The following is a 142,869-nucleotide window of genomic DNA, read 5'->3' on the forward strand; positions in this document are numbered from 1 at the left end:
TTAATTTTAGTTTTAATTTTAATGTGATCAAACAACACTAACTAATTTATTTAAGTGATTTAGGACAAGAAAAGTAATGTGATTTATCTAAGTGCTCATGAAACTAACAGTTCTCCTTTGTTGCTAGATCTATGTTTTTAGCTTTTATGGACTTTCCTCGTTCTTCGTACCTCCAAGGACTTCAAAAAGAATGGATTAGGGTTGAAGAGTAGTTGGGAAGAGAGGGGAAAAGTAGTATGATAATAAGAGGGTTTGAGGGATTTTAGAATTTAGGGTTTTAATTTCTGATTTTTCTGTTGTTAGGTTTAAGCGAAGACCCTTTTTATAGGCGTAGGAATCTAGATTTAGGGTTTAGAGCCACGACGTCAGGTGGCGCGTGCAACTCTCAAACTCGCGTTGGAGTGCCCGAGTGCACCTCTAAAACTTACGCGCGGCAGGCGCGCGCAACTTGTGATGCAATTTGCCTTATACGGAAACACGTTTTTAAGAATTTCATAACTTTTGATTGCGAAGTCTAATTAAGAAAAATAAGATATCATTGAAAATCTCTAAATGTCTACTTTCCAATGTTGTTAGAATTAGGTTAAAATCTATTATATATCAAAAGATATAGCTGTTTGAGTGCGAAGGTGTTGGTTTTAAGGTCTGGTTTAGTATTTTGATGATAACTTCTTCGTTTCAACTCAGAATTGGTCTTATAATATACCGTTGGAAATCTCTTTGAAAGGGATATCCAATTGTATAGGCCAAGAATGGATATTGAGTGGTTAAATGTTATATTTGTCTGGGGTTTTAACAATGTAAGATCCATTTGATCCAATCATTGCATATGATGCATTTAGGCTTGTTATTAATCATATGAGCACGTTTTAGGCCTAATTAGTAATTGGACTAGGCTATAAGCTAATTTGGTCATAAACATGAGTTTACTTACTTCATAATGCATTTCGGAGTCCATAAACACTTCAACTTTGATTTAGCATGAAAAATGCGTTATTGTAACATCATTGCACTTCCCGTCGAGACAGGTAGCCGAAACTAGGTGTCTACACATGGCAACCCTAAAACAGTCAACTTTTGTCGTCGATTCTAGCTATTATTTATGGGAATGGATGGTGGCTGTGGTGATATCGGGGAGGGGGAAAAAAGGGGAAGAGGTGTGGAAAGAGGTTGGTCGCCGGCCAAGCAAGTTCTAGGGACGGGATGGGATGGAGCAAGGATGGCAGCGGCTGGGCCACAGACGGTTGGGCCACAGACGGTTGGGCTGCCAACAAGGTTAGGTTTTAGGGTTTTTTTTTTTTAATTTAGTTTTTAATTTTCTTTTCCTTTTTTTTAAACCAATATATTAGTGACACGTGTCACTGTCATGGTGGGCCTAATAACGAATTTCGTCCAAGAATCCATTAAGTGGTGGTCAAATCAATTTTTTGGTTTTTTTTTTGTGGTGTTTTAATAAAAGTTTTTTTTATTCGTGGTGTGATAATCCATTTTTAATCTTTTTTGTAGTGTTATAAGTCAAAAAATCCTAAAAATGAACATGATTTTAATACGATCATAACATTGCTGGACACGAATTTAAAAATAAACATTTAGTTAAAAAAGTTGTAAACACATTAAAATAAAACGAGCATTCAGTTGTAAAAAAAGAACACATAAAATATGAACATTTACTAATATATTAAAATAATAAATATAAAAATAAGGTAATAATACTTGACAATAATATCAATTATTGATAACATTAATTAGTATTATTAAGTATTAATGCTAGACATATAATATGTATCTCAATATTATTGTTGATATCAACATTAACCATATATGACAGTGTCCAAGTACTATAAATGTGACTAGAATTTGAGAGGTGAGAGCATCTTTCTCTTCTTACTTAGACATTATCAAAGAGCGCGTTTTCAAAATCTTGTTTCTACTTCCTCACTTGAAGCTAGAAATGGGAAGCATTAAGTTTATAATTGCTTGTTTCGTTATGGCAACACTTTTCCCCAAAGAAATTATGTTTGTCAATGGCAGACAACTCCATGAAACAATGAAAACCACAAAAGACCTCACAAATATGCATGATGACAACCTCCAATATACAACTATAGATCAAGTCACTGCTAAATTTCAGTCACTACCTCAAGGCTCACTTCAAGATGGGTCTGATCTCTTAGATAACTATGGACCTAGAGTTATGAATAGATCAAGCCCTAGCCCTGGTGATGGACATTCACAAGGGCCACTTCAAGAGTCTGATCTCCTAGATAACTATGGACCTAGAGTTATCAATAGATCAAGTCCCAGCCCCGGTGATGGACATTCACAAGGGTCACTTCAAGAGTCTGTTATGTTCGACATCTATAGACCTAGAGTTATCAATAGATCAAGTCCTAGCCCCGGAGATGGACATTCATAAGGAAACTAGGTCATGCATGTGATTTATTACATGCCATGACAATTTTGTACCTGCATGTTTAAGCACTGCTAACATGCATTCTATCTCTATTTACTTCATATATGAAGCTTTTTCATTATTTTATCATCCGCGTTTATTTTCTATCGCAAATTTCTTTAATCTCACATTAGAAAAAATTATGATAAATATTAATAAATGTACTCATTAGGATTAATTCAACTAGTTCCCATAAGACAATATTCTGCATAGAGAGCAATTTATAAAATTCTCTCATTAGAAAATTCTTTAATCTCGCATTAGAAAATTTCTTTAATCTCGCATTAGAAAACTTTCTGCATAGAGAGCAATTTATAAAATTCTCTCACTGTTAAAAATAAAAAAAATTAAAAAACATAAAGGACAATATCACCCGTCTATTTGATAAACACGACCCTTTATCAAATTTTTCTTTTGAGCAATTAGCGATTGGGTTGCATGCAGGGTTAGATTTTAGGATTTTTTTTCCTTTATCTTAATTTTATTTTCCTTTTTTTTAAAGAACACTTTAAAAATCCCAGCTTTACTCAATTTACTTTAAATAATCCTCACTTTCGATTATTATGCAATTTTCCCGACTTTAACCTGTGTTAACAATAGTCAACAACCCTTTATCATAGGTTACCTAACACGTGTTAACATGTGATTGATCTTACAAAAATTAAAGAAAAAGAAAAAAGATATAAACCACCAGCCACCAGCCAGTGGCCACCTTTGGTGGCTCTTATTCCCATTCTATGCCAGAACCAACCAACCACCAGCCAGCGACCGATTTTAATCGCCGAACCACCCCACCGGGAATCGACCACACCAGCCCTACCCCACCTCAAAAACTGCCATTGCCCTTTACTTCCTTGCTCCCTTACTCAACTTTTCCCTAATTACTCAAACACCAACAACCCCAATACTACAGCCACGCCGCCTGTCAACACCAACAACAACAAGAAACCCTTCCCCACCTCTTAACTCAAAGATAACATCAACCCAGCTACCAACCTGCCACCCCACCACTGAAACCAAAGCCCCCTCCCTTCCCACAACATTGAAATCGACCTCCTTATCTTTCCATTCCCTCAACCAAGAAATCGACCACTTCCCTTCCCCACCTTTGACAAAATCAATCCCAAGCTCCTAAATACTATGGTTTCGGGGCTAGGTTGGGGTGGGGAGTGTAGGGGTTTATAGGTACTACGCAGCGGAAATAATCATGAATCATATTCATAAAGCACCTAAACCAAGGATCATTGCATAACACATAAAGAACACATAATTGTACCTTTGAAGCATGATTCCACGTGCGATCGAGCAAGAACAAAGGGAGATAAAGAACCCCAAGCGTGATTCCTCTACTTGGTCCACGGGCACAAGTTAAACCTCCACTAATGCTAGTTAGTCGTGATTGAACGCTTCAATCAACCTTCAACAGAGAAGAGAGACACGAGCTAACCATGAACCACCACGACGAACACCACGAGCCACCATGAGGGGCGCCGCACGTACGGACGTGAAGGGGAGAGGGGAGGGCCGTGAGGTGAGGAGAGTGTTTAGGGTTTTTGGGGCTTGGTTGCTTCTTTCACAATCTACTATATGTTGACTGTTACTACTTACTTGCAACCCTAGGCATGGATCTTATTTATAGATCACATCTCTAAATAAGAGCCCATGTCAAAAGCCCAAAACCCTTATCCTAAACACACTACTCTAGCCCAACACTCTACATGGTATGTCATAATCTCATGAGGCCCATTAATGGGCCTCTTACTTGTTTAACCCAATACCCTTGTTGTGTGACCTCATAGGATCCATTCTATAAGGCTTTGGGCTATTTAACTAACCCAAAGATCAATTATCATATCTAGCACCAGATATTGACGACCCTATAGAATGAACTTATTATCTCCATAATAGTGATCCTTGATATATCTAGTAATTGCACTTATCGAAGACATAACTCCTTCAATCTCCCACTTGTTTGAGACAAGTGCGCAATATTCAAATTCCTTAAGTCATTTTATGTCGATTTGATAAAATGATTGCATCTTATGTAATCATTATTAATCTACAAATCATTTCCTGAAATCTGAGTTAGAATTACAAAACAAATGGTTACTATGTAACACACTTGAGCACGGCCATGCATTTTCTGAATTCTCCCTCTTCAAGAGGCCAAAATAAGACACATTCCTAATTAAATAGGAAGACTCTATCCAATCTTGTGGCAACCAAAGCTCCCACTCAACTTCTGAAATAACCGGGAAACACCCTTTATAATCTCCAGTTACGGGCAGACGTTTGAATGTACCACAGTTATAACATCCATTGAATGAGATCAATGTTCCACTCATGTCAAAGGAATCCACTAATATATCCGGAAGCTCTATACTTGAACTTCAAAGTAGGTCTATAGTTCGATCATGCATCATTCATGCATATCCATGTGATTGACCGAGCATCACTACGCTCCTATAGCCCATGAAACTGCGCTATCCAATCATTCTTAACATGCTAGTCCATTATTGGAAGTCATTTATGTCCAGTTTAATGATTCCGAACTAGGAACTTAAATAATATATGAATTTAGTTCACCTGTGGGGTTTCATTTAAAAGGTCATCAACCTAGTGAGCCCATCAATTCATAATTATTTTGGACATTTTATTTAATCTTGAAACCACGATTAAATAAGATTGAAACTTTGTTTCAATTGATAAACATAATTCTGCAAGCTAATGTATTTACTTTTGTAATATGCTTTCTCAAAACATACACAACTAAAATTACATAACTTGCTTCAATCCAAGAACCTTAGTATGACTCTCATACCTTGGTCATGGAAGGGGTTTAGAAAGTAGAGTTCATGAGACATTCTCATAAACATGAATTTTGCAATTTCTAAATTTTATAATCATTTTCATATCCATACACTAAGAATTTTCCTTCGCCCTTTCGCAAGGAATTTAGGAATTTCTAATTTGTATTCCAACGTTACAACGGATTTTGATTGAAATCTATCATCACTTGTTCTTTAAAACACGTGAATCAAATAGACGAGTATAGTCCATGGCATGCATGATGCATCCTTTGCGAATTGCATAAGGATCATCACTCAAAGTCTTAATTTCATCAACCTTTCTCAAGGTATTGAATCATTAAGCAACGTGCCATGTCACATGGGATTGAAACTCTTTTCAATATAATGTTGAACCTTATAAGAATATTATCAATATAAGCTTCTTATCCAAAACTCAAACATCCTTCGAGACCTATCTATATAGATCTTGAATCCCAAATGTACTCATCTTCTTCTCCAAGGTTTTCATACAAAATGCAATAGCCATCATTTGATCCTTCAATAATTGCTCTCTGTACTGGACCAAGAAGACTCCATAGCTCCCACTAAACACCTTGTACATACAAGACCTTTTCTTCATTTTACGAGAACATCAAATGATTTGATTAACTCACAAAATTAGGAACACTAACTCCCTGATGCTAACTTCAATCCATTATTGATCTTTTATGCATCCCTAGGATTATTGGATCTCCAAACTTTTGACTGTATCATATACAAATCTTATTTCATGAACAATTTCAAGAAAGTGTTTTGAAATCCATCTACCAAATCTTATAAGGTAGAAATCACTAAAGTATCTTTAATAGATCTTTGCAACATGACTAATGTAAAGGTTTCATCGTAGTCATAGTCATACTATGAATTTGTTAAATCCTTTAACAAGTCTTTGCTTTAGTTAGAAACATTTTTCTTTCTTGTCTGCTTTGCTTAATTGGGTTTCACCCAATTTAGGCAAATTACTTAAGTGTCATACACTTGCTTATAGACTTAGAATCTATTTCAGATTTCCTGGTTTTAAACCACTTGGAGTTATAACTTGTCAAATCATCCTTATTACTTACATAATCATCATGTTCCAAAATGAATATTTTAGAACTCTTAGTCAATATGAAATCATATTTCTTTGGCTAAGTTTTACATATGCTAGTCATCATTGTGGGTTTTTATGCAACAATTGAAATTCATACAACAACTTTGTTTAGTTTTCAATGAGAAACGACAATAGAGGATGTGCACTTGGAATGTACTACCTTTGACACATGGTTATTAATCCCATTACACTTAATGAGACCACGCGTTGTCATTTGTAACATGAGGTGAATCATGCTCATATTGTTTCTTTTATTCGATAACTTCTCAAATTTCTTCGAGATTTTCGAAATCACTTTTCTTGAACTCTTTCAAGGCTCTCGAACTTTTCGAGGTTCTTATACTCCCACTTACCTTTTGAGGAGGCATATTTAGCATAGGGTGAACCAACCATGGTTTGAACCATGTTTGTTTGTTGCTTTTCTCGAACTCTTTCAAAATTTACACTACTTCCACTTGACCTTTTGGAACAATTTCCATAAGGGCACCTACTTGAGCAACAAACATTTTGTGCTAAGTATGATTTGTGTAGTAGTACCCCGTGCTCTATATAGGAATCGAACGTGCATCAAACGGTTTAATACATGTTTTATTCCTTGCTTTGTAGAAAGACTTAATAAGAACTCTTCTTATCCATATCACATATGAAGCCTTTGCTACATTTGATTTGACGTATGTAGTTTGTTTAGTTTTGTAGCTTATCTTAAAAGTATATCCCTTGAACAATGGTTAGAAGATAGGTATTTTACATCCATTATCAAAATATATCTCATATAGGTTGATAGCTCCCTTCATAAACACTTCACAAGGTTTTCTTTCGGAGTTTGTTGTAAAACGATTTTACAACTCTTGGATGTTTATCAATGTCTTGGCTTAAATTCCCATTATTACGATCATATCGCAATATCTCGAATATGTTGCCAAGTACATTTCTTGACTTAAATTTTCACAATTACAATCATATTGTAATGTAATCATTTTCTTGTCAAGTTGATACTGAACTTCATACTGAACATTTTGAATTTTTCAAAATCTTCACTCTTATGCTTCAACTAAGTACAAGTAATGATCGTATCACAAATGAAGTCTCATTGTCCGTCTCTGGCCTTTGAACATTTGGTTTTCTTACATCAATATGTATTCTACCTCGAGTTCACATCATCATTTCTCTAAATGGTGACTTAGTCATAATTTCAAATTAGAATGATAATCACATATATCAATGGATTCATAATCCAATGATATTGAAAGTCCATCCCTTTGGATCTTCCGCATGCAATTTTCATTTTCATTCGAATTAATTGACATATTAGAGATAATTTATATATATAGAAATTGTTTAATTATTTCTATCATATAAAATTTTAAAGCTATTTAGCAATTCAAAACACATTATGACTCAAAGAAGCATAGAATAACATTTATTCCACGTTTTTGAATCTTCGATGCTTAGTCATTACTAACATTGAATGGTGTTTTGATAATGGCAAGAATGAATTTATTTAATTCTAGCCAATTATTAGTGGTGAAATGTAGGTTCTACATGTAAAGTTGCAACTTTTGCTTCCAGACTTGTAGATTCTACTTGTGAAGTAGCAACGTTTGCTTCTAAACTTGTAGATTTATTTCTCCTTTAGCAATAACTTCTTCCTTTAGTCCAATCACATTGTGCAATGAGTGATCTAAACAAGACATCGTATGTCCAAGAAGTAGCAATACGCTAAATCAATTTCTATAATATACTTCTTTAAATTGGAACACTTCCATTCTTTTACCTTCTAACTGTTATGAGGTAGTTTCTAATCAATTGGAATTGATCCATTTGATTTGAAACATTTGTTGTTCATAACAACTTTTAGCATGTAAGTAGTTCTAGGTTTGAGAAGTAGCAACTTGTTTGCATTTCTTGGCCTATAACTTCTTAATGCGATCCTCATATATTCCTAAACCTTTCCCTTTGAGCCACTTAGAACATTTCTCTTAGGTTCAAAATGATACCTTGCTTAACCTTTTAAGCATATTTCATGATTCTGCTAACTCTATTCAATCATTTTTCATATTTGAGTTTAATCAAATATTAAACTCTATATGAAATGGATGAAAAATAGTGTCATTTGATCAACTTTTGATCATAGAGATTTCCAATCACTTTCTTATGTTCAATCATATTGAAGATAAGAGGTTTTATTGGATTTTTACACCTGTCTTTTAGAGGGTTTGTACCTCTCATCTCATTATATCCCTTGAAACACTTTTCAAAATGAAGATGTGTTGGCATTTTACTCAAACATTTTGAATAAAAACAACCTTAGACATGTGACATGAATTTCTAAAACTTGCCTTTTAGAATAATCTTAGCAAAATTGGAATATAGGTTTATGGATTATCTTTTAAACTTTTTGAGAACGTTTCTCAACTTTATTTTCAATCGAGGAGATTATATATAATAATAAAATTAGAACAACATGTTACTTATAAGTGAACGCAAAATTCAATTATGTTTATTAAATTTAAAGTACCAAAAGCGAATTAAATTCATTGGTAACTTTAAAGCATTTCATTCAATTTTAAATTGATCCCTTTTGAATAAATGATTCCAAGATCCTTTATTTGTGTAATAATTAACCAGAGTGAGGCCCTGCAATCAACCATTACATTTTCAAGGTGAGTAAACTCTTTACTGATTACAACTCTTGTAACTCTTGGTTGAATAATTAACCATCACATGTTTAATTATTACCCTTAGCTTCAAGGTTCTAAACGCTTTAGGTAACCTTGTTGAATATAACCAATTAAAAGTGTAGAATGCGGTCCTACCCCCACTTCCCCAAGATATATTATGATGCTCTGCTGAGGGCCGACCCATCATAAACGATCGAAGGTTTTGTCGGGTTTTTAATTGGAAAAGCTGCATCAATATTACTGGGATCTAGATTTATTATGTTGTGATTAAATAGTGAACTCTAGCGCATCATCACAAAACATCAATAAAATCTAACATGCATAAAATACTGAATGCATAAATAAGACATAGCATGGCCCCTAATCCTATGAAAACTAATAAAGTAAAGAACTCCCACTTGAATCATCATGGATCTCATCCACCTTGCTCCTTTGGGCCTTCACTTCATGGGCATCTTGGATTAACTGCAACCTGTAATTCTACTCTATTCTATCTACTACTTAAATAAAATAAAATAAAATTACAAAATACTTTATCGGTTCGTAGACCGTACTAAGATTACAAAAATACATCACGATGCGCAGATCGTATTTAGCAATCTACTGGGCCATACTAGTCATTATATAGCAATAAACAACATCATATATTATAAAATTGCCACATAATAAATCACTCATCATGCTTTCCTAAACTACAACATCGAATGTTCACAATTAAGAAAACATGGCACCAAAATATCTCATATTTTAATTAATGCAATTAGATAATATCATATATTATTCATGATCATCAATAAAATATCATATATTCTAAATTAGTCATGAGATAGAATCAAATCTTATTTTAATCTTAAAATATAAATCATATTTATCCTCAAAGATTATCCTAACAAAGTTAGGAAATTCTATCCTAATTACTAGCCAATCACAAAATTTTAAATCAATTATATCCAAAAATAATTATGGGATAATCACATTATTTAAATCAATCTTTATCTTTTTGGAATATGCTCAGAATATTCTAACAAATTCTATCCAAAATTAACAACTTTAATATGGATGATTATCAAATTAACAACTTTTGAAATTTGATCTTATCTCCAAAATAAAATCAGATTTTATCTTGAAAATATTTTAAACAAAATAATTTAATAAAAACATTTTTTTTTTTGAAAAACTGGGAAACACCGTGACTTGGCTTGCTGCCAGTCACATCCCAACCACCGCAGCGACCAGACCAAAGCATGACCACCGCCGCACCCTGCTGCAGCCGTCTGCCGCAGCAGCCAGGTCGAAACCCCAGCCACCGCAGCGACTAGTTGACACAGCAGCCAACCACCGCAGTTGGGCCGAAGCCAAACTACGGCAGTCAGCACAGCGACAACCAGAATTGGCTGAGCTGCCCTCTCGTGACTGAGCACCCTGCCAGCCACACGTAGCTCCTGGTGCAGCCAGGCCGGAGCCCAGCCGCAACCACAGCTAGTCGCGCAGCCAGGCGGAGTGCCCAGCCACACTGCTAGCTTGGAAAGCACAGCCAAACCGTGCAACTGTTGCACAATACAGCCACTGCCCTCCCTAACTCCGCTTCCCTACTGCCCTCTGCCCCACCTGGCCACCGGAGCAGCCATCGTGGCCCACCAGCAGGTGGCTCTGCCACCCAGCCGTGGCTGCTCCCATTCAATTGCTTAATTTTTTTTTTTTTTTTTTTGAATGAAACTAATTTCCAACTTTTGCAAAATTAATTTGGTGATTAGATAAAATTAAACATAAACATTTTATGCCTAATTCAAAATTAATCAAAATCTTTATTTTAATAAATTTGGGGTTTTCATAAAATTCAATCCTTAAATCACATAAAAACACTTTTACATGATTAATTAATCACACCAAACATTTTTAAGTATGAAAAATTAAATCAAATTAAATGAAAATAACATATTGAAATTCGAAAAATTAGGGTCCATAACACCAAAATTTCGGAAAAATTAATTAGGGCTTTAGGGTTTAAATAAATCGACTAGGGCATAGAAAGAAAATTGAGCAATTTTATCATATTTAATCATATCCCAAAAATTAAATCTCCATTTAATATAAAGATTGAACCATAATTAATTATTCTCCCTCCTAATTGAATTAAAATTGTGGACTATCAAAGAATTATAGTCAATATGCGTAAGTGCAATAGGCTAACTGATACCACTGTAGGGGTTTATAGGTACTACACAGCGGAAATAATCATGAATCATATTTATAAAGCACCTAAACCAAGGATCATTGCATAACACATAAAGAACACATAATTGTACCTTTGAAACATGATTCCACGTGCGATCGAGCAAGAACAAAGGGAGATAAAGAACCCCAAGCGTGATTCCTCTACTTGGTCCACGGGCACAAGTTAAACCTCCACTAATGCTAGTTAGTCGTGATTGAACGCTTCAATCAACCTTCAACGGAGAAGAGAGACACGAGCTAACCATGAACCACCACGACGAACACCACGAGCCACCATGAGGGGCGCCGCACGTACGGACGTGAAGGGGAGAGGGGAGGGCCGTGAGGTGAGGAGAGTGTTTAGGGTTTTTGGGGCTTGGTTGCTTCTTTCACAATCTACTGTATGTTGACTGTTACTACTTACTTGCAACCCTAGGCATGGATCTTATTTATAGATCACATCTCTAAATAAGAGCCCATGTCAAAAGCCCAAAACCCTTATCCTAAACACACTACTCTAGCCCAACACTCTACATGGTATGTCATAATCTCATGAGGCCCATTAATGGGCCTCTTACTTGTTTAACCCAATACCCTTGTTGTGTGACCTCATAGGATCCATTCTATAAGGCTTTGGGCTATTTAACTAACCCAAAGATCAATTATCATATCTAGCACCAGATATTGACGACCCTATAGAATGAACTTATTATCTCCATAATAGTGATCCTTGATATATCTAGTAATTGCACTTATCGAAGACATAACTCCTTCAGGGAGAAGCACGGGTAGTGATACGTCCATTTTTTTTTTATAGTGATTTACCCCTGTCCCTTGGTCATAATTAGTAGTGTTTTTAGCTCTTTCGAGCCACTTTTATTACTAATTGGTGTTTTATAGTGTTTTCATAGTTTTGGTTGAGTTTTGTAGGAAATTGCACATTTGGAGCATTTTCCCGGATTTTCGAGGAGCGACTACGAGCATTGGAGGAACACGACCACTCATTGAAGCCCAAGACCGGTTAGAAGAAGCAAATCGGTGATTAAGGGCTCGATACTTGAGATTCCGAGGCGTTTTGGACCGAGTTCAAAGACCCGAAGAGGAAATCCGATTGAGCCGAAGGTTCAAGGCCCAATCGACGTCCAAAAGGAGCCTAAGAGTGTTCCGCCCGGGGCCCTTAAGGCTCGCCCGAAGGCTCGCACGGCCGGGCGGGGCGAGGCAATACCAAAGATAGCTCGCGCCCGACCGAGCGCGAGAAGTGGATTAGCGTTAAAATGGCGGGCCCGGCCGAGCGGTGCGACGACCGACCGGGCGCGTGTGTTTGGAGGGATTGATTAGTTCCGATTATTTTCGTTTAGCGTAGAACTCCTTGCTTAGTATTAATGTAATTTTATTAAGCAAGTTTAGTACACTTCTTTACATACTCTTACTACTTTTCTCTCTCTAAACTTTTACTTTTCTCTTGTTCATAAACTCCGTTTGTAATTCCGTCGATTCGGTACGATTTCTATTTTATTAATTTCAGTATTTTCATTCTTTCAATTCCTTATGTCTTGTTTAATTACTTTGATGTGTTTAGCTTTAATCATGTCTGAGTAGTTTCCTTTCTAGGGTTTATGGGGATCTTATAAATAATATGAAAGGGTAATTTATGGTTGTTGATTGTCAATACTTAATTAATTTCCTATTGATTGTTTTAATGCTATGCAATTAGATTTGGCCAGGTTTAATTGTATGAGTTTAGCAATATTGATTCGAGATTCGAGAGATGAGAATTGATGTTTAGGCTTAGTTTCAATAGGCAGACTAATTTATAAATGGTTAGGTCGAGATTCGAGAGATGAGATTTAATACCGATAAATTAGTACTGTGATTGTAATTCGTAGCGAAAGCCCTTTATGATCTGATTAATTAATGTATTGATGATTGATTATTATGTTTCACCCTGGAATATTGTTTATTAGTGAACCTATGCCCTAGGCTTTTATTATTATTTGATTTCTCCCTGATTTATTCCTTTTACTCATATTCTTCATAGTATAGACTTTAATCATAAAAACATTGGTTACTTAGATAATTTAGATTATATTAATTAATTAGGAGTAGAAAGACTAGTTTCCTTGTGGATTCGACCCTACTTCCCTATCTGCATAAGTTGCAGAACTTAGATAACTACTTTTGATTGGGTGATACGACTTTAGCTTGTCAGGTAGCGTTGGAAATTATCTAAGGGCACCAAAAATCAAGATTCCCAAAGCTTCGCACGAGGCAGGGTTGGGCTGGGGCGGTCTTGGCCACTGGTTTGAGGGGATTTTACTTTTTAAACAAGCGACGCGTGGCAATTATAATTTTTAACAAAAAATTTAACCATTTCTCTAGGTTACCGGTAAAGGGAATAGAAGAAAGAAATTGCTGGTAAAGTTGGGATTATTGCATAATAATCGAATTTGGGATTATTTAAAGTAAATTGGGCATATTTGAAATTATTAAAGTGTATTTTTCTTTTTTTATAAATCCAAAATATATATCAGTGACACGTGTACATGGTGGGCCCAGTAAAGGATTACATCCAAGCATCTGTTAATGGTGGTGAAATCTATATTTTGGTTTTTATTGTGGTATTATAATTTATTTATTTTGGTTATTATATTCCATTTATCAACATTTTCCAGTGCTATAAGTAAAAAAAATACCTAAAAATGAACATGATTATAAGATAATCATTGAATTGTTGTACCACGACCTTAAAAATGAACATTTAGTAAAAAATAAAGTTATAAACACAGAAAAAAAAAATGAAAATTTACTAATATATTAAAATGATTATTGCAAACTAGGGATTCCAACTCGCGCGATGTGCGCGGTATGGCTAGCCTTTTAAGAAGAATTATTACCGTGACTTTTATGCCCTATGCTTGTTGGCTTGATATATTTTATTATAATTTTTTGCAAATAATCTTTATATTTTTTGGATGCCTAATAAATTTTAAGTACTGATTTAGACAAATTGAATAAATAAAGTAAGGCATCACACAAGTATATACTCTGTGACTCTTTTAATTCATATATATTAAAATATTTATAATACTTTGTATTGAAGAAATGGAAAAATAGAGTAAGTAAAAGATCCTCAAAAGTACGTAGCTTTTTTCTTATTTCTTTTTTGTTTTTGAGGATCAGAGAAAAAACATAGCTTTAGATATTAAAATAAATACAGCGTTTTATTTATAAATCATAAATCAAATTAGGGGACTCCACTCATTCAAGAGTAAATTTTAAGGCTTTTGAAATCAAATGAGGGCAAATTTGTAAAATAATATATTTTTAGGGATATAAATGTCTCTACACTATTAATAAGAATTTTCTTATATTTTTTTTTTGAAGAAATTTTCTTATATTTTTTATAAGTAAGGGAAATAAGGTAACAATGCATTAATATCAATTATTGAAAACAATAATTAATATTAATAAGAATTAATGTTAGACATATAATATGTATCTTGGTATTATTGTTGATATCAACAATAACCATATATGACAATGTCCAAGTACTATAAATGTGACAAGAAGTTGAGAGGTGAGAGCATCTTTCTCTTCTTACTTAGACATTATCAAAGAGCGCGTTTTCAAAATCTTGTTTCTACTTCCTCACTTGAAGCTAGAAATGGGAAGCATTAAGTTTATAATTGCTTGTTTCGTTATGGCAACACTTTTCCCCAAAGAAATTATGTTTGTCAATGGCAGACAACTCCATGAAACAACGAAAACCACAAAAGACCTCACAAATATGCATGATGACAACCTCCAATATACAACTATAGATCAAGTCACTGCTAAATTTCAGTCACTACCTCAAGGCTCACTTTAAGATGGGTCTGATCTCTTAGATAACTATGGACCTAGAGTTATCAATAGATCAAACCCTAGCCCTGGTGATGGACATTCACAAGGGCCACTTCAAGAGTCTGATCTCCTAGATAACTATGGACCTAGAGTTATCAATAGATCAAGTCCCAGCCCTGGTGATGGACATTCACAAGGGTCACTTCAAGAGTTTGATATGTTCGATAGCTATAGACCTAGAGTTATCAATAGATCAAGTCCTAGCCCCGGTGATGGACATTCACAAGGCAACTAGGTCTTGCATGTCATTTATTACATGCCATGACAATTTTGTACCTGCATGTTCGTTTAAGCACTGCTAACATGCATTCTATCTCTATTAACTTCATATATGAAGCTTTTTCATTATTTTATGATCTGCGTTTATTTTCTATCGTAAATTTCTTTAATCTCGCATTATAGTAGAAAAAAAAAAGAAAAATATTATTAAATTTACTCATTAGGATGAATTAAACTAGTTCCCATAAGACAATATTTTTCTACATAGAGAGCAATTTATAAAATTCTCTCACATTTAAAAATCAAAAAAAATTTAAGGGACAATATCACTCGTCTATTTGATAAATCTCACCCTTTATCAAATTTTTTTGAGCTATCGGCGATTGGGCTGCATGCAGGGTTAGGTTTTAGGATTTTTGTTACTTTTTTTTTTCTTTTAATTTTCTTTTCCTTTTGTTTTAGGAACTTTAATAATCCCAATTTGCTTAATTTACTTTAAATAATCTTAAATTTTAAATTATTCTTTAATTTTCACAACTTTAACGTGTGTTTTCTTTATTCATTCCCAAACCAGTCAACAACCGTTTATTCTAGATTACCTAACACGTGTCAGCATGTGATTAGTATCACACAAATTAAAGAAAAAGAAAAAATACAAACCACCAGCCCCTTCTCCCCATCCTATGCTAGAACTAACCAACCACCAGCCACCGATTTTCGTCGCCGAACCACCCCATCGGGAATCGGCCACACCAGCCCTACCCCACCTCAAAAACTGCTAATGCCCTTTACTTCCCTGCTCCCTCACTCAACTTTTCCTTAATTAATCAAACACCAACAACCCCAATACTGCAGCCACGCCGCCTGTCAACACCAACAGCAACAAGAAACCCTTCCCCACCTCTTACCTCAAAGATAAAATCTACCCAGCTACCAACCTGCCACCACACCGCCGAAACCAAAGCCCCCTCCCTTCCCACAGCATTGAAATCGACCTCCTTATCTTTCCAATTCCTCAACCAAGAAATCGACCACTTCCCTTCCCCACCTTTGACAAAATCGGTCCCAAGCTCCAAAAGACTAAGGTTTCGGGGATAGGTTGGGGGGGAGTACGGGTAGCGTTGGAAATTATATAAGGGAACCAAAAATCAAGATTCCCAAAGCTTCGCACGAGGCAAGGTTGGGCTGGGGCGGTCGTGGCCACAGGTTTGAGGGGATTTTACTTTTTAAACAAGCGACGCGTGGCAATTATAATTTTTAACAAAAAATTTAACCATTTCTCTAGGTTACTGGTAAAGGGAATAGAAGAAAGAAAATGCAGGTAAAGTTGGGATTATTGCATAATAATCGAAATTGGGCAAATTTGGAATTATTAAGTGTGTTTTTCTTTTTTATAAATCCAACATACAGTGACACGTGTACTACGTGGTGGACCCACTAAAGGATTCCATCCAAGCATCTGGAAATGGTGGTGAAATCTATTTTTTGGTTTTTATTGTGGTATTATAACTTAGGGCCTGTTCACATTTACTTAATTTCAGTTCAGTTCAGTTCAGCTCCAATCAGTTCAGTTCAGTTCAGCTCTTAATTTCCCTCCCTCATAAAATATTCATTTCAGCTCAATTCAGTTCAGTTCCAATCAGTTCAGTTCAGCTCTAATCAGTTCAGTTCAGTTCAGCTCAGTTCAGTAAATGTGAACAGGCCCTTATTTTCTAGTGCTAACATGCATTCTATCTCTATTAACTTCATATATGAAGCTTTTTCATTATTTCATGATCTGCATTTATTTTCTATCGCAAATTTCTTTAATCTCGCATTAGAAAGAATAATGATGAATATTAATAAATGTACTCATTAGTATATATTAAACTATTTCCCAGAAGACAATATTTTTTTACATAGAGAGCAATTTGTAAAATTCTCTCACTTTTAAAAACCAAAAATATTTAAAGGACAATATCACCCGCCAATTTGATAAACACAACCCTAGACCTTTTTATTATTTTTATTCTAATTGTAGTATAGACTACTTTTTTATCTCAATTTGTGACATAGTTTAGTTTCTCCAAAGTTGTAGAATTTAGCTAGATTTAACGTTATCTCCCGGTGGATTCAACCCTAGTTGTTCTACTACATTGTTAGTTGGCTTTATTAGGAATTTATTTTTAGCAAGTTTATGACAACTCTCAACAACCATAATGTTGTTGGATTTGTCATAATGTCTACTTATATAAATTATTTTCTTTGCGGAATTTTACTAATATCTAATTGAAGATATTGAGCCAAAGTTTTGCCTCGACAAATGTGCAAACCCAAGTGTAGCTTCAAAAATGAATAAAACTAGTTCTCATATGACAATGTTTGTTCTTAGGAATAGAGGTAGTAATAATGTACTCATTAAGATGAATTAAACTAGTTCTCATATGATAATGTTTGTTCTTATCACTTTTAATCATCAAACATTTTGAAAGGACAGTAGCTTAAAAAAATTTACAAAACAAACATGCAAGCTATGAATAATTATGTTGGAATTAACATCAACTTCCTCAAGCCAAAGAAGAAGTGTACTTAAGAGAACATATTGCTCTTTCAACCGACACCAGGAGGGCCCTTCCAACTATACTCGATGAAACTAAACCCACTCATGTTTATAACACAGTACCAACATGTTTTTTTCTTTTCATCTACTCACTAAAACAAGAGTAAATAAAAATGAGATTGGTAATTACAATAGTAAAACAAATCCAAACAAATTGGAAGATGCCCCTTCATGGTATCTCTTCATAAAAAGTGGAGCTCTTTTAAAAATTTATGTCTCCATTAACAAAATGCAAATTGGAATTCCCTTTTCCCCACTAAAAAAAGGGAGAAAATGACCTCATATCACCCTTGTTATTGCCTTGCACTCTATAACCTTCCATGGATATCCGTGAAATGTATAGCTCATCAAGTCATTCTCCCATCTCGATTTGATCTGGGTAAATGATACATCTTAATCACAAGTCGACCTGACCCATGATCACATCTATCTTACAAAACTACAATGTATAAAACTTTTTATAAACATCAAGACTCTAATTTCGGGTACAATAAAACCGACAAAATTAGACCCTAACCTCAACCTTATACACTCACCTAACTAATCCAAATCCACACCATATGTAACACACCCTTTTTAGTATCCACCTAATAATAGCAATAGAAATAATTAAGTAATTAACCACCAAGTTGGTGGAGAAGTAGTAGAAATAGTGACAAGTGAGCGTGAAGCGTGGGATTAATATTGGGCTCAAACATAAAAGTGGGCCCATAAAAAGTAGGCCCATTAAAAAGTGGGCCCATTACTAGCCTTGTTGAGTTTCTCTCTCCAAGAATTAAGCTTCTCAAGCCTCCATCCATCATGATGCCGTGCAATGAACGAGTCAGCCTTCACATTCAAATCTGGACTCGGACACGTCATCGCTTCATCTCGACCGTTGATCTCCGGCCGTACCTTAAACGACGGCGGAGGCGGTGGTGGTGGTATCCCCGTCTCACTCCTCGCCGGTAATGGCGGTTTTCCGGCGGTTTTCACCGGTTTTTGTCGAATCGGCGGTGGTGGAGGTTTAGGTATGGAGGAAAACGAGTGAATCTTCTTTGTTTTGCTCCCTTTTTTGAACCAGCTTTTGAAAGCAGATGACGGATGCGGCGGTAATGGCGGCGGAGGAGGTGGCGGCGACGGTGGAGGGAAGAATTGCGATCGATTTTCCGATGAAAAATCATCGAAGTTTCTGGTTGATTTCTGCGATTTTTGTCGTCGTTTTCTCTTGCGTTGACTGTAGAGATGCACAATTGCTGTTGCGATCTCCTTCGTTGCGTTCATTCGCTTTCGCGAACTTCTCCTCTTCTCATCCCGTCCACGTGGCAGAGGTGGCGGCGGAGGAGGTGGTGGCGGAGATGGCGGAACTTGCGCTCTTCGAGGAATCGTCTCGAATGTTCGCCTCTGCTTCGCCGGCGGTGGCGGCGGAGGAGGTGACGGAGCTGGTGGATTTCTCGGCGGTGTTTGCGGCGGAGAGAATGTCGGTGATTGTGATTCTCCTCCGTTTTGTAGTTCAGAATTATCGACTTCGATATCCTTTACCGGAGTTTTTTCGAGTTCCGCCGTTAATGTTGTAGTCTCAGCAGGAGGTTGAGGTTTATAATACTCTTCATCCTTAGGATAAAATCTGCTGATGTCGAGATCGTCAAAAAACCGGAATTGGCTATTCTTGGCAATATTATTATCATTATTGTTAGTATACTTCATGTAAGGATCAGAGCTAACTGTCCGGCGTAACCGGGAGATGCCGGTACCCGGTTGAGGAGTGTTTGTAGGGGAGGTAGTGATCCTTTGCTGCTGCGAGTACTCGAACCACTGTGGTACGCTTGTTGATGATTGGTTGTAGTTGTGCATCATTGTTTTACTCCTTCGTAGTGAACCAGTAGTAGTACTAGTACTAGTAGTCGTACTAGTGCTACTAGTTTGTGTGGGATGTTGTTGGACTTGTTCATCACGTTCAATTGTTGTGACGGATGATGGATCATCGTTTCGTTTGGCGAAAATGCCGCATAAGATAGCAAAGAGGACGAGGGTAATGTTGAGCAAGTCCCAACTCTTCTTGACTGATATAGCCTTTTGATTTTGATGAGTATTGGTGTTGTTTGTTATTGGTAGAATTTTGTGTATGCTAGGGATGATTATGAGGACGGTGAAGAGGAGGGCAATTGATGGTAGGAGAATGATGAGTAGAGATGAGTTTAGTATTGGAGACGATGATCGATGTCGGTTCCGCCGTGTTAAGGTGGCTGGTGGTTGCCAAAATGGTGGGATGTCACCATCTTCCATTGGGTTTTTTTTGGGGTGTTTGTTAGGGGTTTTGAGAGGTTTTTTTTGGTTTGAAAATTAAAGTGTGGGAAAATTGTTGCCTTTGTTTAGGAGCTTATAATAGTTGGATAACGATATTATTGCCAATCATACACTACTATTTTAGGTGCTTTAAAAAGTTTTTTTTTCTTCTATTGGTATATATAACGATTAACCTGATTAATCTAACTAAATAATGGATTGAGTGAACAAATTTTGCATGAAAATTTATAAACTTTTTTAAAAAATTTTGAAAAGGAAAGATAGAGAAATAATGAATGTTAATTTAATTTGGATGTATCAATGTTCTTCAACCTCTTGTTTGGAAGCATGCAAAGTTTTAGGGGTGTACATTTTATAATAAATGGATAATATTAGCTGTTAAGATTGAGAAGGGTGGGTTGACAGGTCCTTATCCATATTAATCTTTAATGCAAATACTATATTACAATTTACAAGTATCAATTTTATTATGTCTACTATTGTGTTTTTATTTTTATATTTTTTGGCTTGCTTAAGCATTTCTTGGAAATACAGGAACCATTGAATTAGGCCTGTAATTAGGCTGTCTAATTGTGCAGGTATAGCTTGAATAATTGCAGTAGGAAATATCTATATTTCAGCTTTCCTCTGTTTTATATTAGGTGTTTTTTGGAATTTTAGGAATTACCAATTGAATTATTGATGCCACTTTTCGTTTTTGGATGTCCAAGTCTTTATAATTGTAGTTCATAGTTAATGAGAAGTGTTGCATGATGAAGAAATTAAGAACAAGTCTAGTGCAAAATTGAGAAGAATGCATGAACTATGTCCGATAAATATCTTTGACTCTATTAAGCGTACTATGAACTCTAACATGAATACACAATTCTGTACTTATATTTAGGGTCTGTTCTCATTGACTGAACTCAGCTGAACTGAACTGAACTGAAGTGAACTGAATTGAAATGAATATTTTATAAGCAAAGGAAATGAGGAGCTGAACTGAACTGAATTTCAACGTATGAGAATAGGCCCTTAGTTATTGCTTTAGAACTTATTTAGGTTTTCCCCCCAAATTTCCGATCCACTATGTACTGTTAGAACACAATCAACACATCACACAATATTGAATTGCTTATTGCTTAAAATTAAGTAATAAAGGTAGATTAGTGTTCTTCCTTTTGGCACGGAAGGATACACTTTACTCCATTATTGGTCTTCAATTCTTCATGACATAAGCCCAATCACCCTCATCATACGCATACCAACTCTTGTAGATATATTGTTTTATGTACAAAACTAATTTTCTTGGAAGTACATTAATCTTTAAGAAATATATTTGTTTTTAAAAAATTTTAAAATAATTGAGAAAAAGAGTATGAAACTATGGATTCCTGACTGAGCTCCCAATTTTAAGGTGGATAAGTGGAGACCATCAGACAAAAAAATTTGGTTGTCGTACATCATACCTTTTTTTTTTTGGAAAGAACATCATACCTAATTAAGTAGTTTTGCAATATTTCATCTGATCTCCATTTATTTTTGCAATATTTCATCTGATCTCCATTTATTTTTGATGCACCATTTTATATGCCATAGAAAGGCAAATGATATATATATATATATATATATATATATATATATATATATATATATATATATATATATATATATATATATATATATATATATATATATATATATATATATATATATATATATATATATATATATAGAGGAAGGCTCATATAAGAACCCTCCTCTATATAAGAATCCAATCTTATATAAGAATCCATCTCAACCGTTCAATGATTTTGATCTAACCATCTAAAATCCTTTTTTAGTAATGACATTTTTGTAATTTTAATAACTCTTTTTCAATCTTTAAATAAAAGAAAACCCTAAATCTCTCTCCTTAGCATTTTCTCTATTCTCTCTCCTCTACCTCAAGAACTTGGTAAGTTTTTTTTTTTTTTTTTTTTTTTGCGTTTTTTTTTTGCCATTTTAAGTTCAATTGTTTTTATATTTGGTTCGATTTTGTTGAATTTTTTTTTTTGGCGATTTAAAGTTTTTTTTTTGGTTTTTTATTTTTTTTCGATTTTTAATAATATATTTTTTTAATTTCTAGTTTTTTTTTTTCGATTTTTAATTTTCAAGTTGTTTTTTCGATTCTTTTTTACGATTTTCCAGTTTTTTTTTTTTATTTTTATTTTCCAGTTTTTTTTGTCGATTTTCCATTTTTTTTTCGATTTCTTATTTTCAATTTTTTTTTACGATTTTTTTTTCGATTTTCCATTTTTTTATTCTATTTTTCAGTTTTTTTCCAGTTTTTTTTTTTTTTTTTGTCGATTTTCCATTTTTTTTCGATTTCTTATTTTCAATTTTTTTTTTACGATTGTTTTTTCTATTTTCCAGTTTTTTTTTTTGTCGATTTTCCATTTTTTTCGATTTCTTATTTTCAATTTTTTTTTCGATTTTCCATTTTGTTTTTTATATTTTCCAGTTTTTTTTTTTTTGTCCATTTTCCATTTTTTTTCGATTTTTATTTTCAAGTTTTTTATTTTTATTTTTCGTTTTTTTTCCAGTTTTTTTATTTTCGATTTCAATTTTTTATTTTTAATTCGTTTTTTTTCCTCTGTTTTTATTTTTCAATTTTTTTTTTCGATTTTCCATTTTGTTATTTATATTTTCCAGTTTTTTTTTTTATTGTCCATTTTCCATTTTTTTTTTCGATTTTTATTTTCAAGTTTTTTATTTTTATTTTTCATTTTTTTTTTCGATTTCAATTTTTTATTTTTATTTCGTTTTTTTTTCCTCTTTTTTTTCCCTAATTTTTTTCGCTTTTTTTTTTTTTTTTTAAGTTTCTAGTTTTCATTTTCAATTTTTTTTCCAAATTTTTTTTTCTTGCTTGAGTTTTCTATTATTGGATTTTAATTTCAAATTGTTTTTTTTTTACTATAATAGAAAACTTTAGAACATAAGGGAAAACTTTAGAACATAATAGAAATACTTTAGAACATATAGATAGAAAATGTTAGAACATAATAGAAATACTTTAGAACATAAGGGAAAACTTTAGAACATAAGTAAAAAATATAATAAAACATAATAGAAAATTTTAGAACATATGGGAAAACTTTAGAACATAATATAAATACTTTAGAACATAAGGGAAAACTTTAGAACATAATAAGGGAAAACTTTAGAACATAATAAGGGAAAACTTTAGAACATATGGGAAAACTTTAGAACATAATATAAATACTTTAGAACATATGGGAAAACTTTAGAACATAAGGGGAAAAATATAATAGAACATAATAGAAAACTTTTGAACATAATAGCAAACTTTATAACATAATAGAAATACTTTAGAACATAATAGAAAATCTTAGAATATAAAAGAATGATTTATATACATTAGCCTACTAGCTCAACGGATAGAGCATTGTGCAAATGCACAAAAGATGTGGGTTCGAATCCCACGTAGGTTCATTTTCATTGTGTCAAGACAAGAGGTTGTATGTGAGTTAAGTTGTTTTTGAAATTATTTATATAGTTAACCTATGTAGGAATTGAACCTACATCTTCTATGCATTTGCATAGTGCTCTGCCAATTGAGCTAATAGGTTTAGCATATGTTCTAAAATATACTGAATTTGTTCTAAACCATGAACGAGAATATTAGAAAGATTTGCATAATCATACTACGTACTTAAGAACATAAACAGAATTTTTTTTTTCTATGTTCTAAATTTTTTTTCTTACTCCTATGTTCTAAATTTAGTCTACTTATGTTCTAAAGTTTTATTTTCCTATGTTCTAAATTTAGTCTACTTATGTTCTAAAGTTTTATTTTCATATGTTCTAAATTTAGTCTACTTATGTTCTAAAGTTTTATTTTCATATGTTCTAAATTTAGTGTACTTATGTTCTAAAGTTTTATTTTCCTATGTTTTAAATTTTTTCTACCTATGTTCTAAAGTTTTTTTTTTCTATGTTCTAAATATTCTTTTTACCTATGTTCTAAATTCTTTTGTCTATGTTCTAATTTTTTTTCTTATGTTCTAAATTTCTTCCTATGTTCTAAACATGTGCTCTACATTTTCTTCTTATGTTCTAAATTATATTTTTGTCTATGTTCTAAACATGTGCTTTAAATTTTTTTTCCTATGTTCTAAACATGTGCCTTCAATTTTCTTCTATGTTTTAATTATTTAGCCTATGTTCTAAATTTTCTTCTACCTATGTTCTAAATTATTTTTCCTATGTTTTAAGTTTTCTTTTGCATGTGTTCTAAAATTTTTACTATGTTCTAAATTATTTTCCTATATTCTATATATTATTGTCTATGTTCGAAATATATTTCCTATGTTCGAAATTTTTCTCTATGTTCTAAATTTATTTTCAATTGTTCTTAATTTTTTCTATATATGTTCTAAATTTTTTCTATCTATGTTCTAAATTTTAACCTATGTTCTAAATTTTATCACCTTATGCTCTAAATTTTTTTCCTATGTTTTAAATTGCTTTCCTATGTTCTAAACTTATTTTCTATGCTCTTATTTTTTCCCAATATTCTAAATTTTTTATTTTTTTTCCACCCTAGATCATTATGCTAAATGTTTTACCTCTATGACAAATTTAGAACATAAATATAAACATAATACACCTACATTTAAAGCAAGAAAATAGGAGAGAATCCCTTAGCCTTCGATTTAATTGCATTAACCACCATCACAGCATCTGACTCGAGGTGAAAAACTGTGAAGCCCAGCCTTCTGGCAAGCTACAAGCCAAACCTGCATGCAGCAGCTTCAGCAGCTCCCATGTCCCACCATGCACCCACTTGACGGACAGCAGCAGCAAGAAGCAGCCCCTTCTCGCTTCTAATAACCACGCCCAAGCCTGTTTTTGCACCCATATGAGCATCACAATTCACCTTCACCATCCCAACATTTGGACAAGACCAATATCTAGGAGCACGACACACAGTAGGAGCAGCCCTTTGTGTCACTTTAGATGCATACTCATTGCTCTCTCTGACGTAATTCATCCACCCTCTTGCTACCTCAACAGCATTAAACGATTCCTGCTCAAAGATGCCTTTGTTTCTACAATGCCACGCAGCCCACAACACAAATAAATCTTTAGAACATAATACATCTAAATTAAGAGCATAAGCATAATATACCTAAAATTAGAAAACAATTAATATTTTTCATGGCTTTGAATAGCAATTACATTTCAGGCATCAATTATACAAGTATAAACACATACGAAATATTTGATACGGTAATAAGTTCAATCACCCTACGATCATTATTTTTCAATAGTGCTCATCAAGTGTGCTGTTAGACCTAAATTATGGCCCACCAAGAGGGATCAATTTCGGTAACTAACTCTGGGTTCGGTGAGTTGGATCAGGGCTATTTCAAATGAGCCACGCTAAATTAGCGTGTCTAAAAAGTCGAAATGTTAATCAGGTTTTGTTCTGGTAGGTTCTGATCGGGTCAGGTTAGTTTTTGACACCTTTACTCAGCGGTCACTACTACTGCACGAAGAGAAACTACCAGTAAATGCAGAGATTAAAACTAAGCATATTATATATTAATGAAGAGCACAATGGAAATCCTTCTTTAGTCAGACTCAAACCACCATACCTTCAAGACCAAAAAAAAGCCTTCGTATGGATGAAAAATCACACCCAAACAATCACAAATCACAAGCCAGGCTGAATATACTCCCAATACTCACAAGCACAATTCTCCAGTAAAAAATCAGCATAGTGTTTAATGGGCTTGATTATGCTCCCAGTATTACTAAAAACAAATCCCAACCTCTACCGAAATAAAATTAAGAATCCTAATGCTCGAAGCTGTTCAAGATTCTTCTAGTAAATAAGAACCCAGGCACAATCCAATTCAAAACATGTCAAGCAAACAGCAAAATATTAATTTCAATAGAAACAACACAATGAGACTAGAGGCAGCCAGGGATACTAACAATGCAAAGCACAGTACATAAATCCACAAAAAAAAATCTACTCTTGAGCAGTAAGCACCCATTAATTAGCCACAAATCACAATTTATTCTCTCAAACTGCTAGCATAACACATAACCCAAACATGGACCATAAACCTTCTCTCATAACAGAATGTATTCAATAGAAAAGTCTGAAAAGAATCGAACAAATATCGATCGAAAATCGAACAAAAATCGATCGAAAATCATTCGCAAAAATCACACAAAATAATTCGCAAAAATCGAACAAAATAATTCGCAAAGATTCGAACCCTAAATTTGCTAAACTCGAACTCAAAATAATCAAACTCCATACGAAAAATCCAACTCAAAAATCGCACAAAATAATACGCAAAAATCGACTCCTAAAAATCGCAAAAATAGAACCCTAAATCCGAACCCTAAAAATTGCAAAAATCACCAATTAAAACTGCAAATTCACTTGAACATCATGCTATTTCATGAAAATTTGAACAAAATCGAAAAGAAAAACATACCTGAAGCGAAAATCCTTCAAATTGCAACTTGTATCAGATTTTTGGGGGTTTTAGGAGAGAGAAAATGAGAAAATCGGGAAGAAGAGAGAGAAAGTTAGAGGAGAGAGAAAAGGTTGGGAGGTGGGTAAGGGGTTGAAAAAGTTGAACACGTGTTTTAATCTTAACCGTCTAAAACAATTTGATCATACGGTTGAGATGGATTCTTATATATCTAGGGTTCTTATATATCTAGGGGTTCTTACCGGATCCCTCCCCTATATATATATATATATATATATATATATATATATATATATATATATATATATATATATATATATATATATATATATATATATATATATACTTTTTTCTATTAAATGAGATTGAGTATTTACTGCATTAGTCTTTTCTATCTACTCTTTTCACTAAGAATTGTAGATAAATCTGGCCACTTTTTTCCTTTCTTCTTTGAACTTTCCTTACTAACCTTATAACTTTATAAGTATAAAATAAATTAGTGAGTGACCCTAATGATGCACTAAGTTATTACTTTGAATATCATATAGCAAATAACAGAAGCACTAACGAAAAATTAAGACAAAATAAACACCTAATCCAAGTTGGATGTATTTGAGTTAAGTATGAAAGTATCAAAAAATAATAAAAGATGTGTTAAAAACAATATCCTCTCCTCTTCTCTCCTTCTCTCTTATAGGGTTTCTCCAAAATCTTGGACGTTTAGGCTGGAAATAGTCTAATTTCTTTGGAAATTGGACTATTTCCGACTCTTTTCCTTAATTTATTTAGTTTTGCAATTCAGGTTTCAATAAATACACAAGCAGTGTAGATATTCGTCCGTCGATCTCCCTATGGTGGAGTGTCTCCCTATGGTGGAGTCGTTAGCTTTTGTTAGTTTAGTTGTTTGGTCATGTTTAGAGTTTGTTAGTGTGTTAGGGTTTATCAAAAAGGTAATCATCTTTTGCCCTATTGTCGGTTCCTTCTTTGGTAAAGATTTGTTCGAGATCGCAACGGTTGTCAAATTTTCAAATGCGTTCAAGCGAATCAAATGAAAATCATCCTTATGGCTATAATAAATCGTTAGACCGTCTCTCCGAAAAGGTTGTATATTCCAGCGATGTGTGTGAGAGATGTACCACAGTGCAAGATCTTTTCAACAATCGTAACTTTGATGAAGAAAACCCTAATTTGATTCAATTTTATGCATTTGTTAATTTAGATTTCATTTGTAGATGTCGGATGGTTTTTTATTAATGAATTGATTTGTTTCAAAAAAAAAAAAAAAAAAAAAAAAAAGATAATAAAATAATGGAAAATGATAAACATAACCCTAAATAGGGCTATGTATAAGAAGCTAAAAAAGGAAATGTTGAGAATAGATTAACATTAATTATACCGATATGCGCAACTTAATTCCATTTTGAAAAGTATATTTAATTCTAATATGTCATTATCCTAAAATAATAAGACTTTACCCAATTCTTATAATCTCATCGTTTTGAATTCAATTTCATTGTCATGACAAAATATATATAATTAAGTATTTTTGTTACTTCTTGTATTGATTGTGCACATTCGTCAATGCCAAAATAACATATATCTCAGAATACATACCTGTGATGATTACTAAATTTTGATGTTCTTATACTCCCTTCGTCCCAAAAAGAACGACCCATTTGGCCAAAACTTTGTCCCAAAAAGAATGATCCATTTGCATTAAAACACCCACCAATTTGCTACAATATTTGTGCAAAATTAACTTCCCCATATAAAAATTTGATTTTTCATGTTATTTTATTACTTTCTCTCTTTATTTTTTTACAAACCCCATGTAAATTTATCTTTCCAATATACTTTTACTTCTTTTTACTTAAATTCCTTAATACCCGCGTAATCAACCCAAATGGGTCGTTCTTTTTGGGACGGAGGGAGTACCATTCATTAAGATAATTCAAATAAAACTCTACATTAATGTGTTATTTTCTTATAATGTATAATAATAATAATTTAGACGTCATTTTTACAGCTATTCACCATAACTTTCCAAAACTATAATCCTTATTAAAAACAATCCTTAAATTCCATGCACTTTTTTTAATAAAAGAAAAAAACATATGACTTCCACTGTTGTGCTTAAAAATAAAAAATAAGAAATTACAACTTTGTTATACCTTAAAACCCATTCTTCAATAACTAAATTAATCCAACAATTCCTTAAAAAAAAGTTTAATCCTAAACTACCGACATTTCAAAAATTAAAACATAAATTATAACAAGTTTATATTATTTCACTTTCATATATATTATTTCATTTCCATATAATATGATATCATGTCAATTTAAATGGATACTTATTAAAATAATCTAGGAGATATTTTTAATAAATTACAAACAAGAACATAGAAAAGAATTTGTTCATGAAAGAAGTATATTAAAATAAAAGAATATTACTAAAATCCATTTACTCACCCTTCACAGTTACTTAGCTGTTAATTCTCCATATTGACCAAATTAGGTCAAGATTCAAGAGTATGACAGTGATGATTACATACATTGATGCATACAACCATATTCTTTTGGGGAAAAAAAAAAAAGATAAAAATATATACTGATTTTATTTATTTATTTTATTTATTAGGTGGGAATACTTTGAAGTTTAATGGTGGGGTAATCTGGTTGGATATAAAGTAAACACTTTGTCAAAAGTCAGGGGAAACAAACATACAAAATGACCCTTTTTCACAGCTTGCTTTTTAAATATTGGTGGGATGTCACGCTACTCTGTTATTTCTATTTTAATAATCAAGAAAATGCTATACATAGCCCTTAGGGCTACATATAAGCATTAAATTTACATTTGAAAATCGTAAAAAGTTAAGAAATCATGAAAATATAAACACTAATAACACTGATTTACGCGTGTTTTTGTCATGCATTCCTAATTTTATTCAATTTCCAAGAGTATATTTAATGTTTATCTATAGCCCTTAGGGCTACATATAGCATTACCCTAATAATTAATTCTCTTTTTTTACCATTTTCTTTAATAAATCACTTTTCTTTATTAGAGATTAAAGGTTCTTAAATGGATTAATACTTTTGATGTGAATTGCAGTATTTCATGAAATAAAGACCCTTTCTTATGCACGGTATATCAGCATCATGTGCTTATATTATCGATCATTCTATTGATTCTTCTAGATCAAAGCATTCTCAGTTTCTGTCGATTCTTTTCGATCGTAATAGTACTGTTATTTACTCATTAATTAATCGATTTTATGTGGTACTCCGTTATTCTGTAGTTAACAACACTACCAGTATTAAGCATTGACGAATGTAGACAATTAACCTATTAATTTAAAGTTATTTATTGAAATCTTACTTGTGTAGATTAAAATATTCGTAATTTCGAATATGAGGTAAGGATTCATGACTTTGCAAGTCCAAAGAAAATTTGATCGATTCTACTATATTTATATTTTTGTGAACCTGGTTGTACTTATATCTAAGGCGTAATGGTCCGAGACCAGACCGGACTAGGTCGAAAACTGGATAACTTAAGGCTTGTTTGGCATCATATTTTTTTTTAGTTTTCTGTTTTTTAAAAAACAAAAAACCGAAAAAGAAAAGAAGAAAAAGGTGTTTTCACTTTTCTATTGTCAGTTTTCAAAATTATTATTATAATTTTAATAAGTCTGTATAATTTTTATTTATTATAAGACTTATATCATATGATTTTGAAAAACAATATAGTAAACCACGAAGATGCCAAACGAACCCTTAAATCTTTAGAATCGAAGACTAGACCACTAGATGGTTAAGCTAGGACTGGAATTAGATCGGAAAAATCGGTCCAAAATCCAAATTTTAAAAAATAAAATAAACTATTATGAAATACTTGGGAAAAAAACGAAAGCAAGTTTTAATTTTAATGTCTGTTTTTGTAATTGTAATCCGAAAAAGCACATTAAATTAAGATTTTTCTAATTTATAGATAATACGAAGTATTATTCATTATTAAATATTTTATGCATAATTTTATGCAGAAAAATATTTGAGCCAAAACCAGGTTAACCTAACTGAAGACCGGAAAAATTAATTTCTCAAACTGAAAGCCATACTAGTTAATCTGATCTGGTTTAATTTGATTCAAAGTCAATTCGGTATAATATGTTCTCCCGGTTCAGACCGGTTTTTTAACACCCCTACTATCTGTAGGAATTTATAGGTACTACGCAGCGGAAATAATATATATGAATCATATTCAATAGAGTACCTAATCCATGGATCGCATGCATAACACACAAGACACATAATCATACCTTTGAAGCGTGAATTCCACAAAGCTATTCGACAGGCAAATCAGGGAGAGAATAGAGCCCCAAGTGTTGCTCCTCTACTTAGTCCACGAGATTCGAACGAGCCGTCCACCAATACTAGATTGGTCGAGTGATTGAGGAAAACCGCGATCACCACCTTTTCGGACAACCGACCACCGCACGAACCACCACCACCACGAGACACCACCGCGCCTAGGAGGAGGAGAGAGCCGTGAGAGAGGGAGTATGAGAGGGGGTTGGTTTCGTGTTTTCTAATTAGGGTTTGATCTAAATGATCAGTAAATTTCCTTACTTGCAAACCTAGGCACCTAGTCTATTTATAATCTCATTATAATTAGACTAGGGCACGAAGCCCAATAGCCTCTTAAAGCCCCATATGGCCGGCCACCTAGAGTGATGAGGCCCATAATGGGCCTCGTCCTCTAATGCTCGATCTAGCCCCTTTGTGTGACCTTATAGGATCCGTCCAATTGGGCTTTGGCCTATTTTACTAGTCCAAAGATCGTAAGTACCTCTAGCTATGGCAAAACGACGACCCAAATGTCCGGACTTAATTATCTCCATAATTTGATCCAATTATATATCTAGTAATTGCACACGACGAAGACATAACTCCTTCAATCTCCCACTTGTCTGAGACAAGGGTGCAATATTCAAATTCCTTAAGTCAATGTATATGTCGATTTGATAATATGATTGCATCACATGTCGAGATCATATTAATCTACAAATCGTTTCTTGAAATCTGAGTTAGAATTACAAAACCAAATGATTATTGAGTAATGCATTTGAACGCGGCCACGTATTTTCTGAATTCTCCCTCTTCAAGCGGCCATGACACATTTCCTAATTTAATAGGTAGACTCTATCCAATCTTGTGGCAACAAGCCTCCCACTCAACTTCTGAAATGACCGGGAAACACCCTTTATAATCTCCAGTTACGGGCAGACGTTTGAGTGTACCACAGCCACAACATCCATTGAATAAAATTAATGTTCCACTCATGTCAAAGGAATCCACTAATATATACGGAAGCTCTATACTTGAACTTCAAAGTAGGTCAATAGTTCGATCATGCATCATTCATGCATATCCAAGTGATTGACCGAGCATCACTATGCCCCTATAGCCCATGAAACTGCGCTATCCAATCAATCTTACATGCTAGTCCATTCATTGAAATCATTTATGTCCATTTTAATGATCTCGAACTAGGAACTTAAATAATATATGAATTTTGTTCACCTGTGGGGTTCCATTCAAAAGGTCATCAACCTAGTGAGCCCATCAATTCATAATTATTTTGGACATTTTATTTAATTTCAAACCATAATTAAATAAGAGAAATAATGATTTCTATTTTAAACATAATTCTGCAAATTGATGTATTTTCTTATGTAATATGTTTTCACAGACATACACAACTTAAATTTACATAATTTGCTTCAATCCAAGACTTTAATATGACTTTCATACCTTAGTCTAAGGAAGGGGTTTTAGTGATTTCTCACTCATAATAAAACTTTGCAGAACGTGACCTTCCGCTGGTCAATGATCTCATAACTGAGGCGATATCTCATATTCATTTGTTTGGATTTGTGATGTGACCCTGGCTCCTTTGTTCTTGGGCAAAGGTGACCCTTTAGTCACATGACATTTTTAATCCAAACTTCCTCTAAAACTATCCGACTATAGCTTAATACACATATTCTGACATTGAGCATGCAATAGTGCTTTGCTTTGAACTTTTCAAGCTCACTATACTTCTCCATACTAACAAAATATGCATCTAGATCAACTTCTAGAATCATCTTGCCTATTTGGAAAAACTTGCATTTGTAAAAACTTTTTGACAACTTGTTTACCTTTAACACCATAAACTAGAAAAATTCCTTTAGTGCTTCTCAAGTACTCAAGGATTTGTTCTTGGTAACTTTCCGTATGCTTATTCTGTATTTGCTTGAAACTTGCTACACATGCACAAGTCATATGTAACAACTTGCTTTGTACATTTCATGGCACATGTAATGGACCCTTTTGCAAAAGCATTAGGTACACTACCTTTACAACCCAACTCTACTAGCTTTTAAAGGCATAGAGTTTTACTGAGTGTAAAACCATGAGGCATGGGAAAAGATCCTCTCTTAGAATCTTGCATCTTGAACTTGTCAAGAATCTTATCAACATAAGTCTCTTGATTAGGTCCAGTCATCCTTCAAGATTCACTTTGTGGATTTTGATTCCCAATATGTACTCAACATCTCCCAAGTCTCCCATATAGAAAAACAATCTTTTTAACCACTGCTTGACTCATTCAAGCACTGATATATCATTTCATATGAAATGTATGTTAACTACATACTAGACTAAGAAGACCAATTGCTCCCACTAAACTTCTTGTCTCTACAAGATTTCTTTTCATTCTTCCAAGGTAATCAAACTGTTTGATTTCCTAATGAATATTCCAACTCCCTAATGCTTACTTCAATCCATAAATGAATTTCTAAAGTTTGCAAAACTTTCTAGGAATTTCTGGAATTCAAAATCTTAAGTTGTATCATATACATCCCATCCATCAAGAACATTTCATGAAGGTGATTTTGATTTCCAAAACTAGAAATAATCCGAATAGGCTTACATAATTAATAGGTTTTACCCCATTTGCAAGACTATCATGGACTAGCACATCTTTACAGACATGGAGTCCATTCTGGATTTCTTGGCTTTATGCCATTTCCTGAGTTGGCACTTGTCCAAAGCTTGCTTGTAGGTATGGATTCCAACCATTCCAATAGAAAAATTTTAGAATCCACCTTTTACTAGAATTCCAACAAACTGTTTGTTTTGAACCTAAGTAACCTACGATAGGTGTGAGCGACAATAGAATTATTCTCTTCAACTCTTTGAAGTATTTCATTCTAGTAGGACGATAGAAGTCTCGCTAGTTGAATTAGCTTGCTTCGACACATGTTTTATCAAATTAGCTGATTTCATGCGCATTCGTCTCTGATGTAGTGTTATCCACATCCATTTGTTGCTCGTCTCGAATCTCATCGAGATTTAACTTTACTCCCACTTGGCTTTGTAGGAAGATATTTCTTTCTATAAAGACACTATCGCGAGCAACAAACATTTTGTTTCTACGCGATTGTAGGAATAATACCTCTGATTTTAGGGTTTATTATGTCATCTTTGTAAACATTTTACATAGATTTCATACTCCCTCAATCCTGTTTAGAAAAGATTACTTTGGAACATTTCCATCCTTTCTACTGCTTTGGTTAAGTTTCTGTTTAGTATATTCGCAATTGTTGTTGTTCTAATGCATATCCTCAAAACGATATTTGTAAATCATTAAATCTTGGATCGAACCATGGCAAGCAAAGTTTGATTCCTACTTTATACATACATTTTAATTGTAATGTTCCTGGATTGTGAACTAATTCAACAATTCCTTTAGATGATCATTTGTTCTGAGTTATTTATCACAACAATCATATTGTGGTGCTAAATTGTTTATCTCAAACCTGATTTTACATTTCATTTTGGAATTTTGAACATTTCAATGATTCCAGCCTTTATTTCATTAAGTAATTATCGATATATTTACTTAAATCGTTAATAAGAGCAATGAAATAGTTAAATCTTTTGCTAATTTGAATTTATGGTACACTCACATCATATGTTTGTGTTCCAAAAGGTCATTTTTAGCTCTTTCACCCTTTCAACTAAAAGGTAACTTGGTCATTATACCTTATCAAGCATGACTTCTAATTCTTAAGTGATTCATAATCATATAAGAGTAAGAGTCCATCCATAACTTTGGATGTGCAAATGGTTTATGTGACCTAACTTTACTTTGTTATAAGTAAGTTTGCTTTGAATCATCTAAATTTACTTTTGTGATCTACTTATATCAATGTCATAAATAAAATCAACACACATCTAGCAAAATGAAAACAATTTATTACCTTTGTCATGGATCAACATTTGTCCAAGCCAAGTAAAACCAAATCAGTATTCAAAATAAGAAAACCGAAATATTGTCTCATCAAAAACTGGAAATAGTTCTAAATGTCATGATAAACTAATCAGAAAATAAAACTATGAAGCTATCTCTGGCCACTCAAATACTTCTAGTGCACCTTCAAGCTCCATCTCCATGCTAGCTTCACTTGTTTGCAGTTCCTGCGCAACATCATAATGTCAAGCTCTGCAACTTGGTATCACATACCTTAGTGAAAGTTAAAATGTTTATAACATAATACCTGAGGTTGATGCTCCATTCTTCTTCTTGAGGAAATCAAGGTATTTCTGGAAATTGCGTTTCCAATGCCCCTTCTTCTTGCAGTAAAAGCATTCACTCTCACTTGCAGCTTTGGGTTTTGGATTCGCCTTAGGATTTTCAGGAGCCTTGGCAAATTTCTTGCCCTTGCTCTTGGCACTAGCCTTTTGCCCCTTCTTCTTGAACCCCTTTCCCTTTTGAATCATAAGAACTTCCTTCTTAGGTTCCTTAGGGATTTGTTTCTCAGCACTAACCAGCATTGCATGCAATTGATTCATAGTCTTTGCATTCGCAGTCATGTTAAAGTTCATGATAAACTGATTGAAACTTTCTGGAAGTGAGTGGAGAATGATGTCTGTTGCCAAATCATCACTAATTGGGTACCCCAGTTTCTTCATACTTTGAATTAGGCCGATCATTTTGAAAACATGATCATGAACTGTGGCACCCTTCTCCATTCTACAATCCAGAATCTCACGATGAAGCTCATACCTTTCAACTCTAGCTTGTTTCTTAAACAAAGCTTTGAGCTCTTCCATGATTGAGTAGGCATCCTGGTCTTCAAAACGTTTTTGAAGACTAGGTTCCATGGTAGCAATCATTAAGCAAGTGATAGGCATAGCTCTATCATGAGCTTCCTTGTGCTTCTTGATATCTGCCGCAGTTGGATTTTCTGGCAGAGGTCCTGGTAATGGGGTATCAATGACATCCTCCTTACCTTCAGATTTCAGAACAAGCCTTAGCATTCTTTCCCAGTTGGAAAAGTTTTCCCCTGTCAACCTATCCTTCTCAAGGAATGGTCGCAAATTGTAAACGTTGTTGTCATTGTTATTACGGCTACCCATCTATGTCAAAATAAGGCAAAGTTTAAAAATTATGTTTAATTAAAATTAAAGTACCGTAAAAGGCATTTATTTGGTAACTTTAAAAACACTTTATTCAATAATTAAATGATCCCAATTGAATTTTAAGTGATTCCAAGATCCTTTATTTGTGCAATAATTAACCAGAGTGAGGCCCTGCAATCAACCATTACATTTTCAAGGTGAGTAAACTCTTTACTAATTACAACTCTTGTAACTCTTGGTTGAATAATTAACCATCGCATGTTTAATTATTACTCTTAGCTTCAAGGTTCTAAACGCTTTAGGTAACCTTGTTGAATATAACCAATTAAAAGTGTAGATATGCGGTCCTACCCCCACTTCCCCAAGATATATTATGATGCTCTGCTGAGGGCTGACCCATCATAAACGATCAAAGTTTTCGTCGGGTTTTTAATTGGAAAAGCTGCATCAATATTACTGGGATCTAGATTCATTATGTTGTGATTATTTAGTGAACTCTAGCGCATCATCAATCAACATAAATAAACCTAAACATGCATAATCTACTAATGCAATAAAATATGACATAGTATGGCCCCTTAGTCCTAAGAAAACTAGAAATGAAAAATGCTCCCACTTGAATCATCATGGATCTTCATCCACCTTGCTCCTTTTGGGCCTTCACTTCATGGGCTTCTTTTGGGCTAACACCATTTAAATAACTATTCTATTTACATTAAATAAAAGTTATAAAAATACTCAACGGTACGCAGACCGTATTTAGATTACAAAAATACATCACGATGCGCAGATCGTATTTAAGAATCTATGGGCCATACTAGTCTATATATAGAAATATAATATCATATATTAGAAAAGTGTCATATAATAAATCACTCAACATGCTTGTCTAAACTACAACATCGAATGTTCATAATAAAGTCAACGCATTTCCTAAAATATCTTATATTTTAATCATAATTAGATAATATCATATATTATTCATGACGGTTGATAAAATATCATATATTTAATTTAGTCATGAGATAGAATCAAATCATATTTTAATCAAGAAAGATAAATCATATTTAATCTTCCATGATTATCCTAACTAATTTAGGAGATTCTATCCTAATTACTAGCCAATCAAATAATTTTAAAATCAATTACATCCTAATCTAATTATGGGATAATCACATTATTTAAATCAATTATTATCCTTTTGGAATATGCTCAGAATGTCCTCATCAATCTTATCCATAATTAACCACTTTAATTTAGGATAATTATCAAAATAACAAACTAAATATGGATAATATCAAATATAACAACTTTTGAATATTTGATTTTATCCTAAAATAAAAGATTTTATCAAAATAAAACCAACTTTATCTTTTAAAATAAAAGATCATATTTTGAAAATATTTGAACTTATCCAAAATAAAACCAATTTTATCCCAAAATAATTCGTAATTATCCTGAAATAAATTTTTAAAACAGAATTTTTTTTTTTTTTTTTTTTTTGAAAAACCGTGACTGCACGGTTGCTGGCCACCGTGGTTGGCTAGCCGGAGCTAGCCACGGTGGCTGGCCGCTTCACAGCAGCCACTGCCGCAAGGTAGCAGCAACCAGCAGCAGAGGCAGCCACGGCAGCAGCGTGCAACGCTTGCACAGCTGCTGCCCCAGCCACCAAGACCGTCGCCCTCCCTTCCCCTCCCTCTTGGACCACCGCCTGGTCGGCAGCCGCCGTGGCTGCGCCACCCAGCCGCGGTTGCCGACCTTAAATAATTTTTTTTTTTGTGTTTTTAATTTAATTAAAACAACATTTATCATAATTAAATTAAATTAGTCCATAAGATTAAAATTAAATCACATTCAATTTTAAAAATTAGGGTTAGGGTTTCGAAAAATTCGAACATAATCCCAATTTAATTATAACTTTTAAAATTAAATCTATGATCATACATAAAACATTTTTATGCATAAATCAACCCAATTAAAATTATGAAACATAAAACAAATCGAATTAAATCAAAATCAAGCACAAAAATCATATTTTAGGGCTATAAATTTCGAAATTATTCGAAAATTAGGGTTAGGGTTTCGAAAAATTCGAACATACTAGGGCATAATTCGGTCCTCTTTATGGCTATTTGAGCATAATTAAATCGCATTTAATCTATTCCAAAAGTTTAATCACATTAAATAATAATTGAACCATAATTAAATTAATTTCTCCCTCTTAATTGATTATAAAATTAACGTGGACATCAAATAATCGTATTATTATGATCTAGCGCGTTCATGCAAGAGGCTAACTGATACCACTGTAGGAGTTTATAGGTACTACGCAGCGGAAATAATATATATGAATCATATTCAATAGAGTACCTAATCCATGGATCGCATGCATAACACACAAGACACATAATCATACCTTTGAAGCGTGAATTCCACGAAGCTATTCGACAGGCAAATCAGGGAGAGAATAGAGCCCCAAGTGTTGCTCCTCTACTTAGTCCACGAGATTCGAACGAGCCGTCCACCAATACTAGATTGGTCGAGTGATTGAGGAAAACCGCGATCACCACCTTTTCGGACAACCGACCACCGCACGAACCACCACCACCACGAGACACCACCGCGCCTAGGAGGAGGAGAGAGCCGTGAGAGAGGGAGTATGAGAGGGGGTTGGTTTCGTGTTTGCTAATTAGGGTTTGATCTAAATGATCAGTAAATTTCCTTACTTGCAAACCTAGGCACCTAGTCTATTTATAATCTCATTATAATTAGACTAGGGCACGAAGCCCAATAGCCTCTTAAAGCCCCATATGGCCGGCCACCTAGAGTGATGAGGCCCATAATGGGCCTCGTCCTCTAATGCTCGATCTAGCCCCTTTGTGTGACCTTATAGGATCCGTCCAATTGGGCTTTGGCCTATTTTACTAGTCCAAATATCGTAAGTACCTCTAGCTATGGCAAAACGACGACCCAAATATCCGGACTTAATTATCTCCATAATTTGATCCAATTATATATCTAGTAATTGCACACGACGAAGACATAACTCCTTCACTATCACCATCTAAAAATTCATACTAACTAAATACTTTGCCCGTTATTTTTATTTGACACGTTGTTTAGTCATGTTTTCCAGTACTCAAATTAAATTTAACCATTAATAGCTTTGATTACCGATAAGCAATAAATTTTAAAAAAAATTGTTTATATATCGTGACGAATCTAACAAGATCACTATATTTTTCTTTACGTATAAATCACAAAACATGATCAAAGGGAAGTGTGTGCTAAAGTCAAAACAAGTCAACTAAAAAAATGGAGGAAGTATGTTAATTAAAAAAGTAGACTAATGATGAATAGGGAAACATAGAGGGTATTAAGGGCCTTTTCTTTTCAGCTTAATTTCAGTTCAGTTCAATTCAATTCAGTTCAGTTCAATTCAACTCTCAGTTTTGTTCCTTTCCTTCTCTCATAAACAATTCAGTAAATCAGAACATGGTTTTACTGAAAACAAATGAACTGAATTCATTGGAGTTGAATCAAACTGATGAAATATTTGACTATACATTAATAATTTTTAACTATGGGTTAGTAATGATATTAATCCACTAATAATTATGAAAAATAAAATGAAGCTCAAAATTAAACCACTAATAGTTTTTTTTTTGTTGTTTGTTTAAATTTTTATTTCCATGTTAATTAATGCCTGTGAGATTACTGTAATAGTTTGGCTATTAAAAAATGAAATAGAAATAAACCAAAAAAAATGAAGAAAATATCCAAAAACTATTATTATTATTATTATTATTATTATTATTATTATTATTATTATTATTATTATTATTATTATTATTATTATCAATGTCGTTGTTGTTGTACTAAAAAGTATGAAATTTGACTTTAATTATCATCAACAATATCATTAGACATAAAGATGAATTTAAAGAGATCTGCCCAAAGGCATGCCTAAACTAAATTGTCATTAACAATATCATTAGCTAAATCATACTAGTATAAAACAAATAAATTAGCAAAAGAACTAAACTGAATTGATTGGAGCTGAACTAAACTAAACTAAACTGAATTGAAGTTGAACTCAACTGAACTGAAATTAAGCTGAACAGAACAGGCGGCCCTAAGGTCTATAATATATTATTAACTTTATTGTGTAATTTGTCACACCAAATAAATCTAATTTTCTCCGACCACAAGAATTGAAATAAGCTAGCCAACTAATTTAATGTGGCTTATGCATATTTCCACCAACTTAATTTCTTTTCTTTTACTAGCAATTAATAATTATTTTCTTGATTTTTAGTTAAAATGACAATATGTATTTAAATGAAAAAGGTGATTATCATGGATATTGCTATCAAAATTCCATAATTACGCAATTTTATTCTTATTAATTAAATTCCCTACTTAATATCCACGTCATTCTCTTTAAATATGTTTTTTTTTTTTTTTTTTAAACAAAATCGCTAATTGATTTAGTGCTTTATCTAAGTAAAAAAAAAAATAACTTGCTTAAAAAAATTAGAAAAAAATAACCTTAAAAATAATTGTGGGTTTTATATAAGGTAAAACCGCTAATTATATGAGGTAAAATGGCTAATTCAATTAGCGATATTGTCCTAACCCAAGAAAATAAAATAAAGGGGATGATGATGTGGACAGTTGTAGGGAATTTTAATAAAAAAAAAGTATTGTAATTATGAATTTTTATTTCTTTTACCAATTTCATGGTAAACGCTTAGTGAAAAAACAGCACATTGTATTAAAAATAGCATGTGCAAGTGTAATTTCATCTTCTTCCTTAATAATGTCACATTTCCAACAACATTTTAATAGGTGATTTATTTTAATTGGTAACTAGTGCGTGGCCCGAACATTGCTTCGGGTTGCTACTCTAAAACATAATATTAGTAAAAAAAATAAAAAATAATATATATTAATTCTCCATTACCTTGGAATTGTTGAATCTATTCTTTTTATTCATTTTTATAAGCTACCTATATATATATATATATATATATATATATATATATATATATATATATATATATATATATATATATATATATATATATATATATATATATATATATATATATTTTTATGCTTACTTAAAGATATATATATGTTTATTTACATATAGCACATTAATTACTATTGACTAAAATGATAAGTAATGTGATCTTATATTCATGAGGTGTAGTGTTTGAATATATTCTACTGGTGATGTGGCGCAATGCTGGTTAAATAATGACGTGGCACAATGCTAACGTAGATTTACGACGTGGCAGATATAAATAGAAATAATTTAAAATCATCAAATTCCTCTTTCCATCAGAATTTAGACTTAAAAAGATCAGCCTACATTTCAAAATATCAAAAATTTCACATTACATTGCTAGATAGGAATCATAAAACCATGAGATTTTTAAAGGTGTTTAATCAATATTGAGAATGTTTATTTTTTCTGATGCTTATTTAAAGTTAATATTGAAGATTATGTTAATTAGTGAATATGAGAATAAGATTTGACATTACATTAAGCTACTTTCCTTTACCATGACGAGTATTTTGTATTGACAATACATTCATTACAATTTACATACATACTTATGACATAGTATAGAAAATCGTATTATTTTACAATTAATATAATAATTATATATATAATTAATACGAAAAAATATAATAAAATTAACATCCTTCTTGTTCACATTTAAATAAAAACTAGATGAAACCCGTGCGATGCGCGGGTCGATTTATTTTTTTAAAAAAATTCATATTTATGTGATTACATTTATTATTTTATTAGCTGTACGTAATATATCATTTTTTTCCATATTTGTTTTAAAATATTAGATAAAATTCCTAATCTCAAAAGATAATATTTCGTATTTAACTAATGTAATCATTAAAATCTCATTGGTCAAATATGCTTATGTAGCACTTGAATTATTTATTGGATAAAACTATAATTTATAATCTTACATGGCACGTTAACTAATCTTAGGTGGCATAATCCTATTGTAGCTTTTTAAAAATATTAATCCTATGTGGCGCTCTAATAATTTTTTAAAAATAAAAATCATACGTATTAATTCCCTACAACTGTCCACATCATCATCCCCTTTATTTTATTTTTTTGGGTTAGGACAATATATATATATATAGAGGAAGGCTCATGTAAGAACCCTCCTCTATATAAGAAACCATTATATATAAGAATTAATCTGGTCCGTTGATTTGTTTTGATCGAACCGTTAATTTTCGCCCTTCAGTAATGGCATTTTCGTAGTTTTTGCAGCTCTCGTTTTCTTTTCCCTTATGTTTCCCGCATCAGTGCATCACCTTTTTTCCCAAAAATTCAAAGCAGTTACTTGTTTCTCTCTCTTCCCAGTTTATTAGGGCGGAAATCGTCAATTGCATACTGGTAAGTTTGTCAATTTCATCCTCAAATTCTTCACGTTAATCGACTGTTTTAATATATAATGTTCGGTTCTTTTAATTTATTTTCAGTTTTTTGGTTCAACTCTTTAAATTATTGTTCGATTTTTTCGACTCAATTTTTTTTCAATTTTTGTTTGATTTTTTCGGCATTATTTCTTAAATTGTGTTAGCTTTTCTGCTTAATTGTCAGTTTTTGTTGAATTATTTCGGCTTAAGTTTATTAGTTTGTGTTTGATTTTTTCAATTTCTTCATCAAAATTTCTGAAAATTTTAATGTTCGATTCTTTTGTCGTACATACTTTGTATTTTGTGAAGATGTCGAATTGTTTTAAACTGTCTACAACTTGATTAGTTAACCTTCCCTTGACATAATATTTTTGATTTACTGGTGTTTGTACATGATTTACTGCTTATGCAAGCTTTTATGAAGTATGCTCACAAAAGAGGGGACTGTGTCTTCATCACTACAGCTTTGGGAGGAGTTGGGCATATTGTTGGGTAACTTGCTAAATTACATGGTTGCTGTTGCATACATTTTATGTATGATTGTATGAACTTAAATAAGAGCCATATTAGTTACTGAACTTTAATTATTTGCTATGATTTGATGTGCTAGTTTGGTAAGCATTGGTTGTAATGTGTGGTTTAGTTAGTGATGATCGTTTAACTTACTCTTATGGTAAGAGTGTGTATAAGTACTTGCTCTTAGTTTCTGTCGTTCCAGAGAATGGTAAAAATAATGTTGTTTTGGTCTACTCGTTAACTCTACCTTTTATGTTCTAAAGTTTATCCTTTTATGTTCTAAAATTTTTTCTATATGTTCTAAAGTTTATTCTATGTTTTAAAGTTTAAGCCAAGGTTTCTCGAAAAAGTTTAAGCCCTTATGTTTGTAGTCATTGGCATAGAATCACTATTATCATATCCACTTAGAACTTATTACTTTGATGTTCCTGATTGTAACTTTTAAGTTGATATGATATTATGATGGATAAGAACATTATACTTCAAGAGAGTAGTGCACATGGCAATTGGTTGGTTTAATTAGGCAAAGCATAATTCAAGTGGGCTATAATAATTAGTGATTAGGTTCTATGTAACTTGGGATTGAGCTGAGGCGAATGTAATTTTAAATAAGTATTATTCTTCAATTGTGTCGATGAGTTAGTTTAGTCTAGTGTAAGTAAAGGTTTGGGTTTAAATGTTTATATACATTAGCCTTCTACCTCAATAGGTAGAGCATTGTGCAAAAGCACAAAAGATGTGGGTTCAAATCTCACGCAAGTTCATGTATAACTAAGAAAAATTTAAATGTAGGACAAAAATTTTGAATATAAGAAAAAGTTTAGAACATAAGATGAAAAATAATTTAGAACATAAGCAGAAAAATTTAGAACATAAGATGGAAAAAAATTTAGAATATAGGGAATCATTTAGAAAATAAGTAAAATAAAAAAAAAAATTACATTAGCCTACTAGCTCAATAGGTAGAGCATTGTGCAAAAGAATTAAAGATGTGAGTTCGAATCCCACGTAGGTTATTTGTAGAACTAAGAAAAATTTAAACATAGGACAATAATTTTGAACATATGAAAAAATTTAGAGCATAAGATAAAAATAATTTAGAACAAGGAATAATTTAGAACATAAGTAGAAAAATTATACAACATAAGCAGAAAAATTTAGAACATAGGGAATAATTTAGAAAATAAGTGAAAAAAAATATTACATTAGCCTACTAGCTCAATGGGTAGAGCATTGTGCAAAAGCACACAAGATGTGGGTTCGAATCCCACGTAGGTTCATTTGTGGAACTAAGAAAAATTTATAACGTAGAAAAAATTTTGAACATAAGAATGAAAAAATTTAGAACATAAGCCGAAAATTTTAGAACATAAACAGAAAAATTTAGAATATAAGATGGAAAAAAATTTAGAACATATGGAATAATTTAGAACATAAGTAGAAAAAATTTAGAACATAAGCAGAAAAAGTTTAGAACATAAGTAGAAAAAATTTAGAACATAAGATGAAAAAAAAAATTTAGAACATAGAGAATAATTTAGAACATAACGTAGGAAAAAAATTTAGAACATAAATTTAAAATTTAGAACATAAGCAGAAAAAGTTTAGAACATAAGTAGAAAAAATTTAGAACATAAGATGAAAAAAAATTTAGAACATAGAGAATAATTTAGAACATAAGTACACTAGTTTTAGAACATAAGCCGAAAAATTAAAACATAAGATGAAAAATGAATTATAATATAAGGTATTAAAAAAGTTAGAACATAAGAAAAATAATTTAGAACATAAGTTGAAAAAAAAATAATCGTAGCATAGGTAAAAATTAATAACATAATCTGAAAAAAAAAATAATTTAGAACATAGAAAATATTTAGAACATAAGCTGAAAAAATAATTTAGAACATAGGAACAAATTTAGAACATAATCTAAAAACAATTTAGAACATTAAAAATAATTTAGAACATAAGTACAAAAAAACTTTTTTTAGATTATGTTCTAAACTTTTTCCTATGTTCTAAATTTTTTTCTATTTATGTTCCAAATTTTTTCCAATGTTCTAAATTGGTTTTTAGATTATGTTCTAAATTTGTTTCCTATGTTCTAAATTATATTTTTCAGCTTATGTTCTAAATTGTTTTCTATGTTCTAAATTTTTTTTCCAGTTTATATTCTAAAGTTGTTCCTATATTCTAAATTTTTTCTACTTATGTCTCAAATTATTTTTTAATGTTCTAAATTGTTTTTTAGATTATGTTCTAAATTTGTTCCTATGTTCTAAATTATTTTTTCAGCTTATGTTCAACATTTTTTCTATGTTCAAAATTATTTTTTCAGATTATGTTATTAATTTTTACCTATGCTTTGATTATTTTTTTCAACTTATGTTCTAAATTATTTTTCTTATGTTCTAACTTTTTTGGATGCTTATGTTCTAAATTTTTGCTATCTTCTAAATTATTTTTCTTATGTTCTAAAATTTTCTGCTTATGTTCTAAAGTTTTTCACCTTATGTTCTAAATTTTTTTTCTATGTTCTAAATTTTTTCTATGTTCTAAATACGAAATTCTCAAAATTACAGAATTGCCATTACTAAAGGATCATTTTAGATGGTTAGATTAAAACTAATAAAGGGCTGAGATTGGTTCTTATATAAGATTGGGTTCTTATATAGAGGAGGGTTCTTACATGAGCCTTCCTATATATATATATATATATATATATATATATATATATATATATATATATATATATATATATATATATATATTACGATGCACGGTTTGTTTGAATTTTCTAAAATCATTACATGAACATACCTTAAAATAACCAAAAACACAAAAAAAAAAGATGAACATACATACCTCAAAATTGGATGTAAAAGAAGAATTAACAAAAGAAATTACAATATTAAGTTGAAAACCAAGATTAGATAGAAAAACAAGAGTGAAATTGAAGAACCAACAAAAAAAGCAAGAGGAAAGAAAACGAGAGTTGACAACCAAGGAGATAGAAACTAGAAAGAGGGGTAAAGAAGAGGAGAGAGAAAAAGAAGAGCAGAGGAAAGAGAAACATGAAACAAAAAAAGCAGGAGAGAGAAAACATGAGAGTGGTAACAAATTTTGAATTTCACGCGTGTAATTGGTAACCACCGCCATTCAATAACTTATTGTAAACCCGCTTTTTTTAAACTTTTGTGTTTTTTTTATGTGTGGCAAAACTAAAATATCAGTTAGGTAAGAATGTAAGATAAATATACTTTTTTAGAAAAATTTAGATTCATTCTATATGGATTATACCAATTATATATAGCAATTACCAATGCCAACCAGCAGCAGGGAGAATGCGTGCACCTAGTTAATAATTGTCGTAATCTTTGTAATTTTTTTGGTTCTTCGTTTGTTATTTCTTGTTATAGGGAGGGGAATAGAGTGGCGGATAAACTTGCCAATATGGGTGCTATTCTCCAAGAGAAGGTGGTTTATTTCGATGATCCTCCAATCGAAATAAAGAACCTTCTTTGGGAGGATATGGTGGGGGTGGCTTTGCCACGAATGGTGGTGTAATGTGTTTTCTTGTTTCGGGCTTTGCCCTCGTTTGCATTATATATATATATATATATATATATATATATATATATATATATATATATATATATATATATATATATATATATATATACATATATTATATCGTTTGCGTTAGAAAAATTTAGATTCATTCTATATGGATTATACCAATTATATATAGCGTTTGCGTCAAAAAACAAGCGTGTCGCGTACCTATAAGATTAAACTCAACTATACTACTAATATAGTAATATAGTAATATGTACTCAAGTTTACTCACCTATTTTTAGAAATTTTTTTAAAAAGTTTACCAATTGTTTAATTAAAATATTTCCTTTAAAAAAAAAGGAAATAAAAAAAAAAATGCTGATGATTCCGTATTTTGTGCACCTAGCTAAAAAACCTATAACACTGATCAAATAACCCCTATAACTCCAATTGAGTAACCCTATGATGGTTGGCCACACTAGGGATGATTATACTGCAAGTTGAGCTCGAGTATCAATAAACTTGACTCGAACTGGCTTAACTCAATTCCGGGCTCGAAAAGTCGCAAACTTACATTTACAAGCTCGAACTTGGCTCGTTAGTTCAACACTCAAGGTCAAACGACACACACTAATTATCTAACATTTCTTGCCCTTCTTCAATCTTTTCAAAACAATGTGGGAATGTGGGTTTGTAGAACATCTAATACCATTAGACTTTATTTGGATATATAGAAGGAAATGAAAGGAAAAGAAGGGAAGGGAAAAAGAGGGGGACAAACTCTTTTGTTTGGATAAACGATTGGAGGAAGGAAGGGAAAGGAGAGGGAGGGATCCATTTTCCCTATCTCTTTAATAAGCATAATCGAAGGAAAATAGAGCTCACCTTTCCTCCTTTTCTTTCCCTTCCCTTCCCTTCCTCCTCTTTCCCTCCCCTTCCTTTCCTTCCTTATTATCTATCCAAACAAAGCGAGTGTTCTCTTGTACATCTCTCATTCTACTCATTATATTTTTTCGATGTGGTACAAGTTTTGTAACATCATGTTAATAATTTTTTTTTTATTAGTTTTGTACAATTATACACATATACATAAAAAAAAAATTAAAAAAAAAAAAAGTTAAAAAGAAAAACAAAAGGCTAAAATTAAAATTTTTATCAAAATGGGGCGTTCCGAGAATCGAACTCGGGACCTCTCGCACCCAAAGCGAGAATCATACCACTAGACCAAACGCCCTTATTAATATTTAATTTTTAACAATTATATATATATAAATATTAAAAAATATTTTATAAACTTTGTTTGTACAAATAAAAATGGCTGAAAACTGCTCCAAAAACCCTTCTTCCAAAACTAAAAACCCTAAAATTAGAACTAAACCAATTCCCCATTTTCCCCCAATTTTTTGTAAACAAGAAAAATCAAAATGGTTTGGTTTCAATGTGAAGATTGTGGGGAAAATCTCAAGAAGCCTAAACTCCCTAATCATTTTCGCATGTGCTCTGCATATAAGGTTTATAAATTTCTCTCTTTCCTTTTTTTTTTTTTTGAATGTTTTTGTAATTTTTGATTTAAAGTAATGGGTTTTTGTTTTTTGAATTTTGGGAACAGTTATCTTGCATAGATTGTGGGGAGGTGTTCGATCAGCAGCGTGTTCAATCTCACACTCAATGCATAACTGAAGCTGTATGATTTATTTACTGATATTTTGCATTTTTATTTTTATTATATTGGTTGTTTTAATGGGTATTTATGTTAATTTTATTTTCAATGAAGATGGGAATACTGGTAAATTAGTATTGGGGTGAATTAATTTGCTGGAATTATAATTTATAAATTTGAGTTGGTTTTTATGCTTGCAATTGCATTAAAAATGCAATATGATGCAATGTATATGTGTTTTTGAGTAATTTGTAGGAAAGGGAATGATTTAAAGTGAACGAAAAACGAAAAATGAATTGCTTTTGTATGGCTTGAATTACTCTCATATTTCGGATTTCATTAGGAATAAAGAAATTGGCAGTGAGACTTACATACCAAGAGTTATGCTCACATGAAAAAATATTATTGTCTGTGTGTGTGTGTGTGGGGGGGGGGGGGGGGGGGGGGGGAGGGGGAGTTGTAAGGTCATTCTTTTGTTCCCTTTGGAGGCGTTCGATTAAAACTTTACTTGATTCAAACAATTGATGTAAGGTGTGCTCCTTAAAGGCTTTCTTTTGTATGAATTATGGATAATTACCTGTCAAATTTACAGTGGTGCATTGCTATGGAATGTGATTCATGCTTGAAAGTTTCTCTCTTGCCTTTTCATGGAATTATGGAGATAACATTGCCCTTATTTTGACCTTGTTTGGTTTTTTACTTGTCAGCTTTTTGATTAATATTTGGCCTTTCTGAGTGTTAAAAAATAATCTGTTTGGTTAATGAGTTTTTAATTGGATTTGAAGCCATCATTTTGGAGATGTTTTATCTTAGTTATAGCGGTCAGTGCCATGCTTGTACAAGCTCTATGTTATAGTCCAGGGTGGAAATTCATTTCAATACGTTGTGTTTTTCAGGAAAAGTATGGTCCAAAGGGTCAAACAAAAGCTGCAAGTGGCACGCCTGCAAAGCCAAGCAATGATAAGCCAAAGCCAGATGTTGATATAAATATCGGATTATCTAATCGATATCCATGGTTTTGCAGGTGAACCTTTTTTAAAAAATTCGTTTGTAGAGGCCTTCTCTATGCATGTGGATGAACCTCAATATTAATTACTCGTATTAGTTATTTAAAGGCACTTATAAGCTGAGCTATGGTCTCAATATTACCTTGATGGTTTTGCCACCCGATGTTGATCTTATTGTCCTTGTATTTTAGAGTTAAGACAAATGCTGCAAGGTCTTGCCCCAATGTTTCGTATCTCTTGTCCATAATATGAGACCAGAGTTCAGTTTAGCTTAACTCTGTGTACATAGTGATGAAGATGTTCAGTTTTTAAGTTGAGCTAACATCTTTTTAATAATTATGATTATTATGGAGAGTACCCTCAATTTTACTCTTGCTTGAATTTAACCACTCTTTTAAAACTTTTTTGAATTTATTCTTGATTCTCCTTTAAAACTCCCTTAATTTTTCTTAAATGCTCTTTCGTTTACTCACTTTACCCACCTTTTTTTAAACTATTTTAAATGATGTTTTTGTCCGTTCCTTTATACCGTACAATTCCTTATGACGATTCATGTTAGCCGATCCCAAATCATTTTTGGACTAAGGCGTTGTTGTTGTTGTAGAGTACCCTCAATTTTCCTTCTTGCTTTGTTGTTGATTGTCAAAATTCCTTAAAGGTTGGCTTACACTCTTGCAGTGATAATGAAACTGAAGCTGTTGTCTAAAGCTGTGATTTGTTTTTATATAAGGAACCTTTATCTTTATCAAAACTAGCCAAATCAATCTCTTTGGTACCATTATATATTAACGCTTACATTTGATATGTAGTCTTTGCAACACCAAAGCTACTAGCCAGCAGGCTTTGCTTTTGCATGCTGATGGAAAGAAGCACAGAGCTAAAGCCCGAGCCTTTACTGCAAAACAGCAGCCTAATCCACCTGAGGATGGGGCTGTAACCAATAAAGACTCTACAGAAAACACTCCCAAAACTGAAGTTCCAAATGACAAAAGTATTGAGGATGGCAAAGAGAATGGTCCTTCAAATGGGGCCTTAGGAAATGATAATTCTTCAGCTGAAAATGGGAATGTTTCTGTGAAAAAGAGAAAAAAAGACTCATCTATTGACATAGAAAAATGTGCAAATGGAGTAGTTGATGGTTCTGTTCAAGAAGAAGCAGAGGAAGCACCTAAGAAGTCAAAGAAAGGCAGGAAAGAATCGGAGGTTAAAGGTACAGAAAAGGTGAAAGCCAAAAATGAAGCAAAGGAAGGTGAGGGAGGCACCACTGGTACTGGAAAAGAAGGTGCTGAACAAAAAATTAAGTGGAAGAAGCTGATATCTTCCGTGCTTAAATCTGTGAGTATCTGTTTGGCTTTCTTTTTGAATATTTCTATAAATGTTTTCATAAAGTGTATGGTTCATTGCTTGATTTTGGGACTAAGGCTTTGTCGTTATTGCTGTTGTTGTATGGTTCATTGCTGAAAAAATAAGCTAGTTAGTAATTTGTAACATTGATTTTAAACTTCTATTCATAGTCTGGATGCACAATCATTGAGGATAAATGCAGTCATTGAGGGAAAAGATAGGAAACTATGGGAAGGAGAGGACCGAAAGAAGTCAAATCTTAGAAATATTTGCAAAGAAATGCACCTATTGCACCAGACCTCCTTCCCCTTCCTCTCCTTCCTCCCTTTTCCTCTGTCCTTTTGCTTCAAGGTCTTATTGTTAGACTGTTAGTTTGTTACTGGTTTATGCCTCAATTGTGGTCCTGGCTCCTGGGTACAACCATATAGGATATAATTTTCACTCTTCAGCTACCTACCTTAAGGTGATAAATTCAATCATGAGCCATACAAGTATTGTGAACCTTTGTTCCATTTTGCCATTTGGCGATCCATGTATGAATTGACTTTTAAATTAAAGTATTTAGACAAAGTTGTGTCATGGCTATAGTCATCTCAATTAGGAGAAGTATAGTAATATTGAATTCCAAGGTGTCACAACAAGAACGTAGAAGTCGGTAAAACTTGGATAGGGTATTTCATACGAAATATTAGATGATTAAGTTTTTGGTATCGCTGTGAAACTACTGAGTCTGAAGTTTAGGATGCTTCAAAATAAAGCAAAGATACAGCATTGTTTGAGTCCAGCCTCTCCCTTGACTCTTCTATTTATTCGTAAATGATAAATTATGCATCACTATGTCCAAATAAAGGGCTTTCATCATTTATCTAATCGGGTCACTTTTAGATCCCATCCTGAATATCATTGGATAATGTTGAGTGTTGTGATCTTTGGGTAGTAGAGATCATGTTATATTTTTGTCGCTTACCTTTGTGACTGTACTGGTGTTATGATATTTGAATTATAATTTTTTGTACTGGGAACAGGCTCCAGATGGAGCTCTGAAGATGAAGAAACTTCCAAAACTGGTGTTGAAAAGTCTCCAGGAGTCTGGCATTTCAGTGGACGATAGTGAATTTAGAGCTACCCTTGAAGATAAGGTGAGATCGTAAGATGTTTAACAAGTCTGCTTTTAGTAAACAAGAAGCTGTCAACAATCTAATACAAGTGGATTTTATGCAGGTTAAATCGAGCTCAAAATTTATAGTTGACGGCAAGTATGTAAGGTTGGCCGTTTAACAATTGATGTAAAGTATTGCAGCAATATATGAACTAGAGGATTCAGCAGGAATTCACAAAGCAACCTTATGTGCATGCATGAGATATGAGTATTCTTTCTTCTGGAATGGCAGAAGCAATTTTGTACTAGATTTGAAATTTTGTATTGATGATTACATTGACATTGAGAAGTAATTGAAGATGAAATACAGCATGTATTGTTAAGATCGTGTTATGGAGTATCTGTTTGTCACGTTAAAGTACCTTTGTTGCTGTACATGAATGTTTCCTATGTACGAGGAACAGTTTCCAGATGAAGTTCTGGAGATGAAATTACCAAAAGTGGTGTTGAAAAGTTTCTAGGAGTCAAACGCTTGTGTATTTAAGATGAGGACAAGGTGAGATCATAGGATTGTTCAACAGGTCTGCTTATAGTAATGAACAAGCTGTCAACATCCGAGTAGTATTTATCCTGCAAAATTTAATTCAAGCTCTAAATCTATAGACTAAAGTTGATGGTAAGTATGTAAGGTTTGCAGCTTAACATTCCGTGTCTAGTATTGCAGAAATATATACTACGTATTCACGTAATGAGCTTTTTTGGAGGTTTGAAAACATTTCCTGTGCAGGCTGTGCTTAGTACTTTTGAGCTGCCAGAGTTCCGCATGTAGACTGATTCACCTTCATCAACTTTCTCTAAAGGAAGCACATAACTACATTAGTGATAAGAATCATAGGACTTTTTGTACCCATTAAGATTTGCTTCACTTTAGTTTTTCTCGTTGATGACTTTTTAGGTTTTTGGTTGTTCTTGTAGACATTGGGATGAAAAGTGTCAAGGTTTTCCACACAAAGCAATTTACCATAATCTTCTTTTAATTTTAATCTTGCCTTTCTTTATATTTTCTTGCTTTTATTCTTCTTCCGAATATCACTTGTGTTCTTATTATAGATCAATGAGAAATGGGAATTTAGAGTCAAAGTTTAAAAGTTCGACCCAAATATTATCAATGGGACAAACAATTAGAGACGGAGGGAATACGTTATGTGTAGTGTTCTTGTAGTGTTTTCTTTATTTTGTAGGACTTGGTGTTTTTGGATGCATATTCCTGTTCTTATTGCAGCACCACAAGGAACCTAGAACTTCATAGTAGGCAATTTGACCGACACATTTGCTAAGACATAAATTTGACTATTTGTGCCTATAATTTTGTATTAGAATATAAATCGTGACTAAAACAAAGACATATTACATAATAATATGTGCTTTTTATAAATAAATATGTAGCAAGAATCAAGTTAAAATTAGAGTATTAATAGTGTAAAAATCAAACTATTGCACTAAAAAAAATAGTGTATTATAAAATAAAATTCCCAATGCAATGGGTTCTTTGGAAAGTTCATTAGATGAGTACATAAAATTCAAAGTGCGTGTGCTGGTGGAACTATGTATCATCATCTTACTCATCTACATATTGCAGACTAGTCTACACATTTTCCTTTCAAGTTTTTAGTCAAGTCAATGTCCAAGCCTCAAAATATAGTCGTATTCGTATTATTTATCATTTTGACTATGAAACACTTTAACTGTTATGATAATTATTTTAAAAGTTTGATATTTTGAAAATATACATTTAAAATAATCTTACAATAATGTTTTATTTTCTGTGTATGATAATCTCATTATTAAAATACAGATATACGGAGTAATAAATTAATACGAAGTATTTGCTTTCTATTAAAAGAGTTAGTCAAAGTGTTTATTTTGAGTTAGTCAATATGATAGTGCTTAAAATTGGATTAAAAAAAAGCTAACAACAATAGTTACTTTCTTGTAACATGTTCCATCCCACAGATAAATTAGTCCTTCCATCTCAAACTACATGCCCCATTTTCTTGTACTCCCTCCGTCCCTAAATTACATTCCTCTTTGGAAATTTACATGGGAATTAAGGAGGAAAGAATAAGATAAATAATAATAATTAGATAATGCAATGGGAAGTACAAAGATAGATTAGTTATTACTTATGACATGTCATCAATCCTTTGCAAAAAAAAAAAGGACCAATCACATGCTCCTAATTGAAATTTTTTAACCAATCATATTCATTGTAATTTGACACAAGGATTATCAGTGAGATTAGGTAAGGATGAATGAGAAAGCATTAAATATAAAACATAAAAAGAGAGTTGATTTACTAAAAAAAACTTACCAAAAATAGAAAGGAGGAATGTAATTTTGGAGTACCAAAAATAGAGTGGAGGAATGTAATTTAGGAACGGAGGGATTACGTTTTAGATGTTTTAATTTACTTTTTCCTTTTATGATAAGGTTTATCTCTCCTTGCTAAATTTGTGTCTTGACCCAAACTTATTGCATCTAAATTTTAACACTCTTCACTTTAATAGTTACTTTGTTGTGCACTATAAATATTTTTTTTTTATTTTTATTTTTTTGAAGGGATAAATAATAAAAATTTGACTTAGGCCTTATTAACTTTACTTTAGTCTAGCTTAGTAAATAATATTTAGCAAAAGTAATTTAAGTTTAGTAAAAAATAATTTCAGTTTCATAAAAATAAGTTAAGTTCAGCAAAAATAAGTTTTAATTAGTAAAAATCAATTACTACACTAAAGAACAAATATAATAAAGATTTCATAAAAATAAGTTTAATAGTTGATTAAAATCAGTAACAATGAAGAACAAATATAACAGAGATTAAGTAAAAATAAGCTTTAGGCCTTGTATATTCTCTATCTTCGTCTTATTTTTGGTGAACTAAAATTATTTTTTTATGAATTAATTTTTTTTTATTAAACTTAGAAAATATAAATTAATTTTGACCAAAAGAGTATTGCTTTAATGCCTCACCTTTTAAAAAATATTTTTATAATGTTAGTCACCCTATAAGATACATAAAAATTCCGAAATTACCCATCTCAAATCCCTGTAAATAGCCCTAATTCATAACCACATTACACACACACGCACACAAAAAAAAAAAAAAAAAAAAAAAAAAACACTCATAACAAAAACAAAACAAGAAAAAAAAAGAGTAAAAATGATGAAGACCATGAAGAGCTCAGTGATAATTATGGTGATCATGACCGCCTTGATGGTGGAAACATCACTAGCAGCCGGCGAATGCAAGCATGGAAGATGCCCAAGGGGGTTGTGTTGTAGCCAGTATGGCTACTGTGGCCGCGGCCCAGCATATTGTGGCCGCATTGAGCAGCAGGCTCAAGCATACCCATCGAATGATGATGATGTTGCACAAGTACAAAATACTCGTAAGTTTGCACATGATGCTCCAGTTGTTGGAGCTGGTGCACCATGATCCTCTAACTAATCATATATAATGGACGAGTTTACGTATTACTTGATACGTAAAATCGTTGTGCCTTACTACTTGCTTATGTACGTGCTACTATAAATAAGCTCCTATAGGAGCATGTATTTTAATTTCTATGTTACGAGCAAGTATTATCATATCGTGTGGCTTTGTACTTTGTAATCAAACGCATGAATAAAAGTTATGTTATGTTATGTTGTTGTATATCATCGTACTTGTTTATTATAAAGATCCTAATGTTGTTGTATGTATACGGTAGTATATGTCATGCTACCGGTCTAATAATAATCTCCATGATTACATGATTTAAATACTAACCTTAGCTACTTCGTAGATTATTAGTAAATTATTTACTTTTATGAAAATTTATTTTGACATGTGATGTTTAAAGAAAGTGGAGATGACTAATAAACTTAAACGTCAATGAAGGAAATCTCTCGATAATAACATTCTCATTTTAGCACCGTAAAACCTGTTTAAGGCCAAAAAACATTACTTTAGCCTCTGTCACGTTCAAAGTGTCACGAACTCACTAGTAGCTAGATCACTTTCCTCTTGTTTCTGATGGAAAATTCCACATATTACCAATTGATTTTAGGATGAAACTTTGTTAAAATTGTACAAAGTTAAACTCTCCTTATACAGAAAGCTATGATTTAATCCAGAAAATTAAAGATTTACTAAACACCATATAAATTGATTTATAAAGAAATAATAATAAAAAGAACATATAAATTAAAACTACTACTCCCATTGCAATTTGGTTTTGGTGTGAAACTTCTTTAAGCTAATCTTGCCCAAGCTTAACATGGTATATACCATGTTAAGCTTGGGCAAGATTAGCTTAAAGAAGTTATTGGATAATGATTTGCCTCGATAAGATATCTAACACGTAAAAGAATTGTTATTAGTTACCTTTCTATATAGTTCTGAAATCCTAATGACACAAGTGCAAAGGGGTGTAATTTGTCTACAATGAAGAATATATTATTTAACCTCTTTATGGAGTAAAACTTGTAAGTTTGATGATATATTTCTTTTATTGCCAATTAGTTTGGAGATTAATCCACCTTTAAGCTTGCATGTGTTACAATCTCTCTTCCTTTAATAAGGGCATGTTTTGTTCAGCTAAATTTCATTTCAGTTAAGTTCAGTGTTCAGCTCTAACCAGGCCAGTTTAGTTCAGTTCAGTTCCCCTAATTTCCTTTTCTTATAAACAATTCATTTCATATCTCTATTCAGTTTAGTTCAGCCCCAATCAGTTCAGATTAGGTCAGTTCAATTCAGTTGTTTCAGTTAATCGGAATATGCCCTTAGTTACCATACTATCTCTATAATTTGACACACGAGCTAGCATTGTTTCATCTATAAGCTCTTCATACATGCCCTACGTACGTACTCAATCTGTAGCTTGATGCGCACGAGCATAGTATCATCTATAACTCTGTAAGCTCTTCATACATGCAATGCTTTCCATGCCCATGAACTCAATGTTGGGGCAAAAATTAAATAGGTGTTATAACACTCATCCATCCCACTTTTTAATACTAAGGTCCTGTTCCAATTTAGTAAAAACTACTAAATTTCAGTTTTATAAATTTTTTTTTTTTTTTGAATAATATTAATTTAATTTTATTTCATAAAAAATAATTTTACTTCAACAAAACAATTTCACTTCAGGAAAAATAAGGTGAAGTGAACAGGTATATCAAATAAGCTCAGCCGCCTGCCACTTTTTATAGATACCAAATCCTGATAAATTATTGCCAGATTATTTAAGCATGCATATCCATGAGCTAAAGCCCTTTATTTTATTTGATCACCATCTTATACTTGTAATAATTTAGCTAATAAACAGTTGAAAAAGACTCCATCGAAACTTAAATACTTCGTATAAAATAATCATCAAACATAATTGAAGCCAGTTATAAAGGTGTGCAAAAGACAAAAGTATGAAACTTGCTATGGAGTATGGACATAGAACTTATTAGGGTAGAAAATTTGGTACTCCGTACTTGTTTATTATTGATAACAAATCTTCATTGAGCCTTATATAAGGCCACGCCAGAGAAGAGCCTATGACATATAAGCCTATTAAAACCAATCTAGACATATTTGTGGTCAGCCGTGTTGGTAACCTGTCGATTCCAAAGACAAACAAAGAAGATGAAAGGGAAAAATACTTGATCTCAAACTCACAGTTGCGCCATGGAACATAATCCACTGCCTTAGAAGCGAAATACGCCACCACCGGTACAGGTTTCCTGATGACGCACGCCCCCAAGTTTAACGCAACTCTCCTTCGTAATTCGTGTACCCGAACCCGAAGCGTGGAATTACTCAAGAACTGTTCAGATCTCAAAGGGTAGATTTGTGTTTATGTGTTTAGGTTTCCAGAGATAACAAAACTGTGTATTTCTCAATTTGAGGGTTTAGGAGGGTATATATATATGTACAAAAGAAAGGATATAAATGAAGCAAACAAGGCATCCACGATAAGCCCACGAGCGGCCGAGCTCTCGCTCTCATATGAGCGAGCTATCGCTCGGCCCTGCCGCAAGCAATAAACGTAGCGAGCTAGCACGCGAGCTATAGCTCGCACCTACCGCAAGCAACAAGCGCAGCGAGCTAGCACGCGAGCTATAGCTCGCACCTTCCATAAGCAGAGCGACCATACGAGCTACCATCCGAGCTATAGCTCGGACTTGCAGTAGCTCATATGCCATGTGAGCTATAGCTCTAACGCTAGCTCGACCTTGCGTAGTCTACTTGCCATGCCATCTATAGCTCTCTCGCTAGCTCCATGCACACAACGTTGCTAATGGGTAACAACACTCACTTAGCAACACTCCGATTTGCATTACAAGTATTAAAATTCCAACAAGCTGCACCGAGACCATTAGTTGATGGTGTGACCACTTCAAATATAAGCACTTTAATTGAGTATTCTTGGCGGTTAGAAGAATAATCAAATGGGTTTAATTGGACAAATGAAGGGAGTGCAATGAGAAAATGGAGTTGCTCTTATAACAAGTGTATTTATTCTTTTAGTAGTCAAAACAAAAAAATATGTGTTACTCGAATGAATAAATGAGGTTACTTATTTTTTTTTTTAAGTAATTAAGATTACTCGTATAATAAATCAGAGTTACTCTTATGAACAAATAAGGTTATCTTTATGAATAAGAATAACTAACATTACTCTTATTAACTAATAAGGGTTAGTTACTCTTTTAAATAAGCACGGCCACACAAGACTTGTTAATTTGGACAACTAGTCTCAACTCTTGGTTATTTCCTAATAATTGAACTTAGATAACTTATTTTTTTCGCAAACTTATATACTCCTACTTTATCTAAATTTATTAGATCTTGTCATTTGACTCAACTTTAGTTTATTTGGTTAATTTTGGCCGATTTTAGACCCAACCTATGCCAAGAAAACACATTGGGTTGATATATACAGGTGCCACTTTATTTCTTTGGAAAAAGCGTGACCATTCCCAACTTAATTATGATCCACCTCTAATCGTATTAATCATCTAGAATGTAAAGTTGTAGATTAGTCTACATGAAAAAGATGGTATATGCATAACAACTTAGCAAGTTAAGAAAAGTTTCAATGGTACTTCGCTAATTGATATGCTAATACAGTAATACTAATATACAATGCAACTTTTTTAACTCATGCCATGCGTTAGAAAAATATGTCAAAAGGTATTAAGAAAGGCAGTAATTTTAGTAGTGGTAGACTATACGATTCTATTCTAAGTGAAAAAGATAATGTTGTTTGAACTATCAAACAGCAACATAGAAATTAGAGATTTAGAGAGGACAATTGATATGGTCCAATTGTCAATTCACAAGTGTTGTTAAACATCATGTAATATTCTTGTTAGATTCGACCTAATATAAAGATTTTAATGACATTAGTTTCGCATTAGCCGGCTTAAAACTCCAAATTACAACAGCTTAATGACATTTATCGTTATTTTACAATACCGGGTATGGAATTAATTTTAGAATACTTAGCCTCAAATAATGTTTGAAATTTTATCAATTTTAAATTTATTGAAATATAAATAAATTATTAGAATTATAAAAAAATAAAATACTTTGTAATAAGTAATTAAAGATTGGTGGTAAGGAATGGGTCCTCAGAGTATACTCTATTTATGAGATTGAAAAGTTATCCATGGACCATGGCCAATTGGCTAGAGTGTGTGTCCATGCTATCTACTTGCCTAGCTTGCCATAAATGGATTAGGGCCAATTGACAATAATGGAAAGAGAGTGCTTTGAATGAGCATTTGAAGAGAGGTTCTGAGGTTGTCTAAGCCAATAATTATTGTCGTCATTATTAACAATAACAAGTGTCTATAGGTACTTTTAGACCTCATGTTGGTACTAAATGAGGTCTAAAAGTACCAACAAGACTCTTCATACTTTTAAATCCCATGTTGGTATAATGTTTATACTAACATGAGGTCTGAAAGTACCGGTGGACACTTGTTTTTGTCATTGACGAGAGTAACTATTGTTGAGATTTTCTCACATTATATTTGTAAGGTCAGTCATGGTACATCAATTAGCAGTAAGAATATTCAGCATGATTTTAGTCACATGTAACTATGTAAGTAGCACATTTGTAATGCCTCTTCATATGTGCATAAGCTGATAAGCCACAAGCCCACAAGTACATACAAAACACGCAACTAAAATATGAACTGCACGTCTGCACCAGTCACTTTATTCCTCAATTGTGTGTAAATACATGTCAAACGATTGTATAATATACAAATCCACACAAATCATCTATTGCTTTCTCACTAACCTTCACAGTATAAATATTTATTTGGTGCATCCTTCACAGTATGATACAATGGCCTGATAAGATCACCATCTCTGATTCATCTATCTTATGGGAGGGTCTTTCCCGAAATTTGGTTAATCTTGCACCAAGTGTATGCATCTATATTCTGTCACTTGCCTCACTACCACTTTTGATGGCAGTTGCTAAGTAAAAATGTGTATTTACATTGTTGTTGCTGATGCAAACCAGAATAGCCGAATGAGCAGAAATACTAATACCACAACAGAGCAACCCAAAGCCTGCAATAAGAGTTAATAATCATATTGACTTTATTGAGGACGTGTAAAAAGGGGGAAAAGGATTTTCAGTATTTCACATTAAAAGGGGATAACATACTAATATTGCGGAAGCAGCAAGGCCTGCTCGTTCTCTTGGATCTTTACGATAGTAGTTCCCAAAATATAGGATTGTTGCGTAAAACCACATCGGAGGAAACAGGAAACCAAAAAGAAAACTGCACGACAGGACATGGGAAAGATTTCACAATCTTGATAGCATGAAGTATTAGAGGAAAGGTGAATAATAAAGTGGTCGTTTGGTTGAATGCATGAAATTGTACTTCCCGTGAAAAATGCAATTCCAGGGAAGTTTCATTTCCTACAATGTAAGAAATTTGTTTGGTTGACTGAGGAAGCAGAATTTCCAGTGGAAAATACCACTCACCTAAAGGCATGGGGTAAGCCATATTAAGTGTGTTTTTGTCAACCAAACAGCTTTACAGATTTCCACTAACCAGAAAATCGAAAATTGTATGTCAACCAAACAAGCACTAAGAATGGTGAATAGAGATGCTTACGAAAACCACCCCAACCCGCAGCCAAAGCAAGGAAGACGCTTCTCATAGAGTCCAGGCTGGTAGTCTTCTACATCTTTAATAAGAGTGTATTTGGTCTTCCCGTGTTCTGCAACATCCTTTGCTTGCCCTACAAAATCCATAAATACATCTTGAGCAAAGATTTTCTGAACCCTATTCCATTGCAGTCAAAATAAGTCAAAACAGTGAGGACAAAATATAAATGTCTAAAGTTAACAAGTACGAGAGGTGAAGCTATTCTAGAGAGAACAATCAATTGTTTCACAAAGAAATCTACTTCAGTAATTTTTCCCATCATATGAGTACTAGTTATGAGCACTAGTTAGGTGGACACAGACAGGCACCCCTGAAGATTGAAAGTGAAAGCTTAGCTTATTGACTAAATTTAAATCTAGAAACCAATGGTTACCTCTAAAATGTAGGGAGTATTCAGAGACAGGTACAAAAGGCCTAGAAGCTAAACAAAGATCCCATCATCTCACTAATTGAAGTAGTCAGATTTATCTCTTTAGGTTTAGCCCTCTGGGATTACCAATCTCAGGATCAATCATTATATGAGTACTGCTTTGGACCAAGGAAAAATCCTTCCTCCATACAAAATTAGCGTGATCCTCACACAAAGTATATGTCAAAGAAAAGATATAGCATCTTAAGGTAACCTTTAAGTCTCCAAAGTTCTCTAAACCATTTAGAGATAAAGCAGAAAAGAAAACACTGAGTATCTCAGATGATAGCTGGATTTGAAAATTTTAATTGGCAAAACTACACATACTGGAGTCAAAGATGTTGAGAAATAAAGAGGTAACAAGCACAAACAAAGCTACACTAAGCACAAGGAGCAATAAATAGTGTCAGATTTTCAGCACATTTGCAATCACTGGAAATATTAGTTGGAAGAGCTGATCCCATATCAAACGAGCCAGCCCCAGTTAATCTTTATGATTGACGAAATTCGTCAATCTAATGGCATAATTGTAATATTGAAGTGAAGTTTCCATGCCACCTCATGACTGAAGATAACGCTGATTTAACGACCGTTTGTGGTTACTTCAGCAACACCACCATTAAAACTCCCTCCATTGAAAAGCTTCCTGCTTCTTCCTCCATTAAAGCTTCCCCAACCTCGACCACCATTGAAGCTTCCCGACCTTAACCACCATTAAATTAAAGCTTCCCCAACCTCGACCACCATTAAAGCTTCCCCAATCTCCACCCACCTTCCCCGATTTCAAACGAAAACCCTATGAATGAAAGGTGAAATTAAGGGCATGGTCAACCCAAAGGGTAGGGGTGACTATGTCCTCCATTGAAGCTCCATCAATTGAGCTTGATTTTTGAAAATATAGAAAAAAAGTGATGTCGACGGCGAAAGAAGATGAGATAACAAATGTCAGTGGTTGTGATGGTGGTTGTTGCGGTGAAGATGAGCTGAAAATTTTGGAGTTGAAGTACCATTGTTGATGTGAGTTATAGGAGTGAGGAGAGAGAAAGTACTAGCAAAGAGGAAAAGGGAAGGAAGAAGCTAAACTAACAGACATCCTAGCAAATTTACAAACATATCCCAATTAATTCATTTAAGTGTCAATTTTACCCCTATGATTAACAAATTATGTCAATCATAAAGATTAACTTGTGTTTCCTCATATCAAACTCATTCTTCCATTTTTTTTTTAATCAATCAAGAGAAAGAACTACATTTATCCTAACCTTAGCTAAAATAAGATACAACTCATAGATAGTTTCAAAGAAAGGGACCCCAATGTACTATCATGAGATATGGAAATGTTGTGAAGTGTCACAAAGGAAGCCTTTCTCCGAGTAGTTTAGACAGAGATACATCATTTCCATGTAAATTTTGTCATTAATATTGATAGCGAACTCCTAGAACCTTCTTAAACACAAATACCATTCAGAAGGCTTGGAAAGAACATATCCAAGGAACTCAGGGTAGTTTGACACCAGCCATAAACCAGAAAAAGAAAGCATATTCTAATTCCTTTCTCACTATGGCCACCTCCATTTCAGTTGGGGGTTTGTGGGATTATATACCCCAGCAAACAAGATAACGAACAATGACATTGACAAGTAAATGCAAGTGCATGTAATATAAGGAGACATATTAAGAATGCATCCCCATGAGGCTATGACCACTTGTATATATCAATGCTTTTAGTATAACTAGTCGTGGGAAAATGAACACACCACTAAGACGATGATAAGGTAAGAAGGGTACACAATTCAGATTTTTTTGAGGGGCTCAAATAAGTTAATGAGAGAAAATGTCATGCAACACAATTAAATGACAAAATTAGGGTAGAATCCATACTCTTGTCCATTATTGAGTGTGGCATTCAACAATCTCGAGCACTCGAGGTTGTCAAACTCTCAACGAGCAACAAGCCTCCAATACCTGCATCATGAAAGCCAAAATTGCAATCAATCTCAAATCATACTTTCGATATTTGTACTTCCACATCTCACCATTGTACAAATAACTCATAATTAAACAGACGGTAACATGTACGTTTCACAATTTGCACTGTACAAGTGGTTTAAGTCTATAATCAAACAATCATACCCATGTAAGGGAACCATAACAAGCCTCATTTCTCCAATCCATCTCACCCATATCAACTAATTTCACATTCATGTCACATAAATTTTTTTTTTCGGTCTTAATGTCAAACAAATCTTAGAAACTAATTTTCAAATAATCTCATTCCCCAATCAACAGAAATAATTCCTTCTTCAAGAAACACCATGCAAAACCCAATATTATAAACAGCTTCAGAAGACAAATTCAATAAAAACAATGGTCAAATCAACAACTAAAAATCACATACCTCGATCAAAAATCATGCAAACATATAAACCCATTAATTACATCAATTGATTCAATCAACAAAACATCAAATTACCCACTTAACTCAAAATACCCTCATTTAAACGGTCAAATCAAGCATACTTCTAGATAAAATCACAATAAAACCAACATAATTGCACACTTTTCTTCTGGGTATTTCATTTTCTTGCTGAACTTCCATAATTCAACAAATAAACCCAGAAAAATCAACAAAAACCCAGATCACAATAAATTCCAATAACAACAACAATTCAACAATTTAGCACTAACTAAAGATTAAATATCTTAAAAGAAAAACCCAGAAAAGATGACTAACCTTTGTTGAAGAAAACTAGAAAAGATTAAGCGGTTAATTTGGTTTAGTGGAAATTTAGGAGAGAGAAAATTGGGAGAGAAGTTGAGTGAGAGAAGGGGTGAAAAATGGGAGAAGTCTAAGCAAAGTAAAGCAAACAAATCGGTCACTGCGCATTAACAACCGGGGGTCGGGGGAAGAAGCTGACTGTTCGATGTGCAAATAAATATTTTTCAATTTATTTGACTTTTTCTATTTTAAAGTTTTGATAATAACAACTTTTATGCAATTTCTCCTACTACCGCCTTTTTGGAATTTTTCTTTGTTGTTTTTTGTTTTTGTATGTGGAAATTTAGGGATTTTGGGTGAGTTTTCAGCTCAAATTTAGGAATATTGTGTCTTTATGTTGATACTGAAAATTCCCTCAAAAAAAAAATGTTGATACTGAAAATTAATTAAAATATTCATGACATTTTTAAATTTTTAATTTGTATATTTCGTTCAATATAATAGAAAAAAATTACCCATAGTAAGTACTTTACAATGATGCTAGTTGGAAGGTGAAGGTAGCCCACATCTATAGAGAGTGGGGAATCGCGCGACGGATTGATTGGCCAACCGCGGAGTACTCAAGACACAAGATTAAAAATTGTTAATTTTATCCCGATAGAGTTTGGTAGGGTTTTAATGGAGGATGCAAGAGAGATGACTTCACCTCGTTTTGTGTCTCCCTAGGTCGTCTGTTCAGGGTCTGTGGTGGAGGGGATGTCTCTTGTGTTGGTTTTGTTTTTTCTTTTTCCTTGGTTGAATTTTCCTTTTCTTTTGGTTTTATCCTCATTCGAATAAAAAAAAATTAAAAAAAAAAAAACAACTTTCCAATGATATTTTATAAAAGTATAATTTTGAATTTTTTTTTTTTTAAAAAAAAACTCTAAGATCTGAAAAATTATGCACGTATTGTCTTGCACTCAAGTAGGCCTTGTGCCAGTGTCCTAATGTAAACTTGTTTTCCACCAAAATTTTCCCAATCACGAGCGGGTAACGTTGTCCAAATTACATCGACGCAGCACCTTGCAATTGACACAGGTTGGCAGCGCTTTTAAAAAACTTTTTTTTTATCCAACATTAATTCAAACTAATTAAACAACTTCAGTGATGTCTAACATGATTTACGATTAAATTATATTCAAATCTATTTTATTTGTCTATCTTATAAAGTTATAAGGACATATTTGGTTATTTTAATCAAGTAAAAATTGTATATTGAGTGAATCTTATGTAACACCTTTAAATTACTCTCTACAAAAATAGTATAATCTAATCTAATATATATATTTAAAGGGAGTTTTTTCCCGAGTTTTTAGAGAGCCATGTAGGATCTAATTTTCTGAGCGCTCCATGTAGGATTATAAATCTTAGTATTAGCCAATTAAATAAGAGATTATTAATTTCTTTTAGAATTAAATAATTCAAATGTCACGTAAGCAAAATTGACGAATGAGATTTTTAAGTTTAAATTAATAAAATTATCTTTTAATATTAGGAATTTTATCTAAATATATTCAAAAATTTAGCTCATAAATACAAAACAAAAAAAAAAAAGATAAATAAAAAATAAATATATAAAAAAATCAAACAAACCGTGCATCGCACGGGTTTCATCTAGTATATACGTACAAAGTACTGCTCCCTCCATTTTTTTTTATATGCATCACTTTGACAATTGCACTATTCACATGCCATGGTTGACTTAATTTTTTCACCTCTTAAAAATGAATAAATGTTAGGAAAATTTGGATTTTGGTACCTCGAAAATGGGGGTAATTGAATTTTAGTACCCATCTAAAATTTTATTTTAAATTGGTACCTCAAAAATGACAAAACTATAGATATCAGTACCTCCGTTAGCATTCTGTCAACTTTGCCGTTAGTGGGTCCCATTATCTAATTATTTAATAATTTAATTTATTAAAAAAAACATTTAATAAAAAAAAACTTAAAAAATAATTAAAAAAAATCAGAAAAAAACCCCTAATACCACCAGCCACCCACCTTCCGCCGGCGGTAGACCAACACCCATCCCAGCCCTGCCTCCCCGCGACGACGCCACCCCCCCCCCCCCCACCAGCCCTGCCTCCATGGGAGACGCCCATTTCAGATAGGAGGTTCTAGAGAGAGAAGGGGAGGAAGAAGGGAGAGGAGAGAGAATGGGTTTAGGGTTTTCGGAATTGGGGAAATCGAGAGAGTGGAGTTCAATTGTTGAAGATGAAGAATTGAGGTCGAACAAAGAGAGTACGACGAATTTGTCGAAGGCGGAAAATGGGGGCAACCACCGTACTGCGTCGATGAATTTGGATTGAGGAAGACGATGAATTTGAAGGTTTTGGTGTTGCTGGGTTTGGGATTGGATGGAGAACCACCATTGTTAGGGTTTTTGAGGTTTTAGCAAAGTGTTAGAAAATTTGGGGGTGATGGTTTTTACTCTTTTTAGCAACTACCCATGAAAGATTAACAGATTAAAATGTTCATAAATTCATACAGTAAGAATTTTTCGGAATTGGGGAAATCGAGAGAGTGAAGTTCAATTGTTGAAGATGAAGAATTGGAGCTGGCTGGTGCGTGGGGACGGAGCAGGGGTTGCGGTTGCGGTGCTCTGCTAGTTGCGGGATGTTGGTGGTTTTCAGATCAGGTGGGTGGGGGTGGCGGCGTCGCAGGGAGGCAGGGCTGGGTGGCGGGGCTGGTCTACCCCCGGCGGAAGGTGGGTGGCTGGTGGTATTAGGGGTTTTTTTCTGATTTTTTTTTAATTATTTTTTAAGTTTTTTTTTTTATTAAATGTTTTTTCTTTTTTTCTTAATAAATTAAATTATTAAATAATTAGATAATGGAACCCACTAACGGAAAAGTTGACAGAATGCTAACGGAGGTACTGATATCTATAGTTTAGTCATTTTTGAGGTACCAATTTAAAATAAAATTTTAGATGGGTACTAAAATTCAATTACCCCCATTTTCGAGGTACTAAAATCCAAATTTTCCTAAATGTTATTATATTATATATCATTAAATTCGTTATAATGTCTAGTTTCATAATATAATTTTGTTACAATTTTTACTAATACACAATAAAGGATCTTTATGGTCAAAGTAGCGTTTCGGCAAATGTATCAGTCAAACTGATGCATATAAAAAAAAACAGAGGGAGTATACAAAATAGAGGATGGAGTGTTATATTTGCAAATCGAGAGGCAACGTTGGATAAGGTTCATCATAAAATATGAACATGTGTGTAGTATAAGACTTGGTTTATAATGTGGTTAATTAATCTACAAACTTTGGTAAGTGATTTTAATGTCTATTCCACTTGGCGTGCATTCAATGAATTAGTGTGTTTTTGAGGGAAAAGTATGCAAAATTAATAAAGAAATGTCAAAATCAGTTATTTGTTGCATTTTAATACAAGTATATCAGCATATGTGATCTTTATAAACACTAAAGAAGTAATTTAAACTATAATAATTAATTAGCAAGATAAAACTACATAGATAATAACACATGTCATTATAATGTTAGTTCAATTTGTTACTCTAGTAACCTAGTTAGACTAGTATTTCGAGTTTGTGATTCAAGTGCAGTGCTACATACCAATTACCAAACTTTTTTTTTTTTTTTTTTTTGACAAACAATTACCAAACTTGAAATTTCAAAGCTCGAGCTCAAGCTCAAGCTCTACAAAAATTTCTCAGCCTCTTATATGTTAAAGTCATGATTTTTATGAATAACTCAAATTACACTCCTTGGTATTGAATTGTGCTTACAAATGTTACAATCTTAGATGGTCATCTTAATACCAACAAAAAATTCTATTGATATCAACAAGCCATTTTGCATTTGTTATTGTTAGGATATAATTTTTTTTTTTTTTTTTTTTTTTTTGGTGAAAATTGTTAGGATATAATTAAGTTAAGTTAGATATATTTTGTGAATATCTTTGTATATATCTTGTTAGGAGTTTTGGCAAGTTAGGTGAATGTTGTAAGCCTATATATGCGTTTAATGTTAAAGTTATTACCAATATAGAAGTATTCGGTATGATAAATATATAATTCAACCATAATTTAATCACCAATTTTTATATGTGGTAGATCGTGTGGCCAACCATCATGGTTACTATGTTAGTGTTATAGGTTACTCGGTCAATGTTACAAGGTTTAATTCGTTAGTGTTTTAAGGGTTACTCGGTCATTGTTATAGGAAATACTTGATTAGTATTACAGGGGATACTTTGTTCTACAACTGGTCATATGGAGTGGTCTGCCGCACACAAAACGCGTTGTAATTTAATACTCCCTCCGTTTTTTTTATATGCATCACTTTAATTATTGCACTATTCACATACTATGGTTGACTTAATTTTTTCACCTCTAAAAAATAAATAAATGTTATCATATAATATATCATTAGATTTGTCATAATGTCTAATTTCATAATATAATTTTGTTCCAATTTTTACTAATGCACAATTAATGATATTAATGGTCAAAGTAATGTCTCGGCAAATGTGTCGGTCAAACTGATGCATATATAAAAAAAAAAAAAAACAGAAGGAGTACCAATATATATTACTCCTTTCGCCCCTTTTTAAAGTGTCTGTTTTATTGATGGGGTGTCCTATTAAATTAAGTGTCTGTATCTATTTTTGTTTCATATATAATCACCTACATACCCTCACTTTATACTAATGGTATGGTACCTTTTAACAAACTAAACTTCCCTATATACCTTTTAAAATTGGTGTTCACGTGTACTTCACACATGCTATTAAATTTCTGTCTACACTAGAAAACAAAATATTGTACTTATACTTTTTACAATTATCCCCAATGTAATTCACGGGAAATGATTTTGGCATACTCTTATGTGAGAGTACAATTTTTTATGCCTTTTCTCACATAAGGGTGTGCCAAAATCAATTTCTGTAATTCATATATACAATACTTTTTATACTTCCTTCATTTGTAATTAAAACTTGTGATAAATGAGACATGAGCCCTTAAAAATGGGAGTATGGGACGGAGGGGGTATAACAATAAAATTTCTCCAAGTTCCACTCAGACCCCGTTCTTTAGAGCTTCTTTGCTCTGCTTTGCTGAAATCTGCTCTGCTCTGATTAAAAATAATACTAATAATAATAATTTACTCTGCTCTATTCGATTTGGCTCTGCTCTGCCCAAAAGCTCAAAAGAACATAGCCTCATACTATCAGTTAATCCCCCATCTTTATTAGCCCAGTCACCTCTGCCAGGTGCCAAGGAAGTGCACAGTGTACTCATCTACACCTTTCAAAATGTCACAATCCATTAAAAAGTTTAAAAATCAATCCACCCTCTAGAAACTCCTCCACTTTCTCCCTCTTCAACACTCAACAACAACTCCACCACCTTCCACCCACAATCAACCCCCTCTTTCTCTCTCTTCTTCCACAACCTTCGCAAGAAATCCGCTATCATCTCTTTCTCCAACACCATCATATATAAAAGGAAACTCCCAGTAAAACTCTCACAGTAAACAACTGAAACTTTCCCAAAATAGAAAGATGAGAGAAGGAGAAGTGGTTGTGCTTGCTAATGGCGCCGATGATAACCCACAAGATGGTGAGAGGTTAGCGGATTATGTGGTTGATGTTTACCCTTTAAACCGCTATTATTTTGGGTCTAAAGATGCTCTTTCTACTAAGGATGAAACAATTGCTGACTCGCTTCTTCGCTTGAAATCCAAGTACTATTTTTCTTTCTCCTCTGTTTGTTTTTGATTGAATTGAATTGGGATTTTTGAATTTTGATTTGATTTTGTGTTGTTTTTTTGTGGGTGTTGTTTTTGTTTAGTTATGAAGCTCGAGGGTTAAGGACCAGCGTTCAAGCTGTTATTTTGGTAAATCCTTCTTTCCTTGGGTTTATCCGTATATGTTACTGTTTGATATGAATTTGTTTACGGTTTTAATATACGCAGTCCTAAGGGCTAATTATAAGCATTTAAAAGAACTCCCAACTCGTGTACAAACAAATAATGGAGCTAAAGTCAATGCATTAGTAATGTGGTTGGCTTTTCGTGCTAATTTGGAAACCACTGCTACCCAAAATATGAGTAGAATAAAGTAGAAATGTATATACAAATAAAAACATATCAAAATGGAATGTGGTTACATTTTTCCTTGACACAAAGGGAGTATAAAGGATTTGGTACGAAAAATATTTCCTAAACCTAGGAAAAGAATGTTCTATGTATATTTTTTATGATAGTTGGGCTTTAGTGAGACCGTGTCACTCTAGTGTAGATTTTTTCTAATGTGATTTGCTTTAGTAGTTTGTGCTTAGTATCAATCACTATAGATTTACCCTTACGCGCAAGGTACCTTTAGGTGAGGATAATTAGTAAACCTTTCGGCTTATTAGTGGTTAATCTCTGTTAGAAGCTTAGAACACAAAATGTTGTGCAATGTTACAATGTGAGAAAACGTATTATTTCAGGTTGAGCTGTTTAAACATCCACATCTAATATTGATAAATGGGTCCAAAATCTAAAGTCTAAACACATTGATATTGTACAACAGTACAATGGTTGCTGTTTAGTGCAAACCACTATAAGGGTTTGATATAAAATGTAGTTTTTTTTAGTCTTGTGCGAGGGCATGTCACATTAGTATTAAATTTTTTAATATACTACTAGTTTGTTATAGTGGTTTGTGCTAAGTGTCACCTAAAGCGTGCAAGGTGCCAAAGACATCATAAGATGAGGATGGCTAGTTATTAGTTAATCTTTTGGCTTATTGAATTAGTTGTTTGATTTTGTTAAAACACAATGTTACAATGATGAGGGAACTTATCATTTCAGGTTGAGTTGTTTAAACATCCACATCTCTTATTGCTACAAGTGAAAAATCGAACTTTTGACCTTCCTGGAGGCCGCTTAAGGCAGGGTGAATCAGGTAATTCACATCATAAGTTCATAACTGTTTCGAGGTGTAGAAGTAGGGGAGTACATTTGCTTACTTTGCTTGTGATTTAGATCTTGAAGGGTTGCGTCGCAAACTTTCGAGGAAGCTATCTGTTGATGAAGGCAGTGACGAGGTAGAATGGGAGGTAATAAAATCACTGGTTACTCTTAATAACTGATTTATTACTGCTTTACTTTAATTTTAATTTTAATCGTAGAATTATTGTAACTTTAATTAGCTATCTTTCTAAATCTAGGTGGGAGATTGCCTTGGAATGTGGTGGAGGCCAGATTTTGAGACCTTGCTCTACCCATATTTGCCCCCTAATATTAAGCAGCCCAAGGTTGGCTCATATCATTTATCGTACTAGATTATCATATCAATGTATTTAGTGTACTGTACTTGATTTAAAATGACTGTCATGTTTGTAGGAGTGTGCCAAGCTATTTTTGGTGAAGTTGCCAGTAAGTAGAAAATTCATCGTGCCAAAGAACCTAAAGTTGCTTGCTGTTCCGTTATGTCAGGTTCATGACAACCACAAGGTATCAATCTTGTTTTGAACTGTTGTATGATTCAGCTATTTGTGTGGATTTGGAATTGCGTGGCAGTGTGGTACTGTTGTTTCCCTTGAAACCTTATCTTTGATGTGTGTTATAATAGCCTTCTGCCTGGAATACTTAAGTCGCCATTCATGTTTTGATGTCTGTTTGGTTAATTGGTGTCGGATCACAAGTTTGTTTGTTTGTTTGTTGCATATAAAGAGAAAGCTTAAACACAATCTACATCTAAGTTGCTTGTGAGGTACCATAGAACTTAGTTAAATGCTTATCTCATTCCACTAGTATGCAATTGGCATCATTGTTGCATAGTTATTTTTTACATCTCAAAAATTATACGGTACATAGACGTTCTTTTAATGCATTGAATCCGGACCCTCAGCTCAGAGACCTGCTAAAATGTGGTGCGAATATACTTGTCCAATTGGTTAGTCAAGTCAATTGGGGATCTTGTAAATCCAGTTTCAGTATGGTCGGGGGTTTACTTTGGGATTGAACTGTTTTTATTATATATTGTCTTACACTTAAGTTTTTTCGAGTAAATTAAAACCTGTTCCAATCCCAATGTCTTCGTGTTTGAGCCGAAAAATCTAAAATATATAGTGCCAAACTACAATAATGCCATCTTTCTTCACTAAATGTTACTGTAAATTGTTTTGTGTAGGAAGTCACACCTTTGTAACTCTCCAGTCTTTGATCTTTCTAGTTACTTATTTCGTCCACAATTTACTTTCTTAGATGGAGTTTTCAATAGGCTTTCCATCTTATATGATGTTGTGTTGCTGGAAATGCTTTTTATAGAAGATTAATAAGTTTATTATCTTATGCTTGTAGACATATGGACCCATAATAGCAGGGATCCCGCAGCTATTATCAAAGTATTCGTTCAACATGATCGAGGCTTAGTGTTTATTGAAGCAATGTAATACAATATATTGTGTTGGAGATAGATTCTATGTAGCAGAAAGGATTTTAGTTCTGGGCAGAGCATTGAATAGTCTACTGGCGCTTTCTTTGTACAGTGAACTTTTACTAGTATCATAGATTAGTGGTTGTATTTGTATTGGTATATAAGATAGATTTATTTGATTTTGAAATTAGGTGTGTTTTGCTGTTACATTTGTATTAAAGGATCATTGTGAGGAAAAGTAGTATATCAAGTTTGTATATCAAGTTTGAAATTAGGTGTGTTTTGCTAGTACTTTGTATATCAAGTTATCGACTTAGTTACGATAAAGTCGATAATGGAACTTATGGAACTATATTGTGTTTGACTGTTTCCTATGTCTCCAAAATGTGTTAACTAAATACTTGTTCTGATTTTGTTATTTGTGAATTGTCAACTATGTTATCAAGCAATAGAATTTCTTTTTCCCTTCCTCAATTCCTCAGTGCAATACAATTTCTATATCCCTTCCTCGTTGTGACATTGATATAGTTTCTATCATTAGAGATTTTAGAACATACCTCCTCCATGAGATCATTACATTACATAAGAGTTGAAAGTTAAAATATTAGTATTTTTTTTTTAAAAAAAAAATTATCTTTCCTAAGATAGACCAAGCTACATTATGAGTTATGAGGATAATCGACTACATTGATAAATTTCAGTTAGGTTTTGATATCCCTATCCCTATCTTCTTCTTATAAAAAGTAGAAACTTTCTCTTATGAATAGTGTGTGGACGTTTATAACCTTTAAAAAGTCATTTTACTTATTTGCCCTCACGTCAAAAGCATATGAGTTTAATTTTATTTTTTTAAACCTCTTTCTCTCTTCTTGGTTTAGTTATTTTCTGGCACAACTTTTTATCTTTCTCACTAAATGCACACCTCTTCAATTCTTCATCCTCATCTCCACCGTCACCACGGGTCACTTCTTATTCTCTATTTTAAAAATTCACTAACCTCTTTCTACAATGGTGTGCATCTGGTTTTCTTTAATCAAAGGTTTCAATTGATTGATTTTACCAATTGCGCCTTTGTTAGGTTTTTAAACGACATGTTCTGAAATCTGATTTAGTTTAGCAATACAATTTGGTGGCTTTAACGTTTCTTCCATTGGTGAATTCTTACATTTTTTTTTTTTTTTTTTGGTATAATATGATGTTTTTTTTTGTCAGTTGATTATCTTGATAATGTTATGATTTTTGCTAATTTTTTCATTATTATTGTCTGTTGTTCTTAATCTGTAAAAAGTTTAATTTTAAATAGTTATTTTGTGTTTAATTATTTTGTTAATTAATCATATCATTTCGTTTTATGCTATAGTATTTATTTAATTTGTTAGATTATGTATAGCCAAAGCTTATTTTTTAGAAAAACAGACAAATTTTAATTAGTTAAATTATGTGCAGCCAAAGCTTATTATTGGTTTTCAATGCAATTCAATATTTTCATACAATTCAATTTACAGTGGATGGGAAATCTGGTTGGAAAGGAATGAACGATTTTCCTAGAGGTACTTTTTTTTTGCACCATTTTGAATTCTTTTTTATATCCAAAGACCTCACTTTCTCTATAGGTGATACACTGATACCATGGAAAGAGGAAAGCTGAGAGTTCAAAAGCATGTTACTTGCCTTCAAATATAAAGAATTAAAAGTAGAGGCTCTACCTATTGTCTTTGATCCGGGAATTCCACTAGGCTTCTAAATTGCTAGCTTAGGGAAGAATGTAGAATGTCCTTGTTTTATACAATTTGACCGAGCCTGGTCATCTGGAACAAGACAAACAAGAACATAGGACTTGCTTGGGTGCTGACAAAAAATTGGGTTGATTGGGTTCCAACAGATTCAATGGCTCACTAGAGTTCCTCTAATTAGTAATCACCATAGCTCATCCTCTCCTAAGATTTGAACCATGTTAAAGTGACGGGATGGAACTTGAAACACTTTATACATTACTAGGTAAAACCCCGTGCAATGCACAGTTGCAAAATATTTTTAAAAATATTATTATAATAAAATTCTATAAATATAATACCTCGAGTATCAAGAAATATGGAGTATGATTAAAAAAAAAGACATGCAAGATTAAATACTTAAATTACATGTAATGGTATAATTGACAGTGTAATATTTTTAGGAAAAGATCTATATTTTAAATAAAATAAATGATACTACCTCTGTTTTTATTAGTTGACACATTTTGACTTTAACATTTCACACACTTCCCTTTGACTATGTTCCGTGCTTTATACGTATTGAAAATATAATCATGTGGGATCTTGTTAGATTTGTCTCAATATATATTTTAAAAATATCAACTTTTCATAAATTTTGCTTATTGATGATTAAAGATATAGGGTTAAATTTATGCATTGGCAAATGTGATTAAAGAAATGTGCTAACTAAAAAGAAAGGAGGAAGTATAATTTAAATACAATTATTTTTCTTTAAGTAAAATTTTTAATTAAACACTGAAAGTGTCATCTTTGTTTCGCTTTTAGTAGTATGTAATAAATAGATAGATACTTAAAATTTAATTTACATTACTTCTTAGTAAGGGTTTAAAAGCCTACCTAACACGCTTCCAATTGTAGGACAAACTTTTACAATTTAAAGATAACGACTAAATATGCCGCGCGCAACGCGCGCGTACACTCCCCTAGTTACTCTAAAATTTTAAAATACGTGTAAATTTACCAAGTTATCCTTGATGAAAATACGAGCATAAATCATCTTTTGTCTGAATTGTCTCCCTTAACCACTGGCGGATCTAGGGGGGTACATAGAGTTACAGTTGTACCCCCATTCTGCCAAAAAAAAAAAAAAAAAAAAAGGCTGGTAAGAAAAGAGACCGCCTTTATCAAAGAGGTGGTCTCTTAGGTTCTGTTATGTAGGTAGTTATTCACTTATTCAGCCCGCCTTTTTGTGTAACATCAAAGAGACCGCCTACTTAAAAAACAGGTCTCTTAGCCTCTTTGGTGATAATTTTAATTTTTTTTTTAATTTTTTTTTTTCTTTTGATAAGAAAAATACAAAAGTTAGGTAAGTCTTCTCTCAAGACTATACCCTAACTTATCTAAAGAAATAAAATAAGAAAAATTAGCATCTACATTAGGGTCAATGTTTACATAGCCTGAAATTTGATGACCTATAGTTGCAACATAATAATCTGCTGCACAATTAGCTTCTCGATACACATGGCAAGAAGAAACAACCTCAAAGTGAGCCAACAACTTCTTAATGTCATTCATTAGCAATTGAATTTTCCAAGGACAGCGTGCTTTATCCTGCAAAATATTTATAATTAAAAGGTTATCACCTTCAATAAAAAGTTTTCGTATATTATGTTCAATAGCTAAGAGAAGACTGTTACGCAGACCTGTAGCTTCTGCAATAATAGGAGTCGAGGTACCAAGATTATAAGCACGACTAACAACATTATTTCCTGTATAATCTCTAATAACAACTCCGGCTGACCCAAAGTTATTACAAACAGAACCATCAAAATTAATTTTGAAAACACCAGGGGCAGGAGGGGACCAAGCTACTTGGATGGTTTTATGGTAAAGAGGAGAATGGGTCTTGGGAACAATGTCATTAAAAGAATCAAGATGAGAACGAATATTTCATTCTGTAAATATTTTGAAAGCTCTAGAATAAATACTCATAATAGTAGAGGGGATATGACTAAAAATAAGAGCATTACGACCTTTCCATATACTCCATAAAGAAACAATAATCTTTTTTACAGGAAGGTTAACATTATGACGAATGTCCCGAAAAAGAGTAAGGAGATTCGGGGTATTAACTTGAGTTCCCATCCAATGACTAACGATATCTGCATCCCAATACTGTCTAATAAATGGACAATTTAGAAACAGATGATCCTGTGTTTCAGCATGTGAATTACAAAAGGGGCAAATATGAGGGACATTAATATTACGGTAAATCAAATTATTTCTAGTTGGAAGACCATTAAGTAGCAGTTGCCAAATAAATATCTTTAGTTTTGGAGCAATATCAAGTTTCCAAATCCAAGAAAATTCCCATTTTGCAGGAGAATTAAAGTTATGAGCTAACCAGGTTGCTGACTTTACCGTAAACTCTCCATTACCAGAAAAACCCCAACAGGGTTCATCAAAAGTATCATTAACTGGCAAAGGAATACCTTTAATGGTCTGAACTATGTGAGGAGGTACCACTAAAGATAGAGCTGCAATATCCCAAGAATGATCTTCAGTAATAAATTGATCAACTGTAAGGTCTAGATTTTGAATATCAGAAATATTTAAATCTAATAAAGTAATTAAATTCGTAGAAGAACACCAATTATCTAGCCAAAAAAGAATATTAGAGCCCGAACCAACTTTCCATCTCAGCCCCTTAAGAAGAAGAGGGCGAACTTGTAAAATTTTTCTCCAAATCCAGGAGTCCTTAGCGTGGGGTTTACATTCAAAAAAAGAGCTATGTTTTAAATATATTATATTGGTGATAATTTTAATTTCTCCAGCGGGAGATTAGTATTTTTCAATAAAAGAGACCTGTTGTTCCAGATAACAGGTCTCTTAGATAATATCTTTTTTTTTCTTTCCCAAGCATATTTAGTTACTCAATAATAAGACTTATCGTCGAAGGATGGGATGTATTGTACACGCCATTAGTAATACAAAGTAATATGATTTATTAATTCAAAATTTAGTTAGGAAAAAATTATTGCAATTTATATTATTTTGTAAATTTTTTTTTTATTGAAATTCATTTCGTACCCCCATTTCACAAATCCTGGATCCGCCACTGCCCTTAACCAAATTTTAATCCACTAGAATAGAAGACTAACCAGTTTAAAACAACCCGAATTAATAAGTACACTAATTTTACACTCTTAAATCCAAAATGAACCTACCTTAACCTAGCTGATATCCGAATTAAGGTCCGTTTTGTTCACCTTATTTTCACTTATATCAGGTATAATAAGTTCAATTCTGAAAAAATAAGTTTTAATAAGGGTGGTTCAAATTCAAATTACAACTAAAATAAGTTTTAATAAGGTACAATAAATTCACATAAAATCAAATAAGAAAAATTCAGGTGAATAAAACACACCCGTCAGTCGACTCGAAAAAATGATCAACTCCGTACCTACTTTGTATATACTGGTATATATCCGCGTGTCAATTATGATGAATCTCTGACATGTCAAAACCCACCGCATTTTCTTTCAAATTTCTCCTTTCTCACTAAATCAAATCAACAACGACGACTTCGCTACGACTTTTCTCTTCTTTCTCTCTCCTAATTCTCTCTCTCTCGACCTTCTCTTCAGCTAAGCTTCAGCACAACCAACTATGCCCAACAGAGGCGGCTTCAATCTCAGGCTCGATGTTCCTCCTGATGAAGTTTCTCTTGCCAAATTTCTGTAATTCTTTCCTTTTATTACTCAATTTTCATAATGTATTTCATTTCATTTCATTTTGATTTTGAGTTGTTCTTCATTTTTTTTGGTTTGATTTTCCTGATTTTTGTTTGATTTTTTTGGTAGAACTCAAAGTGGTACATTTCGTCACGGCGATCTTCTGGTTAATTTGGATGGAATTCGAATTGTTCCTCAAACTGATTCTGATGCTGTGAGTTAGTTTTTTACTTCTTATTAATTATTCAAGGTTAATTTAATTTTCTGATCTTAATTATATAAATTTTGAATAATTGTTGATTTTTTTTTTTTTTTTTTTTTTTTTTTTTTTTTTTTTTTTTTATTGTTGATTGAAATTTTAGTTGAATGTTGTGAAATGAAATGGCGGAAGTAATTGTTGTGAAAGGATTTCAATTTGTAAATTCTTACTAGAGATGTTGCTTAGAAACCTAGAAAGCGATTTATCGAAATGATCGAGATTTTCTAATTTCATCTTAAATTTCTGATACTCTTATTAATAGAAAGGTTTAAGTTAAATTGCATGTGTATGTTAAGAGTTGTGTACAGAATCCTGGTAAAGGACTTGCATAATCTTGTTGCATGAGTTTTGTTTAGAGGTATAATTGTTAGCTCATGAATAAAATAATTATCGAACTACATTGTTAGATTTGGATTATAAGGAACCAAATTGTATAATATACGAAGTGAATTTCACTAAGTTGTCTGATGTTTCCGATTTATTTCGTATAACAGAATGGCAATTTAGTAAATGTCTAATCAATAAGAGGGAGTGACCAATTGGCCTTTCAGTATATACTGGAGCTACTTAAATTCACTCTTCCCCTACGGAATCCATATGACTTGGATGGTGATTGGGTACGGTTTGGTCTATTAACTTGTTTGTGCTGCATATGATGATGTTATCAAGAGATTTCAGTGGCTTATCCTAATTTATGCCTTGGTGATACTTCTTCTTTCCTTTGATGGATTTTGCCATTTATAGACAAAAATATTCATGCATCTTATATACCAAAAGAGAGTGTTGTAAACTTTATAGTTGCTGGAAAATAATACTTCATATTGTTATTAATTAATTATTTTTAAAAAATATATCTACATCAAAATGATTCTTTTTTTGTTTTTCTCCTATATAAACTATTTCACATGAAGGCATTTTTGGGAAGCCTAGGCTTTATATATATATATATATATATATATATATATATATATATATATATATATATATATATATATATATATATATATATATATAAATAAAAATAAAAATAAAAAAAAAAAAAAAACTCTTTAATTTGGCATGTGGAAAACTCTTATTGCTCGATTTACGCCCCCCCCCCCCCCCCCCCCCCATCCTCCCCTCCCCTTGCCCCTCCCCAAATTGCAAGAATGGTAGTTAACTAATTATTTACATTGACACTTGGTCTTATAATAAGTTCTAAGGACACTAAAATCCATTCTTTTCAAGTATTCAATTTTTTTTAATGCCTATAATGAATTGCAACTTAGCGTTTTGTCTTGATTTTGTTTGATAAATAAATAATTGCTCACTGTCATCTGATTTGTTTCCTCAGCCTCCTCCCCCCATCAAGCCATTGGACAACCAGATAAGCTTGGCTGATGTAGACACGATTAAGGTCATTGGCAAAGGTAGTGGTGGACTTGTGCAGCTGGTACAGCACAAATGGACTAACCAGTTCTTTGCTTTGAAGGTAAGGGTTTAGTGAAATTACTAGACTAGAAGGTTGTAGGGTTATCAATGCATTCTGATGCAGTGACAGATCCAGTTTGGGTTCAGCTGAACCATACTGGATTTGGGAGAAAATTCGTTATTTGGAGGAAACAAAAATAGTTAAGTATAAACGAAAGTACTGTGTAACACTATGAATGTCCGTAACTCAATAGTCAAGTACTTTAATTGATATACAATCTCTAGCTGGGCGCTGGATCAAACCCCTTGCCAAACCATTTTTTTTTCCACTTCACAGTTTATGTACTAGCGCCTAGCCTGTTAATTTCTATGTTTTTTCTGCTTCAATTTAATTTTATTTCATTGTTTTAACTTTTCATTGAAATAAAAGCACATATTGGAGCAATTTTTTACTCACAATCATGATTTTAATTTAAATTGACACGTTTTGACTTTTTGTACTATTCACATCACTTAGTATGATTTCATTTTGTGATATAGTGTTACGAAGAAACATATTCTGCGGGCCGGGGTTTTATTTTAATTCGTCTCAACGCCTATTTTTCAAATATCAAATTCTTATAAAATTCTAAAGTTGCATATAACAATAAACGGAGGTAGTATTTAAATTTAAAAGTATATCTGAAAGGGATTAACGAATGTGCTAGCTAAGTTTGCGATTAACGACAATTAACAACAACGAAGACGGAAAACAAGCAATAAACGAGACAAGGAGAATTTACCCTGGGAAACCCGAGAACCAGGAGAAAAACCCACCAATCCACTATGGAGTAACAATTTGATGAAGAACAATGTAGATTACAAGCTTTAATTACCATTAAAGCTCCCACCCCAACTCACCCTCTCAAACACTCAAACCCTAAGTGTTTGGGTTTACATGAGGCTCTCTCTCTCTACATCTTTCCCCTCATCTTATTACTCACTTACAATGACAAATCATGAGTATATATAGTGCTAAATATAATTCAAGGGCTAAGATTAAAAGTAACTAGCAAAGGAGAAATCAAAACCGTAAAAACCGAGGCTCAAACGCGAAAACAGAGCCCCGAGAAACCCAATGGAGCGGGCGCTCCAATGGACAGGAGCGGCCGCACCATTAAACTGGAAGAAAAGGCAAAACGAGCCTCTATGGAGCGGGCGCTCCCATAGAGAGGAGCGGGTGCTCCCACAAGAGGAGCGGCCGCTCCGCTTTCCCCTGCAAAACAGCTTCTCGTAAAACAGCCATATCTTCCTCGTTTCTTGGCCAAATTTAGCTTATGACCAGTCGTTGGAAAGCTCTTGAGACGAGCTATCACCTCCAACTTGAATCATCTCAATATCACTTCTAGATATTGAGATATGGTCAATTGAAGTTAACCCTTTGTCATCCACCATTGCTTAACACCAAGCAATAGCCCATAGCTTAAACTCCTAAGCTATGCACCCCCCTTTGCCTTCTTGAACCGTTCTCCACACTCTCAAACCCAACAATATCTTGGCAAACATGACTATATAAAATGTGTCAACTAATACGAAGTATGAAATAGAGGAAGTATTTTATTGTATTTCTTGATTACATCAATTCACTAAATTATTTTTTGTTCGATAACTCTAAGAGTTCGATAAGGAAAACATTCCTGGATCCGCCGCGATTTTGATGTGCCACTAGTAACTGTAAATTACTTCATGACTTCTACAGTATTGCCGTGAAACTTTACATTTCAATATTTAATACTCCCTCCGTTTTCTATTCATGTACCCCGTTGTTTTTACCTCACACTTTTCAATGTGTTTTTTTTAATCGTCAATATTCTCCAATTCTGTATTATAAAGAATTTGTCTGCATACATCGTGGATTACTGATTTGTAATGCTGTCCTATCATGGACTCCATTCCCTGTCCGGAAAACTCCAGCTGATCATAGCTTGATACATAAGCTTGGATTTTATTCCTAATTTTTTATGTTTGCTGTAAAAAATGTGCCTTTAATAATCTATCTGACAATATTCACATAGTGCACATTTAGTGTGATTTAAATTTTCATGCAATGACACCTTTACCTTACCATTAGGAAAGCATTGACTTCACTTCCAAACTTTCCTAGAATTGTTTTTGACTGGAGTGTTTATTGATTGTAAAAATTTTTAATTACATGTTTCAAGTATTTTTCTCCTCAAGGTGAAGATGTTGTGTCTATGCTACAACCCTAACATCAATGGCGTATATTATGTTAAATATTTTTTTTTTTCCTGCTGTTTGAACTTTATTTTATTATTTCTATTTCATGGATGTGAAGTCATGTTTTTACAAAATTATGTCCTCATCTGTCTGCTTCTTTTTCATCTTTTCATGGGGTAACTTAAGCACATTCCTAGTTACATAGGCTATATTAGGCTCTTCATTACACCTCAAATTGTCTAGTCTATGTGACTATTTACCACTCAGACTCTTCATAAGTGGCATGCATGATCTGATCAACTATTTTTTTAAGTACACTTTTACCACCTTAAATAATTTTGTATGTAATTTACTACCTTACAAAATTTGGTTACCACTTGACAGATTACGTCCAAGAATCTGTTAGTGGGGCCCTTCCCCTCCTATTTCTCCTTCCTTTTCCATGGTCTTCCATTACTCCCTCCATCACTTCTCTCAACCTTCCTCTCCACTTCCATCTCCATTTACTCACTCTGTTCTATTTGTTATTAATATTAAATTAAATTTTAACAGTCCTATTGTTGGGCTTTTTCACTCACCGAGTCACTGACACTATTGTTGTTGATTCTGTTGGTCACTTGGTTGGTTGTAGTGTAGTGGGATTGGGTATCAATCTTTTAACTACAATGTTTGATTGAGGGGTATTTTTCAATTCAATCCTTATTTACATTCTTCTTTCAATCAATATTTAATCAGCCGTGAGTAATAAATTTACCTAGTGGTGTTTCTGCCATAATTTCAAGTGAATTACTTCAAAACCAGGCCCCCTAGAAAGAGGTAATTTAGAGAGTAACGACATGGCCCATGGCTTACCCAGGCATAGGGGGTTTTTTTATAGGTAATAAAGTCGAAGAAATCCTCAAATCAAAGTAACATTCTACTTTTACCCCCTGCTCATCCTCCTTGAGACACACTCACTACCCTTTTTTTCTCTATAAATTATCTCCATCAACCTCCTCAACTTAATGTTTATGTTTTTGTGTACTGAAGGCATCGTTACATTGAACATTCAAGAATACAAAACTATTTATTTAGGCCCTGTTTGGTAATTAGCTCTTAGCTAATGATATAGTTGGTTGTATAACTGATTTGACCAGTTGGCTGGTTGTGTAAGTATGTTTGGTAGCTGTTATTTTTAAGCTGTTTCAGTGTACGTGATAACCAAAAAGTTAAATGCTTAATAAACCAAAAAGCTCCTATTATGAGCATTTTCAAAAAGTGTTTTTTAAGCCCAAAAATCCCATTCAATAAGCAGTTTACCAACTCCCAATGTAGCTTTTATCAGAAAGGCCAAACCTCTAACAGGCCTCAATAAGCTAAAAGCTCTCCAAAAAGCTTTTTCCCAAGCAAGCCCCAATCCGGAATGCTTGGATCAATCCCGTCTTTAATTAGTTCAATTCTGTAACTAATTTAGTGATCTGGCTGAATTTTCAGAATAAATTGTTACAAACGCTTTAATTGGGTAGATCTCTATGTCCTGGCTCAGGACATTAACACTTTGTTTGGATAGAAAGAAATGGAAGGAAAAGAAGGGAAGAGAAAGGGAGGGGGATAAATTCTCTTGTTTGGGTAAAGGATTAGTGGAAGGAAGGGGAAGGAGAGGGAGGGATCCATTTTCCCTCTCTCTTTAATAAGCATAATCCCTCCAAAATTGGAGAGATTTGGAGGGAAAATGGAGCTAACCTCCCCCTCCCTTTCTTTTCCCTTCCCTTCTTCCTTTTCCCCTCCCCTTCCTTTCCTTCCCTCTTTGCTATCCAAACAAAGCATAAATGTACTTTCCTGGAATTGTTGATTCCTACCCCTTTGCCTCATAAAAAAAGTTAATTACAAATTATGCACGTTGGACTGGTACTTTGAGAAGCCTAGGATCTCAGTTTTGATTGAATGAGCTCCAAGTAGAATTCTAGCTTCTTCACTTGACCAAGCTGACAACCTCTAAATGCATGTCCATTTTAGATTTGATCTTGAAAAAAAATTGATGGTGCATTTTATAATTTGATCTTATTGGCTTAGATTCTGATTTTAGAAATCTGATATTGGAATCATTACCCCTACGGCCTATGTTGACTATATTAGTATATGTGATGTATCTTGTTTTGGCAGTTTATTAATTTATACAACCTTACTTTCAGGTTATTCAGATGAACATTGAAGAGTCTGCTCGCAAGCAGACCGCACAAGAACTGAAAATCAATCAGTCACTTGAATGTCCCTATGTTGTTGCCTGCTACCAGTGTTTTTACCAGAATGAGGCTTTCTCAATAATTCTGGAGTACATGGATGGTGGATCCCTTCTAGATTTATTGAAAAAAGTTAAAACTATCCCAGAAGAGTATCTTGCAGCTATCTGTAAACAGGTAGATAGTATGCAACAATAAACTAAGCATATTTAGATGATGTCTTCAATTTCCTAATGTGTTCTCTTGTCCTATTTTTAACTTTTGATAACTTCTGATTGATTCTACATTTTTAGGTGGTAAGAGGTATGTATTATCTTCATCATGAGAAGCACATCATTCATAGAGACTTAAAGCCGTCAAATTTGTTGATAAATCATAGAGGAGAAGTCAAGATTACTGATTTTGGTGTTAGTGCAATTGTTGCAAGTACTTCCGCCCAGGCTAATACTAAAATCGGGACGTATCACTATATGGCTGTAAGTTTTACTTTAATATGATTTATTGTGCATAAGATTTTATGAGCCTGTTTTGAGGTTCTGACAGCTGTCTGGTGATCTCTCCAAATTGCCATGTGTATTGATGTTATGCAGCCTGAGAGATTCAGTGAAGAAACCTATAATTCTAAAAGTGACATCTGGAGCTTTGGTTTGGTTGTGCTAGAATGTGCAACAGGAAAATTTCCCTATCCACTACCAGATGAAGATGATGGTTGGATTAATTATTTTTCAATTATGCAGACCATTATTGAGCAACCACCACCTTGTGCCCCCTCTGACCGGTTTTCTCCTGAGTTCTGTTCATTTGTATCCTCGTGGTATCTCTCTCTCTCTCTCTCTCTTGTGTCAAGTATAGATGGCAAATTAATAATTTGTGAAGGATACTTTTTACTTTCCCATCCACAAAATGTTGTGAGCTCTCATTAATATAATTTGACTTACAAAAGTAGAAGTTAAATCTGCCCTTTGTTTTTTTTTTTTTTTTTCCTTCAAAGTTTTGGGGGTACCATCTAAAAGTAGTCCAACGTTTTATACTCAGTATTTCCTGTCAACACACCGAACAAAGTGAAAAACCCAGCGAGGGAGAGAGAGAGAGAGAGACAGAAGGGGGGCACTGAACAAAGTGAAAGACCCAGAGAGAGAGAGAGAGAGGGAGGGAGGGAGGGAGGGAGAGGGAGAGGGAGAGAGAGGTGTTTTTTTTTTTTTTTTTTTTGGGGGGGGGGGGGGGGGGGGGATCACTGCGGCCTATTCTGAAATGTTTTTGTATAATCAAAGGTGTGGTTAAATTAGAAAAATGGGTGAACACTGGAGTATTCATGTCAATTCTCCCTTCTTGACAGTAATGTCATGAGAAATCATAAACAAGACAATTATCATTTCAACCTGTAGGTTTGTTGCATCAGATTTCAACCTGACATTTCTTAAATGTTTTGTGTACCTTCTGAAGATAGTCCAAAGTTTTATACAAAGTTCTATCAACACACTGAACAAAGTGGGGGGGGGGGGGGGGGGTGGCACTGCGGGATATTTTGAAATATTTTTGCACGTGATGTCATGAGAATAAACAAGACAATTGACATTTCAACCTGACAAGGATGCTTGCATCAGATTGCTGACGGTCAGTATAGTAGTGTCAGTAGCATGGATGTTGCAGGCTGTTTTCGTGGTTAAAATTAATCTGCTGAGCCATGTAGTGCTCTTAGTCTTGTTGTGGTTTGAATTGTTAGAAACAACTAACTTCACTATGATCATTAACATTAGAGTATCAAATGTCCACTAAAGTATTGATCACATAGAGGAATTGTTTGTAGCACAGCCTTGCACCTTCAGCCTCCCTCAAACTGTATAGCATACATCAATAGTCAATGGCATGTTGCCTGCTTAGTGTTCATATTGTGGAGCATAGCCTTAGGAGCCCTTTGCTTACCAAGCCACCACAACATCCTTCTCCAAACCACCCATGCACCTACACAGTTAGTGCCTTAGGGGTAACAAAATAATAGATCTTCGTGGTCATTGGACTCATTTTCTTCTTTGCAGAGGGGCAAGTGGTATGAAAGGCCATTCCTGTATAGGCTGTCTTTTGTAGGGCAGTTTAAATATAAGGCTTCCTTCTTTTAATTTGAAAGGGATATAAGGCTTCCTTCTAAACCTAGTAACTTTGGACATACATTATTTACGGACTCAAGCTTGCAATGGCAGTAGTAATAAATCCTGACTTCAGGCTTGCCGATTGGTTAAACTGTTAAATTAATTTATGTGTTTTCCATAGGAAAATTAAACCCAACAGGTATGGCTCTAGCATCCATGGACTATCCCAATATAATGTGTGTGCATCCTAGGAATTTGGAGACAACATTTAAGTTTATATCAATAATTTGGAGTGTATCCTGACGTAGCAATTTTCAAATCGTTTATCGCATTTCTTGCAATCTGCATTAGCTTTAACTTTCCTATGCTGAAATTTTGTTCATTTTCTCAGCTTACAGAAAGATCCAAAAGCTAGGCTTTCAGCTCAACAGCTAATGGTACGTGGCTCAATTTTTTGCTTTCCTCATACATATACTTCGTAAATAATTTGGGTCTGAAGCGATTTGTTCTGCGAACCTTACAAAGTTCTGGCTGGTTTCATGTGTTACTCAGGAACATCCTTTCCTCAGTATGTATGATGACTTGCATATTGATCTGGCATCATACTTCTCGAATGCTGGATCTCCACTCACAACCTTGTAGGATCCTTTCTGGTAAGTCTTTAATTGATTTGAATCTATTAAAATGTTACTCGTTAAAATTTATTCAATGCAGTTGAGTCAAAGCCTCAAAGGTTAAAAACTCCCTAGGAAGTCGGAAGTATGGCCTCAATTAGAAGGAATAGCAAGCTGGTCATGAAAATTTTAAATGTTTAGTTTGGGTGTTGAGATTTCATTTGAAATCCTAAATTGGAAATCAAGTGTCTGGCAGATTAAATAATTTGGAATTGGATTTGATCCAAATCCAAGATGAACTAAAACATTGTTGAGAAATTAAAATTTCAAATTACTCTCATACACTCGTCATTCTCACTCCTCTCTCCTTTGCCCCTTTCTATCTCTTCTCTCCTCCTTCAGTCCATCTCTCTCCTTATGCCGTCACCATTAAATCAATCAGAGCCGCGATTGCCGGCAATTTATCACCATTTAAAGATCTGAAAACTCCATCAATGGTATTTTTCGTCAAATTTAACTCCTTTATCATTCTTCCCTCAACAATTCTCACTTTTCCACCAAAAGTTTTACATACTTTTCACTCTCAAGCTTCGATTATCTCTGCCTCCTTTGCTTCTCTTCAAACACTGGCAGCAGCAGAGGGAGGGATTCATTGGCGACAGTGGCTAGAATTGCAACTCTGACAATGGTGTAACTAATGATATTTTTAAGTTTGGACTTGAAATACTAAAAATGTATTGAAATTTTGGAATTGAGATTGTTAGTGTTTGCCTAACACTTAATTTAAAATTCAATTTCAGATTTTCAATTTCTGGATTTGAACTCAAAGAATGCAAATTAAATTTGAATTACCAAACACTATCTAATTGAATCTAGCAATCATGACAACATTGTTAGCTAAAAATGTATCTATTTCTTTGTGGTTTCGGGCGTGTAACTCCTTTTTGGGGATTGGACTTCAGTTATTAGGTACAAAACCACTGAGATTGAGGCAATGTTCTATCAGAGCAAAAGAAATTAGATGCGGAATTATTGTCCCAAAAACCACACAATGTTTGGTGGATGTTGAAGGGTGCTAATGCCATGAGCCCATGAGACTTTAGAATTAGGAAGATGTATTTTTGTTCATGACAGAAAGCTATTGATTGATGCAGTTGAAGCATTGAAATGATCAGCTGTCCAACTGCAGTATCTGTCAACTTTAGGTTTTTACTCTTGAAGGAATCAATGTTTTGTCAAATTTTCATGCACATGTGTATTGCTAAGCTAAATTATGGGCATTACTCGATGCTTGAACTACACTATTTGATATTTTTAAGCTAAATATGGGCATTACTCTATGCTTGAACAACACTGTATTGATGTATTCTGTTGAGCATTGGTTCCTCGGGTTAGCTTTGTGGTTGCCTGGTTGGTTTTCTGATATCTATCTCTTACAAAGTTTTTTTAATTTTCCTTCATTGGTCACTCTTTTTTTTTTTCTTTTTTTCTCTAAGTTTTAATATGGAATTACTTTAAAGCAAATACAAGAGAGAAACTTGTATTTGCTCATTTTTAGTTCCTTATCTGTATCACACAATCACAGATTCATATCACAGGTCTACAAATTAATTGTATTCACAAGTCATTGAAAATTTTTATGTACTTTTGAAGCGTTGGTTCAATTGAGTAACTTTTTTTTTTTTTTTTGGCATGTGGGTAGGTTGGCAATTGGGGAAATTTTCCATATATGGAAGGTTGTGAACTCAACAACACATCCATTAATAGAAAATGGGACAATTTTAGTGGTAAAGAGGAGTTATTTGGGTGAGAATTTTTGTGAGTGGACTTATAAATTTATTATCCGATGGCCTTCACATCACCCTCCATAAAATACCCATATAGTTTGGTTTGAGAAAATTGACTCTTGGTGTCGGTTGAAAGAGCAATCTACAGTACACTTCTTCTTTGGCTTGAGGAAATTGATGTTAATTCCAACACAATTATTCATAGCTTGCATGTTTGCTTTGTAAATTTTTGGATAATATTGTCCTTTAAATTTTTTTTGATGATTAAAAATGAGGGATAATTTTCTAAATTTCTCTCTATTCATAAGAACAAACCTTGTCATATGAGAGCTAGTTTGATTCATCATAATGAGTACATTATTACTCCCTTTGTATAATTAAAACTAAATCTAATAAAGAAAGCATAATTAAAATGAGAAATAAAATCACCTCTATAAATTAAAGTAACAAACTCGAGGAAAAAATTCATGGAGGAATCCACGAGAAACTAGGCCTGGATAGAAAAGTAAAACGAACGTACAAAAAAAAAGGCATAAACGGCATTAGGGAAAATAGAATAATCCCTTTAAGTATTTATAATATCCTAAATTCTAATCTAAAGATACATGAATTAATTAATAAAAATAACAAAATAGAAAAAGAAGTAGTTTGATGATTGATTGATTAAAGGCGACAACTACAATTGTAGTCGATGAAGCCTTGGGATGGTGGGAAAATGAGGCCCATCACAACATTCACAAGCTGATGTCCATGCCCAAACCAGCGCCTGCTGGCTGCCAGCGGCCGGATCAGTAGCTCCTCGACGGGCAGCTAGTTGAGCTACGGCCTTAGCCGATAGGCAAGCATGCGAAAATAGCTCTAGATCCAGCTTGGTCTGAAAGTACGGTGATGGTTAAAACGATAGTAGACTAGTAGCTGAGCATTTCATGATTTGTTATTAAATGGAAGTAATAATGCAGGGCATTGATCTAGCCCTGACCATCCACAAACTAGCCGTTGGTATGAAAAAATTAAAAAAATAATAAAAAAATGCATTGAATACGGAAATCAGGCGGCAGCTGGCGAAGGAAAAATGTTGTTAGATGTCTTGACCATGTAATCCCACCGTTCCATTATGATATTGTCCTTTAAAATTTTTTGATCTTTAAAGATGAGAGGGAATAATTTTATAAATTTCTTACTATGTATTAGAACATTGTCCTATAGGAACTAGTTTAATTCATCCTGATGAGTACCTTTTTAAATTTAATTTTTATATATTTTTTTTCTAATGCGAGATTAAAGAAATTTGCGATACAAAATAAACGCAGATCTTAATATGATAAAAAAAGCTTCATATATATGAAGTTAATAGAGATAGAATGCATGTTAGCAGTGCTTAAACATGCAGGTACAAGATTGTTATGGCATGTAATAATGACATGCAAGACCTAGTTGCCTTATGAATGTCCATCACCGGGGTTGGGGCTTGATCAATTGATAACTCTGGGTCTATGGTTATCTAACAAATCAGACCCTTGAAGTGACCCTTGTGAATGTCTATTACCGGGGCTGGGACTTGATCTATTGATAACTCTAGGTCCATAGTTATCTAAGAGATCAGACCCTTGAAGTGGCCCTTGTGAATGTCCATCGCTTCGGCTAGGACTTGATCTATTGATAACTCTAGTTCCATAGTTATCTAAGAGATTAGACCCATCTTGAAGTGAGTCTTGAGGTAGTGACTGAAATTTGGTAGTGACTGAAATTTAGCAGTGACTTGATTAGTAGTTATATAGTGGAGGTTGTCATCATGCAATATTTATGAGGTCTTTTGTGGTTTTCGTGGTTTCTTGGAGTTGTCTGCCATTGACAAACTGAATTTCTTGGTGAAAAAGTGTTGCTACAACGAAACAGGCAATTATAAATGTCTAAGAAGAGAAAGATGCTCTCACCTATCAACTTATAGTCACATTTATAGTACTTGGACACTATCATATAATATTAGTTTTGATATCAATAATAATACCTACCAAGATACATATTATATGGCTGACATTAATTCTTATTAGTACTAATTATATTAATATTATCAATAATTGATATTAATGTTAAGTATTGTTACCTTAATTTTACATAATTGTTAAATATATTACTAAATGTTCATTATTTTATATTTTTTAATATTTTTTTTACGTGTTCGTTTTAATTACTAAATGTTCATTTTTTTACGTGTTCATAACCTTTATTTACCGAATGTTCATTTTTAATATCGTGGTCCAATAATTCTATGATTATATTATAACCATGTTCATATTTAGGATTTTTTTGACTTATCACAACAAAAAAAAAAAATGAAAATGGATTATAACAGCAAAAAAAAAAAAAAAAAAAAAAAAAAAAAAAAAACTTTGCATAGCCTCCTTTTTAATCTGTTCTTAATTTTTGTTTTTTTTTTTTTTTTTTTGACAATTCCATTTTAATTATGGCTATTGTTTGTAAATTATATGTAAAGAAAAATAAAATCATGTTCCATTTTAACTATGGGTATTGACAACGAGATCATTGAACGAAAAACAGAAAAACCAAAAAAAAAAAAAAAAAAGTTAAAAAAAAAAAACAAAAAAACTATATTATATATAAAAAAAAAAAAAAAAAAAAAAGACTATGGGCAGTATATGTAGAGAGGAAAAGTAATCAAGTATAAAAGATAAGTATCTTCATAATTCTTCATTTTTCGCACCATCAACCAAAAGATTCTCATATATGGAAATTGGTGTTGGCCTAACAGGAAATTTTACGAAAAGACATTCGGTGGAAGATTGGTAATGGTTCTGATATTTAGATAGACAATTGGGTAACCAATAAAAGCCTGCTAGAAACTCTCAACTTACAAGGACACCAAGTGGATATTGATCTAAAAGTTGCAGACTTCATTTTGCCGAACAATTAGTGGGACAAACTTAAACTCACTCCCCTATTGCCAACACATATTGTAGCACGCATCATGGGCATTTCTTTACCCAGTTCAAAAATAACAGATTCGCCAGTATGGGGCCCTACGGCAACTTCTCTGTGAAATTGACTGCTTGGATAGCACATAATCTCGAACTCGACATGCCTAAATGACCCCACCATTGGATTTGGAAGCTCGATATTCCTCCTAAACTCCAAATTTTCCTATGGCAAATGATGCATGGTAGCATTGAATTTAGAGATATCCTTAACAAAAGAAAAATTATTCCTTTTAGCAATTGTAGCCTTTGTACTTTAAATTCATAGACAATTGAACACCTATTTCTCGGTTGTGAAAAAACTAAAGATATGTGTAGGAGTTTATAGGTACTACGCAGCGGAAATATCATGAATCATATTCATAAAGCACCTAAACCAAGGATCATTGCATAACACATAATTATACCTTTGAAGCGTGATTCCATGTGCGATCGAGCAAGAACAAGGGGAGATAAAGAACCTCAAGTGTGATTTCTCTACTTGGTCCACGGGCACAGATTAAGACCTCCACTAATGCTAGTTAGTTGCAATTGAACCTTTCAATTGACCTTCTACGGAGAAGAGCGACATACCAACCAAGAACCACCACGAACCACCACACGCGCCACCAACGGGTGCCCGGCCGTGAGTCTAAAGGGGGGGGAGTGAGAGCCGTGAGTTTGAGAGAGGATTAGGGTTTTGGGATTGGTTGCCTTGATGTCAAAATCTACTGTAAGTTGATTATGACTGCTTGCATCCAACCCTAGGCATGGATCTTATTTATAGATCTCATCTCTAAATAAGAGCCCATGTCAAAAGCCCAAAACCTAATTCCAATCTAACTATGCTAGCCCAATCCATTTCATGATTAGTTAATTGCTCATGAGGCCCATTAATGGGCCTCTTACTTGCTTAACCCAATACCCTTGTGTGTGACCTCATAGGATCCATTCTAGAGGGCTTTGGACTATTTGACTAGTCCAAAGATCATCGCTCATAGTCTAGCAACAGATGATGACGCCTCAAAAGAACGAACTTATTATCTCCATAATAGTGATCCTTGATATATCTAGTAATTGCACTTATCGAATACATAACTCCTTTAATATGGGAACATCTTTTAACCAAGTGTTGGTTGATAACAACCTCATAAAGAACCTCATATGAACAACTCCACTCTTAAAGATATATGGGAATATCCTTTAACCAAGTGATAACATGGAGATTACCCTTTGTACTTCCTCATTTTGTACCCTATAATTTCTTCTGATGCATTAGGAATACCTCTCGTAAGGAGGGGTTCCTAATGTTTTTTTTTTCTTACCCTTAAAAAAATGTAGGGTCTTTTAAAATTCGTTTCAATAAGTATTTTGTAAAATATTTTACAAATAAACCATTTGTCTTGTTAAAATCATTATTGCTTATAAAAAAATTACAGTAAGCGTCACTTTTCATTCTTGCTAGAAATTGGATAGCATGAATTTTAATTTTAAGTGCGAGCTAAGTGATTAAGATCAAGTAATCTTTTTTTTGGTGCTTAGAGTCACTAGGGCAGGTGAGAATCAATCCCAAATCCCCCTGGAACCAGAAAGAAAACTCTAACCATCTAATCTAAGCTATCCCTCACTCGCTCTGTAATTTGGTACTCCGTATGATAGAATTTGTGAAGCCAAATCCCATACACAAAAAAACTACAGGCTTTGCTACTTCGTATCATTTTATTGAAAGATCAATGCTACAAAATTTTTACATCAAACCTGGAAACATTTTTGCACATGGCAATCACATTCAAGTTACCTTTCTCTTCATTGCTTTTTCAAGAATCACGATACTTCCTATAAACTATAAAATCGTCCAATAAATGAAAACAAAAGGACACGATATATTAGGAGTAGAAGATCTCCCAAACAATGCTTCCACAAGATATAACACGCAAATACGATGACCAGCAACAGAGAATTGAACCTGAACACTGCACTAGAGAATTCTCCACATTTAATTTGCATGGAAAGAAGTATTCTTAAGAGTAAAACTGCTCATAAAATTGTTCTTAGTTAGAACTTATACCAACAGAAACTAGGATATTCTTGCTAGCTCTATCTGAAATATACTATACATGTTCTTGAGCTCCAAATCAGCCCATTTTAAAAAGATGGGCTTACAAATATATGTTACAATCCAAGATTATGTGATGCTTCTGAGGGCTGACAGATATTTCTAACTCATACAAACTATAGGTCAAAAGAAGCAAAAAAAAATTATCGAAATTTTAAAAATATAAAAAAGAAAAGAAAAGAAAAGAATTAACATTTTGCCAAAATAAGGTGAACCTTTTAAATGTTTCATGTTTTAGTTTTGAACTTCCTATAAGGTTTCAAGTCAACCACAATGACAGTAATGTTGTCTTTGCTTCCTTTCTGGAGAGCAAGCTTGGAGAGGTAATCCGCCGCAGCTTGAGCAGCCAAATCGACGCCCTTGCCTCTATCTGAAATGATATTAGTGCCATTCTTTTTATGCCAAAGCAGAATTCTCCTTCGTGCTGCATCGCAGGCTTCTTCATTGCTCAGGACATCCCACAAACCATCACTGGCAAGAATAAGGCAATCATCATCCTTTGCCCGCTGAACTATTGTCACTTCTGGGTCTGGTATAATCCATGGTTTCAAGTAACGATCACCTGAAAGAAAGCCCAGTAATATAAGATATATAGAATTTTGGTTGAAGGATATTTACACTAGTGGATATACATAAAGTGAATAAGCCTCCATCATCAACTACTTTAACCCATCTATAAACAAAGTGCCAAGAAAGTTCAATATCCATGTAGGCAATCATTTGAAGCATGTATCTCCATAACTTTAAACAATGTACTTATCACTAGCTTATATAGTAGGAATAGTCACATGTTGTTTATTCAATTGATGAAGTGACTTCGTTTGTGTATCAATAAGCATCAGCAATCTGAAAACTTGAAAAGGCAGCACCATACTTTGTTCAGTCATCCCAATGCATTAAACGTTTATGTATACTGATATAGCTACATCACAAAACCCTGAATTGGGTTAATGTAACCCATTAAACATATTGCTTGAAATATATGTCACTTAGACTGCTCAGACTCTTCACTTCATTTCAGCATCCATTTGGATATTCGACTTTCCAACATGAGTTTGGACACCTGATACTTCAATTTGGACCAGAATCATCCAATTTTTTGATTGAAATAGCCACATACGACACCTAGACACCTAGCTGCGTTGGACGCTACTACTGGCAGTCAAATCCAACACCCATAGACCTAGCCTCTTCATATCTCAAGAATTCATACTAAGCACAAGTAGATACTCAAATATGGATACTGAAACTCCAATTTGGACTAAAATAAAAAAGGAAATTGTTCCTAAGATGATCAAGTCTGACAACTAAACACATAGACATAGCACATGGGTAGCCAAGTCTCTAAAGTATTCACTGACGATCAGATATCCAACATGCAGAATATGCCTTTCACTCTATGGTACATGTATGTCGACTCTAGGACTACATTTACAGTAAACAGCAGCAATCCGGGTAGACAAGAACCATTCTAAGTTTTAAAGCCAATTTCATGATCCATCCTATCCCAATGTTAAAATATGTCTGATCCTAGCAACTCTACTTCGAGTATTAACAAACTTTATGCCTCCAATCAAAAACTCATGGGCAAGTTTGTCTTCAACAGTGGCTACTCTGCTTCCCTATAAATAATCCTAGAAGAATTTTGGTATACGACCAGTTCTTTAAATAATAGCACTTCTGTTATAGAGCTTGAATTAATTGACATTTTCAAGTAGTATCTTCTACCCATACGAATTGCAAATAGCACTACAGTTTGTCCAACTCGCCCTATATTGTAAGCTGTGAACAACATACTGTTGCCCTATGACATAAAGCCAAAATTTGGAGATTCACAGTCTAAGCCTCTAAGTTGCTTAAGGTACACAGGTCATCGACAAAGAAAATCAAGAGAACAGTTCAACCATCTACTCACTAAACACAACAGAAGGAGTGCAAAGTACTAAAGTATACTCGATCAAAGTCTAGAAAAATAGCCATAATTACATCACCCTGAAAGGTCAGTGCTCAATAGTCAATTCATCTATTCCGTCATTCATGTTTTGATAAGGCATCGCTGGAAAGTTTCGAGGACCCAAAAGTGCCAATCATTCTTCATAATACAAATTCAGGTACCAACCATACTAAATACCAGAAAATATCTCATGGGAGTTCCTATAGGAAATCAAGACGAGGCAATATAACCAACCAGATGCCAATAGAACACAATCAATAACCGAATTCCTAAGCGTCTCAATTCCTCAAGCCGCATCCAATAAAAGCTGATACTGCTCAATACCTGACAAACGGTCTTGTGGGCTACTAACACTAATATTCAAATCCTCTTTCCACAACTTACTCCCGGGAATTTCGCCAGTGTATGAACAACTCAACCATATAAACCACAAAAGGAGTTATCAGCTAATTAACTCAATGGAATATAGAGACACCTTCACCTAAAATATCCAATCATCTCAATGGTTCCCAACATCTTGGCTTAAATCCTTGGCCCAAGAAACTAGATATTAGATGACTATCAAAAAAAAGTCACACCAAATTTGCCACCTGACATTTGATTCAAAATTCACATATTGGCATAAATTGCTCCCGTTTCCCTTTTTATGCAAAACCACATATCTTGTAGCCAAAACCCCAACAAACAGGAATGTTGAATGTTTGAATCCATGTACAAGGTGATGTTACTATATTTGCTATTTCCCTATAAGCAGCATATGAGTAAGTCATACCGAGTCACCCACCACTAAATGCTCCAAAATCTCCCACGACAATGTTGCCTTAATTGCCAAACATAATAGGCACAGTATACAGATACCTATATATATATATATATATATATATATATATATATATATATATGTTTTGCAGTAAATTACGACAAGCCTAATACGGCACTCCGTATTAGGTATAAGAAACACAAACTCCTGATAAAAATTCTAAATATAGAGATAAAATTCTTCATTTAGATCCTGAACTTGCAGAGCTGCACTATTAAACATAAGATAGCATTTAGATTTTAGTAACCAGAAAAGAAAAGCTTACCGATTGATCTTGACATAGCAAGAACACCAAAAACACGGTAGCCATTCCACTGTATAACCTTACCATCTGCAGCTTCTATCCTATCCCACTCATCTTTTCGATCAGGCTACAAACAATAAAATATAGATGAGCTACATAATTATCTGAAACCGTTGACAACTAAGAGCAAAAGAGTTAAAAGAGAATAAATTAAGCAGCAATAGTGACCTACTTTATGATCTGAAGACAATGGCATGGGTGCTTTCCCACGACAAAGAACGGCCCTGGAATCACCACAATTAGCAACTATGATATGGGTTGGACAAACAATTGCTACAACAGCAGTTGACCCAACAGTTTCAGGAGCAACAGGTTCCACACTAGCCTCAGGCCCTTGCTTGACTCCCCCAACCTCAGCATCCACTTTCAAAAAACAACGAGAGAAAGCCTTCTCCCATTGCTGTTGCAAATCCTCCCCGGATACTCCACTCAGGAAGTTCCCTTTTACAACTTCAATTTCCTCTGCTAATGCTAAATGCAAACGATCCCGGCAATAATTGGCAACCTAAGAAGCAAGTGGCATAAGATGACAGGTCGCTCACACAAAAATACAATAATATCACTATACATAGCACACATCTTCATTTTGGCGATTCCTCCTAGATTTGCGAGTTTCCTAGGCAAACTATAGTTTACCTATTCTTTAGGGGGGGAAAAAAACTCTTAAGCAAAAACAATTCAAACAAATGCTAACTGAAGGAAAGAAGAGATGACTGTATACCTGACAGCCCCCATGTCCATCATATACACCATAGAAGTGCGCAACTTGGCTTATACTTTCAGTTATACCATTCACTGCATTTTCACCCATCAACATTTTAGCAGGAAATCTCTGGAAACACGGCACAACTGCAAGCGCATCTTCCATCTCCGGCCTTCTACCACAGATAGATGTAAATCCCCAAAGGGGCACAGATTCCATGTCAAAAGCACACTGGCTACTCATTGTTCTGGCTATCTTTTCATGATTTACTTCATCTCCAGGCAACAAGGTTGAATTGCGTACATCATTACCCTCCACATCAAGATCCTCTGCCACTGCCAATACATCTCCAATAGGCTCCAGCCCAGATTTTAGTTCCAATTTGCTGGAAGCAATTGTGACTTCAGATTCTTGAATACACTTATCCAGATCCACTGAAGCAGGTGACGGGGGCAAAGAATTAGGCTCGGATGCCAAAAATTCCTCACCATTGATGCTGCTACTTCTATCACTAGTCACAGACTGAGAACTTGAAAATAAACCTTCCTCTCCACTTTCTTGATCAATGTTATCACTAGAAGCACAACAATTATCAATGTGAGCTAACCCTCTAGATGAATCAGGTTCTCTATCATTCTCTTTTTCACACACGGGATCCTTCACCACTACCAAGTTCACTACCGGATTCTCACAATAGGAGCCATCGTCTCCCATCAAAGAAGAATCCTCCGTCTTCATCACAATATAACCTCGTAAGAAAACCTAAAACTGTATCTGCTTAGCCTAGTAATCTACTAGAAATAAGAATCTTCACTTCACTAATGAATAGAGTACCCATTACAAATAACCGCAAACTCATCGCTCGTGCTATGTCATCAACCCAATCCCTTTTCCCCATTGTGATCAATCTGATTATCCAAACCCTCCAACCAGAAGCACACCCACCTCGGTCTCGGCCTTTCTCTCTACCCCTTTATCTCTCTCTTCACATGATCCCTTAAAAACAAAGGCAATCACCTTATTCCAGATACCCAGAAGCGGAAATCACCAAGAACCACAAAAGTTGACCAATCTCAATAGCTACAAAGATGAACTGCAAAAACTAGGCACCACAAATCTATTAATACAATCATTCACACCTTCCAATAGCAAGAATTAAACAACAAATTTAGTCCCCTAAATTGCAGAACAGTAAAGAAACAACAATCTAACTATGAAAATGAGATTCCCATGCTTTCTTTAGCCCTAATCACAAAAAAAAAAATCACCCAATATAAAACAGTTATCTAAAAAAGAAGCAAGAAATGCCCAATTTCCCCTCTTTCTCACTCAAATCACACACCACAAATTTCACAATCTTGTGATCCAGGAAAAAATTTCAACAACCCAGAAAGCAAAAAGGCTAATCAAATTTATGAAGTAACAAGAACTAGAAAAAGAAAGCATAAAAAGGCAAAGTCATGAAAAAGAAACACAACAAAAAGGGGTCAGAAATCACAAGAATGTTCACCCCATTTGAAAAAAATTAAAGTTCAACAAGATTTATTACCCAGATCTGAGGCTATCTTTCTCTCTCCAAAATCCCAGAAAACTGTAGCAGTAGTTGTAGTTCTTCTTGCAGTTTCTTTCAAAGTTCACCAAACCCAATTAAAAATCCTAAATTTGGGGTCAGTCAATCAATCAATCAGCTATAAAATCCGATCCAAAATACTGCTTGTAATAAAAGCGAAAACCCACGAAATTTGTGATACTATGAACTAATAGTATGTGTATTTTGGAGGGGAAGAGGACCATTGTTTGTTTGATTGTTCTCGTGCTATTTTTGTTCCATGTAATTATGCCAGCTGTGTTGTTCTTGATAAGGTTAAACACATACCATAAATAATCTGCATCTGCTATTGGAAGGAGAAAATATGCCTTTTTGTTTTCCTATTTTTTGTTACTTTGATGACACTTCATTTGGACTTTGTTTTCATAGTCTGCCCATCCGGTAGATGACTGCCTAGAGTGTTACGGTGATATCGATAAAATTGCGTATTTCAATGTAATTTTACGGGACTTTATAGGATTATCGAGAAAGGATTTAGGAATATAAGGATGATTAAGAAAATACGAGTGTTTAACAAAATGATGTGACTTGGATTGATAATTTACGTCGTGATAACACTTGTATAACTTAAAACGGAAACATGATTAGTAGCAGTGACAGTGAGCGCGCTTTGATACTCATGATCCAACCACCTAAAGTTAACAGTTATTCAAGTAAGCAATAACTTAATTCATTGATCTCGTCAAAAAAAAAAAAAAAAAACTTAATTCATTGACACTAGCATATTTGACTTTTTCGAAATATTTATGTGGTTTATGCGCCTATTAAAGTCTGTACTTGCTATTGTTGGTCGGAATGAAGATTTGGATTGATAATTTGCGCCATGTATACCACTGACAAAGTTAAAATGGAAACATATTTAGTAACAGCGATAGTGAACCTGCATTGATAATCATAAATCATAATCCAAATACCTAAAGTTAATGTTATTCAAGTAAGCAACAACTTAATCCATAAACACTAGCATATTTGACTTATTCGAATATTTATGTGGATCATGCACTAATTAGAGCTTGCACTTGGTATTGTTGGTGGGAAGAAAGATTTCATTCCATTGCAAAGACCCTAGAATCGAATCTCAAACCTACATGAGAGGATTTACACCGGATCACTCATTCTAAGCCTTTATTGTACATAGATTGCTCATATCTACCAATTAGTGCGTTAGAAAATTTGTCTTTTAGCTGATATTGGTATAAATAAGTTATGTGGTGCCTTTTATTTACTTTCTATTCTCATATCCGATCCTTATTCTCAATTACTTTAATAAAAAAGAATGGAGTATATAATAATTAGCAAACACTTGCTTAGGCAAGCATAGGTCTACACTCTACAACATTAGCAAACAACGGAAAAAGAAAGGCACGAAAACTAAGTACCAAAGTTGTAACATTCCTCCAATAAAGAAAATCTAAACAATAAAGGAGGAACATAAACATAAAAAAATTAAGCCACCATTACCTTCCAAAGAAATCAAAGGAATCCATCCCATATGTTGTATGGAGTAGTTCTTAACATCATTGTCATCAATTTGTCATGTATTTTATGGTAAGTGGCATGCTATGTTGCATATACCAATAGGCAATAGGACAGAATAATCTAATATCAAAACCTTACACTAAACAAGGCTAATGAGGTCATTATTTAATGGATTATCTCTTGGATTTATGAAAACTCTTCTTTCACTCGTTTTAAGAAAGAGCTTAAGGCATGTTGTGCATTGTAGGCCTTCGTTGTATTTTTATCAACTTAGCCCACTCAGTTATCAATGCAAGATTATAATGGTTTTATTTATGGAGGTTTGCAACTTGGCTAACTTCACTTGTCTCATCAATATGAAATGAGTTAGAAGACTTGTGGTTGATCTACGATTGAGCTAGGCAGAACACACTCCTTGTTAAAAAAAAAATGAAATAATAAAAAAGTTAAGTGAGAGCAAGGGATAGCTCAAGTAGACCTAATCATAGGGATGAGCAGGGCGGGTTCGAGCCGAGCTGATGGTCATAAATCTATCTATTCCTCGGGCTGGGCGTAGCTTCGGGCTGAAATTTTCATGCCCAAACCCGCCCGAAATGGCTGGGCCGTGCAGGCTCTTTGGGCCATTTTGAGTCAGGCCAAGAAAATAAATTAAAATAGTTTAAAATGCAATCACAAGCCCATTCAAAATTTTTTTAAAAAAATAGGTCAGGCCCAACCCAATTTCGGGCCGAAAAAAGCCGCCCAAAACCTGCCCAAATTCAGGTCGGGCCATTTTTCAGCTCTGCTCAAGCGGTTAAAAGTTTCCCTTTCGATCTCAAAGAATCCTAAAATCGATTCTCATCACCACCCTTGTGGCTCTTAAACACCCAAAAAAAATATAATGTTAGAAGGTAACTCACTAGTTGGAATTGTTGGCAGCTTCCTTCACATATTAAGAGAGCACAAAGGCCAGTAACGTGCAGCAAAGAAAGTATGCCAAACTGCTAATGCGTGCATATGTTTTTATAGACTTCCCTCCACGAGTTCCTCCAACTTCAATAATTATTTCATTCAAGTATTCAACCAACAGCCATAACTCAATCTCATACAAATCAAATTTCTCAACTTAACTGTACGGATAGTGCTTCACATTTGTGAATATAACTCTCACAATCAATAATCAATTACCTTAGCAAAGAAAATGCACAATTTATTGATCCCTTTAGGCTAATTATCAAACTATCAGCTTGTGCATGACATTTTATGTCATCCACTCCACTAATTGGGTATACATAACATATATACATCATGCTACTGCAGGAGCTCCTTACAAAAACTATACGGAGCTACTCGGCTATTTGTTACCACATAGCTCAGATGATATTTCTATATCACGTCTAAAGAAAAGACAAAGAGAAAACCTCATAACTAAGACTTAGGGAGTAAAAAGATTGTAAAAAATATTACTAACTCCACTCTCAAATAGGGCGGTGTTACCTCTAAGTTTTGCATTTCAACTTCCTATGAGGTTTCAAATCCACCACGATAACCGTGATGTTATCCTTGCTACCCTTTTGTAAAGCAAGCTTGGCAAGGTAATCGGCTGCAGCTTGAGCAGCAGGATCAATACCCTTTCCCCGCTCCAGAGACATGCTGCCTCCATTCTTTTTATGCCACAGCAAAATTCGCCTTCGTGCTGCTTCACAGGCTTCTTCATTCGTCAGCACATCCCATAAGCCGTCACTAGCTAAAATGAGGCAATCATCATCCTTCGACCTAGGAATTACCATTACTTCTGGATCTGGAATAATCCACGGCTTTAGATATCTATCCCCTGGAAAAGCAAATGAAAGTGCAAAAGTATAAGAAAATGGAAACAAAGTATTACCTTGATAAAATACGATTTTAATAAAAAATAACAGATATTTTTAACACAATAACCCCGATAATCCATGCGGTCCTTAAACCTCATTGTTTGACTAGGCAAGGGATGCAGAATGTACCTGCAACCAGGGGTAAGCCTTTATACCTGACAGGACCTTAGAGTTTATAACAAGGCATTGTAAAGCTACACCAAGTGCAGCGCAATGGTCAGTGGCAATATGTATCATAAATTCACGACATCACTATCATTGCACCAATCTAACAACTTACACAACTCATGTCTTCACAGTTGAATCTTATTCCACCAAATATATACGAAGTACTTAATTAAAAACACGGACTAAGGCACTATTAAACACAATTATGTATTTAGCATTTCCCAGAAATTTCTTAACATGGGAGAATACATGTGTTTGAATGGAACCTTTTCAGAAAGTAGATTGCAAACATTCATCATTAGAAAAATAAAGCAGAATTTTTTTGTTAAGAAGAATTCAGTTCCAAGGCTGGGAACATTTTAGAAAGCAATGCCATATTTTCCAAAGAATGCCTTCCTATCCTCCACTTCCTCCCCCTCTTCTCCAATATGTTTAGCAAATGAACCAAACAATGAAAAGTGACACTCGAAAGCTGGATTCTGGAAGGTTTCCCTGATACATAAAATTCAGCTCCCAAAAAAATTATTTTGAAACCAAACATAACTCAAATTCCCTTACCCTGAATAGAGTTTATTACCATTATACTAGGGACCCATATAGAAGTGGAGCACCCAAGGAGAAAAGCAAAATTGAAAAGGAAAAATAGTTTTTTTTTTTTTTCTTGGCAATGGAACCCACATGTTTGACCAATGCATCAGGCACGATATATCTTTCACTGCTGAATTTGGAACCTGGCAACATCATCAGGAGTTGTAAAGCAATCAAATCAACTTTCTACCACCCCCTATTACAATGGTATCTTTTACCAGATCCTAGGTTTTACAAGTAACAGATAAATGTTTCTCTTTTCCTGGCTCACTGTAGCTCGATAAAAGGAGTCTCTAAAGCACTATGCTTGACACAACTGTGGAGACAAATGTGCATCAGCGACTGGAACGAATGCAGTGCTATCGCAATAGTTTCATGAAGTGAGGTGAACACAAAAACGAATATATGACGGTCTTATTTCATATTACCACATGACGTGCATCTGGTAACTAATTATATATTTGTATATAACATATCAAATAAAAAGGGTAAGTGGGTAACAATTAATATAAATAGCACAACCAATAAAAAAAGGTAAATAATTAATATTATAAGAAGCATAATTAGACACCCTATTTGCATATTTAGCTACCAATAGTGCTAAAATTTGCAATTAGTTACACTTTTATACTTTTAGTTGTCCTTTATTGCTCAATTAGTTACCCTATTTGCATATCAATATCAATATCAATATATAATATTAAAACTCAATGGCAAGACATTCAATCCCGCCACATGTCGCCATTGCTTATGTGACGTCATGTCGTACTACAATCAATCACTAATGTTTCCTCATTAATTTAATAATTGTAATTTGTTAGCAGTAATATTTGAATTCATGACCTCACATTCATTAAATTTAAACTTCAAGCACCACTCCAAAAACACAACTCAATAAAGTCATATTAGAAAGGGTTATTCACTCACATAAACCCTAAAAATTTTAAATGTCAACTTATATTTGTATATTTCAACAACAATATGATTACAAATTAATCTCATTTCTTTCATTTACTCGGGGTTTTTCTGTTAACCACAAAAACACGTTAACTTTAGTAAGGAATTTTGTATGACAACCGAAGAATAAAATCATTTTAACAAATAAATTAAACTTGTGTAAAATTTAAGTTACTGTAAATTGAATAATGAATTTTGATGTTCAATAATATTTGCACAATTAAACAATTGATAGTTTTTAATAAAACAATGACCCGATGCATCGCCAGGCCAAAACTAGTTTAGCCACCAATAGTGCTAATGTCATGCCAATATCATAGTGATCGATAGGGTCATCATACAGTAGACAGACTAGACTTGAAAAGGCTAAGATTTCAATTTAGTTGGTATTCTTAAGCATGCTTGTAGAACAGAATCATCTGAATAGATTCACTAAATGATACCCTGAATAACCGACTCAAGGAAGAGTTTGAAGTACACCAGGTAAATACGTTGAATTCATCAATTACAACAACACTATTAACTGAGAATCCCAACATATTCATCCCCCTGCTATACGTACACATTTTGGTGATCAAAATAGTCTTATCCATAGCTAGTCAAATTTCATAGAAAGAGATCTTGGATAATAGAACAGTCTCCAATCAAGTATCTCCACGTGAAGAGTCAAAGCTCATATAGAGGTTGATTTGTTTAATAACCAAATTAGTTTTTGGCTCAGACGATGCCCCAGTTCATTGTTTTATTTAAAAAAAAAAAAAAAAGGAGTATTATTAATTTTCAACTTGAACATCAAAATACATTATTCAATCTGCAGTAGCCTTAATTTTTATATTTGTTTAATTAATTTGTTAAAACGATTTTATTTTCAGTTGTCATAAAAAGTTCCTTAATAAAGTAAACGTATTTTTGGTTGATAGGAAAAACCTTTAAAATTGCTATGCATATCTAGGTTTTTAAATGCATATAATCTACTAGTATATGCTATAAGAATTATGAATGAGTAAATGAAATAAATGAGATGAATTTTGTAATCATATATATTGTTGTTGATGTACACATAAGTTGACAGTTACAATTTTAGAATTTATGAAAGCGATTAACACTTTATAATATGACTTTACTGTCGTAAGTTACGTCATTGGAGCGGTGTTTAAAGTTTATCTTTAATGAATGTGAGGTCATGGGTTCAAATATCACTGTTAACAAATTACAATTTTTAAAGAGGGAAAACGTTATGATGATTCCTATAGAGTATAGAATAAATAAAGTTAATAATACAATCGCAAAAGTTGGTTGAACTTGCTAGTTACAAACACGACTCAACGAATTACAAATCTAATCTTGAATTACCTAATTCCCCAACAGCCCCACCAACTGAGAAAAGTGAATTATAAAATGAAAGCGGTAAATTATTTGCGTAATTTAACATATAAGGGAACTACACAGTCTAATAAATCAACTAGATTTAGCTAATAATTCATGCAGCTAAGCCATCAATGGAATCTGTTTTTAAGATGTTAGCTCATTGCTTCCATTCTAATCTATTGCACTGATTTGTAATGGATTCTATTAAACCCAAAATGAAATGATTCACGACTGTTTAGATAAAAAAAAAGGTTAGCCAAAAGTGGTAAAGTTAGATATTTGGTTGCTTGATATTCTATCAAAGTACCAGAAAAAAAATCAGTTTGAGAATATAAATTAATATAGACCTTGCGAGATGTTGCAAGATTCTTGTATCATAACAAAAACAATAACCAAAAAATCTTGAAACAGCAAGAAGCCCAAAATTATGTACTGTTAACAAAGGGAGACAAGAATAGCTTTGCAAGGTGTGAAATCACTAACCAATGGACCTTGACATTGCAAGTACACCAAAAACACGGTAGCCATTCCATTGTATGACTTTTCCATCTGCAGCTTCTATCCTATCCAATTCATCTTTTCGGTCAGGCTGAAAACAAAATGAAAGGTGAGATGAAAATCAATCATCACATCCAAGCAGTTACTGAAGTGAGGAAAAAAAATGACAAGAATATGAAGTATATCTTACTTTATGATCAACTGACAAAGGCATGGGTGCTTTTGCACGACATAGCACTGCCCTTGAATCACCACAGTTAGCTACTAGAATATGTGTTGAGCAAACAACAGCCACAATAGCTGTTGATCCAACAGTCTCAGGTGCAATGGGTTCAAGACTAGTCTCAGATGAATCATCATTCACACCAGCATGGCCTTGACGAACTCCTCCAACCTCAGCATCAATTTTATGAAAAGCACGAAAGAATGCTTTTTCCCATTTGTCTTCTGAGTTATCTAGAAAACTTCCATTTTGGGAACCCCTCTTCATAAATTCTATCTCTTCAGACAATGCAACATGGAGATGATCTCGGCAATAATTAGCAACCTAAATAAAAAACATTCACATAATAAGATCAACAAATTTGCGTAATATAACCCTCTGTATACAAAAACCATTAGTGCTATTCTTGCAACTTTTAAAAAGACAAATATAAACTAGAGGTCCGGATTTGGTCAGTCTTAATTGCATCACGCCATCACGGCCACGAGTATAGACCAAACGCATCTGCAGCAAACTGAAGAAACAATACACCAGTATTTACCTGAGAACCTCCATGCCCATCATAGACAGCGTAGAAATGTGCAGTCTGACTCATTCCATTCAATATGTGGTCTCCGGCCAAAACTTTCATTGGAAGCTTTTGGAGACATGGTATAACAGCAAGAGCATCTTCCATTTCTGGTCTCCTCCCACAGATAGATGTGAAACCCCAAAGAGGTATAGAACCCATTTCAAATATGCAATGGCTGCTCTTCGTTCTGTTGATCTTATCATGTGATGCTTCAAGAAGACCAATCGTCATATTTCGATCATGTCGACGAGTATCGTCCACATCAAGATCTTCTGCAACTGCAAATACATCTCTAACAGGCTCTGACATGGAATTTGATCCCATAGTATTATACTTTTGGGGAGCAACTGATTGGGTATTCTTCTCGGTATCACTTGAGGCTGGTGAGTTGGCATCAGAATTAGACTCGACAGCTAGGGATTCCTCACCATAATTGCTGCTATTTTCACTAGCCAAAGACTGTGAGTAGGATACAAAATCGTCTTCCCCGTTTTCCTGACCAATTATATCATTAGAAACACCAGAACTATGATTGGAGACCACCACCCTCAGTAATTCAGGCTCTTCCTTGTGATTCTTAACACAGAAAGATTCTACAGATGTACTGAGTTTGGCAGGCTGTTCATTGCAATTAAAAACCTTATTCCCAACAGTACTAGGCACCAAGAGTGCTTTTGTTTCAGGTCTATCCGGTGACAGGCTATACGAATTCGCTTTCAGCACAAGCCCAGCAAGCTGCAGAGGCGTACTAATAGCCTTATCCTCACTAACAAGATTGCCAATCATTAACGGCATACTAACTGCTTTCGGAATCTCCTCCACAAACTCCATCTATCACAAACCAATTAACACAAATTCACCTTTCTTCCCCACTTCAGTATTAGTCATATGCGTTGATCACGAAACTCGGATAAGGAATCCGGTACCAAATCAACTCCTCAATCACTCAACACCAAGGCAAAAACTACCAAGTTCATCAAATAGGCGGTACCTAAATCTATTCAAACTCACCTTCCTCTCTTCCCTCACTACTCCCCACAAATATTACTGCTCAAACAAACAAAAATAAACAGCAACAAAGATCAAACAAAATTTTGATCAGTTTATCATCAATAAATCCTGTACACTTTTACTAAATACCCAATTCCATTTCATATTAATCTAACACCATTTTTTTTTAACTAATCCTTATCAATCAAATGAACTCAAATCCTTTCAAATAATCTAACTAATAATAACCCAGAAAATTATGGGGAAAAAAAAACCCAACAAGAATGTTTTTTTAATGTTTTTTACGATTCCAAAAATCTCAAAAATTAGAGATAAAGCAAAGGGTCATAAAAATTTTAACAATAACAATAATTATATAAAAAAAAAAACATAAAAAAATTAATCACATGAATGCCCTTATTCCCAAATTAAAAAGTCCACTGTATGTTACCCAGATCTGAGGCAATCTTTCTGCACCCTTCAATCATCTGTACCTTTCAACTTCACCAAATCACAAAATTAATCTACCCCAGAAAAAACCCAGATAATAAAATGAAGAAACTCAACTTAATTCATCATTATTCAAGAAAAATGAAACACATTAATAATTAATAATAATTATTATTAAAATAAACCAAAAAAAGGGGCTAGAAGATGAGGCGACAGAGTTGCTTACCAGTATAAAAGAGCTGAGAGAAGGAGAGAATGGGAAGAAGAAGACGCAACAGAAATTAAAGCAAGAAAAATGCTTTTTTAGTAATTAATCAAAATAAATTTGATTAATGAAATGTAATTAATACTAATATAATGTGTATTAAAGTTTGGAAATTTGAATGATTTGTTTATTTTAACGGATAAAACAAGTAAATGGGAAATAATTAGGGGAGAAATTAAAGGTGAAAGTGACAATGGAGAGGAGAAGATATACACGTGTCACACCCGATGAAACCAAGAAAAGTGGTATGGTATTTTTTTTTTTAGGTGAACGCAAGCTCTTTTTTTGCTTGTTTCACTTAACAAAATTGTCATCATGTAATAATGAAAACAAGCAGAATAAGCATGGAAAGTTTGGTGGGAAACAATCTTTATATACTTAGGGTATTATACTTGTTAGTTCATTCCCAAGAGAGACTAGATTGCGAGTGTATATATGTTGTCTGAAATTATCTCGTTTTGCTTTAATAGATAACTTATTGACGAACAAAACATCTGTTGCTACTAATTGATCTGGAAAAAGCTTTTATCCAGTTAGTCATGTTAGGTATTCATTGATGAAATCTGATTCGTTTAAACTTGGGAGGAGTTCCGCGATCCTTAACGGAAGATATCATAACTGCAGCTTATTAAGTACCACGTGCGGATTATAGATATAAACTCTGCAATATATGTAGAATATTCGATGTCCTTTGTTGCAGAAGTTATAGTTCTTCATTGTGGGATTAAGCTTGTCATTGATGAAAGCAAAATCATTATTGATAGACAATCTTCTAGTTATCAAATCATTGCAAGATTATTGAATTTACCTTTCGCAATAGAATTCTTATTATAGATATTATATATTTTTTTTTTCTTTTGTACAACCAAAGGGCTAGGCCCAGAAAGAGAGCACATTATAATAAATAAATAAATAAATAGGTAACAATTACTATAGACATAGCAAGTTAGCAACGTCCACTATTGGGTGTAGCTCCGTACGATGCAAGCTCTTGAAGTGTTTTTCAATGATCCATAGACATGATGGTTCCAAAATAATGTTTTGGACAATACCAATCACCATTCTAGAACTCTCATACAAATTTAAGCAATATTCATAATTCTGCTCATGTTTGACATGCATGTTAGCTTTAGGCTTAAACACGTCAATGTCGCATATCCCCTTGCAATATATATGCTTCTTAAGATTCTCAACCAAAGAACATTCAGATTAGTAAGCCCCTTCAACCTAGATTCAATGAAAAAAACAAAAAAAAAAAAAGAAAAAAGGTTGCATTTGCCCGGCAAACGGCGCCAAATTTTGACAGGGTAAAGTCGTATCACCTAATCAAAAGTATTATCTAAGTCTTCTAACTAATGTAGACAGGGAAGTGGGGTCGAATTCACATGGAAACTGGTCTTCCTATTCCTAATTAATTATTATAGTCTAAATTATTAGTAACAATTTATTGTGATTTAAAGATTATACTACGAAGAATATAAGTAGGGAGAATAAAGGATAGAGAAAAATCAATGAATTAAAGACCTGGGGCATAGGTTCACCAATAAACAATACTCCAGGGTAAAACATAATAATCTATCATCAATGCATCAATTAACCAGATTATAAAGGGCTTTCGCTACGTATTACAATCACATAACTAATCTACCGGTATTAAATCTCATCTCTAGAATCTCGACTTAACCATTTATAGATTAACCTGCCTATTGAAACTAGACCTAAACATCAATTCTCATCTCTCGAATCTTGAATCAATATTGTCAAACTCATGCATAAAAGATCAGGCCTAATGTAGTCACATAGCATTAAATCAATCAATAGGAAATTAATCTAGCATTGATAATTAACAACAATAAATTACCCCTTCATATTATTTATGGATCCCCATAAACCCTAGAAAGAGAACTACTCACACATAATTAAATCTAAACTAATCAAAGCAATAAAATAAGACATGATCGAAGGAATAAAATAAATAACTGAGATTAAGAGGAAAGAAATCGTTACCAAAGTAATCGGAATAAAGAGTTAAGTAAAGAACAAAGTATAAAGTGTTGAAAGAGAATATAAGCTTAAGTAGAGAGAGAAAGTCTAAGGGAAAGAATTACAAAAGTAAAGAGAGAATAAGGAAGTGTAAAAGAATACTAAACTTGCTTAACAAAAACATATTTATATTAAGCAAGAATCCTAAACTAAAACAAACTAAACGACGCTTAAAACGTCCTAATCAAAGACACGCGCCCGACCGGGCGCCACATTGCCCGACCGGGCGCCACATTGCCCGACCGGGCGCCCCTTTTTGATCGGGCAAAGGGCTGCTGCGATATAAGTCTTCTTTGCCCGATCGGGCGCGCCATCGGGCGGATCATCGGGCGGATCATCGAGCGGACCATCGGACGGACCATCGGGCGAATACCCTTGGGCCGCTTGGACTCCTCGTTTTGGCTTGTAACTTGGCCCAAATCAAATATCCTCTTTGGGGCTTTAATAATTCGGTCCAAATGTCTCGTCTTCACACAAGTCAAGCCCTTATTCACCGGTTTGATTACTCTAACCGATCTTGGGCTACGAAATATGGTCATGCTCCTCCAATGCTCGTAGTTGTTCCATAAAATCTCGGGAAAATACTCCAAAGGTGCAATTCCCTACAAAACTCAACCAAAACTACCAAAACACTAGAAAACACATATTAGTAATAAAAGTGGCTCTAAAGAGCCAAAAACACTACTAATTATAACCAAGGGACGGGGGTAAAATACTATATAAAATGGACATATTATGAATGTTATCAGTGCTTATGCTCCCCAAGTGGGTTTAGATGCAGAAGAGAAACGGCAATTTTGGGAGGATCTAGACGAGGTGTCCACCACTCAGAGAATTAAAATATTGGAGGGGATCTAAATGGGCACGTTGGGGTGAGCCGAGTTGGCTATGAGAGTGTCCATGGAGGCTTTGGGTATGGGGAGAGGGGCGCAGGAGGTGTAGCTATTATGGATTTTGCCCAATCATATGATTTTATTTTGACTAATACTTGGTTTTAGCAGAGGGATTCAGACTTGATAACTTTTCGGAAAAGAACAAATGCAACACAAATAGACTTCTTGCTCACAAGGAGCATAGATAGACAAAGTTGCCTAAACTGCAAGGTTATCCCAAGAGAGAGTGTGGTCACCCAACACCGGTTATTGGTAATGACTATTCGTCTGAAAGAGAAGGCGAAGAAAAAAGCTAGACAAGAAGAACTGAGGATAAGATGGTGGACCCTAAGGGATGCAAAGGCTAAGGTTTTTACAGACTAGGTAATTAAAGAAGCAAATTGGGATGGAGAGTTGGATCCAAAATTTATTTATCAATTTTTCTTAGATGGTAAGTGAATATTTTAATTCTATAAAAAAATACAAATCTAATTTTTTATTAGTCGAAATTAGGGCTAGTAGAAGATGACCCGACCCAAAAACCCAACCCAAACCCGACCTAAAATAACGGGTTTGGTTTAAGATTCTTAACTCGTAAACTTAAATGGGTCGACACGAATCCGACCTGATAATTAAATGGGTTAGGTTAACTAGGATACAATCCACATAACCCGAAAATATTTTTTGGGTCAACCCGAACTCGTATAAGTTCATTACTCCATAGAAAATTTAAAATTAGAAAAAAAAAAAAAAAAAAAAAAACCTAAAGAATAATGAAATCAGCTCAAGCCCAAATATAGGTCCTTATATAAATAAAACCCTAAAATCCTCACAAACACTTACTCCTTATAGTCGCATGATAGAAGTTCTCTTTTTCTCTCATTAGCCTCATTCATTGTACCTCCCTTCAACTCTCAACAATTCAAACAATAAGGCCTTAAAATCCTTTCCCTCTCCACGTCTTCCGTCCTCCCCTTGACGAACAATCAGACATCAAGGCCTTTCTACTTGCAAGTGTTCAAACTTCATCAATTTTTCGTATACGTTTTTGTTTTGCTTTGCTTTTCAGATTTTAGTTGTTGTATACACTTTAAACTTCTGTAACTAATTTCTATTGTTGTTGTTTTGTTGATATAGTTTATACTTTTAGCTAATTTATAAATACTTGTTCATCATATAAATCATGAGTAAATAACACTTGAGGGTACTAATATTTACCAAAAGTTTCACTCAAGATACTCATGTTTCAAAAGTTTCAAAGAGAGTACTCAACACATATGTAACCTACTACAACATGTAAAAATTTGCTTAAAAAAAGGGAAAATAAAAAAGTTGACATAAATAATGCAGAAGGTACTAATGTTTGGTGTTCTTGATAAATAAGGGTAGGAGAGAGAAAGTGAATTTAATTAATAAATTGAACACCACCACTCCGACACCACTAACAGCAACCACCTTGCAACCGTCGCTCAACATCATATACACCAAAACCGTCCAACATCTGCTTGAAACCACCCCCTTTCAGTGTACAAATTAAATCCGTACAATTACTAATATATAAATTAAATTAGTAATTGTACGATGGAAATGTAGCTGGCAAATACTAATTAGCTCTCTAATGACATCCTAGTATCCCTACCTTATAAAAAGTAGAAGATTGCGCTTATGAATAGTGCACGGACCCATATGCCCTTCAAAATGTTTATTTACGTTCTTACCCCCATATGTTATTTTTTATATTTATGTCCTTCCACATGTACAAATGTAATAATGAGTGTTGAGCTTTCTATCTCCTTACATTTATGCACTTTTATTTATTTATTTATTTATTTATTTATGTTATAGGTAAATTTTAAAGTTCATCTCTTATGATTGAAATTAAAAAGATGCCTCTAAAAGATGGATGAGTTTGAAAAATCTTTTTACTTAATTAATTAAATTAAATGGAAAATGAAATCATAAAATTTAAAATTTTGATATTTAATGGAGGTTATAGTTTAATTGCATGACAACTTTACCAACTGGACAAGCAAAAAGTTGTTTCTTCTTTGTGATCAAAGGTCAAAATTAACAACTTACGCATAATTGTGTATAAATGACATTGAGACCAATGAAATTAATCCTATGATTTTGCCGAAGTAGATGTACTAAGAAGAAAGGAAACCTAACTGACTATGGTGAAAAGGAAAAAAAGAAAGAAGGAAGTCAAGGGAATCATCAAGGGTTTAAGGCTATAATTAGGGCTGCATAAAACTCTTTCTATTGCATAACCAAATTCACGTTTTTGGAAGAAAGTTGCAAATGCAAGCTGATACTATATTTTCCCTGATTGCCTAAATGTTCATGTTTATGAGAGTTGGGTGTAACTGTTTCTCTTTTTTAATTTCATATAATTAATCCTATATAATTTATGTAGAGTAATTACTAGGTTAGGTGAGAGTATATACTTGCAAATAGTAAATGCTCCGAAAAACTTTTTCATTATTATATGCATATGCAATGTTAAATTACTTCTGTTTGTATGTAATATGTGCTCTATGATTTTTTAATTATATATAATCTATTCTTAATTAAGTTTGTAGATGTTTTTGCAATATTGCACTGTTGAATAATTGTATAAATATTTTTTGAGGAAAATTTGTAAACAAGTGGAAAAGTTGTGCCGGAAAAACAAAAAGTTTAAACACAATCCAATACACACATTACATTAATTTATCAAATTATTTTCTCTAAAACCCCGATGTTATGGAGAGTTTAAACACAACCTAATATAAACATCAAGAAAGGACAAGCCACTCCGCGCGCATCGCGCGCGTTGGCTGCCCTAGTATAACCAAAAAGCAATAATAGTTTTATAGTTAGACCTTGTGCTCCTAGTAAATTGAATGCAAATTTTAATTTATTAGACATAATAAGTGAATAATTGAATCTAACTTTATAACTAGACCTTGTTCTTTTTATAATTAATGAATCTTAAAGAAATCATCAATAACATAATACTAAAACAGACACCAGGAATAACACATGTCAATTCATGGTATAGTTTTTTCCCTCCAAAAACACACCTTTCCTTCTTGCTAATTAAAATCTTCTTTGGCAATTTTCGTATAATATAACTATTATAACATTATTCCAAATCTTTTATATGTATCCTTTATAATAAATATATTCCTCTATAGCTATTATTACTCTATTTTACATATCTTTTAATAATGGGACAATACATCATAATAAATTCTTTGGTAACAATATGCTACATTTTTAATACGAGTACATCATAATTTTTTTATTCAAATGATGGATATGTTTTAAATTAGGTACTTTGGTAACAATATATAAAATGATGAATCTATTAAATAATACTTCATAGATTTGTACTACACAAATTTTTTATTATTATTATTATTATTATTATTATTACTATACAGGAATTTTAATTTTTTTATTTAATATTTTATTCTCGCCTATTTCTAATACGAATAACATAACAAAATGAAGGGAGTTTAACAACATAGCGTAATATTTTAAATACTTTATTTATGCATGTAATCATGTAAGAAATTTTAATTAATTAAAATTTCATTCTTTTCTAGTTCGTATCTCTAATATTTACATATATTATCATATTCTAGGAAAATAAATTGTCCAAATATCATTCAATCGAGGTTATTATTCCTGGCCATTAGATGTAATACATAATTTTTAATACTTATATTGTTGATAAAAAAAAATTGATACTGAATTTTCATTGTATATTTCATTTTCATTTTATTATATATGTAAACTAAGAAGATAATACATATGTTATAGACTTATAGTTGTATTTATCTATGTTATTTTTAATAGAATTTTTTATTTTATTGATTAAATATAGTGAAATTAACGTGCATGGCGCGGGACCTAATCTTTGGTAAAAAAAAAAAAAGGAAATTAAAAAATTTGACAGAAATACAGAAGGTATTAATGTTTGGTGTTCTTATTTAATTAATAAATTGAACACCACCACTCTGACACCACTAACAGCATCCACCTTGCAACTGTCGCCCAACATCATCTACACCAAAAACGTCCAACATCTGCTTGAAACCATCATCAATGGACTCGATCTTCCGGCTTCCACTATAGGGTTACAAACTCTAAATTCGCAAAAGGGAACAAACCCTAAATCACATAAAAGGGGAACAAACCCTAAATCCCACCCGAGAGTGCAAGATTCTAACAAGCAAATTACTCTCTTTATATCTAAATATTTGCTACATCCCATTTTTAACGTTTTACGCGAATTGACTTTACACGTTTATATCATGAATTATACTCCTTATGATTTAAAATAGTTGCTCAACATGCACTATTCACTTTGTAATTTTTTTTGAATGTTTTATTTTTATATATATAGATCAAATAAAACATAGTCATGTGGGATCTTGTTTGATTCATCTCAACGAGTACTTTTCAAATACAGTATGTAGTTTTAATAATTTTTTTCTTACATCTAAATTAAGACTGAGGGAAGGAGTATTATAAAAATGAGTTCAACATACCTAATAATGACATTAATGAGATAATAGTTCACTTGTTCTGTGTTTCACTCTAGGGGTGAAAGTGAATCGGTGTAAAACCGAACCGAAAAACCGAACCGAATAAGGAATATGGTTCAGTTTTTGGGAGGGTGGTTCGGTTCCAGTGTCAAAAATAAAAAAAAATTCGGTTTTCGGTTCGGGAAATTGAAAAACCGAACCAAATCGAATTATAAGCCCAATCCTACAAAACCCCTTGCCCAAAACTAAATACCCTAGGTAAATAATGAAAAATAAGAAAACCCTAATCACTCTTAGCCTCCCTCTCTCTCTTTCCACCCTTTCTCTCTCCTTTCCTCTTCTCCTCTTTCCCGGATTCCGCCCAATTGCCCATTCTCTCTCCTCTTCTTCGCTTTCATTGTCTCATTCTCCTCTTTTCTTTTCGTTTTTCTTGTCTCTCCTCGCCACCATTAACGAAAACATCGAGGTTTAGATGAATAAAATTCGAATTCGCTTCACCATTAACGAACAACATCAACTAAATTAAAGATTTTGATTTCGAACACCATCAACTAAAGGTTTTTCATGTCAAATTCGACTATGAAAACTCTAGATCTAGAGTTTTCATGGTCGAATTTGACCATTAAAAACCCAAATTCGACGTTTTTTCGGTGGAATGTGAGGTTTGTCCTCTTTTCCTTTCTTTTAATTTGGTTTGTGTTTTTTTTTCTACTAATTTTTGTCCAATTTTTTCTGATATTTCGGTGATTTTTATTCCAATTTATAGTTCAATGAAATTAGGGTTTTATCTTAAATTTTTCGAAATTATAGCAATTCGATATTATAGTAATTATGTCTAGGAGTGTTTGCAGATCTGGGTTAAAACTTGTTTAATTATGTTTGTATAAATGGGTTTGGTTTCGTTTTGTTTGGTTCGATTTTAATTGGTGTGTTTTGGTTTGGATTTTTTAGCAAAATTTGATGTTTATGATGTTTGATATGAAAATTCGGTGCGGTTTGGTTTTTTTTAAAGAAAACCGAAATTTAGGTGGTTTGGTTTGGTTCGGTTTCAAAGCTAAAGTGGTGCGGTGTGGTTTGCAAAATCAAGAAACCGAATTATGGTGGTTCGGTTTCGGTTTGGGCAAAAAACCAAACCGAAAACCGAACTTTCACCCCTATTTCACTCAGAAGAATCAATGTTACAGTACATGGTACTCGAATCTTCTTTGCAGACTTACTTGCAATATATCGAATCTTTTGTTTTCTTGTTTTCTTTCACCTCTTTGCTTAATGCACTCTTAATAAATCAAATGTATGTTCCCAAAGCTCTCACATCACCTTTTCTCTTCCCTTGCAATAATACGAACGCCCTATGAGTCCATGACTTCATTGAATACCTATAAGTAGGTGTTTGGTATAGACACCTAATTGTGTCTCCCCAATAACAAACTCAATGATAAATACTTTTCATGTCATTGATTATCGAGCAATGTGAAGTCTGGAAAAGTCTCGTGAATTCCCTTTTCTAAAAATGTTTTTAAAATTATCCATTTCGTCCCTTTTCTAAAAATGTTTTTAAAATTATCCACTTCGTGTCCTATTATAAAAAACGTCCAATCCAGTTTAGTTTAGTACATAATCAAGGTCCAATAATTGTGTAGTTTGATGAGGCTCAAAAAGTGCTTTTCAGTGATTTATTAAAAGTCTAATTTTGATGAATGATGAGGAAATTATGGTCAAAATACTAAATTGGGCCCAACCTGAGTTTATATGCTAACCTAATGATCATGTGGAGTGTAACACCCCAATAATTCTCTCTTCAAACCTGTAAGTACCCTGAACAAAATCCAAGAGAATTATTGACGTGCTACCGCCATGTGTTCAAACGTTAAGGCTATATCAGAAATTAACAGCGGAAAAACTAAATCAATTAAAAGTAGATTTCAAAACCAACGAATAAAACCAAAATTAAGTGTTACAAGTTGGAACCATTAAGGCATGTTGTAGGCGTCGTTCGAAGTGCGCCTACGTAAAAGCATGTGTGAATATGCTTGGCACTCATGGGAAGTGGGAATTGACATATACGATTAGGGACACGACTAGGGACAAGGAAAGTAGGGAGCCGCCAACAAGTTTTTAAGGAACTTGTAAACCGTTCACGGATCATAAAAGGCAACCACGAAAAGGGACAACGATAGGCAACAACGATTGACCCGTGAAGGTTACACCCCATTCATAATCCATGAGATTACTAACTCCATATGGTTCGGAAACACGAAAGGAGGATCGGGGATGATGGTACAAAGTGAGTCATGGAGTCACATTCGCCCGTATTGGCCTCTACTCGATTCTTATATTGAAAAGCATTCCTGTGATCTCAAAGGCATGCAAATAAAGATTCAATTCGCTCCAAACTATTATTAAGCTAAATTGGTTGAATATTAATGCACACATTATTCTAGAATATTGGTGATCACTTGATTAAACAACAAGATTAAAAAGGAACCTAAACCGGTTGTCCAAATTATCTTATTAGGCGTTATTTTCAATTACATATTCCCTTTAAACATGCAATATGGTGATCATAATAACAATAGAAACCAACATTAATATTGGAAGCAATTCAACAATAATAGTGTTAGTCAAATCAAATAATAATAATAATCATGATATTAGCAATATAAAATAATAATAAGTAATTAAATTAATTAATTACTCACATTACGCGCGTTCCTTTAAATTGCTACATCATGATTAAATTGTTAGTAACTTCAATAAAAATAATAAATCAAATGGAAATTAAATTAAATTAACGTAGGGTTGATTTGGTCCAAACCCTCAGTTAATTATACCTTTCACGCCTTGGTTTAAGTATAGAACTTTGGGTATTATATGGACTCCTTAGAGTGCTTAGGGGAATTATTATGGAAGAATAAGAAGGCTAAAAATTAGGTTAAAGAGGGATAAGAGAATGATTTTAGGTGTAAGGTGAGAGAGAATGATATTTGGTGTAGAAGAGAGGAAGAGAGAATGATTTGATGATCAAGCTTGTTGATGATTGAAAAAGGGGAGATATGACCTCTATTTATAGGGAAAAAAGTGGGGTCGAATCAAGAAAAGATAAGAATTCGAATCGGATAAAACTCTTGCGATAGACAGCAGTTTTTGCGGTTATTGTTTTTATCATATCTTTTGATCCAAAAATTGGAATAAGATGAATAAGATATCTTTGGAAAGCCCTTGAAGTCTACTTTCTAACCCAATTAAAATCGGATTAAAATATTTTGTAGAATAAAAGATATGGCCGAAATAGTGGGACGGTGTCATTTTTGGATAGAGTTTTGTATATCTTTTATATCTTTTTCGTTATAGCTCGGAATTAATATTATAATATATCATTCGAAAGATAATTTCAAGAGATATCCAACCATGTAATTATCAAATAAAAACGGTGAGGAACGAAAACAATATCTGACTATCTTTGAACGTCTTTCAATTCGAATTAAATTACTAGAGGAGTTTTATTCTATTTCAAACTCTTTAATCTTATCTTTTCAAAAAGGATAGTTAGGATCTTTTAGAAACTTATAGAAGCTTCCAATTAATCCTAATTGGATTAGGATTGAGATTAAAACCTTTGGACCCTCCACATGATCATTGGGTCGTAGGTAAGGTGGGCTTAGGCTCGATTTAGACTCAGTTTAGTATTTTGGCCATAACTTATTCGTTATAACTCGGATTTGGGCTTATAATATATCGTTGGAAAGCTCTTTTAAAGCCCCATCCAACCATTCAATCATTGGACCCAGATTATGGACCAAAATAAACTGGATTAAACGTATTTATAAAAAGAACACGAAAATGAATGATTTTAATGGACACGAAGTGAATTATTTTGGGTTTAAAGGTACGAAAAGAGGAAAATAAGTTAGGATTTGGAAAAAAGGGTTATGAATTGGGTTGGTTTATGAAATTTATTGGGAAGGAACATGGATTTAAGCACTCTAAAGATTACATACTCAACCCGACCAATAATGGCGGTGAAAGGTTGTTCATCATCGGGTTTGGTTTTGGGGAGACATTTTTAGGTGTCTACACATGTAGACACCCATTTGTGTCTCCCCAAAACCAAACCCAGTGATGAATACCTTACGCGTCGAACCGTAATCGAATGAAGTGAAAGTGTGAAAAGTCAAGTGTTGCGGTTTAGTTTTTATTAAAAATTCTCTTCTCTCTGTTTTTGAAAACAACCTTATTTTATTAAAAATAGACAATCCAGTGTAGTTTGGTCCATCATAAGGGTCCAATAATAGTGTAATTGGATGGGGCTCGAAAAGACCTTTCCAACGATATATTATAAGCCCAATTCCGATGAATATTGAGGAAGTTATGGCCAAAATACTAAACTGGGCCCAGTTCATCATTTACATACGGCCCAATGATCTAGAGGAGGGCCCAATGTTATTCCTAAAATTATTAGGATTAATTATAATTTTCTAGAAGTCTCTAGAAGGTTCTTTTAAATTCTAATAGAGTTAGGATTAATGATTATTATATTATTATTTTTAATTATACGTTTTTAGCTTCTGTACAAATTCCGTAGATCAAATTTGGTTAAAGATCGGATTCCGCGTGGAAAGCGTGTGAAAGCCAGGCTGTCGCCAAACGACAAGTCTATCGCCTCGCGACAGACCCTGTCGCCTCGCGACTGAGTGTATTTCTGGCGACAACGTGTAGTTTATTCCTTATCAAATTCTGTCAATTTCCGGACTATTTTCCTTATAAATAAGGTCCTCGACCTCTGTTTTTATTCTTCAACTCTCATCAAGACTTACTTAATTCTTCTCTCTTTTTCTAAACCAACCCTTTCAAACACAATTCCACATTCACGAGATCTTGAAACACCTAGCCAAGTTCGAAGTTGCCTTCGCCCTAGACGTGCAAGGTTGATAATTTTTGAGGGCTTGGTCCCAAATCTAGTTTAAACTTTATTTATTTTGATTCTTATTTAATTCTTTAATTTTATTATTTTCATTGAAGTTTACTAACGCGTGTATTTTGTTATTAGAAAGAGGTACGAGGCATCAAAGTATGTAATCTTATTGCTCTATTCTTGTAGAAAGCATGCTTATATTGTTTTAATTCCTAGTATCATGTTAGGATGTTATTTTATTGCTTTCTAATATCATGCTTAGGGTGCCGTTTATTCTTTCTAGTATCATGTTAGTACTATGTTAGGTTTAAAGCTTTGATCTTTAATGCTTAGTGACATGCTAGGATTTGTTATTAATCTTGTTAGTATCATGCCTAGGATCTTGTTATTATTATTAAGTTTTATTATGCCTTAACATGATTTTGACTATTATTATTATTATTGATTATTATTATTATGTTGCTTGATATTTATATATTATTGTTATTGATTGATCACGCGGTTTATGTTTGTTAAAGGGAATTTGTACTTGAAATCACGCTTAATAAGATAATTAATAATTTGGTTTAGGCTAATATGATTTTAATTCAAGTGATCACCAATAATAGATTTATTTGTGCATTAATATTCAACCAACATAGATTAAACAGATTTAGGGTTAACATATTGTTTGCATGCTAGTCAAAAAGCGCACATGAATACGAGTAGAATAAAGTAGAGGCCTATTTTATAGGGCGAGTCCTTTTTTTTGTAGATTGGATTCGTACCCTCATCCCCGAACCCTATTTGGTTCAAGACCTTATGGAGCTGACGATCTCATGGATCGTTAAGGGGTGTAACTTCACCTCGTGAACGGTTTACAAGTTCCTAAAACTTGTTGGCGACTCTTTTGCTCTTGTTTCTTTCCCTTTGGACGTCACCATACTTAGTGTATGATCACAGTGGGGTTCAAGATTGGGGTTATAGTGCTTGAAATATTGCCTACAAGGCCCATTTTCAAAATCCAAAATAGAAGAAGTAGTATAAAAATAAAACTGGGTTAAAAAAATTCAAACTTGCAAAAGAAATAAACTGCGAACAATAACCAACTCTCTACTCAAAATCCCACAACCCTGATGTGAATGTTGCATGTGTAAGAACCTGTGGTTAATCTGCTCCCCAATATTACAAGTGTAAAAATTAGATCGTCGCAGGGTCATTGGAAGGCGAAGGCCATGACCAAAGAAAGACACACAAAAGCACGCAATCAGCAACGCTGAGTACATACAAGCTACGAAATAAAATAAGAAATCTCTAACATGCTACTAATAAGTAATAATCAATCATCACGCATCATTAAATTATAGACCCAACACACGACTCAACTATCAATTTTATTAAGACTTTACTAGTTGATAGTAGCTAACTCATTTTATATATTTCATTGGATTAAGCACTAGACAAGGTTGTCCAACCCATGCTCCATTTGGAACATCAATAAAAGAAAAACCCCATGCCTCCTTTCGCCAATAAACATCCAACGACCACGGGCGCGACTCCGTGACCGTAGTTAGTATGAGATCTCATCTAACTCCTAGTTTTGAAAAGTATTTGAAATAAGAGACTCGTAGATCAGACGGCCTCGAGAAAAGTGCACGGCTAATACCCCGTGTACCCCAACCCCTGATTGTCATTACTCAAGATGTGCACCAATCCAGAGTTTTATTGCTCATCCATCTTGCACTTTACGTGATTTACAAGTTTATACTTGGTGATGACTCATATGCAAACAATACAATCAATCCAATATCAATTCAATCAGGTAAAACAAGTTTCCAATTTCATTTCTTGATTTATTAATGACAAGCAACATTTATTATTTATTCCATTAACTACCTCGGTGTATAAACACCTTGAGTGCATAAGGCACCCCAAAATCTTAACCTCGTCTTATAAGACTTGAATTCTTCCTTCACTCACTCTATTTCAATAATCATGAATGAGTAATAAATAAATCATTCCACATATTCACATACCTTTGCCTTTGAGCGCATCTTGCAAAATTAATGCATAAATAATACTTGCAAAGCAACATAGTGCACAACATACAGAAATCACAATGTATAACCAAACAATTATGTCTAATCTTCTCTATACATGATACTAGGTTCTCAATACATCCCTAAACATGCTTCTAAAGGCAAGGTTTTGTAACTCGTACGTACCTCGAGTAAACGAATTGGTATGCCACTTTACTAACTAGAAATCACCTTTTATAAAGTCCTCTCCTAAACCAAACAACAATAATTCAATCAATACCCAAGCAATTAAATTTACAGCAATACTAACTTACTTAAAAACCTTCAAAATCCAATTAAATAACACTTTAAAACCTTCCCTTTAGTTAAAATTAAAGGCTTATATATAGTTCTTTAAATTTTCTTCATAAAAACCTTAAAATACACTCTTATACATGAAATTACAGCAAGTTTATTAATAAAAATCTGAAAATTATTTAAAAACCCCTAATAATCTCCCTTTTTAATGGGTGATTAAACCCTCTTTATAAAACATCAAAAGTAGTACCTAGAAACTATGTCCAGTACTTTAGATTAATTAAAAACCCTTCAAAACTTTATCAACACATCACTTTTATACTCAATTAAAAGTCTTCTAGGAAATAATCACTTTCTAAAAAAAAACCAACGATTAAATTACTAACCCAAGTAATTTCCAACAATATAATATGATAAAAAAAACCTCTTAAAACTTCAATAAAACATATATTTATGCTTAATTAAATTTAATGTTTTATTGATCAAACTCAAGGATAAAATTTTAAGCATAAAAAAAAACTTCGTTTCTGCCCGAAAATCATATTTAGAGGCTGAATTTGGCCACGAGATGAGTCTTTCTTAAAACGTTGTTTCCACATGGAAAACACTACTTTTTTTTTATCAAAATCGGATGAGTTCGGAACCTGATCGGGATTAAAACGGGATTAATATTAACGAACGGAAATCTAAAAATTAAAATACGAATTTACGTGTTCAAAATAATCTGGAATTAAGTTAAACTAATCAGTTTTTATAATCACCAAAATTTCAAAACATCATTACTATAAAAGCCCTAAATCAATTGTTCATAACAACCCTAAAATCATGAATTTCAATAATTAAAAACCCTATGTTATAAGATTTACAAAAGCTGAAAATTATGGCATTTATAAAATCTGAAATTATAAAGTTTAATCATCAAAATACAATTTGATACTAATTAAATTAATTTCAAACAATAAAATCAAAACCCATAAATCAATAGTTATAATTACACAAATTAATAAAACAAAGGAGAAAAAAAGTAAGACTAACCTTTTTGTGTGGGGAATTTTTGGGGATGTATGGGGTATTTATAAGAGAGAATTGTAGGGTAGAATTGGGAGAAAATCATCTGTCCCATAATTTGTGTCCCACTGGTGTTCCACTAAATATTATTGGTTCTAAAAATAATGGCTAATTAAATAAAAAAAATGGGTTAGGCTATGTGTTTATGATCATGGATTTTTTTTGTTGGATATAAGTTCATAAAATAATTTGTGCTAAGATAATTTTTTTTTTTTTTACCCAAATTAATAATTTGAAACTTTTAAAATTAAATTACAGAAAAATACAAATAAATATTATAAATTAAATAAAATTTCATTTATAAAATACTTAAACATACGGGGATTACATGGAGAGTCAATTGATATTCTAAAGTCTTTAATTTATACAAGTTTTACGTAATTTGTTAATTCACGAATAAGTGTTACGGATAAGTTTTACGTAATTTGTATGTCTAAATTCTAGCTAGACAACTCAACAAAATAATAATCATGACTAATCAATCAATTAATAAAGATATATACTATATGCTAATAAATTATAAAAATTTTGTATATGCTATCAGGGGTAGAATATACTAAAAAGTGTTTTAAAACTACAAACAAAGCATAAAACCATATTAGTAGCAAAGAAGACACGGTAACTAATATGTAGCACATAATATTATTCAGATGTAAAGGACAAAAATAGAGAGCCTTACCCCTGCATTTTGCGAAACAATGCACAATCATCCTCTTTGTATAATGGGTGACTAGGATATAGTCATTCTCTGATGCTCTTTCGGCATCGTTAAATGCCTTTTTTAAAAGAATTTAAATTAAATTAGCAAAGTACAAGAGAATAAAATCGAATGATAATGATGAACACCTTTACCGTCAAATTTTTCAAGATCTATCTAAACATTAGCCTTCTTATACCATATCATTGCGTTCTTTGCGTTTTCACACAAAGATTTGTCAATATCTTCCAACTGCATCTACTTTTTCAGGCAGAGCAATGCATTCATTCCTAGCAGCTTGTACAATCTCTTTACAACTTTCAAGCTCAAACAAATCGTATGCTTTTGTATATACCTCCGCTGCATAGTTATAATTTTTCTGTTCACGGTAGTGATCACTGAAATCAAACAAGTTAACAACAGCAATAGGCAGAATAGGTGACACTGTACTCCTAATAATTCTAGAACAACAATTTTATAAATAATGCTAGAGCTCTATATACATAGATCGTATAAATTTTCAACATTTAAGAGCAATAATAATTTCCCAAGTAAACATTGCAATGGCCAATTAGTGATCAAACTAACAACAATGAAGTGGTAGACTTTTCGTATTCCGAAAAACTAACCAACAATAAAAAATAGTGAAACACACCAATTACATTAACTATAATTTAGAGCAGCATAATAATATACAACAAAAGTCCTACCCCTTCAACTTGTGCAACAATGGATGCGTTTCCTTTTTACGGTGCTCCAAGTAATTGTATTCCAGGGCTTTCTTGGCAGCATCAAATCCCTCTGATAGAAGAAAACAAATAAGCAAGTTACTATAGTGATAAATTTGTTCAGCATTCTTTAACAAAATTTTGGCCTTGAGAAACCATAATGATCCATCAGATGGACTTGCAGCTATTTTTATATTAAAATCGTCCAAGAGATTAGAGAAAATCATCACTTTCTTCGTCTCTTTTATTATTCCCTCTAGCATCTCAACAGCCCCCTTTAACACCGGACTCAAAAATCACCCTTTAATTCGCCATATTTCTTTAGGGCTTTCTCATATTGTTTTGTTGCGCGCAATTTCATCACTGCAGTAACTAGAAAAATAAATATAAAACTAACAATCTTCACTGATACTTAAACTCGAAGAACCATGTTTGTGCTATTATGCTAATATTGGGAAGAAAAAAAATTGATAATATTCTGCAGCAAAAGAAATCAACAGAACTCTAAAATATAGTAAACTTTTCATTCACCAATAAAGAAAACAATAACTAAACAGTTATTGAACCATCATACGTAAAATGATTAAAAAAACACAAGGAGGAAAACAGTATTACCCCTCTAATTTCATCTTAAGTGGATTAGAATCTCTGACACTTTTTAATGCATCTTGTTCATGAAGCTTAAGAGACCTTGCTTGATTATTCGCTGCAAATGTCTCTACATAAGGAAAATCAAGTTAGCAAGTTAATAAAATAAAACAATACTATTAATAAGAAGTATATAAGAGACCTTGCTTGATATTTTTTTTAATTAATAAAAATAAAATTAAATGTTGCTTGATCCCTTGACAAGGACATGTCGTTGGACACATACACTCTCTACCTTGACAAAGGTACATATGTGTGGCATAGCTTGTTGGGTTCCTCCCCTTACCTCTCCCATGCAATTCACCCGGTGAAGTTGCAACATTTCCCCTTAACTAATGTTGGATATATATAATCCAACTTATAGATGATATAATCTACATAATAGAATTTATTTTATAAAAATAATTAAAAAGGTCAACAATGGCAGAACCACCATTAAAGATCCCGCAGTAAGCTCATGGGTATAATATAACATGCTTATTTCTCAACCAAAATACATGCATTTATTATCAAAGCACTCACAATTCAACATATAATCACATAGGACAATCAATATTAACAATTATACATCACACACGAAAGGCCCAAATCGATTTTTTGGGCATTTTTCAAAAAAACCGAGAATCTTAATCAATTATCAAGCCAATTCAAGCATAAATCATGGATAAATATAATCAACAATCTTTATTTTTTTTTCTCTCCTCTCCATCCTCTTCAATTCAAGCATAAATCATGGACAAATAAAATAGAAGAATTAGCGGTAAGTTGAGGAGAGAGAAAATAAGGGTGCGATAAAGGTGAAGAAGGCGAGAGAAGTGAAGCAGGATTGAGTGAGTGAGAGTACTGTTGGTGATGGTGAGTGAAAATGACGGTGTGAGAAGTTTGTATTGCCGTACAAATAATAGTTGGACTAACGAAATGTTTTGTCAGACTTGACTAACCCAATAATTTGTGTACAAGTATCTGACCATTAATATATTACTCATTAAGAATAATCAAATAAGACTCCACATGACTATACTATATTATTTTACAAAGGAATTTAATTAGAAGACTATTTTAGCTTATTAATAAAGTCAAATACAAACCATAACTAATAAATAGGATTAAAAGGAGTAATAATCTTTTCATTTTCAACCTTCAATCACATATATTCCAATTTTCTTAATCTCGGTGAAAAAAATTCATACAAAAACAATAAAAGGGATGAAGTGATACTTGAAATTGGAGCCGAATCACTTAACAAAAACTAATTGAAGATATGATCTCAACATCACACACACTACTTAAAGTCCCCGATACTAAAATAACCATCCGTTTTGTTTAGTAAAAATTGACAAGAATAATCTCAACTTTGCTCCATCCGCTTAAAATAATCTCAACTTTTGATTATTTTTTAATAATCCCAACTTTATACTATATCCGCCCGAAACAATTCCAAGTTACTGGTAACCTGTTAAACAGGTAAGATTTTTCTTTTTTAGGTTTAATTTACACGTGTCACCACATGACTAGTCAAAAATAATAAAAAATATTATTAAAATTATTATGATTATTACCTAATTAATTAATTAATAATAAAAATAAAAACACCATCATCCCCTCCCAGGCCCTCCTCTCCGGCCATCGCTACCCCATCCCCTTGCCGGCGCCGGACCCAACTATAAGCAGACGACCCTATCCCTACCCCTCTACCAACCGTCAGCCCTCTCGCTTCACCTTAAACCACCATCCGCCATTAAAAAGATTAATGTATCAACCGCTCGAAGTTCGCATTGAAATTCGTCACAAAGAGCAACAACATACTGACAATCATTTAATCCTCAAAGTCATCTCCACCTTCAATCATCGTCCTTTCACCCCAATAAATACCCTCTTGACAACGGAGCTAAACCGCCTTCGATCCCAAACGGTTCCTCAAATTGGAGGGTGTAGGAATGATGGTTTAAGGGGAAGAGGGAGGGTAGTCGGGGCGGCGCAGGCACCGGAGGAAGGGGAGGGTGTCTAGGCGGTGCGCCGGCGCCTGGAAGGCAGGGGGTTAGGCTGGGCTTGTGTGGCAGTGGGGGTGGTTGGGTGCTTGATTGGTTAAACCGTTGAAGGTTGCTGGTGGTTCTAATTTTTTTAAAAAAAAATTTTAACATTTTTTTTAGCCAATTATGGAATGACACGTGACTGGTAACTTTTTATTAGCATGTTGAATTACCGATTGGGACTAATTTGGGTGGATAGAGTATAAAGTTGGGATTATTAAAAAATAATCGAAAGATGAAATTATTTTTAGCAGATGGAGTAAAGTTGGGATTATTTATTACTGCTTACTAGTATGTCATTTAGTGTACAACAAGTCTATAAGTACTCTGTATAAACTTAAAAGAAAAACGGAGAATAATACGATACTTTCATAAAAGTCATTATATTAGTGGTCAAGTACACACACAATAATCTACTCAACATAGCAATCATAAAAGATGGCACACAATGACACAATAATAATTTCCCCTACTCCGTATCCCATTCCCTACACGGCTACACAACACGTTGACTACTAACTTAAAATTGTTGAAGTCAAATGAAAATGATTCTCGAAGGAATAACAAATTAACAATAACACCATAAAAGTGGGCTCCAAACTAAGAGAAACTTCATGTGATTATCAACCATAAATGACAATAATTAATTATACAATGCAATAGTACGACATACTACGGATATTGACTAATTAAACTATTTGACTAAATAAATAAAATTCAAACCCCAAAAAACAATGAATTTGGGATATGAGGAAGTTAAGGTGTAGGTGTAAACAGTTGACCGTTTTGTTTGACAGCCGAAATTTTAATAGTGGCAAAAAACAAGTATTGGTATCGTCAACATTAAGTCTTTAACACATTACACATGTTATGCAACATTATTGGCCTTGTATCTTGCTGTATTTATCCAAGTCGTGTATCGTATGTACGCGGTTCTTTTCATTAGTTTGTTGTGTTTATTTGTCATGTATGTGATGCAAACATCTTCGATTATTACGTCACCTTTGTATTACAGGGGATACTCGTCAGTATTATATAAATTACTCGATCAGTGTATATAGTTTACTTCTTCAGTAGTATAAGGGTTATTTGGTCAGTGTTATAAGGGTGATTCGGTCAGTGTTATAGGAATTACTTTGTTCATTTACAACCGGTCACATGGTGTGGCCAACCGTACATAAGATGGACTGTATCACTTATTTAATGTCTATAAGTCAAGATATGTTCTAAATTTAAGAAAATAAGTTATGATAAGAATTAAAAGGGTCAATCAAGTCCAAATCACTATTAAAAGAAATCTTAACAAGGTCTAATGAGTTAGTTCAAAAAAGACTAAATAAAATTATTAATATTAAGATAAGGTAAGAAATACTCCCTCCGTTTTTAAATATTTGCTCCATTTCTCCATTCGCGGAGTTTTAGGAGAACTTGGAGAAAGTAATAAAGTATGGAGGTAGTGGGTTAGTTGAGAAAATAAAAAATTATAAAAAGCAAAAGTAGTGGAAGAAAATGAGGAGAGAGAGTATTATGTTGGGTCCACTAAGTGTGAGGAATGAATTAAATATTGTAAAAGTTTTCCAAAAAAAGAAATGGAGCAACTATTTAAAAACGGCCGAAAAAGGAAAGTGGAGCAAGTATTTAAAAACGGAGGGAGTATCATTAAGATAAGAGTAGAGAAGTAAAAATCAGGTGTATAAAACATCTTCTTAATTACTTGCTTCGTTTTTAAATACTTACTCCACTTTCCTTTTCTGGCCGTTTTCAAAAAGTTGCTCTATTTCCTTTTTTGGAAAGCTATTACAATATTTAATTAATTTCTCACACTTAGTGGACCCAACATAATACTCTCTCTCATCCTATTTTCCCACTATTTTTGTTTTTTACAATTTTTTATTTTCTCAATTACCCTACTACCTCCATATTTTATTACTTTCTCCAATTTATTCTAAAACTCCATGCATGGAGAAATGGAGCAAATATTAAAAAACGGAAGGAGTACATAGCAACTGTTCAGCATAATTTTAAGGAAAAAATTGTTGATTTATTTATAAAATTGTCAATTGATAAAGAAATTTAAAGGAGGTTAACTTAGTGTAGATGCGAGCCGTTTTGTATCATAAGTGAATTGAAACACATTGTAGAAAGAAAATCATCTATATTATGACCATAGGATACATAGGATACATGGACACATAGGATCCATGGACACTTCATCCAACTGTCATGTCTGTATCGGACACCGACACTAGTAAGACACCCTAATATGACCCCCAACACCCCCCCCCCCCCCACACACACATATATAGATCGATCTACTCCATTTCATTATAAATGTTCTACTTTGACTATTGTACCATTCACATTTCATTACTTTGACCTTTGTTATTGTTTTATAACTTTATAAGTTAGTTTTCGAATGACAACATTTTAAACTCTTGTAATTTATACTTAGTAATAATTACTCCGTATTAATATTTGTGGTCAAAGTTTTTCTTTAACAAATTGCCAGTCAAATTAGGGTTTATATTTGAAACCTAAAACAATACTCCCTCCGTCCCCGAAAGAACGACCCATTTGGTCTAATTTTTGTTCCAAAAAGAATGACCCATTTGTATTAAAACACTCACTAATTTGCAATAATATTTGTGCAAAATTAGCTTCCCCATATAAAAATTTGATTTTTCATGTAATTTTATTACTTTCTCTCTCTATATTTTTACAAACCCCATGTAAATTTATCTTTTCAATATACTTTTACTTCTTTTTATTTAACTTTCTTAATACCCGCGTAATCAACCCAAATGGGTCGTTCTTTTGGAGACGGAGGGAGTATTAGATACTCGTATGAAGTACAGTAGAATACTTGTACTGTAAGTCTTTAATGTGGGCGTGTGGCAATCTAATACATATATATATATATATATATATATATATATATATATATATATATATATATATATATATATATATATATATATAAAGGGGAGTTTTTTCCCGAATTTTTAGAGAGCCACGTAGGATTTAATTTTCTTAGCGCGCTACGTAGGATTATAAAATTTAGTTGTAGCCAATTAAATAAGAGATTATTAATTTATTTTACAATTAAATAATTCAAATGCCACGTAAGCAAAATTAACAAATGATATTTTTAAGTTTAAATTAATTAAATATAAAATATTATCTTTTGATATTAAGAATTTTATCTATATATGCAACAAATTTTAGCACATAAATAAAAAAAAATATATTTTAGAAAATTCAAACAAACCGTGCATCGCACAGGCTTCATCTAGTAATATTTTATTTAATGCCACATAAATCAGTAAATTTGATCAATTGATGCAATTCACTTACAAATTTGTGTTCAAGTAATATGCAATCCAAAAGCCCAGCAAGCTTAGCCCACGTAAACAGTAGTATACTTTGAAGGTAAGTTTTGGTGCTTAAGTAATTAAGACACTTTTTTTTTCTTTTTTTTTTTTTTGAGGCAATTAAGACACATAATTAAATTAATGAGACACGCGATTTAATTATTAATGAGACACATGAATTAGCAAATTAACAATAAAACAACATAGTATATCTGTGAATTGAATATGGTAAATTTTTATAAAGTAATGTAACATAATCAATTTAATACATGGTATACACCCAAATCCCAATTACATCACTTCTATATCCCACCTACATTCCTATTTTCTATTCCTTTGATTTCTCTAACATAACTGTATAAATGACATAAATAAATATAAGAAAAAACTTTAGCTAAAGCTATAGAAAAGTGTTGCCACCAAGGCCATGGTGCAACAAATGATGAGCAATTTGATCTCTAGCTTGGACCGCCGTAGACGACTTGGCAACATTCTCCGGCAACACCTCATCGTCGAAAAGCTCGAACGAGTTCCCGGGATCATCCACAATCTCATCTTTCCTCATCTCACATATATTATGAAGAACACAACAAGCACCTAGTACAATAGGCAACTCTTGTAACTTAACTTCGGTCCTTTTTTGCAAACAACCCCACCTCTTCTTTAGTCTATAAAATGAGTCTTTTGCCACTTTTTGAATTTCCCCAACTTTCTCGTTAAAAGCATGTTGTGCCCAAGTTAAGTTTTGGTGACTATATGGTACCAACACCCAGTCCATTAACGGATAGCTTGAGTTCCCCACCATCCACATATCCTTCATCAAGCCGCGGCTCGCCCGCTTGAACAAGGCCGATTTCTCTAGCACGTGTTCATCGGAGAATGACCCCGGCCACCCGATACAAACATCGGTAAATACCCCGCTAGGATCCACCATTCCTTGTAATGTTACGGTGTAACTCGTCTTTTGGTTACGTTCGGTGTGACGTTTGTTAAAGTACACACCAACGTTGGCCTTCGGTGCTATGACCGGAATGTGGGTGGTGTAGATAGCACCACCCACATTTGGAATCCCGGTTTTTGACTTAAACTCCTCCTTGATGGCGTCCAATTTAGCATCGTCGGGCCATTGGAGAAAACGCGCCATTAGTGTATTTCTAATGGCGGTACATACCTCGAGTACGAGTTTGTGGCAAGTGGATATCCCAAGGCCGAACCGCTTCGATACCTCTCGAAGCGGTTCGCCTGTTGCTAGTCTCCAAATACAAACCGCGACCCGGTGACGAACCGGGATCGCGGCTCGTAGCATTGTATCTTTTTTGTTAATAAGAGGGTCGAGTTCATCACATAGCATGTTGAATGTAGCCTTGCTCATTCGAAACGACTTCTTGAATTCCTCGTCCGGGTAATCGGGGTGGCTGCATTTATCCCACCAGTCCTTCGATCGATCCTTCACCCACATCCTACGATTAACCGCCGGTGCCGGTGCTGGGGCCAAGGATTGAACCGCATTGCGAGAGCGTTTCAATCCTCGCTTCGGCTGAGCAGCAGTAGTAGATACTCCTGCTACTGCTGCTTCAGCCGACTGAATTTGATTTTGACTTTGGTTTTGAATTGGTATTTCATTAGTAAGGGTAAAATTGTAATTTTCTGGAACCATTTCCATTCCCAACCCGGGTAGATGGGAATGGTTCTGATCATCCTCGTCTCCGAACATAAGTACGGAGGCGAGGATATCCTTAATCGTACCCGTATCCGTGTTGTTTAAGAAAAAATCGACACTCTCGCTTTCGGATCTCTGTTTTTTCAACGGAGAAGAATCGACGGGAGAATTAGCTGCGATTTCAGGATAAGGTGTTGGGTAAAACTGAGATAAATCGTCGAAAGGGAATGAAGAAATTTCCATGAGAAATAAAATAGATGAGATTGATTGATTATATAAATTAAAGAGAACAAGAGTTGAATTTATTTAAATGAAATGGAGAAAGATGGAAAATGAGAGAGCAAAGAAATGTGAACGGAGAAAGAAGAGTTGAATTAAAGGAGAGAGAAAATGAGGTGAATTTATATGCAACAAAAATGAAAGGGAAGCGTGTGATGAAGTGTGAACGCGTTGAAGGAAGATTCCAGTGTCTCCGATTGTGACTCATGTATGACCATATCTTGATTCTTTTCTTTTTATTGTTTTTTTTTTCATTTTTTAAATTACTTGTACAGTTGTAGTCGCTTTTTATGTGGACTGGGTGGACAATAAGTTTTTTTTACTGCAGTACATTTAAAAGTGTATTACTCATTCTCTTTTCAAAGAAAAAAAAAAAAAAGGTGTATTAGTCATTCTATTTCATAATAATCACAATATAATAGAATAAGATGAGGATAAAGGGGAAGTTTAATTGTTTATAAGAGAAATAAATAATCTCCGTCTTTTTATTAGAGTCTCATTTATCTTTATTAGAGTAATAAATGTTGAAAATGAAACTCTGATAAAATGACGAAGGGAATATGAAGTAAAAAAGTAATACTCCCTCCGTCCCCTTTTAATAGTCCCTTATGGACAAAAATCACAGGAATTAAGAAACTTAAATAAAAATAGTTAATTACATTGGAAAGATAAATTTACATTGGGTATGTAAAATAGTAGAGAGAAAAAGTAATAAAAGTACATTGAAAAACAAAATTTACATTGAAAAGATAAATTTGCACAAATATTGTTGCAATTAGAGGGAATTTTGATAAAAAAAATTGATATTAATGGTACTTGAAAAAAGCAAATGGAACTATCAATTTGGGACTAAAAATAGGCCATAACGGACTATTATTTGGGGACGGAGGGAGTATAAGTGAGATTGATAGGGCAGTAGTATTGATTTTATTAAATAAGAAAGTATTTCAATAATTATGAAATGGACGTAAAACAAAATTAGTGCAATTTTAACGAAATGGATATAGTATCTTTCTTTCGTTAATGTGACTAAGTAGAAAGTACTTAACTACTTAATTTCTCTCATCTTTGAGTACGTGTTTGTTCATCTGAAAGTTTACTTACCGACTACTTTAAAAAGATCTCACTAGATAATGGTGAATGAAAAGAACATTAAGAAATGGAGGTAATATTTTTTATTTGTTTAGTTAGTTAATTTAAAAGAGATAAGTCAAAGTAAAATTAATGACTTTGACAATAAAAACAAAATCTAATTAGTATTAATATGGGTTAATATATGAAACAATCACATGAGATATCCTGTTGTTATTAATAATGATAAAGTACTATTGGTTAAACAAATAAGAGAATAAATCAGGATTAGAATTAAGTAATTTGACTGATTAGAAAAATCATAAGGATACTAAGTTACAGACACGTGCAGTACGCGGTTGGGAGTTTATCTTTAATTATGTTTTTGGAGATATTTAAATATCTTAAGGATTTTAAAAACGTTTGGAAATAGGGGAAAGGGGGATGTAGCTTCCTAAAGCAAAAATGGAAAGAGAGAGGAGTGAAGATTATAATATTAAGAAAATATTATAAAAATAAAATAAAAGGTGACATCATGAACTATTTGGATGAGTAGCTTTATGAGAAACGAAAGATAGAGAAAAAAAAAAAGAATAATGGGAAATTCTAAAGGAGATTTCTTGTAAGATAAATCCAAATCTCTCTTAAATACAAATATATGATTTTATTATATCTTTTGATTATTGGTATGATTTTGTTGTAATCTTATGTGATATTTTTTTCAAAATAAAGATAATTCACCTTTTCTTTGTTCTTTTACTTTTAAATTTGAATAATTCATATAATCTTCACATGTTTTTTAACACTCTTTAGTTAATGAAATTTCATATATGAAGTAATTAATTGGTAAGCAATTCTTTTTAAAAACAATTTTTTTTAATGGAGATGGGTTTTTCTCTTTTAACTCAACACTATTTATTCCTTGCCCTCAAAAGAAAGAAAGAAAGAAAGAAAGGAAGGGAAAAAAAAACCTAAGTACTCGCAATACCTTCCTATATCAATTCATCTTAGAGTTGGCTTTAGGGCCTGTTCACATTTACTAAACTGAACTGAACTGATTGGAGCTAAACTAAACTGAACTGAATTGATTTGAAATGAATATTTTATTAGAGAGGGAAATTAAGAGCTGCACTGAACTGATTAGAGCTGAATTGAACTGAAATTAAGTAAATGTGAACAGGCCCTTAGTTGGCTTCCTATTTTGGCATAGGACTATTGTAGAGTATTTATTTTACACTAATCATTAAATTTACTACCAATTTTTTTTTTTTTAATAAATGCTTTAGTGTGAATGGGTTTTTTTTCGATTTCCTTCGATAGACAAGGTTTTTGAACGGTTCGAAAAATATTTTTTTTTAATAATATGGTCTCAGTTATGCGGGGCTAAGGGCTTGTTCACATTTACGGAACTGGGTTGAACTGAACTGAGCTGAACTAAACTGATTGAAGATGAACTGAATTTGAACTGAAGTAAACTGAATAGAGCTGAAATTAAATGATATTTTATGAGACAAGGGAATTAGGAGCTGAACTGATTGGAGCTGAGCTGAACTGAACTGAATTGATTGAAGCTAAACTGAAATTAAGCTAAAGTGAACAGGCCCTAAGATTGTTTATCACTTGGATTCCGTCTACGAAATCAACACAAGAATGTTCTTTCTCAAAAAATTATGAAGGGATGACAAATCCACTCAAAAAGGTGTATGAGGCAACGAATCGAGCAAGTGTCGAATTGTTATATCTATGTATTTGGATTCTCATCCCTTCCCCGTTAATTCTTATTTTATTTTGTTAAATCTAATTGTATTATTATTAATTGTCAATTGTAAATGACGCATGACTTTAACTAATGAAATATAATTTTCTTTTCTTTCAACAAAAAAAATAAAAATCACACTTTAAAATATGAGTTGAACTTGAATTAACTTATCTAACTGGAAATAAGTAATAAGGCAATTTTTTTTTGTTTTTTTTGAATAGAAGTAATACAACTAACTTAACATAGCCTTATTTTCCAAAAATATTACCTCCCTTTAAAATTGGCTCATTTTTTATTTTTTTGAAAATTTGTCAACTAAAAACTTTTATAACCCTATTGTTGTGAAAAACACCTTATAAATTTATTTTTGTCAAAATACACCTAAAACCAGATTTTTTATAGCGAGAACACACCTTACCCCGGTTTCAAGCCATTGATTCTGGTTTAACGGCGTTGACTCCCTCACGTGAGTGTCACGTGCTTATAATACCTCGAATCTCTCTCCTTACAGCCACCATAACCACATCCTAACCAACCCTAGCTGCCAACACCACTGCCTAGCCGCCACTAGAACCACCTCTCAGCCGCGGACACCACCACCCATCAACCTAGCGGCCATCACCGCCCACAGCCCACCCAAATCACTCTAAACCTATCTAAACAATCCCCCTCCCATCAATAATTAAGTAACATATATATTTTAACTAGTACGTTGCTTTTGATTTTAATTTGTAAACTATTAACCTTTTATTATTCTTGATTTTAATTGTATTTCATAATCTGTTACAAGTTGGTTGATTCAGATTGCTTATCTTGCTCTATTACTTCAACTGATTACCGATCAAATTCAAGGAATTGGGATATGAAGTTTGTTTGTTTTTTTATTTTTTATTTTTATTTTATTTTTGTAAAATACTTTTAGTTTATATTCAGGATATCCAATTAAGAAGATAACATATATAATTTTTTTTTTTTTTGTAAAAATAGATTTATATATACATTTCGTATTATTTAAAGTTTATATTATGTAATAAAAGTTTCATATCCTTTCGATGTGATCTTATGCAGTTATTTGCACCTTAATTGATATAGAATTATTTACTCGTATAAAGGCGAGACAAGTGCAATATAAGCATACGACTATCGGTGATATTTATATTAAGCCAATGAAGGTGAAACTATTGTATCCAAAATAGGATATGGGTAATGAATCAAATAATACCCAAATCAAAGTAGCCGATTAAACATCATATGCTATGTCAACAAAGTAAAATATATGTTGCACAAATTTGATTGGGCAACGAAATATTTTGACGCCAAATGATAGAGTATAAAACATATTCCCGGGCCTCAACCATCAGCTTAAGCTTTTGGTTGAGATGGTCCTCTAACATGGTATCAAGAGCCAGCGTGATACAAATGTCACGGGTTTAAATCTCATCGGCACCTTTGTGCGACGAGCTCACGCATCTCTCATTGCACAAAGGTTTGGGCGACAAATTTGTGTCTTTGGGCGACAAATCCTCTTTTTCTTGTAGTGAGGGCTAATAAAGTTGAGCTGAACAATCGTCAACTTAAGCCAGGAAATAATTTTGAAATTAAAGGAATAATTTCAGTTCAGGTAAATTTTATTGAGTATTTATTATTAAATTAAAAATATTATAATGGAGTAATTTGATTGCTATTTATTTGTTTTACAGTGATATACTCAATCAAATTTTATTTTTTTTAAAACCCAAAGAAATAGGAATTATTGAATTCAAATGTCTTGCCTATTACAAAAATAAGTATGGGTGTTTGCCCAATTTCTAATTTATGGTATTTGATTAAGTATACAGACCTACGAGTATTTTTTTGGTTGGAATGGTGCAATTTTAAGTCTAAATAATTATTTTCGAATATTTGTATAATTTGGAGATATCTTGTTAGGTATTTATTTTCTAAACTTTGTGTTTGGTATTGGATCATAGAAATTAGGAAAAAAAAAAAATAATTCTAGTGGAGGGAGTAATAAGCAAACTATATTGATTCCAAGTATTTATACTGATTTAATGTAAATTATCTCTAATCATACAAACACACAAACCATCCACTTGTTATTTAAGAGTTGTTTGTTAGGCCAAAATAACAAGTGGTTAAAGGTGGACATTTCAAAGATTACCCTCCATTAATTTGATGCCTTCAAGGAGTTCAAGCTTTATTAAAATTTCTAGTACGTGGTATTCTTTTTTTTGACAATAGTAAAAATTTGTTTTTCAAAGAGCGATTTCCCTTAATAATGTTAAAACAAAAACAATTTCCCACTATACACCTATTTGAAAACAAATTCCCAAAATACCGTCCACGTAGGATCGGTATTTTGGTTTGGCTTAAAACCGCTAATGTTGTTAACGGTTTTATGTTAAAACCGCTAGCAACATTAGCGGTTTTGTTTTATTTTTTTTAGAAAAAGCAAAGAGACCCGTTATTAATGAAATTAGGTCTCTTTGAACTTAACAGTAATAGTGGGCGCTCTCTTTCCTGTTGTTGGCTAAAACATGGTATCAGCAAAGAGACCTCCTTTTTTATTGACAGGTCTCTTTGCCTCCTTACTTATTTTTATTTTTAAAAAGGTTAAGGAAGAAAAGAGACCTGTTTATTGAAATAGGCGGTCTCTTTTCTGAAACCGCTAATAACAGTAGTGATTTTAAAGCTATAACCGCTATTGTCATTAGCGGTTTTAAGGTGAAAAAAAAAAAAAATTACACCCAATACCGATCCTACATGGACGGTATCTAGGGAATTAGTTTCCAAAACGACGCACAAAAGGAATTTATTTTTATTCTAGCATTATTATGGGAAATTGCTTTTTTCAAATATGATATTTTTCAAATTATTTGGTCGTCTACTCTCATAATTACATTTCTCTTTACTATATGAAATTTGTTACATGTATTTTATTTTTTTTTGTTTTAATTTTTTTATGGAAGAGGGCATATTAGGAGTTATCCAAGTGAATCCGAACTTTGATCGGAAAAAGAGAATTGTGGAATCTTATAAGATTCGGTAAAATGTAAATTTTTGAAATATTAACTTTTTGTACTTTCACATTCACTTATTATTATGCATAGTTGAAGATATTTATGGTCAAAGATACACGTTAGATAGTGCGTAAATACAAAAGTCAAATTTTAAGAAACAAATAATGTACAACATGGTATGTAATTTTTTTTATTTATTTATATAAATGATTTAATTTTCATTAACTTTAACTAAGATAAATTCAGACATCTCTGCTAAAAACATGTTCCTTGAAGTTTATAGTAACATTTGACCATTGCTTTGGTTTGGTATTTGAAAGTCAAGTATTTTCAAAGTAAGGGAGAAAGGGTAAGGGATCCTTATTCTAAAGTGTTGTTAATGGGAATTGAACCCCCAACCTCACGATTAAAAGGTGCAATTTTTAGTTTTAGGCCAAACTTAGCTTTGTACACTTACTATTGCTTTGGTTACAACTTCAGCGGTATCTTTCTATTTCTAAAGTACTTCGTATAAAAGACTAGGGGTGAGCATAACAGGGTACCCTGCTAAATTTCCTGTAATCGGAACGTGTTGCAACAAGTTCTCAAAAAATGGAAACCGAAACGGGAACTTGCATGTTTTGGTTTAGATTTAAGATACCCTGTCTTTTACTCTAATAAGTTCCGGTTTCAATTCAGGTACGTAAATTTTTGCTCACCCCAATAAACACGCAAGTTGTATCGTACTCCTGGAGTATCGTGCACAAGGTACTCCAGGTTAATAAAAAACATGTTATTTTAATGTTAACTTCTTATTATTTTAATTTATATATATGTTATTTTTAAATATATATATATGTTATTTCACTTTTTTTTTCAGTCATCTTCCTTGCACACTCTCTTCCTTCCTCTCAGCTACTTCAACTCAAAATCACTTATTTTCTCTCTCTTCTCTTCTTCCAGTTTTCTAGTTTTTTCCAGAAATTAACCTCCCACACTCACCCTCTCTCTCTTCCTCTAAGCTACTGTAACTCAAAATCAAACACACTTTCTCTCTCCTCTTTTCTTCTTCCAATTTTCTGGGTTTCTTAGTTTTCAATTAATTTGAACTCATTTAAGGGTTCAAATGTGTTCATGTCCAGAAATTTAATACCTCCTGAAGACCTGAAGTGTTTGATTCTCTTTACTTTTTCCTAAAACTCAATGCTGCTATTGTTATATTGATGTGAACTTTTTATTATTTTTATTTTTATATATGTTATATTTAAATAAGCTCCTGTTATTTTATGTTAAATAGCATGAGATGAGATTGAAGTAAATAAGTAAATACGAAGTAACATATTGTTTTAATAAAATAACACAATATTTAAGCAAAATAACATTAAGTGTAGGCAAAATAACACAACCATATTGTGTACTCCCTCCGTCCCTAAATTACATTCCTCTTTGGAAATTTACACGGGATTTAAGGAGTGAAGAATAAGACAAATAACAATAATTAGATAATGCAATGGGAAGTACAAAGATAGATTAGTTATTACTCATGACATGTCATCAATCCTTTGCAAAAAAAAGGACCAATCACATGCTCCTAATTGAAAATTTTTAACCAATCATATTCATTGTAATTTGGCACAAGGATTATAAGTGAGATTAGGTAAGGATGAGTGAGAAAGCATCTATACTTATATACTAAAGTAATCCCCGTAATTATCCCCTAAGTACACGTGCCACCACCATATAAAAAGTTTTCCCTCCAAAATATTTTGTTAATTTTTTTTTATTGATATAAGTTTGTTACTATAGTTAAAGGAGAAGTTTTTGCCTTACATTTAGGGAGTGATATCCAAAAATAATAATTTAAATAAAATTAAAAATTAAAAAATAGGAAAATTTGTAAATTACCACCCAAACAATGATCCAGTTTGGAAATTACCACCCATTAAAACTTTTATTTTAAATAACCACCCATTAAATTAAAAAACATTTCAGATTACCACCTTTTTTAAAATTCCGGTGGAAAATCTGGTTGAGGGCCCCACATAACGGCTAAAATCGGCAAATTTGACTCTTTTAAATGTTTCCCTCCTCGATTTTTTTTTTTCTTTATAAATTATCCAACATCAATTCACAACTTTTGCCCCAAATTTCATCCAAATTTCCTCAAATTACAGCTGGTACATGTCTGAAATTTTGGAATTAGGGTTCCTGGGCAATAAAATTGGGGGTTTTATGCAATTTTGGAATTAGGGTTCCTATGGCTTTAAAATTGGGGTTTTTTTTGCAATTAGGCTACATGTCTGAAATTGTAAAGGGTCCCAATTGCTCACCTCAGGCTCGCCATTGACATCGCCATTTGACATGAGCTTCACCTACGCGCTTTTGGTCCCCAGAAAACACACCAAAATGACGACTTCAACAGCAAATGCAAGTACAAACAAGGTCCCAATTTGCAGGAAAAAAAAGTTAGGGTTCTGATTCAACCCTTAAGGGGCAGTTGCAAAGTTGACAGAGAATTAAAGGAAGAAACAGGGGAAAGATTGATGCTTTTGGATGAATTAATTGAAGAAATTGATGAGTGAAGATGTTTTTTGAGGTTAATGTTTCAATCAGAAGATTAGGTCGAGGGAAATGAAAAAAAAGGAGGGAAGTTAATAAGGTGGGGCCCTCAACTGGATTTTCCACCGGAATTCCAAAAAAGGTGGTAATCTGAAATGTTTTTTTTTTAATTTATGGGTGGTTATTTAAAATAAAAGTTTTAATGGGTGGTAATTTCAAAATAAGATCCCTTTATGGGTGGTAATTTACAAATTTTCCTAAAAAATATGGTGGTATTGAAAAAAATGTTTGGTAAAATAATAAAATAATATATAGGATATCATCAAAAAAGTTTGTTTGTTTTTTTTGTTTTTTTTTTTATTTTTTTTTAAATCAATCAAAATAACATGAATAGTTAGTACTTTTTTTTTATTAAGAAATGAGTAGCTTTCATATTACGAATACTAAAATCTTATTAATTCTTCCATCTCACATTAGTTGTAATGTAATTTAGACATTGAGATTAATCTTATGGTATATCACAATGTTTATTGTACTTTCTTATGGTTTTTTTTTTTTTTTTTTTTTTTTGTACTTCTAATAATTCGTTTTGTACAATTACTAATAAACAAATAGTAAAAAATTATTGTAAAACCGTGCATAGCACGGGTTTTGAAC

The 142,869-nt window shown here is 33.2% G+C and overlaps 7 protein-coding genes and 1 non-coding gene across 11 annotated transcripts; 3 read left to right on the top strand and 5 right to left on the bottom strand.

Moving 5' to 3' along the window:
* Positions 1-17,834: 17,834 nt before the first annotated feature.
* On the bottom strand, positions 17,835-20,275 carry LOC145610515 (uncharacterized). Its single transcript, XM_081665839.1, has one exon. It carries the CDS (start codon positions 20,273-20,275, stop codon positions 18,737-18,739), a length of 1,539 nt encoding a protein of 512 aa, XP_081521965.1. The 3' UTR covers positions 17,835-18,736.
* A 27,699-nt stretch (positions 20,276-47,974) lies between these two features.
* On the bottom strand, positions 47,975-48,046 carry TRNAP-UGG (transfer RNA proline (anticodon UGG)). The gene has a single exon. It is a non-coding gene; the product is annotated as a tRNA-Pro (tRNA).
* A 103-nt stretch (positions 48,047-48,149) lies between these two features.
* Positions 48,150-52,275, top strand: LOC145611855 (uncharacterized). Its single transcript, XM_081667236.1, has 6 exons — positions 48,150-48,323; positions 48,422-48,496; positions 49,369-49,496; positions 50,289-50,814; positions 51,849-51,962; positions 52,045-52,275. Exons 1-6 carry the CDS (start codon positions 48,237-48,239, stop codon positions 52,099-52,101), a joined length of 987 nt encoding a protein of 328 aa, XP_081523362.1. The 5' UTR covers positions 48,150-48,236; the 3' UTR covers positions 52,102-52,275.
* Positions 52,276-60,149: 7,874 nt separating this feature from the next.
* Positions 60,150-64,480, bottom strand: LOC145611922 (uncharacterized). Its single transcript, XM_081667301.1, has 5 exons — positions 64,300-64,480; positions 63,447-63,530; positions 61,103-61,229; positions 60,643-60,760; positions 60,150-60,545 (listed from the first exon to the last, which is right to left on the bottom strand). The coding sequence occupies exons 2-5, from the start codon at positions 63,469-63,471 to the stop codon at positions 60,468-60,470; spliced, it is 348 nt and encodes a 115-aa protein (XP_081523427.1). The 5' UTR covers positions 63,472-63,530; positions 64,300-64,480; the 3' UTR covers positions 60,150-60,467.
* Positions 64,481-69,696: 5,216 nt separating this feature from the next.
* Positions 69,697-73,024, top strand: LOC145612333 (pre-mRNA cleavage factor Im 25 kDa subunit 1-like). The gene is made up of 7 exons (XM_081667704.1): positions 69,697-70,050; positions 70,158-70,203; positions 71,164-71,257; positions 71,338-71,411; positions 71,523-71,609; positions 71,698-71,808; positions 72,658-73,024. The coding sequence occupies exons 1-7, from the start codon at positions 69,869-69,871 to the stop codon at positions 72,727-72,729; spliced, it is 666 nt and encodes a 221-aa protein (XP_081523830.1). The 5' UTR covers positions 69,697-69,868; the 3' UTR covers positions 72,730-73,024.
* Positions 73,025-77,975: 4,951 nt separating this feature from the next.
* Positions 77,976-88,652, top strand: LOC145610301 (mitogen-activated protein kinase kinase SIPKK-like). Of its 2 annotated transcripts, none has more exons than XM_081665625.1 (9): positions 77,976-78,188; positions 78,312-78,396; positions 79,775-79,912; positions 84,240-84,464; positions 84,581-84,763; positions 84,878-85,101; positions 86,766-86,811; positions 86,927-87,027; positions 88,143-88,652. In XM_081665625.1, exons 1-8 carry the CDS (start codon positions 78,118-78,120, stop codon positions 87,014-87,016), a joined length of 1,062 nt encoding a protein of 353 aa, XP_081521751.1. In that variant the 5' UTR covers positions 77,976-78,117; the 3' UTR covers positions 87,017-87,027; positions 88,143-88,652. The 2 variants fall into 2 exon arrangements, with proteins under 2 accessions (XP_081521751.1, XP_081521750.1); XM_081665624.1 differs by having other exon boundaries at positions 77,977-78,188; positions 87,951-88,652.
* Positions 88,653-93,726: 5,074 nt separating this feature from the next.
* On the bottom strand, positions 93,727-99,563 carry LOC145612563 (protein phosphatase 2C 50-like). Of its 2 annotated transcripts, none has more exons than XM_081667911.1 (5): positions 99,194-99,563; positions 97,663-98,737; positions 97,114-97,446; positions 96,903-97,008; positions 93,727-94,425 (listed from the first exon to the last, which is right to left on the bottom strand). In XM_081667911.1, the coding sequence occupies exons 2-5, from the start codon at positions 98,380-98,382 to the stop codon at positions 94,091-94,093; spliced, it is 1,494 nt and encodes a 497-aa protein (XP_081524037.1). In that variant the 5' UTR covers positions 98,383-98,737; positions 99,194-99,563; the 3' UTR covers positions 93,727-94,090. The 2 variants fall into 2 exon arrangements, with proteins under 2 accessions (XP_081524037.1, XP_081524036.1); XM_081667910.1 differs by having other exon boundaries at positions 97,663-98,746.
* Positions 99,564-101,900: 2,337 nt separating this feature from the next.
* On the bottom strand, positions 101,901-108,984 carry LOC145612490 (protein phosphatase 2C 50-like). 2 transcript variants are annotated; one of them, XM_081667849.1, is made up of 5 exons: positions 108,625-108,968; positions 106,929-108,005; positions 106,355-106,711; positions 106,150-106,255; positions 101,901-102,545 (listed from the first exon to the last, which is right to left on the bottom strand). In XM_081667849.1, the coding sequence occupies exons 2-5, from the start codon at positions 107,787-107,789 to the stop codon at positions 102,211-102,213; spliced, it is 1,659 nt and encodes a 552-aa protein (XP_081523975.1). In that variant the 5' UTR covers positions 107,790-108,005; positions 108,625-108,968; the 3' UTR covers positions 101,901-102,210. The 2 variants fall into 2 exon arrangements, with proteins under 2 accessions (XP_081523975.1, XP_081523976.1); XM_081667850.1 differs by lacking the exon at positions 101,901-102,545 and adding an exon at positions 102,585-103,484 and having other exon boundaries at positions 106,929-108,984.
* Positions 108,985-142,869: the final 33,885 nt, after the last annotated feature.

This window comes from Chenopodium album, chromosome 24 (assembly GCF_948465745.1).
Source record: "Chenopodium album chromosome 24, dcCheAlbu1.1, whole genome shotgun sequence".
Taxonomy (NCBI): domain Eukaryota; kingdom Viridiplantae; phylum Streptophyta; class Magnoliopsida; order Caryophyllales; family Amaranthaceae; genus Chenopodium; species Chenopodium album.

What these genes read in the sequence shown, in the direction of transcription:
- LOC145612563 (XM_081667911.1), bottom strand. Translation starts at nt 98,382, where the DNA reads ATGAAGACGGAGGATTCTTCTTTGATGGGAGACGATGGCTCCTATTGT. An exon ending in ATGGACATGGGGGCTGTCAG is followed by an intron (nt 97,447 to 97,662) that starts GTATACAGTCAT and finishes CTTGCTTCTTAG; the next exon opens with GTTGCCAATTATTGCCGGGA. An exon ending in CATTGTCTTCAGATCATAAA is followed by an intron (nt 97,009 to 97,113) that starts GTAGGTCACTAT and finishes TATTGTTTGTAG; the next exon opens with CCTGATCGAAAAGATGAGTG.
- LOC145612490 (XM_081667849.1), bottom strand. Translation starts at nt 107,789, where the DNA reads ATGGAGTTTGTGGAGGAGATTCCGAAAGCAGTTAGTATGCCGTTAATG. An exon ending in ATGGGCATGGAGGTTCTCAG is followed by an intron (nt 106,712 to 106,928) that starts GTAAATACTGGT and finishes TTTTTTATTTAG; the next exon opens with GTTGCTAATTATTGCCGAGA. An exon ending in CTTTGTCAGTTGATCATAAA is followed by an intron (nt 106,256 to 106,354) that starts GTAAGATATACT and finishes TTTTGTTTTCAG; the next exon opens with CCTGACCGAAAAGATGAATT.
- LOC145611922 (XM_081667301.1), bottom strand. Translation starts at nt 63,471, where the DNA reads ATGCCACACTCAATAATGGACAAGA. An exon ending in ACACTCAATAATGGACAAGA is followed by an intron (nt 61,230 to 63,446) that starts GTATGGATTCTA and finishes TGGATTTTGTAG; the next exon opens with GGCAAGCAAAGGATGTTGCA. An exon ending in TGCGGGTTGGGGTGGTTTTC is followed by an intron (nt 60,761 to 61,102) that starts GTAAGCATCTCT and finishes CCTGTCGTGCAG; the next exon opens with TTTTCTTTTTGGTTTCCTGT.
- LOC145612333 (XM_081667704.1), top strand. Translation starts at nt 69,869, where the DNA reads ATGAGAGAAGGAGAAGTGGTTGTGCTTGCTAATGGCGCCGATGATAAC. An exon ending in CTTAAGGCAGGGTGAATCAG is followed by an intron (nt 71,258 to 71,337) that starts GTAATTCACATC and finishes CTTGTGATTTAG; the next exon opens with ATCTTGAAGGGTTGCGTCGC. An exon ending in GTGACGAGGTAGAATGGGAG is followed by an intron (nt 71,412 to 71,522) that starts GTAATAAAATCA and finishes TTCTAAATCTAG; the next exon opens with GTGGGAGATTGCCTTGGAAT.
- LOC145610301 (XM_081665625.1), top strand. Translation starts at nt 78,118, where the DNA reads ATGCCCAACAGAGGCGGCTTCAATCTCAGGCTCGATGTTCCTCCTGAT. An exon ending in GTTTCTCTTGCCAAATTTCT is followed by an intron (nt 78,189 to 78,311) that starts GTAATTCTTTCC and finishes TTTTTTTGGTAG; the next exon opens with AACTCAAAGTGGTACATTTC. An exon ending in TTGCAGCTATCTGTAAACAG is followed by an intron (nt 84,465 to 84,580) that starts GTAGATAGTATG and finishes CTACATTTTTAG; the next exon opens with GTGGTAAGAGGTATGTATTA.
- LOC145611855 (XM_081667236.1), top strand. Translation starts at nt 48,237, where the DNA reads ATGGTTTGGTTTCAATGTGAAGATTGTGGGGAAAATCTCAAGAAGCCT. An exon ending in CTCAATGCATAACTGAAGCT is followed by an intron (nt 48,497 to 49,368) that starts GTATGATTTATT and finishes TGTGTTTTTCAG; the next exon opens with GAAAAGTATGGTCCAAAGGG. An exon ending in TATCTTCCGTGCTTAAATCT is followed by an intron (nt 50,815 to 51,848) that starts GTGAGTATCTGT and finishes TACTGGGAACAG; the next exon opens with GCTCCAGATGGAGCTCTGAA.
- LOC145610515 (XM_081665839.1), bottom strand. Translation starts at nt 20,275, where the DNA reads ATGGAAGATGGTGACATCCCACCATTTTGGCAACCACCAGCCACCTTA.